The 144,179-nt window shown below is 45.6% G+C and overlaps 2 protein-coding genes across 3 annotated transcripts; both read right to left on the reverse strand.

Annotated features, from left to right (window-relative positions):
* Positions 1 to 9,534: 9,534 nt before the first annotated feature.
* mars2 (methionyl-tRNA synthetase 2, mitochondrial) lies at positions 9,535 to 18,716 on the reverse strand. Its single transcript, XM_070882550.1, has 3 exons — positions 18,355 to 18,716; positions 12,556 to 12,890; positions 9,535 to 11,928 (listed from the first exon to the last, which is right to left on the reverse strand). Exons 1-3 carry the CDS (start codon positions 18,626 to 18,628, stop codon positions 10,741 to 10,743), a joined length of 1,797 nt encoding a protein of 598 aa, XP_070738651.1. The 5' UTR covers positions 18,629 to 18,716; the 3' UTR covers positions 9,535 to 10,740.
* A 22,005-nt stretch (positions 18,717 to 40,721) lies between these two features.
* On the reverse strand, positions 40,722 to 83,891 carry ccnb3 (cyclin B3). Of its 2 annotated transcripts, none has more exons than XM_070882552.1 (12): positions 83,812 to 83,891; positions 82,744 to 82,875; positions 70,717 to 70,800; positions 70,452 to 70,573; positions 68,361 to 68,478; positions 65,674 to 65,772; positions 50,877 to 50,969; positions 45,809 to 45,946; positions 44,765 to 44,920; positions 43,243 to 43,392; positions 42,307 to 42,437; positions 40,722 to 41,399 (listed from the first exon to the last, which is right to left on the reverse strand). In XM_070882552.1, the coding sequence occupies exons 2-12, from the start codon at positions 82,813 to 82,815 to the stop codon at positions 41,324 to 41,326; spliced, it is 1,239 nt and encodes a 412-aa protein (XP_070738653.1). In that variant the 5' UTR covers positions 82,816 to 82,875; positions 83,812 to 83,891; the 3' UTR covers positions 40,722 to 41,323. The 2 variants fall into 2 exon arrangements, with proteins under 2 accessions (XP_070738653.1, XP_070738652.1); XM_070882551.1 differs by lacking the exon at positions 83,812 to 83,891 and adding an exon at positions 83,115 to 83,804.
* Positions 83,892 to 144,179: the final 60,288 nt, after the last annotated feature.

Below are 144,179 nucleotides of genomic sequence, written 5' to 3' on the forward strand. Positions count from 1 at the left end.
TGTCCTCCATCGTAAAGACTGATACAAAATATTTGTTCAGAGTTTCTGCCATCTCCATGTTCCCCATTACTAATTCCCCGGTCTCGTCCTCTAAGGGACCAACATTTACTTTCACCACTCTTTTCCTTTTTATATACCTATAGAAACTCTTGCTTTACAGCAATTTACAGCACGGAAGGAGGCCATCTCAGCCCATCGTGTCCGTGCTGGCCAACAAGAAGCTATCCAGCTTAATCCCACTTTCCAGCTCTAATAGAATCATAGAAATATCTAGGCCATGTTCAAAAAAATTCTCAAACTATTGCACATCAGGGATTTATATCCACCAACACAGAAAAAAACAAAGAAAATTATTATTAATGGAAATTCTTTTCTTTGTGACACATAAGAAACTTCATTATAAAAGGAATGGAGTCTTCAATGTCCTGTGTCAGTGCCTAGCCTATGGTGCAGCAAGTCATAGGCAACACAAATACTTTTCTTTGAAAGAGTATATTCTGCTTTATTGCTCCACCATCCTAAATATTATAAAAGATATTTATACATTTATCAGTATCCCCAATTCACTTTTTGTTACCATACATGCTAATCTCAAAAACTAGCAAAGACTGATTAACAGTTTCAAAAAGCTGATATTGCCTACAAAAGCTGACAACACAGAAACAGCTATAAACACAGGGCTAGAAATTAGCCAGCTTAACGATTTTTTTGTGTTAAAAGTGCTTTTTTGTCATTAAAAGAAACTTCAAAATTCCCCAAAGGTTAAGAATGGTGGTTTTGAAACATCACGAAAAGGCAGATCGACATACGTAAAAAAAACGCACTGCCTAAATTTGGCTGTTTGGCGAACCGGTACTCGGGCGAGCATCTCCAAGCCCATTCCTGCATCCATGAGATGGCTCGCTACCAGCAGGGGTCCCTGGATTTGTGACCAGGAGCAGGAATCCTGGTTTACTTTTCTTTTTAACCTCCTGAGCCTGGCATTGCTGTAGCAGTATCACTTTCCATCACTGCCCAGGGTGGTATCAACCAACCAGGCACTGGCCAAAAATCAGACCTGTGGCTCAGGATCATAGCATATCTAATGCAGTTTGTGGCCATTTAAATTTGAGTCTGGGTCAACCATTTACATGGCTGTTCTTGTCAAGACTCCACTGCAATTCATTGCACCATTCTGCTGCAATCAAATACAAATTGAGATGCCTAGTATTTGGGGGAATTGGCCAGTTCACTGGAGCGTATCGGCTGCATTACAATCAGGCAACAGGGTTGTTTGAAGGGGGATCATTGTTTGTGTCTTTATCCCAAAATGACCACCCTTCTCCCCACCTGTCTCCAAGAGCTCCACCCAGCAAACCTGGTCAATCTCATTCCATTGACAGCAGGCACTCCTGTCAGTAACCTGCGACCATTGAAGCCGTATAAACTTGCAGCTTATTCCAGTATCTACAAACGCCACCCAGGGCTGTTGAAAGTGCAGCCTGAAAAAGATGGTTGCATGTTGTGCTAAGTTCAGGGTCTCTCTTGTTTCTTTCCTACAGCTCAGGCTTGTAAATATTTTTTTTTTTTTAAGTTGCACTTGGGAGTTAGATGTTTTATGTTTATGCTTTCCTTGTTTATATAATTTATTTTGAGACTTCAATTTTCTTCAGCTACTTCTGGAGAGGCTGCAAAGTTGCAAATGTTTTTGTGCTCCATTAAAGTTTGTTATTTGTCTTCTGCTCAAGTAATTTATGTAGGCGTTTGCGACATAAAGCATCAGAATCAGTGTTCAATGCTAAGCGTTGTGATATTTTTCTAACTTATGCACTTGTTATTGCTGAGTTCAGGTTTACCTTTGCTTTTGGCAAGTGAGACACGAAAGGACTATCTCCTGCAGTGCTCCTGTCCACCACTGTGATCAATTGAGACCAAAAGGAGCTGTGTAATGCCTTGTCTGCACAGAGCAGGTTTGATTGTATTACCGTGAGAGAAGACTCCAGTGTATCTGTAGCGACAGTAAAAGTCTTCAATAGATCGTGTGGATTTATGCTGGTTGTTTGGGTCACAGCTCCAGCCTAGAGGAAGAGAGCTGAAGCAATTTGAATAATTATAACATCAGTTTATTAAAGGGCCCAGTTATAGGCTCTCTCAATACTTCCTAGTCCAAACCACTAATTTCCCTTTCACCATCATTAAACATTCAGTATGGTGCCCCGAACTCACGCCTCTCCTGGGCCCCGATCACATTGCTTCACGATCACGCGCTCGCCATCCTTCGCCCCGACCTCGCCGCTCCTGCTGTACCTGCCCATGCTCCAATCACCGACCTGGATCTTGGCGACGACCAATCCAGTCGCCCTTTTCACTGCCGTCACCCTCTTGAACCAGCTCGCGCTGCTCCCTGAAGCGATATGCCACCACGCTGTCCAGGGGCCGCTTGCCTTTTATGGCCCCAACCTGCTGCTGGTCCCAGCAGAGGTGAGGACCCAGGGGCAGCACAGGCCAGCCCACACTGCGATAGGTGCGCGCACTAGGTCCGTGCAGCAAAGCTGGTCTCTAGTCGTCTTGGTTAATCCTTGCCACTGGACCAAGACCTGTCGAGCCCGTGTGGTGACTGGTGTGCAATGGCCACCACACGCTAAAAAAATCCTCGCACAGCCATCTTCCACCCTTCAACATGCAGTTTGGGACCTGGAATATCAGGTCCTTCATTGAAACACCTGTGAACTCATCCCTTTTGGTGTGGAAGCAAATCATCCTCGATACGAGGGACTGCCTAAGAGAAGAAAGACTCAGGCGAAAAAAACAACGCATGAGAAAAGCAGGCGTTTCAGCCTCAGAAACATCGGCAGTAGGAAGACCTACAAAAAAGGTAAGTTGAAGTTTTATTTTTACATTCTTTTTCAGCGATTACTTAAGGGTATTGTTAATGTTTTCTGATATTTTATTTTAATTTTGGAATTTTTTTCTGTGTTTTCTCCCCTGCATTTTGGGTGATATCAGCCTCGCAGTAAAGTTAGCAAGGATGGCAGTTTCCAACACGAATCCTCCAGTAATGCCAATTTTTATCGACAGGTTTAATTTTTGACCAAATTTACCCCATTAAAAAAATGGCAACATTTTTATTATTTTGTAACAAAAATGATAAGAAACAAGAATTTCTAGGTTTTGACATTTGAAAACATAACATTGCTTCAGTGCTATTCACTGATCCGGATCCCCCTCCTCTCTATTTTCCTGCTCCTCCATTCTCTGTGCCATCCTCTTTCTCCTTGTGTCTGTCATTCTCACCACTGAATGAAATGAAAACTATATATCATTTGGAATCTGTCATGTTTGTCTCTCATTTGATACTTCTGGCTGGTTCAACCATCTATATTTGGGTCTCGCTGTTCTGTGACTTCCTCTTGTCACTCTGAGTCAGAAAGATGTGGGTTCAAGTCCCACTCCAGGGACTTGAGCACAAAAAGAAATCTAGGCTGGCACTCCAGCGCAGTGCTGAGGGAGCACTGCACTGTCACAGGTGCCGTCTTTCAGATGAGATGTTAAACCGAGGCACCGTCTGCTCTCAAGTGGACGTAAAAGATCCCAAGGCACTATTTCGAAGAAGAGCAGGGAAGTTATCGACCTGAAATGTTAACTGTTTCTTTCCATAGATGCTGGCTGACTCGCTGAGATTTCCAGCGTTTTCTGTTTTTATTTCAGATTCCAGTATCCGCAGTATTTTGCTTTTGTTTTGAGTTATCCCCGGTGTCCTAGCCAATATTTAACCCTCAATCAACATAACAAAAAAAAAATTATCTGGTCATTATCACATTGTTTTTTGTGGGAGCTTGCTTGTGCGCAAATTGACTGCCGTGTTTCCCACATTATAACAGTGACTACACTCCAAAAGTACTTCATTGGCTGTAAAGCGCTTTGAAATGTCTGGTGGTCGTGAAAGGCGCTATATAAATCCAAGTCTTTATTTCTTCTGTATGCTCACTTTACTGTGAAATAAAGCATCTCTAATTCATATCAGCCTTTGTCTCAAGTATTTGCTTGATTGGCCTTCAAAGATTGAAGATTCATTTATGGAACAGGCAGTAATATCTAGTCTAGATCTCAAGGGGATAGTTCTGTTTGCTCTCTGGATTACATCATCATTCAAGTAGATACAAGACGCTCATAAAAATAAGACAATGACTGATGCTACTGAGAAGGTATCTAAGGCAGATTAGAATTTGTAAACATGTGCGTGGAGGACATCCAGTTCATGTAAGTCATGGGGGCCACTAAATTGGTGCAATAAATGCAGTTCCAGCGTGCAACATTACTGTTGCACTCGGTTGCATTCTCCCCAGAAAAATTAGCCCTAATACGTCAAAGAATATCATAGTGAAACTGTGTGGTACTCGATTCAGACTGCACCTCGAATACTTTGTCCAGTTCTGGAGGCAGTGCAAGAAGAAATACTGAAGAAATAGGAGCTCTTTAATTTGTACGAGTGGATGGAAAGGGAACCTTAAAAGGATGCTAATGTGGCATAGTAAAAGTAACTTTGAGCAGTACTTCAACATAAGCCATGAAAGTAGAACAAAAACACAGGTTCAAACATGCTGGGAAAATTTAGACTGCGAAGAAATCATCAACACATGGAACGTAATTCAAATGGAAACAGTAAAGGTTATAGTCAGAGGTATATTTAATGATATACTTGGATGCTGTGATTGAATGTTTTTCGGATGGGTAAGCTACAATGGGCTGAGTGACCTTCCTCATCTTGAGATCTTGCATTGAGTGGGACCACTGAACTTATAACACATCTCCACTGCAGGGCATTCTTTACCCTTTAAAAAAAAAGAGTTTGAATGGAGTGCTGCAATCAATTTGAAACGAAGAAAAGTTTATTCAGACACAAAAACACAGGTCATTAATTATGACAGTGTATATTGCAGATGTTACAAAAAACTGGCTGTGTGGTTGATAGTGAGGAAGACATCAATGGACTGGTCAGGTGAGCAGAAAAGTGGCAAATAGCATTTAATTTGCAGAAGTGTGAGGTAATGCATTTGGGAAGAGCTAACAAGGCAAGGGAATACACAATAAATGGTAGGATACTGAGAAGTGTAGAGGAACAGAGGGACCTTGAAGTGCATGTCCACAGATCTCTGAAGGTAGCAGGGCAGGTAGATAAGGTGGTTAAGGAGGCATACAGGATACTTTCCTTTATTAGCCGAGGCATAGAATACAAGAGCAGGGAGGTTATGCTTGAACTGTACAAAACACTAGTTAGGCCACAGCTAAAGTGCTGTGTACAGTTCTGGCCACCACATTACTGGAACGATGTAATTGCACTAGAGCGGGTAGAGGTTTACGAGGAAGTTGCCAGGACTGGAGAGTTTTAGCGATGAGGAAAGATTGGATAGGCTAGGGTTTTTTTTTCAATTTGAAAGTGGAGGCTGAGGGGAGATTTAATTTAGGTGTATAAAATTATGAGGGGCCTAGATACAGTGAATAGGGAAGCACCTATTTCCCTTAGCAGAGAGACCAACAACCAAGGGGCATAGATTTAAATTAATGGATCGAGGATTAGAGGGGAGTCAAGGATAACATTTTTCACCCAGAGTGTGGTGGGGATCTGGAACTCACTGTTGAAAGGGTGGTAGAGGCAGAAATGCTCATCACATTTAAAAAGTACTCCGGACCAAGAACTGGAAAGTGGGATTAGACTGGATAGGTCTTTTTCGGCCTGTACAGCCATGATGGGTTGAATGGCCTCCTTTTATGCTGTCAGTTTCTATGATTCTATATCACATGATGCTGGATGCAGTTTAAATAAATCTGAGTATTTTAATAATTTTCCCAGTGGGCCAACAGTTTGACCAGCAAAATTCTCAAATCTGTTCTCAGGCTGAAATAAAAGGGGATATGAGTTTATACTTTATGAAGTTCTCCCATGAAGCAAGACAACACATGGAAATTCTCTATCCATTTGTGCAATTAAACTTTACCAATCTCTAATGACTAAGCTTTTGGCTTACTCAAACATCCTTCCATTTTCCTTTCTAGGGGTGGCAGAGCAAATCAGCAGGAGAGAGAATTCTTGACTTTGCATATTGCTGGCTCTTGGCTCGAAAGCCATCTACTAATTGGGCCATTCTGCATAGTAGTAGTCTCTCCAGGGAACGAATAACTCCACTTTTCCTAGAGAATAAATCTGAAGACTGTACAATTAAAATGCTGCACTACTTTGCCCCAACTTATGGCAATATAAAAACATTACTGCATCCAGCATGAGGTAGGCCCACCTCGAGGTATTTTCTCCAGACACCACTAATTGCAAACTATATATTAAGTACAGTTTGTTTTGATAATAGTATATATGATCAGTTTTAATAATGCTGTAACTCTTGACTTTTCATATAGTAAATAAACTATTTTCCACCCATTCCAAGTAAACGATACAACTCAAGTAATACTATTGGTGTTTTCCCCAGCCATTACACAAATATAGCTGCCTAGATTGTAATGTAATGCTTCAGAAATATGATGTTATATTTATATCAACTAGAAGAGTGGGCAATGGTGTTGTGTCACTAATATTTATACTGTATACAGATGACTATTATGTAATACACACTAATTGTAATATATGGCTTCTCTTTCCACCCCTGCACCATTACCTCTGAAGTCCCCCAAGGATCCATCTTTAGCTCATTTCTATTTCCATCTACATGTTGCCCCTCAACATCATCCAAAGCCATATTGCTAGCCAGTTAAGTTCCATATGTACGCCAATGACATTCAACTCTATCTCACCACCATCTCTTAACCCCTTCACTGCCTCGGTTGCCAAAATTGCTTGTCTGACATCCAGTCCTGAATGACCCGAAATTTCTTCCCATTAAACATTGGGAAGATCAAAGCCATTAGGAGCTAAAAGGCTGGCAGAGGGTGTTGAGCATGCTTTCAGAAAGCATTTAAACTAATTCAGCAAGGGGATAGTGCAGATCAGTTCAAAGTTAGTTTAAGTGTGCAAACATTTAATACAACAGCAGCTGGTGATGTAACGTATAACTCAACAGCAATTAGGATCAGATACTCCATCATTGGCACCAGATGCCAATATGTTCCTCTGTTGCACTTTATAATCCAATTAGTTTTTAAACCAGATATTGATTCACGCCAGATGAAGCTGCAGGATATATGATAGTCCTCCTTTATTATCTCAAGCTTGTTTTTTTGCCATTTTAAATCGCTTATGAAAGTTTGTTCTGCTCCATTTAGCTCAGTCATGGGTACAAAAATCTGTCCACCACCAGATTAATAAAATAACACTTTCCATATACATAAAACCAAAATAGAATAGACACAATCATAATTGACACCAAAATCAGGAAACATTGGCCTAGAAATTCCAGTCGAGGTCTTCCCACGGGCGACCGACTGAAAAAAGGAAAAAAGATACGCACTTACCTGTTCCTGTTGCACCCATGAGAGATCCTGGTCCCGAGGTCTCCACTGACTATGGATGTCCTGATGTGCAAACTGGAGCTGGAGTCACATGGCTCTGGGCAGCCAATCCAGGCACAGTATTTTCTCATTCCTAATAACGGGAACTCCATAAGTAGGAGTTCTCATTATGATTGAGAAACAGCCCCCAAACACCAAAACACTAAAAAATAGAAAAAACACACTACATATTTAAGGTTAAAGTTATTAATGTCTTATAAAAAAATATATATTTCCGATTTTTAAAAGTTTTAAAAATAATGGTTTAAAATACACTTACTGTAGTGGGAAGGGTTTTTAAACAGTAACATTTGTTTTTTAAAATTTTATATTATATTATATTTTTGTATGTTTTAAAACTTTTACATTTGTAAAAGTAGGCTATGCGCCTGCTTTTATCAGGCGCCAGAGTTTTCAGGACATTCGCTGGGCAAGATATGGGTAAATACCGCAATCTTGCCCATGCGAATGTCCTGGCTGCCGAGATGTGGAGGATCTGTCAAGCTGGAGCTTGACAAATCAGAAAAGCACGTTTTAAGCGCATGCGCATTGCGCGCTGAAAACTGGCTTTTGCGATGCCTTCCCGGGTCCATACACACTCATGAACTACTGCCATCTAGTGCAGTAGAGAATCAACTGAAGCATTTAAAAAGATGGGGTTTGAATCCTGAAAAGCAAAAAGTAGAGGAACATGGGACTGGAATATGCATGATAAACAATCTAATTGAATCCTGAAATAGGACTCAAATGCCAGCATAAGCCAGGTGGGGTATTTCCCCTCCCAACATTTTTGTTGAATTAGAATGCTTAATAAATACAAATGATCAACATCGCAACACACCAACAGCTTGGTCTGTTAGACGCTTCTTACATAATGACCCTCAACAAAATGCACAAACCTGGTTTATAATTGCAAATATAATAAAATAATTCTTGAAAGATAGCATTAGTTCAGATTTACAGGCTGATGCAAAAACAAAATGATGATTAATAAACCTTTTTACCCATGCTACTTAGCATACCTAACTTATGCAAGGACTATCTCAATTTAAAAAGTTACAGAAAGGATTGACCGATAAAAGGTCTGCACAACTGAAAAATAAAATGGATAAGAGAGAAAGTCGCAAGGGTTTAAAATGCTGTGCAATATTAGTGTGTTCAGATACAATGACCACCAGGCTCACAAAGTCTGTTGCTAAGGTAATTTTGAGCCTAAATATCAATGATGGGCAGAATGAGACAGCAAATAGAGGTAGAAATAAAATGAGTTTAGTGGTGCTGACTTTTAAAAGTTAACTGACAGTGCTCAGGCATCTTATTTCTCTTATAGTTTTACTGCATGCAAAATGCTTAACTACCAAATTTAAACTACTGACATTACTAACACAGTTTGGCCATGACCAAGATATTCAGCACTTCACACAATGGAGACATTATACTTTCATGACATTTTCTTACTGTAAAAGTGGATCTTCCACCATCTTGCATGTTATAATTGACTGCACAAGGGTGCCCAGCAGATCGCCCTCTTTATGAAATCAGTATCTTGGCACAATGGCAAAGTGCTCCTAGTCAAGGTGACTTCGACCTACCTTCTCCACTCATGAGGACTACTTTTGCTTCAAAGTTGGCCAGTATTTGTTTATTCACAATTTAAGCTGTGCCGGTAACAGAATTAGGTCATAGACCCAAAAGTGTAGCTTGTATATACAAAATTTGGTGTGGTGTATCCCATGATTGCCTGATTTTGTTTCTGACTCAACTTTGTTTAGTTTGACAAGGTAAGTTTCTGATAAAACTGGCCAATTTAGGGCAACACTATTGCTAAGGGTCACAGTAGAGGGGAAGGATGCAGCTTTGATCCCAACTCAGTTTCCAATCTGAGCCACACTAAGCATGGAGGGAAAAAGACAGGGTCAAAGAGCTCAGTCTGAATAGTACCTTGCAACTCAGACAATGCCTGAGGAGAGCAGGAGGAAAAATACAAGAAGAGACCTTTTCTGCAGAAAAGAGCAGGTGGACTGACAAGTCCATACTCACAATGAATAGAACATACGGTGACAACTTAATTTGTATTTATATAGTGCCTTTAACATAGTAAAATGTCCCAAAGCGCTTCACAGGAGCATTATCAGACAAAATGTAACACCAAGCCACAAAGAAATTAGGATGTAGGTTTTAACGAGTGTCTTAAAGGAGAGGGGTGTAGAGATGCGGAGAGGTTTAGGGAGGGAATTCCAAAGCTTAGGACCTCTGCAGCTGGTGGGCCGATTAAAATCAGGGATGCTCAAGAGGCCAGAATTGGAGGAGCGCAGATACCTTGGGACGGTTGTAGGGCTGGAGGAGGTTACAGAGATAGGGAGGGGCGAGGCCATGGAGGGATTTGAAAATAAGGATGAGAATTTTAAAATCGAGATGTTGTTTAACCGGGGGTCAATGTCGATCAGCGAACACAGGGGTAATGGGTGAACCAGACTTGGTGCAAGTTAGGATACAGGCAGCAGAGTTTTGGATGACCTCAAGTTTACAGAGGGTAGAATATAGGAGGACGGCCTGGAGTCAAGTCTAGGAGGTAACAAAGGCCTGGATGAGGGTTTCAGCAGATGAGCTGAGGTGGGGCAGAGTTGAGCGATGTTACAGAGGTGGAAATAGACGATCTTAATGATGACGCGGATGTGTGATCAGAAGCTCATCTCTGGCTCAAATATGACATGAAGGTTACCAACAGTTTGGTTGAGCCTCAGACAAAATTGCCAGGGAGAGGGATGGAGTCGGTGGCTAGGGAACAGAGTTTGTGGTGGGAACTTAAAACTACCTAAAAAATGTTAAATGTCAGATGAAATATAATTGACTTTGTAACTTAAGAAAAAAGATCACTGCTGTTGACGGTCATAAGGTAGAAGTAATGTTGAGACTCACAATTAAAAGTACATATATTGTAAAAAGAATCGCATCACATTGACATTGAAACAGCTCCTAAAATTGTAAAGATGAGTCAATCCAGGCCAATTTCATGCACCTTATGGCATAGGTCACAAAGCCATGTCGGTAAAGATTTAGGACCAAAGCTGAGGATGTTATATACCTATAAATGCATTTTCCCTCCTTTTTATAAGTGGGTGTAAAAAATATTTTAACATTTTTGCATTACAATTCTTAAATCACTACCACTATCAACATGCTTACAATATCTTCAGGACACATTATTCGCATGTGACTGAGCATCTTAAATAGCTCAAATTTATTTTACAATACATTGTAATTTCATCTTCTCCGATTGCCTTGAGCTTTGCTGTGTGTTTTATCTTTCCTTTCCAATCTGTTAAACAGGAGACCAGTATCAGGCCCCAATTTTCTTCCTTCAAAATGGCAAATATTATTATAGTATTTGGCCAAGAAATTCAAATGTCCCCAATCTCGCTCATGTGGGCCAACAGCTAGCCGTGAAAGCAATTTATTAGCAATTGTTGGGGCCACAGGCTGCAAGAGGATCCCGTAAACACGCAGGCACTCCAAGGTGACATGAAGTACAGTTTCCAGCCAGCAGCAATCCTCAGCATTTTTGCGGTCAACTTTCCAGGGGGCATGCCGTTGGAAAAAGCCATTTGTTAACCGAACGCAAAAGTTGATGGCTTCCAAGGCCTTATAAATTTGAAATTTTTCAAAGGAGTGTTCAACATCCAACGGTAGTTGCTCAACTAATTGAATCATTTTGTAGTCTTCAGTCGTTGCTCTGCTTGAAGGTGACATGTAGTGCTCATGCTGCCTCTCAGGAAAACAGTGATTTGAAAAAGACGAGTAGATTTGGTCAGGATTCAAGTTTGTGCCTGTACAACGGTTAAGGAGGCCTCCCAAAGCATCTGCAAGCTCTGCATTTAGAACTTTCACCACTTTATCATCGTAATAGTCACAGTCTGTTTCTGGCACACCTTGCCGCAGCAAAAAATATCTGAAGCCATCAGCAGTGTACACAGAAAATCGTCCCATGGGATCAATTACATTCCCAAGGCTCTTGGACATCTTCTGCCCATTAACTGTCCAATGTGAATGAACATAGATTTGCTTTGGTAACTGCAGGCCAGCTGCCATCAGGAAAGCAGGCCAATATATAGCATGGAACTTGAGAATATCCTTCCCAACAATATGATGTGCTGTAGGCCACCAATGATTATGATCCTCTGGATAACCTGCTACAGTCAGGTAATTAACTAAGGCATCTAACCATACATAAATTGTGTGTGTTGAATCTCCGGGAACTGGGATACCCCATTTCAAACGGTTCCTCTGTCGTGATACTGATAAGTCTGGAATTTCTTCCTGCAGCCATTGGACAGCAATGCGATGGAATTTTTCAGGATATATTGCTTGTGGATTCTCCTTCAACCAGTCCAACAACATTGGTCTAAATTCAGACAGCCTGAACATATAATTTTCTTCTTTAGTCCATTCTACCTGTTGGTTAGAAATACATTTTAGAATAAATACATTTCAATATACAATTACTGCCTCAGTTTTTCCCCAGGTGATGGATATCGATTGCTTGGATTTAAAAAAAACTCAGTAGATACTCATTGTGGACTATGAAACATAGAATATATTTGAATAGATGAGAAATGTCATCTCACTCAAGCTTCCACCATAGCAATGACACAAAACTAGATTTTTTAAACTCAAGAGCTCCCAAGGATTGCAAGTGGGGTATTGATAATATACTGATAGCAGAGAGTGGTCTTTTGAAGTTAGATTAAGGTAGTGCAGAGGGACGGTTTACTCTGCAGCAAGTTTATTGTGTAAGTTGCATCACATCACTGTGATGCTGAGTGCTTCAAAAGTAGAGAAAGTATTGCATTTTCTTTCAAGCTTTAACAAGCACTAAAAGCAAATATCACACAAAGCAGCTGAAACATTCCATAACTGAAAAATCCAGATACTGCACATAGCAGCCTACATACTGAACTACCAAATGTATTGCTCCTTTCCATTAACATCTAGCCCAGTGTATTGATCCCATAGAGGAGTATTGATCAGATCTGAACATTGTATTGTGAAGTGCTGAACCAATGTCAGGCATAGGATTACCTGGTGTCCACTTTCCAAAGATACTTTAATAATGTTTCCATGTGCGTCCTTTCTTTCAACAACCTGCGAATCAGACAGGAAAGTCTCATCTGAAGTGGAATACCATCCCTCGTACATTCCTTGGTAGAGGTAGCCCTTTTCACGCAAAACGCACCAAAAATGTTGGACAGCATTTTTGTGACGCTCCTCTGTGGTTCGAATGTAATCGGTGTATGAAACTAGGGACTGTTGGAACAATGTCCTGAACTCCTCAGACACTCTGGAACAGAATTCTAATGGGTCTTCAGCTGCAGCATCTGCAGCTTGTTGAATCTTCAGGCCATGCTCATCTGTACCTGAAATAAATGATACAGCGGTGTTATACTTAGACAACAATACCCATCATCGAATATATAAATAATTGCAGTAAGTGAGAAACCATTGGTGGTGTATAGATAACTGCAGGACCAACAAGTGGCCCCAGAGTGAATAAATATGCATTTGAGCACACATCCCCTTATGCTATTGCAGAGCTCTTAATCTTAGCCACGTTGCTCTGGAATTGGCATGAAGAAAAATATAACCTAGCAGGAAGGGGGAAGGGAAGAAACTAAGCATTATTTTTATCAATACTGCATTTCAGCCAATAGCAGCTGTATGCACATGAACGGCCTGGAGATACCTATACGGGGGGGGGGGGGGGGAGCAGTGTGTCATTTCTAACTTCCATTCACTTTAACAAGACAACTATGGCTTGTTAAAAAGCTGTCATTCCCAGTTTTTTTTTTTAAAGCTGGCTCATTCATAGTTACAATTAACATTGCAATATTCCACTGAAGACAACTTTGCATGTAGCATATGTTTCCATGACTGTTATAACTCTTTCATGCTATCTTGGTTGTAAGTCGTAAAAGGCTTTTACTGCTCCAGCAAAATGGAAAAAAGAACAAGCAGGCTGTTGCACCTAGTCATCACACCATTCTCCCTTAGTACGGCAGAGGAAAGCATGCTTCCTTACAAGATATCTGTAGCTAGTCATTACAAATATTTCAAGATTTTATATATGTTTTTTAAATAGTTAATTGAATGGACTAACAGCCTTATTGTTTCACTATAAAACTGCAATGGACCAAACCCTTTGCGGCATAAACAAAAAGCAAAATACTGCAGATATTGGAAATCTGGAAACAAGGTACACATATTTTTAAATTATCCCATTTTTCTGACATTCACTTCACATCGTCACAGCAATGGTAAATTTCCCGAGAGCAGTGTATTTTAAAAGTCTAATCACTTATGTAGTCAGACTCACTTGTTAGATAAACATTATGCTCTATTTTACTATTTACTGTGGCACACTGTAGTTATCATCAGGACACATAATGGCCTGGATTTTTCTCAGTGGCAATAGAACAGCTTTCGCCAGTCACCTCCTGTACAACTCCCCACAGCCTTTTTGAAGGCTTGTCAGCAGGGACTACAACTAATCCGGTGACTGTTTCAGTGCTGCACCCTCGACAGGGGATCTGCAGTAACTGAACAGGACATTCAACAGAGAGGCTCGTCAACCAATCAGACTGAAGTATCCTCATTGAGACAGGCAGAGTTCAAATCAAATAGTAAAAAAAAACAGGAACTATGAATAACATTTAAGTCATGTACAGGAAGCGAAATAAAGATTGGAAAATACAGCCAGGATTGAGAGAGATAAAAGAGACAAATAGAAAAAGTAAAACATGTTTATTTTAATTTGTAACATTAGGCGACTTAAGAAAATATTTTTTTTTTTTTAAAAAGCACAGCGAGTGGTTAGGATCTGGAATGCACTGCCTGAAAGGGTGGTGGAGGCAGACTCAATCACAGTTTTCAAAAGGGAGTTGGATAAGTACCTGAAAGAAAAACATTTGCAGGGCTGCAAGGAAAGGGCAGGGGAGTGGGACTAGCTAAGGTGCTCTTGCAGAGAGCCGGCACAGGCTCGACAGGTCGAATGGCCTTCTTCCATGCTGTAACCATTCTATGATTCGATTTTATGATCAGTTTTACTGAAGGAATGAAACTTCATACTTCTAAAATACATTTTTCAGGGCCAGCAGGTTGTTCAGCAGCAATTATGGCCTGGAAATTCTGGACAGAGGCTTCCCACGGGCAACTGCCTCCGACCGGAGAATTTTTACGAATCTACATGGTGGTCTCGGAGGCGCCCTGGATTCCGTTGGGGAAGCCTTCTCCTCCAGCTCTGCGAAGTGTGCTCCCTTCCGGAGGGTTCCCACGCAGAAGTTGCAGTCACGTAGAAACTTCGTACGGACCCAGGGATTTCCAGGCCTATCACTTATTATGCATTAAAATCCCACTTACTCCTAAATGTAGCGGCCCTAATTTTTCAGCCATTTTTAGTGTGGAAGTAGTGGGACGTATCCCAAGTGCACGCCGTTAGTGATTGCAGTGCCACGAGTGAGGACTGCAACACTGCACATTGTGGAGCAGCAGGGTAATCGCTGACAGTCACACCTGGATTTCAACATTTTACTACTCATGTGCGGACACCAGAAGCTGCTGCCTGATTTACCCTGTAACAACCTCGCCATTATTAGTACAGAAAAATCAGTGCCAATATCAACTATATGAAGAAAACAGATTTCACACGATCACAGGTATGATACATTTTACTGGCATGCACCCATCTGCACAATGAAAGTTTAACAGGCCGAAGATACTAATGTGATGGCCGCAGTCCATTTCAGTTTCTAGGCATGCTCAATCAGGGACAGAGCTCATTACATATGGTGCCATCTTATGGAGCGATTACTAGGGATCGGTTTTTAATTATTTGAAGGAATGCTTGAATCATCAGTCACAAGAAGAATGCATTTCTTAAAGCAGCAACAGACTGGGAAATTAAACAGGGTGTCACATCAATTCTACCATATTAATTTCAAACATAAAAACTGCAAAAGTGAGCTGCGAGGAGGATGCTATGAGGCTGCAGAGTGACTTGGACAGGTTAGGTGAGTGGGCAAATGCATGGCAGATGAAGTATAATGTGGATAAATGTGAGGTTATCCACTTTGGTGGTAAAAACAGAGAGACAGACTATAATCTGAATGGTGACAAATTAGGAAAAGGGGAGGTGCAATGACACCTGGGTGTCATGGTACATCAGTCATTGAAGGTTGGCATGCAGTTAAGAAAGAAAATGGCCTGTTGGCCTTCATAGCAAGGGGATTTGAGTACAGGGGCAGGGAGGTGTTGCTACAGTTGTACAGGGCCTTGGTGAGGCCACACCTGGAGTATTGTGTACAGTTTTGGTCTCCTAACTTGAGGAAGGACATTCTTGCTATTGAGGGAGTGCAGCGAAGGTTCACCAGACTGATTCCCGGGATGGCGGGACTGACCTATCGAGAAAGACTGGATCAACTGGGCTTGTATTCACTGGAGTTCAGAAGAATGAGAGGGGATCTCATAGAAACGTTTAAAATTCTGACGGGTTTGGACAGGTTAGATGCAGGAAGAATGTTCCCAATGTTGGGGAAGTCCAGAACCAGGGGTCACAGTCTAAGGATAAGGGGTAAGCCATTTAGGACCGAGATGAGGAGAAACTTCTTCACCCAGAGAGTGGTGAACCTGTGGAATTCTCTACCACAGAAAGTTGTTGAGGCCAATTCACTAAATATATTCAAAAAGGAGTTAGATGAAGTCCTTACTACTAGGGGGATCAAGAGGTATGGCGAGAAAGCAGGAATGGGATACTGAAGTTGCATGTTCAGCCATGAACTCATTGAATGACGGTGCAGGCTCGAAGGGGCGAATGGCCTACTCCTGCACCTATTTTCTATGTTTCTGTGTTTTCTGTAGCAGATACGCCATCTGCTGCTAAATAGCCTTATCCCTGCAACAGATGTAGCAGGGTGGCTTTGAAAAAAAAGTGATCCAGGAACTTACTGCCGTAAAATTCTCCAGACTGAAAGAGCAACCTTCTTTTTTTTGTTTATGAATTATTCCGCAACAAAAATAAAAGTATGTGTTTTTGCAATAACGCTGCTATTCAATGTCCCGTGACATTTTACAACTGATGTACCAAAACTTGGACTATTGTGTTCCACACGATGAATTACGCACGAGATTATGCAGTGTTTATTTGCAATGTCGACATTCTTTTTTTTTTCTATTCGTTGCCAATCTTTCCAATTCTTTGTCAGATCACAAACGCCAGAGGTCACCTTGCACACATCAAGGATCACTCTGCGCCAATGCTCTTAGCCAAAAGACCTAGAGCCACTGCACCGTTCCTGGAAGTACTGCAATACCAGGTTTGTGCCATGGAGGGGGATGGGTCAGGGCCCCCCCAGGTGGATGGGTCAGGCCCCCCCGAGGTGGATGGGTCAGGCCCCCCCCAGGTGGATGGGTCAGGCCCCCCACCCCCCCCAGGTGGATGGGTCAGGCCCCCCACCCCCCCCAGGTGGATGGGTCAGGCCCCCCCGAGGTGGATGGGTCAGCCCCCCCCCCCCAGGTGGATGGGTCAGCCCCCCCCGAGGTGGATGGGTCAGCCCCCCCCCCACCCACCCCCCCCAGGTGGATGGGTCAGCCCCCCCCCCCAGGTGGATGGGTCAGCCCCCCCCGAGGTGGATGGGTCAGCCCCCCCCACCCCCCCCAGGTGGATGGGTCAGCCCCCCCCCCCCAGGTGGATGGGTCAGCCCCCACCCCCCCCAGGTGGATGGGTCACCACCCCCCCCAGGTGGATGGGTCAGCCCCCCCCCCAGGTGGATGGGTCAGCCCCCCCCCCCAGGTGGATGGGTCAGCCCCCCCCCCCAGGTGGATGGGTCAGCCCCCCCCCCCAGGTGGATGGGTCAGCCCCCCCCCACCCCCCCCAGGTGGATGGGTCAGCCCCCCCCCCCAGGTGGATGGGTCAGCCCCCCCCCCCCCCCAGGTGGATGGGTCAGCCCCCACCCCCCCCCCAGGTGGATGGGTCAGCCCCCACCCCCCCCAGGTGGATGGGTCAGCCCCCCCCCAGGTGGATGGGTCAGGCCCCCCCCCAGGTGGATGGGTCAGCCCCCCCCCCCACCCCCCCCAGGTGGATGGGTCAGCCCCCCTCCACCCCCCCCAGGTGGATGGGTCAGCCCCCCCCCCCCCCCCCAGGTGGATGGGTCAGCCCCCCCAGGTGGATGGGTCAGCCCCCCCCCAGGTGGATGGGTCAGCCCCCCCCCCCGGAGGTGGATGGGTCAGCCCTCCCCCCCCGGAGGTGGATGGGTCAGCCCTCCCCCCCCGGAGGTGGATGGGTCAGCCCTCCCCCCCCGGAGGTGGATGGGTCATAGCCCCCCCCCCCCGGTGAATGGGTCATAGCCCCCCCCCCCCCGGTGAATGGGTCATACCCACCCCCCCCCCCCGGTGAATGGGTCAGCCCCCCCCCCCGGTGAATGGGTCAGCCCCCCCCCCCGGTGAATGGGTCAGCCCCCCCCCCCCCCCCGAGGTGGATGGGTCAGCCCCCCCCCCCCCCCCGAGGTGGATGGGTCAGCCCCCCCCCCCCCCCCGAGGTGGATGGGTCAGCCCCCCCCCCCCCGAGGTGGATGGGTCAGCCCCCCCCCCCCCCCCCCGAGGTGGATGGGTCAGCCCCCCCCCGGTGAATGGGTCAGCCCCCCCCCCCCGGTGAATGGGTCAGCCCCCCCCCCCCCGGTGAATGGGTCAGCCCCCCCCCCCCCCGGTGAATGGGTCAGCCCCCCCCCCCCCCCCCCCCGGTGAATGGGTCAGCCCCCCCCCCCCCCCCCGGTGAATGGGTCAGCCCCCCCCTCCCTATTGCCGATACTCTGCCCAGCGCCAGCCCGGTACCTGTTGCCAGCTTGGCCCGGTATCCCAGTAAAACCCTGGAGCGACACAAGGCGTCGGCCAGCACCGCCGAGTACAGGTGGCCGATGTGAGGAGCCGCGTTCACGTAGAAGACGGGGGTGGTGACGAGGAAAGAGCCGCGGCCTGCGATGGCCCTGCCGGCGGGCCGGCCCAGAGCCCGCGCGTTGCTAGGAGACGAGCAGAGGCACCGAGGCCCGGCCGGCGGCGGCGGAACACGGGACAGGCGCACAGCCCGCAGGTGGGCGGTGCCCCTCATTCCGGGGCCGGGAACACTAACACTAACACTGCCTCATACTTCAGTGCGGCGCTCCCACTGACCGCGACCGGGCCCGGGGCCTTCGCGCCTGCGTACTGACCTACGCCCATTGACGGGCCAATCAGCGCGGGGATCGCATTTGCGCATGCGTACTACGGCATGTCCCTCAAGCGCAACGACTTCTTTAGCACATGCGCACAGAGAAGAATCTGAGTCGGCGGCGAGTACCACGTGCCCTGGTCTGCCAGGATTGGTGGGCTCCTGGAAGCCTGACAATGAAAAGAACCTTAAAATAGACATGACATTTTGTTTTTGTGTTCAGCCCAGTGTCTGCAAACTTCTCTACCCACAGCCAGCTTAGAATGTGCAACTTGTGACCAAAGGGAGTATTGAGGTGAATAGCATCATCATCATCATCATCATCATCGGAGGCAGCCCCGCCAACTCTTGTCATGTCTGTAGCGCCACACGGTGGCTGTGGACATATCGTGTACTGCAACTACAGAGTTAATAATAAACAGAAGCAGGAGGTTCCCGAAACTTCCCAGAGCTGCCTGCCACGTTAGAAAGCAGTGTGCCCTGTGTGCTGTGTGCTGTGCTCTGTGCGCTGTGTGCTGTGCTCTGTGCCCTGTGTGCTGTGCTGTGTGTACACCACATCTGGCCACGGAACGGGATTTTTCAGATGAAGAGTTCAGCCAGCCGACAGAGAGACTTTGGAAGCTTCTCTGCCTTCGGCAAAAGCCGTGGTTTAAAAAAAAAATGAGCACGCTGCCGGCACTGCAGAGATCAAAATGGCTGCAGCCCGTGGGAGTCGTGGGTCATTTCGGGGAATGTACACACGGCCGGGAACGGTTTAAAGCATATGTGGATCGGCTAGAAATGTATTTCACTGCAAATAACATAATCCATGTTCCAGGGAATGCAGATCAGAACCGGGCTGTGTTGGAACTGAAGCGAGCTATCTTCTTATCTGAAGCGGGTCCAGCGTTGTAGGAAATCCTGATAAATCTGCTTGTGAAATCTTTAAGCATTGTGCCCAACGACGACAAGCCAAAGGACACAATGCTTAAAGAGATTTTAACGAAGCTGGAGCAGCACTATAACCCCAAACCGCTAGAAATTGCTGAAAGCTATCGTTTCGGTATACAAAATCAAAAGACTGATGAAAGTATCGGTGATTACATTATAGCATTAAACAAAGCTTTCTATTCGCTGTAATTTCAGAAACTTTCAAAAGCAAGCATTGCGGGACTGTTTTGTTTGTGGGGTGAAAAATGATGTGACCAGAAGAAAGTTACTGACGACGGGTGATTTAACTTTTGAGATTGCTTGTCAGACAGCGAGGTCGATGGGCATGGCCGAACAATATTCCCGAGAATTTCATAATAATTACAGTCGTCAGTCAACCGAGGTAAATCGCCTGCAGATTCAAAGTAAAAAACGGTGGGGGCCCAAAGTCTCAGAAACTGGAAATTGTAACAGAGCATCGAAGTCATGCTATTGGTGCCTGGGACAACGCATTGCTCAAAGTGCGAAGGCAGAGTGTTTCTTCTGCAGAAAGACTGGGCATCTTGTGAAGGCATGCCGACTGAAGGGTAAATCAGCTTTCAAAGCTATGAGTCCAGCGTTCAAAGCTCTGAGTAGAAATTCCCAGAGACTACATAGCATGGAAAAACAACAACAGGACGAGGAGATGTTAGAGATACACGTCATCAGGAACACGGGGTTAACGGATAGCGATTCGAAAAGTATCAAAATCCACATAGATGTTGCGGGATTCAAGATACCAATGGAACTCGACACGGGTGCATCCATGAGTGTAGTACCGGAGTCGCTGTACCGCGACAAATTGCGTGATTTTCAACTGGAGAAATCCAAGATAGAGCTGCAAGGCTACCCGGTAGGGGAAATTCCTGTGGTAGGTCGTATCACCGTACCGGTGAAATATAAGGATCGATTTCAGAATTTGCCTCTAATAGTAGTGAAAGGAGACAAGCCTGCCTTACAAGGAAGAAATTGGTTGAGATCAGTGAAGCTGGATTAGAATGAGATTTTCCGTGTGGAAGCAAGATTTTCATCAACGGAAGAGGTTATCAAGAAGTATCTGAAGGTGTTCTGTGAAACGGGCAGTCCGATCCAAGGCTTCAAGGCAAGTGTCAGGGTACAGAAGGACGCTAGATCGGTTTACTACAAGCCACGTTCCATACCATATGCACTCAAGGAGAAAGCTGAGCAAGAACTCAAAAGTCTAGAGACTGAGAACATTATTTCTAAGATAGATCGATGTAATTGGGCTACACCCATTGTTGTACCTAAGTCCGATGGTAAGATAGGATTGTGTGGTGATTATAAAGTAACCGTAAACCAGATTCTAGAGGGTAAATGTCCCCAATACATTGCCAAGTGTAGAAGATTTGTTCACAACACTGACAGATGGTCAGATCTTCTCAAACCTGGATCTTACAAATGCCTACTTACAGCTTGAACTAGATGAGGAGTTCAAGCCATGTTTGACTATAAATACTCATCTAGGCCTATATCAATTTAATAGGCTACCGTTTGGAGTGTCTTCCGCCCCTGCTATATTCCAAGGGGTGATGAACCAGATTTTGCAAGGTATTGAAGGGGTAGTATGTTATTTGGATGACATACTAATTTCAGCACCAAATAGGCAAATTCATAACATATTGAATGAAGTCCTCAAACGGCTAGAGAAGCACAGAGCACAAGTGTCTGCTTGTAAGTGTGAGTTATTTAAAAACTCAGTGGAGTACTTAGGGTACAGAGTTGACAAAGATGGTTTACATCCAACCATGGGAAAGCTGGGTGCAATCAGAAATGCACCCACTCCCAGGAATGTCACTGAATTTCAATCATTTTTGAGTCTTTTGAACTATTATGGGAAGTTCCTACCAAATTTGGCTACAGTATTACATCCACTGAATGAACTTTTGAAAAAACAGGTCCATTGGAAGTGATCAAAAGAATGCGATACAGCATTCAAGGGGTGTAAAAGAAAATTGGTAAGAGAGCACCATGTTAGTTCACTATGACATATCTAAGGAGATTAAGCTAGCATGTGATGCCTTGCTGTATGGAGTTGGGGCAGTGATCTCTCATGTATCATGTAGTCGGGAGGAGACACCAATTGCTTTTGCTTCACGCACTCTCCGTGCCAGTGAGAGTAATTATGCGCAAATCGAAAGGGAAGCTTTGGCATTAATTTTTGAGGTCAAGAAGTTTCACAAGTACTTGTATGGTCGTAAGTTTACCATCGTTGCAGACCATAAGTCCCTGACAGCAATCCTCCATCCAAAGTCCCCAGTTCCAACATTAACTGCAGTCCGAATGCAGAGATGGGCTTTGATTCTGTCAGCAAAAACATACGATATTGAATACAGATGATCAGCTGATCACAGTAATGCTGATGCTATGTCTAGATTGCCTTCCCCATCACAAGTTACACCCGATAGGGAAGAAGTGTTTTATTTTTCATACATTGATGAACTGCCAGTCACAGCTGAAGAGATTGGTAGAGCAACCAAACGTGACCCAGTGATGTCAAAGGTGTATGAGTATATTGCAAATGGCTGGCCAAACCAGGTAACAGACAAAGATATTCTTCCATTCTTCATTCGTAGGAATGAATTATCAGTCGATAAAGATTGTATCATATGGGGTGCAAGAGTGGTTATACCAAATAAATTAGGAGACCTCCATGACCAACACCTGGGAATGTGCTTGACCAAGAGTTTTGCACGCAGTTACTTATGGTGGCCAGGTCTTGATAAAGATATAAAGTACATCGTGAGTCAGTGTACGACATGTCAATTGGTAAGCAAGCAACCTCATCAGTATCATTACAACCATGGAAATGGCCTCCCAGGGTGTGACAAAGACTACATATTGATTTTGCTGAGTTAGAAGGACAACAATTGTTCATTATGATTGATAGCCATTCAAAGTGGGTTGAGGTGTTTCCAATGTGGAAAATAACAAGTAAAACATTGGACATTTTGCGAAGTTTATTTTCTTCATTTGGCCTCCCAGAAGAAATTGTTTCGGATAATGGACCACAATTTCATTCCAAAGAATTTGCACAGTTCACGAGCAAAAATGGTGTGAATCATACCAAGGTTCCACCATACCATCCTGCTTCGAATGGTGCAGCAGAGCGCACTGTACAAATTGTAAAATGTGCCCTCATAAAACAAATGTTAGATCCAAATCCAAAGAAATAACAGTTGTCATTGGATCACAAATTGGCTAATTTTCTAATTACATATTGTAATACTCCTCATACAACTATTGGTAGAACACCGGTACAGTTGTTTCTCAAACGACAGCCATGAACCAGATTCTCTTTGTTAAAACCAAACTTGGCACAGTCTGTAGAAGAGACACAATTAAGACAGAAAGAGAATCATGATAGAGGTAGAGTAAAAGAGAGAAGTGTGAAATTAAACCAGAAGGTGAGAGTGAAGAACCATCACCATAAGTGGTTAAAGTGGTTACTAGGAAGAGTGGTGAAGATAATGTGGTCCTCGCACATATTTGGTAAAGATGTTTGATAATGGACAGGTTAGGTTTGTTCATATTGATCATATTTTACCTAGACATGGAAGGAGTTGAAGGTGGGAATGATTCAATTATTTCTGACTCATCAGATAGTTTTGATACACCAGTAGCAAATCCTACATCCAATGTACTGGAAACAAATCCAAGAGAAAATCAGAATTTTAAGTCCGAGTCCGAGTCAGGAAAGCAAAGAGTCTGAAATTATAGTGAGTTCAAATGAAAATCAAGGAAATCCCTTGGAGGAAAACATTCCTCAGGATGAGCCTCGAATGAAGGTGAATTCGACACCATGTTTGGAAGGTTCTGTTCGAGAGCGAAGGTATCCGCTTCGAAACAGAAAACAAGTGGTTAAGTTAAATTTGTAAATATGGAAAAAATAAGTCCATATCCTATGTATAACCATGCACGTTATGTATGATGTTGTTATAATAACTTCATTAAAGGAGGGAGAAATGTAATGTCTGTAAGCTTGTAATGTTTGTAGTTCCACACTGTGGATATGCTCGTATTGTGTACTGCAACTACAGAGTTAATAATAAACAGAAGCAGAAAGTTCCGGAGACTTCCGAGAGCTGCCTGCCATGTTAGAAAGCTGTGTTGTGTGCTGTGCTCTGTGAATATACCACAACTCTAAAAGTGAGTTCTCAGGTGACTGAACAGTCCAATACGGGAATTACAGTCTCTGTCACAGGTGGAACAGACAGTGGTTGAAGGAAAGGGTTGTTGGGGAGTCTGGTATTCTGCACGCTCCTTCCGCTGCCTGCGCTTGGTCTCTGCATGTTGGCGGCGAGACTCGAGGTGCTCAACGCCCTCCTGGATGCTCTTCCTCCACTTAGGGCGATCTTGGGCCAGGGACTCCCAGGTGCCGGTGGGGATGTTGCACTTTATCAAGGAGGCTTTAAGGGTGTCCTTGAAACATTTCCTCTGCCCACTAGGGGCTCGCTTGCCGTGTAGGAGTTCAGAGTATAGCGCTTGCTTTGGGGGTCTTGTGGACGATGTGGCCTGCCCAACGGAGCTGGTCGAGTGTGGTCAGTGCTTCGATGCTGGGGATGTTGCCTGATCGAGAACACTGATGTTGGTATGTCTATACTCCCAGTGGATTTGCAGGATCTTGCGGAGGCAGCGCTGGTGGTACTTTTCCAGCGCTTTGAGGGGTCTACTGAATATGGTCCATGTCTCTGAGCCATATAGGAGGGCGGGTATCACTACTGCCTTATAGACCATAAGCTTGGTGCCAGATTTAAGGTCCTGGTCTTCAAACACTCTCTTCCTTAGGCGACCGAAAGCTGCGCTGGCACACTGGAGGCGGTGTTGCACCTTGTCGTTGAAGTCTGCCCTTGCTGATAGTAGGCTCCTGAGGAATGGAAAGTGGTCCACATTGTCCAGGGCCGTGCCGTGGATTTTGATGACTGGGGGGTGCAGTGCTGTGTCGCGGGGTCAGGTTGGTGGAGGACCTTTGTCTTACGGATGTTTAGTGCAAGGCCTATGCTTTCGTACGCCTCGGTGAAGATGTTGATGATGGCTTGGAGTTGGGCCTCTGAATGTGCGCAGGCGCAAGCGTCGTCCACGTACTGTAGTTTTTTTTGACAAAGGATGGGACGACCTTGGATCTAGCCTGGAGGCAACGGAGGTTGAACAGGTTCCCATTGGTTCTATTGTTTAGTTCCACTCCAGTGGGGAGCTTGTTGAGAGTGAGATGGAGCACTGCAGCAAGGAAGATTGAGAAGAGCATTGATGCGATGACGCAGCCTTGCTTGACCCCGGTCCGGACGTGGATTGAGTCTGTGGTGGATCCGTTGGTCAGGATCACGGCTTGTATGTCATCATGGAGCAGGCGGAGGATGGTAACAAACTTTTGGGGGCAGCCAAAATGGAGTAGGACGCTCCATAGTCCCTCACGGTTGACAGTGTCAAAGGTCTTTGTGAGGTCAAAGAAGGCTGTGTACAAAGGTTGGTGCTGTTCTCTGCATTTCTCTTGTCGTTGCACAGTGAAGATCATGTCCGTTGTACCCCTTAGAAGACGGAATCCGCATTGTGCTTCTGGGAGGAGCTCTTCAGCCACCGGGAGAAGACGGTTGAGGAGAATTCTTGCGATGACTTTCTCAGTGGCCAACAGCAGAGATTCCTCTGTGGTTGCCAGTCGGACTTGTCCCCTTTTTTTGAAGATGTTCACGATTACGGCATCTCTGAGATCTCCAGGCATGTTCTCCTTCCAGATGAGAGATGCCAATAGTGTTTCTCCACTATACTTTAGTGTCTCAGCGTGGATTCCATCTGCTCCTGATGCCTTGTTGTTCTTGAACTAATGGATGGCCTTTTGTACCTCATGCAGGGCTGAGGTTTTGCTAAGATAGTGGTGGGTAGCATGCTGCGGGATGGAATCGAGGACCCTCGTGTCGAAGGCAGAGTCTCGGTTCAGGAGATCTTCGAAGTGCTCCTTCCAGGGGGCCCTGACTGCCTCGGTGTCCTTAATGACTGTCTCCACATTCTTGGCCAGCAGTGGGGTGGGACCTTGGGTTGTAGGTGGACTTAACTGCGGTGAAGAATCCACGCACGTCATGGCTATCAGCCAGCTGCTGGATCTCCTATGCTTTCTCCACCCACCATTTATTCTTTAGGTCGTGGGTTTTTTGTTGGACCTCGGCCTTCAGCCGCCTGTTGAGCTGTTTTGCTGCTCCAGAATTGGGTTGCTGCTTTAAGTTCAGAAATGCCTTGCGCCCGCAGTTTATTAGCTGCTGGATCTCCTGGTCATTCTCGCGAATAGCATAGATGCATTCAAGGGGAAGTTAGATAAACACACGAGCAGCACGAGTTCGGCGAGAGGCGGGAGTTCCGGGGATCGGAGAGGCCTACAAAAGGCCAGTGAGACCAGGAGCAACACGAGTTCGGCGAGAGGCGAGCTTGTGCAGCTACAGAGAGAAGGCAAAAAAGTAGAAAGAAATGGGAAGGTGACGTCACAGCCAAGGGGGTAAGTGATTGGCTGGTGATTTGTGAGTAGTTTTTCTTTTTTCTCTTCTATAACAGCGAGTAAACTTTAGCATTGTCGTTGCCAATTTAAGTGTATCTAAGGGTTAAGTCATGGCAGGCGAACTCGGTCATGTGATATGCTCCTCCTGTACCATGTGGGAACTCAGGGATACTTCCGGTGTCCCTGACGACTACGTGTGCGGGAAGTGTTTCCGCCTCCAGCTCCTGACGGTCCGCGTTGCGGAATTGGAGCGGAGGGTGGATTTACTCTGGAGCATCCACGATGCTGAGAATGATGTGAATAGCACGTTTAGTGAGTTGGTCTTACCGCAGGTGAAGGGTCCACAGCCAGATAGGGAATGGAAGACCAGCAGGAAGAGCAGTGCAAGGAAGGTAGTGCAGGGGTCCCCTGCGGTCATCCCCCTGCAAAACAGATACACCGCTTTGAGTACTGTTGAGGGGGATGACTCATCAGGGGAGGACAGCAGCAGCCAAGTTCATGGCACCGTGGCTGGCTCTGCTGCACAGGAGTGCAGGAAAAAGAGTGGGAGAGCGATAGTGATAGGGGATGCAATCATAAGGGGAATAGATAGGCGTTTCTGCGGCCGCAACAGACTCCAGGATGGTATGTTGCCTCCCTGGTGCAAGGGTCAAGGATGTCTCAGAGCGGGTGCAGAACATTCTGAAAAGTAAGGGTGAACAGCCAGTTGTCGTGGTGCACATTGGTACCAACGATATAGGTTAAAAAAAAAGGATGAGGCCCTCCGAGACGAATTTAAGGAGCTAGGAGCTAAACTAAAATGTAGGACCTCAAAAGTAGTAATCTCGGGATTGCTACCAGTGCCACGTGCTAGTCAGAGTAGGAATCGCAGGATAGCGCAGATGAATATGTGGCTTGAGCAGTGGTGCAGCAGGGAGGGATTCAAATTCCTGGGGCATTGGAACCGGTTCTGGGGGAGGTGGGACCAGTACAAAACGGACGGTCTGCACCTGGGCAGAACCAGAACCAATGTCCTAGGGGGAGTGTTTGCTAGTGCTATTGGGGAGGAGTTAAACTAATATGGCAGGGGGATGGGAACCAATGCAGGGAGACAGAGGAAAACAAAAAGGAGACAAAAGCAAAAGACAGAAAGGAGTTAAGTAAAAGTGGAGGGCAGAGAAACCCAAGGCAAAAAACAAAAAGGGCCACTGTACAGCAAAATTCTAAAGGGTCAAAGTGTAATAAAAAGGCAAGCGTGAAAGCTCGGTGCCTCAATGCGAGGAATATTCGGAACACAGGAGAGGGCTCTGAGCTAGTTAGAGTGGGTGAGAACTCAGATGAACAGGACCCCAAGAAAGAATGCAAAAGGCAGGAGGCAACAGAGCAGAGTAGCACTGAGGTAAGTGTAAATCACAAAGTGATAGGAAGGGACAATATGTATGAATATAAAGGGGCTGCAGGAGGGGTCAAAACTAAAAATCATGGTTTAAAAACTAGTATTAAAACACTCTACCTAAACGCACGCAGCATTCGAAATAAAGTAAATGAGTTGACGGCACAAATCATTACAAATGGGTATGATTTGGTGGCCATTACAGAAACGTGGTTGCAGGTGGGCCAAGACTGGGAATTAAACATACAGGGGTATCTGACAATTCGGAAAGATAGACAAGAAGGGAAAGGAGGTGGGGTAGCTCTGTTAATAAAGGATGATATCAGGGCAGTTGTGAGAGACGATATTGGCTCTAATGAACAAAATGTTGAATCATTGTGGGTGGAGATTAGAGATAGTAAGGGGAAAAAGTCACTGGTGGGCGTAGTTTATAGGCCCCCAAATAATAACTTCACGGTGGGGTGAGCAATAATCAAGGGAATAATGGAGGCATGTGAAAAAGGAACGGCAGTAATCATGGGGGATTTTAACCTACATATCGATTAGTCAAATCAAATCGCACGGGGTAGCCTGGAGGAGGAATTCATAGAATGCATACGGGATTGTTTCTTAGAACAGTATGTTACAGAACCTACAAGGGAGCAAGCGATCTTAGATCTGGTCCTGTGTAATGAGACAGGAATAGTAAACGATCTCCTAGTAAAAGATCCTCTCGGAATGAGTGATCACAGTATGGTTGAATCTATAATACAGATTGAGGGTGAGGAAGTAGTGTCTCAAACAAGCGTACTATGCTTAAACACAGGGGACTACAGTGGGATGAGGGCAGAGTTGGCTAAAGTAGACTGGAAACACAGACTAAACAGTGGCACAATTGAGGAACAGTGGCGGACTTTTAAGGAGCTCTTTCATCATGCTCAACAAAAATATATTCCAGTGAAAAAGAAGGGCGGTAAGAGAAGGGATAACCAGCCGTGGATAACCAAGGAAATAAAGGAGAGTATCAAATTAAAAACCAATGCGTATAAGGTGGCCAAAGTTAGTGGGAAACTAGAAGATTGGGAAAATTTTAAACGACAGCAAAGAATGACTAAGAAAGCAATAAAGAAAGGAAAATTAGATTACGAAAGTAAACTTGCGCAAAACATAAAAACAGATAGTAAAAGCTTTTACCGATATATAAAACGGAAAAGAGTGACTAAAGTAAATGTTGGTCCCTTAGAAGATGAGAAGGGTGATTTAATAATGGGAAATGTGGAAATGGCTGAGACCTTAAACAATTATTTTGCTTCGGTCTTCACAGTGGAAGACACAAAAACCATGCCAAAAATTGCTGGTCACGGGAATGTGGGAAGGGAAGACCTTGAGATAATCACCATCACTAGGGGGGGTAGTGCTGGATAGGCTAATGGGACTCAAGGTAGACAAGTCCCCTGGTCCGGATGAAATGCATCCCAGGGTATTAAAAGAGATGGCGGAAGTTATAGCAGATGCATTCGTTATAATCTACCAAAATTCTCTGGACTCTGGGGTGGTACCAGCGGATTGGAAAACAGCTCATGTAACGCCTCTGTTTAAAAAAGGGGGCAGACAAAAGGCAGGTAACTATAGGCCGGTTAGTTTAACATCAGTAGTGGGGAAAATGCTTGAAGCTATCATTAAGGAAGAAATAGCGGGACATTTAGATAGGAATAGTGCAATCAAGCAGACGCAACATGGATTCATGAAGGGAAAATCATGTTTAACTAATTTACTAGAATTCTTTGTGGATATAATGAGCATGGTGGATAGAGGTGTACTGATGGATGTGGTGTATTTAGATTTCCAAAAGGCATTCGATAAGGTGCCACACAAAAGGTTACTGCAGAAGATAAAGGTACGCGGAGTCAGAGGAAATGTATTGGCATGGATCGAGAATTGGCTGGCTAACAGAAAGCAGAGAGTCGGGATAAATGGGTCCTTTTCGGGTTGGAAATCGGTGGTTAGTGGTGTGCCACAGGGATCGGTGCTGGGACCACAACTGTTTACAATATACATAGATGACCTGGAAGAGGGGACAGAGTGTAGTGTAACAAAATTTGCAGATGACAAAGATTAGTGGGAAAGCGGGTTGTGTAGAGGACACAGAGAGGCTGCAAAGAGATTTAGATAGGTTAAGCGAATGGGCTAAGGTTTGGCAGATGGAATACAATGTCGGAAAATGTGAGCTCATTCAGCTTGGAAAAAAAAACAGTAAAAGGGAATATTATTTGAATGGGGAGAAATTACAACATGCTGCGGTGCAGAGGGACCTGGGGTCCTTGTGCATGAATCCCAAAAAGTTAGTTTGCAGGTGCAGCAGGTAATCAGGAAGGCGAATGGAATGTTGGCCTTCATTGCGAGAGGGATGGAGTACAAAAGCAGGGAGGTCCTGCTGCAACTGTATAGGGTATTGGTGAGGCCGCACCTGGAGTACAGTGTGCAGTTTTGGTCACCTTACTCAAGGAAGGATATACTAGCTTTGGAGGGGGTACAGAGACGATTCACTAGGCTGATTCCGGAGATGAGAGGGTTACTTTATGATGATAGATTGAGCAGACTGGGTCTTTACTCGTTGGAGTTCAGAAGGATGAGGGGTGATCTTATAGAAACATTTAAAATAATGAAAGGGATAGACAAGATAGAGGCAGAGAGGTTGTTTCCACTGGTCGGGGAGACTAGAACTAGGGGGCACAGCCTCAAAATACGGGGGAGCCAATTTAAAACCGAGTTGAGAAGGAATTTCTTTTCCCAGAGGGTTGTGAATCTGTGGAATTCTCTGCCCAAGGAAGCAGTTGAGGCTAGCTCATTTAATGTATTGAAATCACAGATAGATAGATTTTTAACCAATAAGGGAATTAAGGGTTACGGGGAGCAGGTGGGTAAGTGGAGCTGAGTCCATGGCCAGATCAGCCATGATCTGTTGAATGGTGGAGCAGGCTCGAGGGGCTAGATGGCCTTCTCCTGTTCCTAATTCTTATGTTCTTATGTATGAGGGAGAAAGGAATAGAAGGTTATGCTGATGGGGTTAGAAGAAGAAGGGTGGGAGGAGGCTCGTGTGGAGCATAAACACTGGCATGGATCTGTTGGGCAGAATGGCCTGTTTCTGTGCCATAAATACTCTGTTGAAAAAATGTTTGTAAACCAAGCGACACAGAAATCTATGACTAGAGTTTCTCTTTGCCTCTAATATGTCCCAAGGCGCTAGGCAAGAGCCTTATCAAACAAAATTTAACATCGAACCACATAAGGATATATTAAGGCAGATGACCAAAAGCTTGATCAAAGAGATAGGTTTTAAGGAACGTCTTAAAGGAGGAAAGAGAGGCGGAGATGTTTCGGGAGGGAATTCCAGAGCTTTCTGGTTATTTATGGAATATGTGGTTTGTCTACTCTCCTCCAATGAATTCCCACCATCAGCAATTGGATGTAATGCTAGAAATTAGCTCCCAATCGATCATCCACTCACTAAAGTATTATTTATTATTCAGCCCAAATAAATTATACATTTATTAAGCTGTCATTCTGTGCTCTGTAACAACACTTCATCTCGCCTCCCCGATTAGGCTCAGGATCAATCAAGTTCCAGCCACTACCCCATTATTAACTATTTTTATTTAACTAAAATTGTAAAATTGTTGCTCTAGATCATTTTTGCCACAATGTTATTATAAATTTCCATGCAAAGCACACAATCTCATGATTGAAATGCCACCGATGCTTAACTGATAATTTAATACTGCAGATTTCAAATAACTTGTAGGAAATACCTTTTGTAGGAAAATTTAAGCAAAGACTCCCACTGGTAAACAGTAGAAGTACAAATGTATCCAACAGCATCCTGTCATTGAATTACAATTTGCAAATGACGCTCGAGTTTGTGCACACTCGGAGTCCGAACTCCAAACCATCATTGACACTTTCACTGAAGCGTGCGAGAGTCTGGGCCTTACACTAAGCATCAGTAAAACAAGGGCTCTCTACTAGCCTGTCCCCGCCACACAGTACTGCTCCCTGATTATCAAGATCCATGACGAGACCTTGGACACTGTGGACCACTTCCCATACCTTGGGAGCCTACTATCAGCAAGGACAGACAACAATGACAAAGTCTAACACCGCCTTCAGTGCGCCAGTGCAGCCTTCGGCCACCTGAGGAAAAGAGTGTTCGAAGACCAGGATCTCAAAACTGGCATGAAGCTCATGGTCAACAGAGCAGTAGTGATACCTGCTCTCCTATTTGCTTCAGAGACATGGACTATGTACAGTAGACATCTCAAAACACTGGAAAAGTACCGCCAACGCTGCTTCCTTAAAATCCTGCAAATTCATTAGCAGGATAGGTGCACCAATGTAGGCGTCCTCTCTCAGGCCAACATCCCCAGCATCGAAGCATTGATCACGCTCGACCAGCTCTGATGGACAGGCCACATTAGTATCGGGCATGCGGACAGACTCCCGAAACAAGCGGTCTACTCCGAGCCTCAGGAGGGCAGAGAAAATGCTTCAAGGACACCCTCACGCCTCTTTGAAAAAATGTAACACCCTCACTGACTCTTGGGAATCCCTGGCCCAAGATCGCTCAAGCGGAGAAGTATCCGAGAAAGCACTGAACACTTTGAGTCTCTCTGCCGGGAGCACGCGGAAGCCAAGTACAAACAGCGGAAGGCGCGCACGACAAATCAAGCACCCCACCCACCCGTCCCTCCAACCACAATCTGCCCCACCTGCGATAGAGACTGTAGATCCCGCATTGGTCTCATCGGTCACCTTAAAACTCAACTCAAGTTGTTGGGCAGTCTATCTTCGAAGATCTCTGGTCTGCATCCTCTCCCTCAAAGTTTCACACTTTGCTCCAATAAATTGATTAAAAAATTATCAGTTTCATATCCCTCATAGGCCAGCTTCATCTTTTCTGAGTGATCTTCTCTGGTCATGCATCCCTCCACAAACTGCTCATCTAATTCTACATAGGATTACATCGGATATACGGCACAGAAACAGGCCATTCTGCCCAACCAGTCCATGCCGGCCTTTATGCTCCACTCGAGCCTCCTCCCGTCTTTCCTCATCTAAATCTATCAGCATAACCCTCTATTCCCTTCTCCCTTACATGCTTGTCTAGCCTTCCCTTAAATGCATCTATACAATTCAACCATTCCCTTGTAGCGAGTTCCACATTCCCACCACTCTTTGGGTAAAGAATTTTCTTCTGAATTCTTTAATGGATTTCTTGGTGACTATCTTATATTAATTCTAGATAGTTATTTGTGCCTCTACAACAACAACAGTTGTATAGCACCTTTAACACAGTAAAACTTCCCAAGGCGCTTCACAGAAGCGTTAACAAAATTAGACACTGAGGCACGTAAGGAGATATTAGGTCAGATGACCAAAAGCTTGGTCAAGGAGGTAGATTTTAATGTGTGTCGTAAAGGAGGAGAGAGGTAGAGAGAAGTTTATGGAGGGAATTCCAGAGCTTTGGGCTTTGGCAGCTGAAGGCACGGCTGCCAATAGTGGAGCGATTATAATCGGCAATGTGCAAGAGACCAGAATTAGAGGAGCGCAGATATCTCGGGTGATTGTGGAGCTGGAGGAGATTATAGAGATAGGGAGGGGCTGAGGTCATGGAGGGATTTGAAAACAAGAATGGGAATTGTAAAATCAAGGTATTGCTTAACCTGGAGATAATGTAGGTTAGCAAACACAGGGGTGATGTGTGAACTGCTGTGGGAGGTATGGGAGCGTAATTATTGAGGTAACTTTTGGGGAAGTGATGGTCCACTCAACCTATTGAAAATCCAATGTTTTTTTTCATTTTATAGATTAAAAGTATTATATTAAATATAAAATGCTTAAAATTAACCAGAATGCATCACAAATTATGTGCGTTCAACATTTGACTTTACCCTTCAGGCTTTCATGCATGTTTTTTCCCCTCCAATACGAATGAAGGAATGTTGCGTATACCGACTGGTTCAGTTACAGAGCCCATGTAACTTAAACAAAGAAAAATAGTGCAGATGCTGGAAAGTTAAAATCTAAACAGAAATGCTGGAAATACTCAGCAGGTTAGGCAGCATCTGTGGATATAGAAACAGAATTAACGTTCTAGATTGATGACTTTTTGTCAGAAAGCCCCTAGAACTACTCGTTTTCACATATCATAGGTTTATAAGACTATTCTTCAGGGGTCATCTATTTTAAAGTTGTTGTTTTCTAGGTTAGCAAGTCTACTGTGTCCACAAATTCCTGCCTTGTTGAGCAGTCTGAGATTTTTTTTAACGTTAAGAGCATGTAAATTGTTGTAATCTAATCATAAAATATCAAAAGTCAAAGCATTTATAATACCAGTTTCCGCACTGCTGGGGAAACCATTTTAAGAACATTTTCTCCCCTTTCATGTTGACAGGGCCTCGGGTCCTGACACCAGACCTCAAGGCCAGCTTGGGATCTGGCCATGGCAGAAAGGATTTGTTTTAAGGTTTTCCCAGCAAAATAGAAATCTGAACTATTTTAAATAAACGCTTTTAATGCTTTCATTAATATTGCTCACCTCATTCATATGTGGCTGTGCTGGAAACAGGAGGGCGAGTTCCTTTGGGCTTGGCAGATCTCTGTTTCAAAACTGGATTCACCATGAGCATCACTTCGTATTTTTATTAAATAACGACTCAAACTTTTTGGGAGGAGCGATTGGTCGTTAACATAGTCTTATATCTCAAATGAGTACTTTTCATTTTAAAAATCTGATTAATTTTTCTTAGGTTGTTAAAGCAATAGTTGAATATTAGTGAAGCCTGTAAATTACCGACACCTTACAGTAAATTACAGCCGGGGACCTACCCCAGTTCAATGAGCAGTGCAGAAAAGCATGCAAGGAGCAGCACTGGGCATACTTAAAAATGAGGTGCCAACTTGGGGAAGCTGCAACACAGGACTAGATGTATGCTAAACAGCAGAAGTATCATGCTATAGTCAGAGTTAAGCAATCCCACAATCAACAGCCATGATCTTGTTGAATGGCGGAGCAGGCTCGAGAGGCTAGATGGCCTACTCCTGTTCCTAATTCTTATGTTCTAACAGACCAGATCAAAGCTCTGCAGTCCTGCCATATCTAGTCATGAATGGTGGCAGACAATTAAATAACTAATGAGAGGAGGAGGCTGCATGAATATCCCCATCCTCAATGCCTCTTGTTGACCGGCATGGACACGATGGGCCAAAATGGCCTCCTTCTGTGCTGTAAACTTCTATGATTTATGGCAGCGCCCTGCGTGCGAGTACAAAAGACAAGGCTGTTTGCAAGAGAGTGTTTGAAACCAGGCAGAAGTGCCGAGTGGATGATCCCATATTGGCCTCCTCCTGAGGTCCCCGCTCTCACAGAAGCCAGTCTTCAGTCAATTCGATTCACTCCATATATCAAGAATCAGCTGAGCGCACTGGATACACCAAAGGCTATGGGCCCTGACAACATCCTGGCTGTGATGCTGAAGACGTGCTCCAGAACATGCCACACCTCTAGCCAAGCTGTTCCAGTACAGCTACAACACTGGCATCTACCCAACAATGTGGAAAACTGCCCAGGTATGTCCTGTCCATAAGAAGGACAAATCCAATCTGGTCAATTACCGCCCTATCAGACTACTCTCAATCATCAGCAAAGTGATGGAAGGTGTCGTCGACAGTGCTATCAAGCAGCACTTACTCACCAATAACCTGCTCACCGATGCTTAGTTTGGGTTCTGTCAGGGTATTCTGGTTATTCAGGACTGGGTATTCTGCACTGAGTGTCTCACCTCCTGACTCCCCAAAGCAAGGAAGCAGTTGAGGCTAGCTCATTGAATGTATTCAAATCACAGATAGATAGATTTTTAACCAATAAGGGAATTAAGGGTTATGGGGAGCGGGCGGGTAAGTGGAGCCGAGTCCACGGCCAGATCAGCCATGATCTTGTTGAATGGCGGAGCAGGCTCGAGGGGCTAGATGGCCTACTCCTGTTCCTAATTCTTATGTTCTTTCCACCATCTACAAGGCACAAGTCAGGAGTGTGATGGAATACTCTCCACTTGTCTGGATGAGTGCAGCTCCAACAACACACACCATCCAGGACAAAGCAGCTCGCTTGACTGGCAACCCATCCATCATCTTAAACATTCACTTCCTCCAGCACTGGTGCACCGTGGCTGCAATGTGTACCATCTACAAGATACACTGCAGCAACTTGCCAACACTTCTTCAGCAGAACCTCCAAAACTCACGACCTCTACCACCTAGAAGAACAAGGGCAGCAGGAGCATGGGAACACCATCATCTGTAAGTTTCTCTCCAAGTTACACACCATCCTGACTTGGAAGTGTATTGCCGTTCCTTCATTGGCACTGCATCAAAATCCTGGAACTCCCTTCGTATTAGCACTGTGGTTGTACCTTTACCTCATGGACTGCAGCAGTTCAAGAAGGTGGCTCACAATCATCTTAAGGGCAATTAGGGCTGGGCAATAAAAGCTGGCTTTGCCAGCGATGTCAACATTCCATGAACTAATTTTTAAAAAATGAATGTGGCACTGGAGCATGGAAGGATGGCCCCACTCGCTGTTTGCATGCACTTCCCTTCATTCGGGAGATAGAGTGGTTTCTCAGCCACTATGGATGCTGGGTAAAGAGCGCCCCAAAAAATGTTTCACTAAACCTGCTGCTGCCGCCTTGCGCTGACCTCATGAGAATTTGGGGGCAGAAAGGAAGCAAGCTGCAAGGGGGAAGAGCCAATGATCCCGACTCATTGAAAGTTCTAGATACAGCAGTTTGACAACAGGCTGCGTCCTGTGTTTTAAGTTGGAAAACGGCTTGGTGCATTGGAGGTTGTCCGTAGTTCATAACTTGCGAGTGTACATGGTTTCAGAGCGCCTCATGCAAGATCATTTGGTCTCTCTAAGTGTCCATTCTTTTTGCAGGTGTCTGATTTTTGGGCGTGTACATTTATACAGTTTTCAAGTATTGATAAAGGTCATTTGCTTTTCTAAAGATTCCATGAGAATATAGAAACTAACTGCTTTAGATTTGAGTCCACGGTGGCAAGAACATCTAGAAATACTTGTATTTATATAGTATCTCAAATCAGCGAAACATCTCAAAGCATTTCATACGATTGTTTACTTTGGAGCACAGTAGGAACATTCCTCGAGCCTGTTCCACCATTCAATGAGATCATAGCTAATTTGCGACCTAACTCCATATACCCGCCTTTGGCCCATATCCCTCATTATCTCTAGTTAACAAAAATCTCAGTCCCAGATTTAAAATTAATTGTTCTAGCATCAATTGCCGTTTGCGGAAGAGAATTCCAAACTTCTATCACCCTTTGTACATTACAACTTCAAAAAGTACTTCATTGGCTGCAAAGTGCTTTGGGACGTCCGGTAATCGGGACATATGCTATATAAATGCAAGTCTTTCTTTGTTTAGAAGTGTTTCCTAATTTCATTTCTGAAAGGTCTGGCTCTAATTTTTAGACAAATCTCCCTAGTGCGAGACTCACCATCAAGCGGAAATAGTTTCTCTATCTACCCTCTCTGTTCCCTTTAATATCTTGAAAATTTCAACCAAATCACCTCTTAACCATCTAAATTCCAGGGAATACAACCCTAGTTTGTGTAATCTCTCCTCAGAATTTAACCCTTGGAATCTAGGTATTATTCTGGTAAACCTACACTGCACTCCCTCCAAGGCCAATATACCCTTCCTAAGGAGTGGTGCCCATACTGCTCACAGTGCTCCAGGTGTGGTCTAACCAGGGCTTTGTACAGCTGCAGCATAACTTCTACCCCCTTGTATTCTAGACCTCTAGATATAAAGGCCAGCATTCCATTAGCCTTTTTAACTATTTTCTGTACCTGTTCATGATATTTAAATGATCTATGTACCTGAACACCCCCCCCCCCCTCCCCACCACCCAAGTCTCTTTGGACCTCCACTATTTTTAGCTTTTCACCATTAAGTACCCTGTTCCATCCTTTTTAGGTTCTAAGTGGATGGCCTCACATTTGTCTACATTGAAATCCATTTGCCACAGTTTTGCCCATTCGCTTAATCTTTTACTATCCTTTGTAACTTTATGCTTCCATATACACTGCTTACAATGACGCCCATCTTTGTCTCATCAGCAAATTTGGATATGAGGCCTTCTTTCCCATCATCTATGTCGTTAATAAATAGAGTGAATAATTGAGGCCCCAACATATATCCTTGCCGGAGACCACTGGTTTCATCCTGCCAATTATCCCTACTCTCTCTTCTGCCGCTCAGCCAATTTCCTAACCAGATCAATAATTTTCCCTCAATTCCATGGACTTCAACTTTAGTTCCTCATGAGACTGTTAATGACTTCTGGAAGTCCATATAAATAACATCCACAGATATTCCCCGTCCACTACTTTAGTCAACACTTCAAAAAATTCAATCAGGTTCGGCAGGCATGACCTACCATTTACAAATCCATGCTGGCTCTCATCAGCTGAAAATGTCCAAAGTCCCCTATCCTTAAATATAGGTAATTTCCCCAACAACAGATGTTGGGCTAATTGGTCTATAATTCCCTTTCTCTCACTCAGCATTCTTAAATAGCAGAATGACATGTGCAATTTTCCAAACTAAAAAAGGAACAGTTCCTGAATCGAGAGAACTTTGGAAGATTATTGTTAGGACATCTGCAATGTGCTCACCTACTTTCTTTAAACCCTGGGATGGAAACCATCTGGCCCTGAGAATGTATCATTCTTTAGTGCCATTAGTTTGTTCATTACTGTTATCTTGCTTATGTCCCCGATTCAATATTCGATTCCTTGTGATTTCGAACATGCTATCCTCTTCCTCTACTGTAAATACTGACATAATTATTCAACATGTCCACCATTCACTTATTTTAATCGACAACATCACTTATCAGTTTTCAAGGGGCCCACATTGCTCCTGACCATCCTTTTGCCTAATAAAATTGATTCTGATACTCTTTGCAAGTTTCTTTTCATACTCACTTTTTGAAGCTCTTCCTATCTGTTTTGTGACCCTTTGCTGTTCTTTGTATCTTTGCCAATCGCCAGGCTCTGCGCTATTTTTTGCAGTTTTGTATGTTTTTTCTTTGTGTTATACTGTCCCTTACCTCTTTAGTCATCCATAGCTATTCTGGGGGAAAAGTAGAGTTCTTGTCCCTTGGGGGTTATAAACTGGTTCTGTATCACATTAAATTGATTTTTTGTACACCTCCCGCTGATCTGCCGCTTTACCCATTAACAGTTTGGCCAGTTTACTGTGGACAGTCTCCATCTCATTGAAGTCGGCCTTACCCAAGTCTAGAATCTTAGTAGCGGTTTCGCATTTCTCTCTTTCAAACATTACCTTGAACTTGATCATGTTATGATCAGTATTATATAAATGTTCACTGTACAGCCACCTGAGAACTCACTTTTAGAGTGGAAGCAAGTCTTCCTCGATTTCGAGGGACTGCCTATGATAATGATAAATGTTCATGCAACATTAGGCTGTTAACTACATCTGGTTTATTACTAAATCTAATATGGCATGCCCCCTTGTTGGTTGTAGGGCACTGCTGCAGAAAACTATCCCGGACACAAGGCATTCACTACCTTTGACATGCGCTAGTCTGCTTATCTAAAATCTATACGAAAGTTAAAATCCCCCATTAAATCCCCCGTTTCTATGTGCGAGTGTTATGCAAGCGAACACAACAGCCAGCATCCCACACACAGCAATGAGATGACCAGTTGAATTAAAAAAAAATATAAAGTGGTTAATTATTCTCTCCATCACCTCCACCCCAAATTCAATCCTCCCCCTTCAGCTGCCTAGGTTCAACAATCTAGAATTCCCTTGCTGAACCCTTCCCTCCTTAACCCACTTTAACTAACCTTTAAGTCAACTCTCCTAAGCTTTGCTTCTTTGGCTGGGTGACCTTCTTCCTAAACTGTTTTACAAATACACGAGGATGTTTTTCTATATTAAAGTTGCTATATAAATGAGATGATGTTTGACAAGCTCAATCGAGCAACAAGCCCGGATTATTTTTGTGCCTCTGTTGACGGTGACAATACATGGGCTGGCACCAAAGAATAAAATGGGTTTTGTTTGTGATTATAGAATCATACAGCATAGGAGGTGGCCATTCGGCCCATCATGCCGGATTAAGAAAAAAGTAGTTTGGGGCCAAGAGAAGCAAGAATAGAAAGATGGTCAATACCAAACAAGACACTTTCCATAACTTTGGAATACCACTTGGCTATTTTCTGAATTCATAATATGACTGTGATCCCATGTCCTGCTTCCTCACTTAGCTCTTCAATCATTTTGGCCTTTTCAGGAGCAATTACAATACCAAGGCAACAAAGTTCTGAACCTTTCGATCAATCTCACAGGTGGTGATTGATCACATGCTGCCAATTACTTCTTTGATTTCATACGTTTCACTTACCCTTGTGACAGCAAAATCTATCCAACCAGAATAAGTCACATCAATAATGGAACACGAATCCACATCTTAAATAAACATCACTTCGATGGCTCCTCTGCATTTGGACTTGGTGGTACTCTTGCCTTAGGATTCTTGCATAGTTTCTGAGGTAACAATGTAACTTGATCATAGTCATTCATAATGCATTTAAACTACATTGACCCTGGTCTTCAACCATTGACTTGCTTTTCTCAACGCTTTAAACTTTGTTTGGTATCAAGATTATGGCCTATAGACCAGTCACTGCCAGTCATACATTATATGAAGCGAGTTTGGGCCAGTCTGAACTCAGCACCAAGTGGATGACAGTTCTTGGCACAAAACTGTATTCAGTGCAAGTTAGCATTTTCCTATAAATATAAAGACATTCTTGGGATAATGCCTGGTGCCAAAGAAGTGTTCAATTAGCACCAATATCCCTCACCTTAACACACACAAAAACATGAACAAAACTTCAATATGGACAAAGATCAAATCCAGTGGGCAAAGTATCTACTTTAGTATTCCGCTTAGAAATCTTGGGATTATTGCATATTCACATTTTGTGAATAAGTAGCCCAGTTTAAAAAAAATACTCCCAACCACACATGTTGAAAGATAATACATTTAATCTATTATAAAATAAAGAACTTGGACCTACTTACAGGCATTAAACAAGAGATGCTGAAAGTATGGATCAGAGATATCCAAACATATATATATTTACATACATAAACACATTATATTCAATTTTTTTGGGCTATGACAAGCAATTTGTTTAACACATATACAGAACACATACAAAAATTACATAGTTTCCAAAGCACACCTTAAATACTTTCAAATACACATTATATAACAAGTGAAACATTATCACAAATGGTACGATTAACAGCAACATTGAAAAATTACTTGAAAATGACAATTTATTGCAATAATAATGGCCCCATGTTGAAATGGCTTTTTGCATTGAATTCAAGGTTTACGACTAATTTTTTTTTTTTTAAATGGTGGGTTTTTCCAAGTCTACAATGGCCTATTTCAATCTTTTATTTGTATTATATTTTGGTATTCAGGTACTGTGTTTCAATGTTTGCTGCATTACAAGTGACCATTATGAATAATTACAAAATTGTTCTGCTTAGCAGAGATAGTACAGTAAAGAAATATTAAGCAACTGCTGCATGTATTTACACACTATATACACAAGATCGGATAATAAAACACCACTTCCTCCGACTGCCAGGACCTCTTAAGATTAAGTGTCCAACTTCAGCTGTTCTTCTAGTTTCAGAACATCCATGGGTGGGATTTTTGCTACTTCAAAGAATATCCTGAGAATAAAATGTTTTTAAAAATGCAATGAAAACCCTCAAGGACAAATAGAAGTATAAAAAGAAAAAAATTGGGAAGAACAACAGAGTCAAAAGTGCCTGCAATCAGAATGTGTGTTACAATTCAGACTCACCACCCTCTCCCCCAACACCCTTCTAAACTCACAGCTAGACAACACGATAATCAGATAGAATATCATGATCCAAAAATCACCATCTTTAAAGAGAGAGAGAAAAGAAGGATGAAGGGAAGGAGGGACGGGCAAAGGGAAGGAGGGACTAAGACAAATCAGAATTTTTCTAAATGGTGAGAAACTAAGAACAGTGAAGGAACAAAGAGATTTAGGTGCTTCTGTACACAAATCACTAAAAGCTAGTGGACAATTATAAAAAGCAATCAAAAAGGCTTATGGCATGTTAACCTGTATTACAAGAGGGCTATAAATCATGAATTCAGTTGTACAGCACCTTGGTCAGACCCCATCTGGAGTACTGTGTTCAGTCTCGGCACTGCACCTCAGGAAGGAAACTGACCTTGGAGGTGGTGCAGCGTAGAGTCACCAGAATGATACTGGCGATTAATAGGTTAAACAGCAGGTTGCACAAACTTAACTTGTATTCCCTCGAGTATAGAAGATCGAGGGGTGATTTAATCGAGGTGTTTAAAATGATAAAAATAATTCAAATAAACTATTTCCTCTGGTGGGGGAATCCACACAAATAGGCTCAAGGGGCTGAATGGCTTACCCCTGTTCCTATGAAAATAGAAATCAGAATTCCAGAGTGTTTTTTTCTAAGCATTATCATGGCATGTTTTCAGACCATGACCTGGTGAGATGTACACATTCACTGTTTGCATTAAACATAGTGTAATGAGATGTTGCCAGTCACACAGTTACATTCTTACTTGTGAGCATACTTGTATCGCACAGCCTTCAACTTTTCATCTGGCTTACTGTAAAGTAAAAGATTCAGTCTCCTCATCAGTGAATGCAGATCAGTGACCTGGTATCCAGTGTAATGTTGCAGAGTTGGAGTCTGAAACACAAGAGTGCGTATTTCCTGATTTTATTGCTATTTAAAACTGCCTTGGGTCTGGTGAAACAACAAATGCCTTCATGAGCTTATCCTATCCTCTAACAGCAAATCCTGATCACTTAAAATGTAAGGAGGGCAGGCAGGTGGTGACACAGCACCTAAGAAATAGGAGGAGTAGGCCATACGGCCCCTCGAGCCTGCTCCGCCATTCAATAAGATCATGGCTGATCCGATCATGGACTCATGTCCACTTCCCTGCCCGCTCCCCATAACCCATTCCCATTCCCATGAGCTGAGTCCACGGCCAGATCAGCCATGATCTTGTTGAATGGCGGAGCAGGCTCGAGGGGCTAGATGGCCTACTCCTGTTCTTAATTCTTATGTAACCCCTTATCGTTTAAGAAACTGTCTATTTCCGTCAAATTTATTCAATGTCCCAGTTTCCACAGCTCTGAGGCAGCGAATTCCACAGATTTACAACCCTCAGAGAAGAAATTTCTGCTGGAGTACCAAAGCATAGTGCCACTTGGCTGGAAGCACTGATTGAACTCTCCTCTCTCCGGCCCCCACCACGGTGAGGCCAAACACAGCACTGTTTTTGGAGTATAGAACAGATGCTAACTGGGAAGTAGAATCTACTGGGCTCCCATCATGCATGTCCTGATGGTTGGCACAGAGAATCAGGTTTGGAAGCAGGGAATATACCAGAACATGATGGGGGGAGGGGGGGGGGGGGGGGGGGTGGGGAGGCTCATAGGAACAGGAGACACAGCCTGGAATATGGAAATTGGTAATTAGCACTCACCCAGCCTCCAAGCTTTTTCATCTTAAGGGCCAGTAGCAGGCAGGATCCAGCCAGTTTGGAAGCGCTCTCCCGAATAAACTCATATTCCTGCAGGGTCAACTCACAGATATATCGGGCAAGTGTCAGAGTCTCGAGGTTGGCTCTAGCACACTGCAAACATTAATATTCAGATTGTGAGAAAACAGGCAGTTAGTCCAGCAGAGTGCTGGGAAATCTAAACTGACATTTCCAAACACTACAGAAAAAGTGATGAATAACTGTGCCATTTAAACAAAAGCTGGTATGCCAATGAGCTAACTGATACCCAGAACACAAGAAATAGGAGCAGGAGTAGGCCATTTGACCCCTTGAGCCTGCTCCGCCATTTAATAAGATCATGGCTGATCTGATCATGGACTCAGTTCCACTTCCCCGCCCGCTCCCCATAACCCTCGACTCCCTTATCGCTCAAAAATCTGTCTATCTCCACCTTAAATATATTCAATGACCCAGCCTCCACAGCTCTCTGGGGCAGAGAATTCCACAGATTTACAACCCTCAGAAGAAATTTCTCCTCATCTCAGTTTTAAATGGGTGTCCTCTTACTCCGAGATATGCCCCCTAGTTTTAATTTCCCCATGAGTGGAAATATACTCTCTGCATTCAACTTGTCGAGCCTTCAGTACCCAGAGTGCTTCAACTCAATTTTGTTCCAATAATGAATACACAACATATCAAGCAGCATCCTCCAAGAAGCCCTTTATAATCTTAGATGTGTCAGCTAGAGGCAAGATTAGTGGCCTTGCCTGTGTCATTTCTGTAAGTCAACACATCAGGGATGGTTCTCAAATGCGAAAACAGAGATTCGTTGGACAGTTGAGGATGTTTTTCTTTAAGTATTTATTTACCCTCTCCACAAGGCTCTCAAATATTAGCTCCCCCAAATAAATAGCGATCAGAATATTGTTATTTTCAAATTCTTACTTGTTCTCAAAAACAGTAGCATGCAAAAAAAAAAACTTTGATACAGCCTCACTCTCAATATCTACTTTCTTTTGAGGGGACACAAGAAGACAACTTTGTACTGATCAATGATGAAGCTAATGATGCCTTGTACAGCCTGCAATATTCTGTGAAGAATAGCAGCCTATACACCTAGTGTCCAATATCAACCAGTAAAACTCTCCTTAGGCTAGGTATAGCATGAGTTAGATACAGACAAAAGCTCTCTACACTACCCCAACAATCTGCATCAACTCTCAGCCACAGCAGTACCAGACCAGCATGCTTTCTACTCCCCACACCTGCTAATCTGATCATTTCAGAATGATTACCTACAGAGCAAATAGAAAAAAGACCAACCATTCGGGTAAGGTGCCTATAGAACAAACAGTCAGTGCCTTCAGAAGGGGTGGGGGGGGGGGAAAACAAAATAAAAACAAATATACTGTGTGCTTGGGGTCAAAATCAGCATGTTCATCCGCGGGTACACTTGGGCAAGTGGCACAGAACATTCTAGTTCCAATTATATAAATTGACCAACCTTTGCATATCTTCTCAAGAACCGATAGGCCACCGGAATATTGATGTCGAACATCAGAGCTCGGAGAATCTTCACCTCCATTGCAAGCAGTTCCTCCCTTTGGTATGCATCATCACAGATGTACAAGAAATCATCCACACAAGGAGGGCACCGCTCCTAAAATGATAAATATGCATCAATCCAGTCCACACTGAAGGCACCAAGTAGTTTATCTTTTCCTACAGCATGTGCAGTTGCTCACTAATTGGTATAGTATTGGCCTGATGTCCAACCAGTACCTCCCCTCAATATTGCAGCCAAGATCAAGAAATTACCTGTTTGGCATGGGGGGCGGGGGGCGGGAAGAGAAAGAGAATTGGAATCCTTAATGCCTGCCACTTTGTTGCTATTTTAACAAACTTTAACAGCAGCAATCCTTTTCTTATCATAAAATTAACTTTTCCGCTGGCTTAATTTTCATGCCGATGCCATACCAGATGTTACAAACTACAAAAAAATGTTTCACTCATTGTGCCACATACCACACCTCTCTGACAGCACACACCAATCCTAGTTATAAACCCCTTCCCCATTCCCAAGACTGTTCCCTTAAAACACAAACAACTTGTATTTATATAGCACCTTTAATGTTACAAGGCGATTCATAGTGCAATCAGACAAAAACGGACACCGAGCCAAAGAAAGGCATTACTTCAGTGGCCACACGCTTGGTCAAAGAGGCAAGTTTTAGAGGAGGAGAAAGGAGACGAAGGGTTGAAGGGAGGGAATTGCAAGCTGAGGGCCTAGACGGCTAAAGGCACGACCATCAAAGGTGGGGTGAAGAATGCACAAGAGCCAGCATTGGAAGAGTTTTCAGAGAGTTGTTGGGCTGGAAGGTCCAAAGATAGGGATGAACAAGGCCATAGCAAGGCGATAGGTGAATGGGACTTGGTGCAAGTTAGGATATGGGCAGCAGAGTTTTGGATGAACTCAAGTTTATCGAGGGTGGCAGAGGGGAGGCTGACAAAGAATTAGATCCATATAAAGACTGGTAAAAGTGCTTACGTCAAATTTTGCAGCAATAAGGATGGCAGTAGAGCCCAGCAGTTGCAGTGTTTCCCTCATGCACACAGTCGTTGCCAGGAAATGATCCACCAGCTTCACTGCCAGGTACAGAGTCTCATGGTTCAGCTCAAAATTTTCCTTTGAAAATAAAAAGGTATTTTAAGCCAATGAATTACAGCAAATGCATTATTATAGGGTCATAAATATTACATGAAATTATGCATAACAGGGTTACACCCAACATCATGTGAAAAGCTAGGAACAGTGGAGATCCAAAGAGATTTAGGGGCCCATGTACACAGATCACTAAAATGTAGCAGTCGGATACAAAATATAATCAAAAAGGCTCATCGAATGATAGCCTTTATAACGACAGGACTACAACAACTTGCATTTATATAGCACCTTTAACCTAATAAAATGTCCCAAGGCGCTTCACAGAAGTGTTATCGGCCTTCCCAATATTTAATCAGAGGAAATTTCTGCTTATCCAATATTGGATGTCAGACAAACAATGACAGAAAACAGACAGCGGAGGAGTCGAGAGAGGTGGGACAGAGGTAGAGCTGGGTGTTGTTAGCGCACATGCAGAACCGAACGTTGTGTTTTTGGATGATGTTGTTGAGGAACAGCATGTAGATGAGAAATAGGAGAAGGCAAAGCATAGATCCTTGGAAGACTCCAGAAGCAACAGTGATTAAAATATAAAAAGGGAAGAACATTTTGTTGTAGCTATACAAAGCCCTAGTTAGACCACATCTAAAGTAGTGTACAGTTCTGGGCACAGCACCTTCGAAAGGAAATATTGGCCTTGGGAGGAATCCAATGCAAATTCACCAGAATATTATCCTATGCCCGACAAGAGACTCCCAAAGCAAGCGCTCTACTCGGAACTCCTACACGGCAATCTAGGTGGGCAGAGGAAACGTTTCAAGGACACGCTCGAAACCGCCTTGATTAAGTACAACATTCCCATCGGCACCTGGGAATCCCTGGCCCATAACCACCCAAAGTGGAGGAAGAGCATCCGGGAGGGCGCTGAGCACCTCTAGTCTCGTCGCCGAGAGCATGCAGAAACCAAGTGCAGGCAGCGGAAGGAGCGTGCGGCAAACCAGACTCCCCACCCACCCTTTCCTTCAACAACAGTCTGTCCCACTTGGGACAGAGATTGTAATTCCCGGATTGGACTGGAGTCACTCGAGAACTCACTTTTAGAGTGGAAGCAAGTCTTCCTCGATTTCGAGGGACAGCCTATGATGATGATCGGGGCTCCAAAGGTTCGGTAATGAGAAATTACATAAACCAGGTTTGTAGTCCCTGGAATATAGACAGTTAAGGGGTGATTTGATTGAGGTCTATAGGATTTTGAAAGGAATTAATAGGGTAGATAGAACATTTTTCCAATGGTGGGGGAGTCTCAGACACGGGGACATAATCATAAAATCAGGGCCAGGCCATTCAGGATAGAAGTTAGCAAATACCTCTTCATGCAAAGGATGGAACTCTCTTCCACAAAAAGCAGTAGATGCAGAGCACTATTAATAATTTTAAATCTGAGGTCAATAGTATTTTGCTAGGTAAGCATATAAGCATGTGATTGGGATTACAGAGACGTGGCTCCAGGATGATCAGGGCTGGGAACTCAACATCCAAGGGTATTCAACATTCAGGAAGGATAGAATAAAAGGAAAAGGAGGTGGGATAGCATTGCTGGTTAAAGAGGAGATTAATGCAATAGTTAGGAAGGACATTAGCTTGGATGATGTGGAATCTATATGAGTAGAGCTGCAGAACACCAAAGGGCAAAAAACATTAGTGGGAGTTGTGTACAGACCTCCAAACAGTAGTAGCGATGTTGGGGAGGGCATCAAACAGGAAATTAGGAGTGTATGCAATAAAGGTGCAACAGTTATCATGGGTGACTTTAATATGCACATAGATTGGGCTAACCAAACTGGAAGCAATACGGTGGAGGAGGATTTCCTGGAGTGCATAAGGGATAGTTTTCTAGACCAATATGTCGAGGAACTAACTAGGGGGGAGGCTATCTTAGACTGGGTGTTGTGTAATGAGAGAGGATTCATTAGCAATTTCGTTGTGCGAGGCCCCTTGGGGAAGAGTGACCATAATATGGTGGAATTCTACATTAGGATGGAGAATGAAACAGTTAATTCAGAGACCATGGTCCAGAACTTAAAGAAGGGTAACTTTGAAGGTATGAGGCGTGAATTGGCTAGGATAGATTGGCGAATGATACTTAAGGGGTTGACAGTGGATGGGCAATGGCAGACATTTAGAGACTGCATGGATGAACTACAACAATTGTACATCCCTGTCTGGCGTAAAAATAAAAAAGGGAAGGTGGCTTAACCGTGGCTATCAAGGGAAATCAGGGATAGTATTAAAGCCAAGGAAGTGGCATATAAATTGGCCAGAAATAACAGCGAACCCAGGGACTGGGAGAAATTTAGAACTCAGCAGAGGAGGACAAAGGGTTTGATTAGGGCAAGGAAAAAATAGAGTACGAGAGGAAGCTTGCAGGGAACTTTAAGACGGACTGAAAAAGCTTCTATAGATATGTAAAGAGAAAAAGGTTAGTAAAGACAAACGTAGATCCCCTGCAGTCAGAATCAGGGGAAGTCATAATGGGGAACAAAGAAATGGCAGACCAATTGAACAAGTACTTTGGTTCGGTATTCACTAAGGAGGACACAAACAACCTTCCGGATATAAAAGGGGTCAGAGGGTCTAGTAAGAAGGAGGAACTGAGGGAAATCCTTATTAGTCGGGAAATTGTGTTGGGGAAATTGATGGGATTGAAGGCCGATAAATCCCCAGAGCCTGATGGACTGCATCCCAGAGTACTTAAGGAGGTGGCCTTGAAAATAGTGGATGCATTGAGTCATTTTCCAACATTCCATAGACTCTGGATCAGTTCCTGTGGAGTGGAGGGTAGCCAATGTAACCCCACTTTTTAAAAAAGGAGGGAGAGAGAGAAAACAGGGAATTATAGACCGGTTAGCCTTACATCAGTAGTGGGCAAAATGATGGAATCAATTATTAAGGATGTCATAGCAGTGCATTTGGAAAGAGGTGACATGATAAATCCATGCTGACTTGGACCTGTGAAAGGGAAATCATGCTTGACAAATCTTCTGGAATTTTTTGAGGATGTTTCCAGTAGAGTGGACAAGGGAGAACCAGATGATGTGGTGTATTTGGACTTTTAGAAGGCTTTCGACAAGGTCTCACACAAGAGATGAATGTGCAAAGCTAAAGCACATGGGATTGGGGGTAGTGTGCTGACGTGGATTGAGAACTGGTTGTCAGACAGGAAGCAAAGAGTAGGAGTAAATGGGTACTTTTCAGAATGGCAGGCAGTGAATAGTGGGGTACCGCAAGGTTCTGTGCTGGGGCCCCAGCTGTTTACACTGTACATTAATGATTTAGACGAGGGGATTAAATGTAGTATCTCCAAATTTGCAGATGTCACTAAGTTGGGTGGCAGTGTGAGCTGTGAGGAGGATGCTATGAGGCTGCAGAGTGACTTGGATAGGTTAGGTGAGTGGGCAAATGCATGGCAGATGAAGTATAATGTGGATAAATGTGAGGTTGTCCACTTTGGTGGTAAAAACAGAGAGACAGACTATTATCTGAATGGTGACAGATTTGGAAAAGGGGAGGTGCAACGAGACCTGGGTGTCATGGTACATCAGTCATTGAAGGTTGGCATGCAGGTACAGCAGGCGGTTAAGAAAGCAAATGGCATGTTGGCCTTTATAGCGAGGGGATTTGAGTACAGGGGCAGGGAGGTGTTGCTGCAGTTGTACAGGGCCTTGGTGAGACCACACCTGGAGTATTGTGTACAGTTTTGGTCTAACTGGAGGACAGGCATTCTTGCTATTGAGGGAGTGCAGCAAAGGTTAACCAGACTGATTCCCGGGATGGCAGGACTGACATATCAAGAAAGACTGGATCAACTGGGCTTGTATTCACTGGAGTTCAGAAGAATGAGAGGGGATCTCAGAAACGTTTAAAATTCTGATGGGTTTAGACAGGTTAGATGCAGGAAGAATGTTCCCAATGTTGGGGAAGTCCAGAACCAGGGGTCGCAGTCTAAGGATAAGGAGTAAGCCATTTAGGACCGAGATGAGGAGAAACTTCTTCACCCAGAGAGTGGTGAACCTGTGGAATTCTCTACCGCAGGAAGTTGTTGAGGCCAATTCACTAAATATATTCAAAAAGGAGTTAGATGTAGTCCTTACTACTCGGGGGATCAAGGGGTATGGCGAGAAAGCAGGAATGGGGTACTGAAGTTGCATGTTCAGCCATGAACTCACTGAATGACAGTGTAGGCTCGAAGGGCCGAATGGCCTACTCCTGCACCTATTTTCTATGTTTGAGATGAAGCCAGATCTCATTGAATGACAGAACAGGCTAATGCTGTTCCTATGTTCCTAACATGCAATTGTGTTTCGTGACTTCTCCTTTGAAGGCTACAAAGTATAGTAATTGTTAAATACATTAGTAGGTTCCTAAATAATCTGGAAAGGTAATTACAGTAAAACATTTGATTTTTGGCTTCTTGGCTCAGATGAAGTTGTCCGAAACCCTCAAATATTCACGTCACCCTTGAATGCACCTCCAGCTAGCTTTTATCATGTTCCATATTACACAGACTCCTCCAGTTTCATTCCTCATGAAGTGTGTAAATTAAAGCAATTGAAGGAAAGGGTGTCGGAGCCCCGATGCCACAAGTGGTTTTGTGCTTTTGTTGCTTCCATATATTGAATTTCCAACCTCCGTCCTTTTCTACAAGGAAAGCGTTAAAGGGAGGAGAAGCAAACTGGGGGTCATTCATCAGCCTGGCCTGGATACTCCGCACAGTCTTGCGGCCTCATTGGCACAAGCTGGCAGCCCTCTTGGCAGTGGACAGCATAGTACAGGGACACACTTGTGTGGAGGAGCAAACCAGATGATTAAAACAAGCCCACCTACTTCAAGTCAACCAAGTAATAAGAAAATTAATTCAAAGTGGTCTAAAGCTCAAGGTGTTTATTATACCTACCTGTACCTCAACCATCCAATCCACCAAGATTGCCCTCATCTCGATGTTCAGGTCAGGCTGGTTTTCCATGTAGCCTTTCAGAACAAATTTCTCCTGTCAGGCACAACAAGCATCACATTGATATGGAGTGGAGCACAATGTATCTGCACATTTGGTGTTAGTCCAACAGTCAAAACCCAGACAGAACCTACAGAACTACATCAGCAAACTTCAACTTCCAGTTGTGCCCAGTTTCTACCTTTTGAATGACAATCACAACAGAATGATTTTCTTTCCTATCCATCCGCTGCCCTCCCCATTCATTAATACAAACCATGGATGCTGCACCTAGAAATTTACAGGGCAGAAGGAGGCCATTTCAGCCCATCGTGTCCGTGCCGGCCGACAAAGAGCCACACGGCCCTCGGTCAGCAGTCCTGAAGGTTACATATAAACGTATGAACAATGGCAGAAAAGTAAAGAGCATCCAGCCCAACCAGTCCACCCCACACAGCTGCAATACTCCAAGCATCGCAACAATTTGCAATCCACCCCAACCAGAGCCGAGCCGAGCCATGCGATCTCCTGGGAGAGGGGGGGGAAAAAAAAGATAAAAACCCAGGCCAATTGGGGGAAAAAAATCTGAGAAAATTTCTCTCCGACCCATCCAGGTGATCAATACTAGTCCAGGAGATCACTCTGGCCGTATTCGATTCCCTGCAGTACTGGATAGAGAACTGGTTGGCAGACAGGAAGCAGAGAGTCGGGATAAACGGACCCTTTTCAGAATGGCAGGTAGTGACTAGTGGAGTGCCGCAGGGCTCAGTGCTGGGACCCCAGCTCTTTACAATATACATCAATGATTTAGACGAAGGAATTGAATGTAATATCTCCAAGTTTGCAGATGACACTAAACTGGGTGGCGGTGTGAGCTGTGAGGAGGATGCTATGAGGCTGCAGGGTGATTTGGACAGGTTAGGCGAGTGGGCAAATGCATGGCAGATGCAGTATAATGTGGATAAATGTGAGGTTATCCATTTTGGGGGCAAAAACCACAAAGGCAGAATATTTTATCTGAATGGCAGCAGATTAGGAAAAGGGGAGGTGCAACGAGACCTGGGTGCCATGGTACATCAGTCATTGAAAATTGGCATGCAGGTACAGCAGGCAGTGAAGAAGGCAAATGGTATGTTGGCCTTCATAACTAGGGGATTTGAGTATCGGAGCAGGGAGGTCTTACTGCAGTTGGACAGGGCCTTGGTGAGGCCTCACCTGGAATATTGTGTTCAGTTTTGGTCTCCTAATCTGAGGAAGGACGTTCTTGCTATTGAGGGAGTTCAGCGAAGGTTCACCAGACTGATTCCCGGGATGACTGGACTGACATATGAGGAGAGACTGGATCAACTGGAGTTTAGAAGGATAAGAGGGGATCTCATAGAAACGTATAAAATTCTGACGGGACTGGACAGGTCAGATCCAGGAAGAATGTTCCCGATGTTGGGGAAGTCCAGAACCAGGGGACATAGTCTTAGGATAAGGGGTAGGCCATTTAGGACTGAGATGAGGGGAAACTTCTTCACTCAGAGTTGTTAACCTGTGGAATTCCCTGCCGCAGAGAGTTGTTGATGCCAGTTCATTGGATATATTCAAGAGGGAGTTAGAAATGGCCCTTATGGATAAAGAGATCAAGGGGTATGGAGAGAAAGCAGGAAAGGGGTACTGAGGGAATGATCAGCCATGATCTTATTGAATGGCGGTGCAGGCTCGAAGGGCCAAATGGCCTACTCCTGCACCTATTTTCTATGTTTCTACGTTTACCTCTCTTGTCTAGCAAGGTTCCAGTCTGTTGGGGTTCACAGGGAACGAGCAGGCAGGTTCGATCTCCAGGCCGCTAGCCATCAATTTAGGATCACTCCACGCAAAATTAAAGTGCGTCCTGCTGAAATGGGAGCAGCCGGGGTCAAGAGTCCTAGGGGCAGATTTTTTGCTAGTCCATAGAATCAGTGGATTTCAGGAACCACTGGCTTTGGGGGGTCAGTGTGTATAGGGAAGGCGGGGTTATCCTGGAGAAAAGGAAGGGTAAAGACAGGGGAGGGCAGCAGCAGCCAAGTTCATGGCACCGTGGCTGGCTCCGCTGCACAGGAGGGCAGGAAAAAGAATGGGAGAGCAATAGTGATAGGGGATTCAATTGTAAGGGGAATAGATAGGCGTTTCTGCGGCCGTTACCGAGACTCCAGGATGGTATGTTGCCTCCCTGGTGCACGGGTCAAGGATGTCTCGGAGCGGGTGCAGGACATTCTGAAAAGGGAGGGTGAACAGCCAGTTGTCGTGGTGCACATTGGTACCAACGATATAGGTTAAAAAAAAGGGATGAGGTCCTACGAGACGAATTTAAGGAGCTAGGAGCTAAATTAAAAAGTAGGACCTCAAAAGTAGTAATCTCAGGATTGCTACCAGTGCCACGTGCTAGTCAGAGTAGGAATCGCAGGATAGCTCAGGTGAATACGTGGCTTGAGCAGTGGTGCAGCAGGGAGGGATTCAAATTCCTGGGGCATTGGAACCGGTTCTGGGGGAGGTGGGACCAGTAAAAAACGGACGGTCTGCACCTGGGCAGGACCGGGACCAATGTCCTAGGGGGAAGTGTTTGCTAGTGCTGTTGGGATGGAGTTAAACTAATATGGCAGGGGGATGGGAACCAATGCAGGGAGACAAAGGGAAACAAAATGGAGACAGAAGATGAGTAAAAGTGGAGGGCAGAGAAACCCAAGGCAAAAAACAAAAAGGGCCACTGTGCAGCAAAATTCTAAAGGGTCAAAGTGTAATAAAAAGGCAAGCCTGAAAGCTCGGTGCCTCAATGTGAGGAGTATTCAGAACCCAGGAGAGGGCTCTGAGCTAGTTAGAGTTGGTGAGAGCTCAGATGAACAGGACCCCAAGAAAGAATGCAAAAGGCAGGAGGCAACAGAGCAGAGTAGCACTGGGGTAAGTGTAAACCACAAGGTGATAGGAAGGGACAATATGTATGAATATAAAGGGGCTGCAGGAAGGGTCAAAAGTAAAAATCATGGTTTAAAAACTAGTATTAAAACACTCTACCTAAACGCACGCAGCATTCGAAATAAAGTAAATGAGTCGACGGCACAAATCATTACAAATGGGTATGATTTGGTGGCCATTACAGAAACGTGGTTGCAGGGTGGCCAAGACTGGGAATTAAACATACAGGGGTATCTGCCAATTCAGAAAGATAGACAAGAAGGGAAAGGAGGTGGGGTAGCTCTGTTAATAAAGGATATCAGGGCAGTTGAGAGAGGCGATATTGGCTCTAATGAACAAAATGTTGAATCATTGTGGGTAAAGGAAAAAGTCACTGGTGGGTGTAGTTTATAGGCCCCCAAATAATAACTTCACGGTGGGGCGGGCAATAACCAAGGGAATAATGGAGGCATGTGAAAAAGGAACGGCAGTAATCATGGGGATTTTAGCCTACATATCGATTGGTTAAATCAAATCGCACGGGGTAGCCTTGAGGAGGATTTCATAGAATGCATACGGGATTGTTTCTTAGAACAGTATGTTACAGAACCTACAAGGGAGCAAGCTATCTTAGATCTGGTCCTGTGTAATGAGACAGGAATCAAACGATCTCCTAGTAAAAGATCCTCTCGGAATGAGTGATCACAGTATGGTTGAATTTGTAATACAGATTGAGGGTGAGGAAGTAGTGTCTCAAACGAGCATACTATGCTTAAACAAAGTGGACTACAGTGGGATGAGGGCAGAGTTGGCTAAAGTAGACTGGAAACACAGACTAAACAGTGGCACAATTGAGGAACAATGGAGGACTTTTAAGGAGCTCTTTCATAGTGTTCAACAAAAATATATTCCAGTGAAAAAGAGCGGTAAGAGAAGGGATAACCAGCCGTGGATAACCAAGGAAATAAAGGAGAGTATCAAATTAAAAACCAATGCGTACAAGGTGGCCAAGGTTAGTGGGAAACTAGAAGATTGGGAAAACTTTAGACAGCAAAGAATGACTAAGGAAAGATAGATTACGAAGGTAAACTTGCGCAAAACATAAAAACAGATAGTAAAAGCTTTTACAGATATATAAAATGGAAAAGAGTGACTAAAGTAAATGTTTATCCCTTAGAAGATGAGAAGGGGGATTTAATAATGGGAAATGTGGAAATGGCTGAGACTTTAAACAATTATTTTGCTTCGGTCTTCACAGTGGAAGACACAAAAACCATGCCAAAAATTGCTGGTCATGGGAATGTGGGAAGGGAAGACCTTGAGACAATCACCATCACTAGGGAGGGTAGTGCTGGACAGGCTAATGGGACTCAAGGTAGACAAGTCCCCTGGTCCTGATGAAATGCATCCCAGGGTATTAAAAGAGATGGCGGAAGTTATAGCAGATGCATTCGTTATAATCTACCAAAATTCTCTGGACTCTGGGGAGGTACCAGCGGACTGGAAAGCAGCTAATATAACGCCTGTTTAAAAAAGGGGGCAGACAAAAGGCAAGTAACTATAGGCCGGTTAGTTTAACATCTGTAGTGGGGAAAATGCTTGAAACTATTAAGGAAGAAATAGCAGGACATCGAGATAGGAATAGTGCAATCAAGCAGACGCAACATGGATTCATGAAGGGGAAATCAGGTTTAACTAGTTTACTGGAATTCTTTGAGGATATAACGAGCATGGTGGATAGAGTTGTACCGATGGATGTGGTGTATAAAGATTTCCAAAAGGCATTCGATAAGGTGCCACACAAAAGGTTACTGCAGAAGATAAAGGTACGCGGAGTCAGAGGAAATGTATTAGCATGGATAGAGAATTGGCTATCTTTTTCGGGTTGGAAATCGGTGGTTAGTGGTGTGCCACAGGGATCGGTGCTGGGACCACAACTGTTTACAATATACAATGAGAAATTACAACATGCTGAGGTGCAGAGGGACCTGGGGGTCCTTGTGCATGAATCCCAAAAAGTCAGTTTGCAGGTGCAGCAGGTAATCAGGAAGGCGAATGGAATGTTGGCCTTCATTGCGAGGGATGGAGTACAAAAGCAGGGAGGTCCTGCTGCAACTGTACAGGGTATTGGTGAGGCTGCACCTGGAGTACTGCGTGCAGTTTTGGTCACCTTACTTAAGGATATACGAGCTTTGGAGGGGGTACAGAGACGATTCACTAGGCTGATTCCGGAGATGAGGGGGTTACCTTATGATGATAGATTGAGTAGACTGGGTCTTTACTCGTTGGAGTTCAGAAGGATGAGGGCTGATCTTATAGAAACATTTAAAATTATGAAAGGGATAGACAAGATAGAGGCAGAGAGGTTGTTTCCACTGGTCGGGGAGACTAGAACTAGGGGGCACAGCCTCAAAATACGGGGGAGCCAATTTAAAACCGAGTTGAGAAGGAATTTCTTCTCCCAGAGGGTTGTGAATCTGTGGAATTCTCTGCCCAAGGAAGCAGTTGATGCTAGCTCATTGAATGTATTCAAGTCACAGATAGATAGATTTTTAACCAATCAGGAAATTAAGGGTTATGGGGAGCGGGCGGGTAAGTGGAGCTGAGTCCACGGCCAGATCAGCCATGATCTTTTGAATGGCGGAGCAGGCTCGAGGGGCTCGATGGCCTACTCCTGTTCCTAATTCTTATGTTTTTTTTGTAAGATGAAGTCAAAGAGTAGTTATAACCAAGAGCAATTGGTCAATACTACCCCGGCCGAGTAACAGGCTTATGTGCGGGACAATCTCGCATCGTTCACCACAGAAAGGTGACTGCGGTCGGGCGACGGGGGTAGAAGTCAGGGTACAACGAGACCCTATGTCCCAGCCACAGGGAGGCAGAGGCCGACAGAGACAGCACTGGGATCCCTGGTAACCCAGGAGTTGTTGAGGCCCATAGCCACACACGTGAGCTCTCCACTTTGGCCGGTTCGGAAACCGGAACAGTCATGGAGGGTCACCGTGGACTATCGGGTGCTCAACAAGAACATCCCAGCTTGGGCGCCCACTGTCACGGCCGTAGCTGACCTGATAGGACGCAGTCCAGCATAGTCCGCTGCTGGCCAACCTGCTGGAGCTGCTGAAGGACACCGGGTTCAAGGTCAATCCCAAGAAAGCTCAGATCGGTCAGAAGGAAGTGAAATTCCTCAGGCTGACCGTGAGGGCTGAGGAAAGGGCTACAGACGAGACCAAGCGGAAGGGGGTACAGGAGTTACCAGCTCCACGACCGTGACGGGGGTGAGATCCTTCCTGGGGCTCACGGGGTACTGCAGGGATTTTATTGAGGATTACGCCACTGTGGCAGCCCCTCTACTTCGGCTCCTCCGCGAGGGAGTGGGCTGGGATGAGGATTGCCTGGCAGCGTCCAATCGTCTCAAGGGGGTCCTACAGACGGCACCCGCACTCGGGACAATTGACGATGGGGAGGACTTCTTTTTAGAAGTAGCAGCCAGTGGGGACAGTGAGCGCGGCGCTGCTCCAGGAGCGGCTCGACAAGCCGAGACCCGTGGCTTACGCCTCAAGAGTCCTCACAGATGTAGAATGGGGGTACTCCAATTGAGAGAGGCACCTCCTTGTCCCGCATTGAGCTGTGAAGCGCTCCCAGCTCTTCACAGGGTCACCCCAGATCATTCCACTGACCCACCATACCCCACTCAGGTGTTGCTAGATGGGAGAATACAGGGCGGCACAGTGAGCAGTGCTCGCATTGCTCGCTGGACTTTATTGCTCTCACAGATGAATCTGAGAGTGCAAGGCCAGTGTGAGCCGCTAACATGATCAATGCAGGGGCGGCCCATAAGTGTTCAGTAGAGGGGGTGTGGGATGTAGACATTGGATTTCAAGCTGGGTTACACCCCACGGGCCGAGGAATATATGTCGACGGATCCAGTTCGGTGGTAGCAGGGGAGCGTTTCACCGGGTGTGGGATTTATGACCCGACGGCAGACATTGCAAGGGCCATTAAACTCCCGAGCACCCTGAGCGCTCAGCACGCCGAACGGTTGGTGGCGATGTACATCGTTACCACGCCGACAAGTTCCCGATCCCATACACCATCTGCTCGGATTCCACGTTCCCATGCAATTCATGCACCGAATACTTGGCCATCTGGTCACATCGCAGTTTCACATCCGCAGACGGGAAGACCTTTAGCAACCAAACCACAGTCACAAAGGGTCTTAGAGGCCACCGGAACCCAGGGAAGCAGTTACATTCATAAAGTAAAGGCCCATTCCCAGACAGAGCCCAGAGGGGAAGGCAACCAAAAGGCTGATCGGTTAGCCAAGGAGGGAGCCAAAACCGGCGAGTTTTGGGACCCATACCGGTCCAGCCCAGTAGCAGCGATCCGGGACAAAGGGGGGCACAAGGGAGTGTAGGGGTAGCATTAGCCCCGGACTTGAGGAAAGTCCAGGCACAGGATCCCATCCTCAAGGTTGACCTGGAGCAGCTGGCTAGGGGAGAAAAGATAGAAGGCCCATTCGGGGTAGTGGGCATTACTTTAAAGGAGGGAATGCTTTTCAGGGGAGATCAGTGGGTGGTCCCAGAACAGCACCAGAGGAAATTCCTCCAGATAGCCCACGGGGGCCCAGGAGCGGGACACCCAGGGCCGGAGACTACCTGGCAGAGGGTAGAACAGGCAGGGTGATGGCAGCAACTGAGGGAGGATGTCCACAATTTTTGGGCAGACTGTCTGGTGTGCGCAGCGAACAACTCCAATCCCCAGAAAAGAAAGGTTTCCATGGGACACACGAGAAGGCTAGAGAGACCATGGCAGTCGGACAGGTCGATTACATCGGGCCATTGCCCACCGCAAAGGGGAGTTACAAGTACAGTTTGGTCCTAGTGGACGTTTTCTCGAAGTGGGTTGAAGCCTTCCCTTGCCCATCAGCCACAGCATTGGCGACGGCAAGGATCTTGGTGAGGGAAGTGTTCTCCAGGTAGGGACTGCCACAGATCATGGAGTCCGACCAGGGGAGCCACTTCACAGGGCACCTTGAAAGTGCTAGGGATAGAAGGGAAATGGCATGTGGCTCACAACCCTCAGTCATTGGGGGTTGTGGAGCAACTTAAATCAGACCATCAAAGAAAGGCTGCGGAAGGAAACAGGACAGTCCCCGAAAAAGTGGGTTGAGGTCCTGCCGTTTGTCCCGATGGAGGTCCGAGCCACCCTCTCCAGAAACACAAGGTATTCCCCACATGAGTTCATGGTAGGGTCATGCACACGCCCACCCGTGTTCTGACGCTGGTTCTCACAGCGGGGCAGGAGAGAGGGGTAAACCGGGACAAGTTTGACAAGAATCTGTTCCAGCATTTGAAACAGATTCACTGGCAAGCCGCCAGCAACATGGGGCAGCAGCACTGGAGTAATCGGCTGTTGCTCGAGCCCCGGAGGACCCATGAGTGGAAGGTCGGGGATCAGGTCATGGTCCGCAATTACACTCGGGTGGGCATGTTTGAGCCTTTGTACATGGGACCCTACAGCATCGTAGATAAGGCCAGTCCCATGGTGTACGCGGTTAAGCTTCCGAACCGCAAAGTGGTTCCATGTGAACCAGTGAGAGTTGTTTAACCCAGGGGAAAGAGCGAGAAACAGAAAGAAACACCAAGGTGCTGTGAACAACATGGTGGACATGGTCTTCCTCCCATAGTTTGGGACAGTGAGGAGTCCGTGGTGGTGGTGGTTAGGGGGAATAGCAGGATCCCACGGCCGAGAGCGTCATGGTCACCTCCTTACACACTGCCGAGGAGCTGTAAAAGGCCCAGGGTCGTAGAGACCTAGCGGGGCCACCCAGAGACAGGTGGCGGTGTATGTAGTTTCCTTCTCAGTTTTGTGTTTTCCAGAGTGTGTTTTGATGAAGCCAGACCCGTGGAGATATACCCTCTCACAGAAAGGTTGTTGTTTCTTTGTATCTTCAGAGGAAGCCGAGAGAAAGATGGAGACAACCTTGGTCATCGTTCTTTGGAGCTTGGCCGGAACAGGGTACAGCAGGAGGGGGGACATCGAGTTGTCCTTCCTCTATGGATGTACTGGAGGGGGAGAAACGGACTCAACATGAAACAGGGGGGTAGGACAGGGGACACAGATGGGATAGCAGCCTACTTCCACGAGGGAAGGTGGCCAGGATAGCTGGTGTCGAATTAGACGAAATATTCCAGCCACACCGGGTTCACACACGGGGAGGCTTCCAGACCGTGTCCCAGACTGAAGGTCACAGCCACACAGGTTGGGGTGACCAAGGGCAAGCACGTATGCTTGAAGTGCAAGGGACACATTCCCCTGGATCGGTGGTGGTGGCTCAGGAAGTTGAGTCAGGATACGGGGAACCAGACAGCGGACTGGGGAACGATACGTACCGACAGATCACGGGGTCAAAGGGGGAAGTGGAAGTGTTCTGGGCCAAGTGGTGGAAGGAGGAACAGGGAATGTGTGTGTGTATGTGGAGGGTCGGAGCAGATCTACCCAGCAGGGCGTCGATTGCCTTCTCGAGGGAATGGCAGGACGCCTGGGATCAGAGTATGGACTCCTGCGTGATCCCAGACTCTCCCAACACAATAAATGCCACTGGACTTGTAGGACACAAGAGGAAGCCCCTGCCCACAGCCCCACCGGTACAGGGACAGAAGTTAGGTGTCTCACCACACCAGGCCCAGGGACTGGTTTAGTTTTAGTCCCGACTGGAAAGGTTTTATTCCAGGGGGTGCATTACGTGGTCGCGTCGATCATTTTAAACCTAACCTGGGTACATCTGCCCGAGTGGTGTCCAAAGAAAACTGAGCAGCTGTATGGTGCGCTCATTAAAGAAATGTTCCGCCAGTTCTCTGAGCTCAGTTACAGGAAAGATTGTACGATATGGGAGTGAGGGATAACGTTAGTCCGGGGAGGCAGAGGCGAGGGGTGCTCAATGGTGTCGCTACAGTGTTCAGTGCGAGTACATCTCTCGTCAATAGTATGGACGACATGCAGCTGCAGATACAGATCAGCAGTTTAAAGGGACCAGCTGTGGAAAATCCTGGGGGAAGGGAACGCGGTGGTAGGGTCAGAGTTAGAGGAGGACCAGGCAATGACTGTCCATTTAAAGGTTATCGCAGAGCTGGAGACACCCGCAAAGACTAAGTGAGCCTGTGTCAGCTCCGTCTAGCCTCCGAACCTACCTACCTAGTCCCAGTGGATTGCAGTCGGTCCAACCACACAATCATGGGAATAGTGTTGTGTATGCCGGTAATGGGCGGGACGTCACAACCAGCGCCGGTATACATTGTGGAGAACATTGGGGTATACGGGAAGGGTGCACGTGCGATACCATGCGGTCCCACGCCATGACCGGCACTGACCTCAAGGGGTGCACACATCATATTGTATCCCCAGCATTTGAACGCGTTCGATCGGCCAGAGTGCGGGTTTGAATCCGAGAGTTGAGAGTCTATCAATTGCACCGTGGAAGGGCCCAGAGCCACGTTCCACCTCAGGTAACGTATGTGGGCAACGGGACATACTGCGTAACCACAAGTGTGGACCGGTATCGAGTGCACCGGGACACTTGGTGTCTGGTCACCGACAGCACTTTCTGCTTCAAACACCACGCCAAAGTTCAAGTGGCACAAGAAGGTATTATTCACGGTACACATTATGGTCAATGACACGATCACAAACCTGCAACAGTTTGGGTATCAGATTCCTTTTCTGCCGGAACACCCAACAATGTTACTAAAGTTGGTCGAGCTATCCCAAAAACATTAGTTCACACTGGAACAGACAAACCAAGGGAAAGAATTAAAGGGATAAATTCCCCACACTGGAGGGACCTTGGTGTAAGTTGGAGGTTCCTCCATGGATCCGGATATGCTCACATGCTCTCGTCATTGTACAGTTATTGATTTTTTTTTTTTTTAAAACAAGAAATACACAGAAGTCAGGCGCTCGAGTCGATGGGAGGCCGTAGTTAACGAACCTGGAATGTAACTTCCTGTATATGACATATATTCGGGGTGTTTTAAAAATAAAAGGGTTGGATTGGTTGGGAACCACAATACTTGCTCACCAGCAGACGTTGATATGTTCTAGAAGGACTCTTGAAATATAATCTGGGGGGGGGGGGGGAAACTGTAAGCGTCGGCTTCCCAAGGATTGTTGGGCATTATCTGGACATTGCATTTAATATTTTTCACTGCAGCAAAGAGCTGGCAGCCCCATTGTGGGAGAGGCCCCCCAAGTATTGTTTCATGTTGTACACGAAAAATCCACATCTGATGGGCAGGGGTGGTCTGGGAGGTTACAATGGCCAGGATAAGGCAACTCATCACAGGTAATGAGCAAAGATGAAGGGTCCATTGTTAAGCAATGTGAGCTGGTCAGTGGTCAAGCCATTACCTGGGATGAGATGACCCCGAGAGACGGGAAACCAGAACAATAGAAAGCCATTAAGCCTCAGCGAAACCCCATCACTGGAATTCACATGGGCCACTCAGACAGAAGCCTCTAAACAAGGACAACTTTATTGGGCCAGAAAAGGCAAACAAACAGGATCCTCGAAACAAAGAAAAAACTTTATTTGGCCAGAAAAGGCAAACAGACTTTGGATATAAAAGGAGGCCGAATGGCCAAAGATCTCTCTCTTTTGCTCTCACTTGCTTCACCTCTACAAGGACCGAGCATTCCGTCTGAGATGAGAGAAGAAACCATAGTACGGAACCAGAGGAGACACGTTTTGACCAGAAGTAGTGAGTAAGCCAACAAATCGGTGAGCATCATCCCTGCCCACACATCTTTAAGACCACAACCACTGAGGAGGTGTCGTGTGTTCTCCCGACCAAGGTTTTAGTGCGAGGACCACAGGCCTACAGACTACAGATTCGGGGATACACTGTGGATTCGAGCAGAGGGTTTAGACATTGGGTACTTTGCGATAGGGGCGGTCTAGACACGTCAGGGTATTGGATAGTACTACATTGTCACGGTGTTTACTTGTAGTTTTGTGGTGTTGAGGTAGCTTTAATAAAAAAATATTGACGGTTGAGACCGAGGTATTTGTCCGTGACTCATTCATCTGTTCAGTACAGCAATCATTCCAAGGTCTAGAACGAGTGTAACGTGGGGGGTGTGTTGAAAACATCCAAGGGAAATCACTTACACCCTCCAGTGTTGGGCTTGTTAAATACGGACTAAAAAAGTTCTCTTGAATGCATTTTTACAATTCCGCACCCTCTATACCCGTCACACTATATTTGTCGCAATCAATATTAGGATAGTTAAAATCCCCTACGATTACTGCACTATGGTTTTTGGACCACAGAGATTTGCCGACATATTTTCTCTTCTATCTCCCTTCTACTGTTTGGGGGTCTATAATACATGCCCAGCAGTGTGACCGCCCCTTTTTAATTTTTTAACCCAAACCATATGGCCTCATTTGATGATCCCTCTAACATATCATCCCTCCTCACAGCTGGAATAGTTTCTTTAACCAATATCACGACCCCCCCCCCTCCCTGTCTTGTCTAAAAATCCTGTAACCAGGAATATTTAGCTGCCAAACCTGCCCCTCCTCCAGCCATGTTTCTGTAATGGTTAATGTCATACTCCCAAGAGTCTACCTGTGCTCTCAGCTCATCCGCCTTATTTCGCTATACTCCTTGCATTAAAGTATATACCATTTAGCACAGGAAGGCCTCTTTGATTACTACTTACTAACCCTCGTTTCCTGTCTTAGATTCACTTTCTACATTCTTGCTTTCCAAATTCAGCTTTACTTCCTTCCCTATTGAGTTTGTTCTCCGGTTCCCAGCCCTCTGCCAAGTTTAAACTAACTCTCCTCAACAGCACCAGCAAATCTCCCCATGAGGATATTGGTCCCGGCACTGTTGAGATGCAACCCATCTGGTTTGTACAGGTCCCATCTCCCCCAGAAGTGGTCCCAATGCCTCAGGAAATTAAAGCCCTCCCTCCTACACCAACTCTCCAGCCACATGTTCATCCTCTCTATATCCTTGTAATCATTAGTTTGTGGCACCAGTAGTAACCCAGAGATTCCTACCTTTTAGAGGTTCTACCCTTTAATTTTTCTCCCAACGCCCTAAATTCTGCCTGCAGGACCTCATCCCTCTTTCTACCCATGTCACTGGTCCAGATATGGACCACGGCCTCTAGCTGTTTACCCTCTTCCCCCCCCAGAATGCCCTGCACTCGCTCGGACATCCTCGACCCTGGCACCAGGGAGGCACCATACCATCCTGGAGTCACATCTACGGCCGTAGAAACACCTCTCTATTCCCCCAACTATTGAATTCCCTACCACTACAGCTCTTTTATTCTTTGTCCCTCCGCCCCGTGCAGCTGAACCATCCGTGGTGCCTTGGACTTGGCTCCCAGAGGCACCATCGCCCTCACCGGTACTCAGAAGAGATTATCGGTTGGAAAACGAGATGGACTCCTACAGTACCTGCCTGCCGTTCCTCCTCCATCTGGTGTTCACTCACTTCCCCTCTACCTGCATGCTTTTAAGCGGTGGGGTGACCACCTCCGGAAATGTGCTACCCACGTAGCTCTCAGCCTCGTAGATGTACTGTAGTGATTCCAGCCGCCGCTCAAGCTCCGAAACGTGGAGCTTGAGTAGTTGAAGCTGGAGGCACCTCCTGCACACATGGTTGTCTGAGCCGCACGAAGCGTCTAGAACTTCCCACGTGCCGCAGGACATGCACTCCACAGGATGAGCTGCCCCGTCATCCCTCGAATTAGATTATCTGATTATTAAAGAGAAAAAGAGAGATATTTACCAACCAAACAGTCAATCACTTACCTGCCCGGACAAGGGCTGTGAGCTCCTCGCCAGAAGTGAACTCCTCGCCGGCCTTCGGGCCTCCTACTCCTCGAGTCTCCCTAACTCTCGGGCCTCCCTAACTCCTCCGCCGAGGTAACTGACCCCTCCACCAAGAGAAATAGGCCCTTGCTATCCACTATATCCGGCCCCTCAATATTTTATACATCTCAATGGAGGTCTTCCCTCAGCTTATAGAGATGCCTTGCCAACAGATAAGAAAGCACAAAGTAAAAAGGGCATTTGGTCCCTCAAGCCCTCTTCCTAAATCAGACCGTGTATAATTCATTCCATCGTAGTCTCTACCAAAACCATTTCAACACCCAAGTGTCACAAAATCTCCCATCGACTCCAAAAATAATCAAAACTCAAGAATATCAATTCATTCTCACATTTCCTTGATTTAGAGATGACAAATGGTCCATGGTTATAGAAACAGTCACATTCCACAAAAGTTTTGATCCTAAACTTTCAGTACCTCTACAAGGGGATAAGAGGTTATGGGGAGGGGGCGGGGAAGCGGAGCTGAGTCCATGATCAGATCAGCCATGATCTTATTAAAATGTCGAAGCAGGCTCGAGGGGCCGTATGGCCTACTCCTGCTCCTATTTCTTATGTTCTTAACCCCATGCCAAGATTTTTATTGAGCTCGTTTTTGAAGGTCTTCAAATGAAAACCGCCAGCAAAGCAATGATCTACTCTTTGATGAAACTTATGTTGCATGATCAACAAACCAGAGAGTGGCATCAGTGCTTTCAGGTAGATGTTAGAACGCTTTTACCATTTACATCCAACTTCAAAACAGCACTTCAATTTTGGATTGTAAATGCAGGGCACTGGGTATTAAAGTAAGGAGTGATGAAACAATGTGGAGAATTAAAGCAGACTGCCTGGATACTCAGGAAGCTGCAACAATCTTGTTGGAAAACCTACCAGATCGATGCTATTTTTGGGAGCAAGGCGGAAGGTTCAGAGTATTAACAGATTGTTTACCTCCCGTTCCTTCATGTAGCTGAATATATCTTTTGCATAGATTGCATTCAGGAATGGGTCATTCAGATTCTCTTCATCGACTTCATCGTAGGCAGGAAACTACAAGCAATAAAGAACATAAGAACATAAGAATTAGGAACAGGAGTAGGCCATCTAGCCCCTCGAGCCTGCTCCGCCATTCAACAGATCATGGCTGATCTGGCCGTGGACTCAGCTCCACTTACCCGCCCGCTCCCCATAACCCTTAATTCCCTTATTGGTTAAAAATCTATCTGTGATTTGAATACATTCAATGAGCTAGCCTCAACTGCTTCCTTGGGCAGAGAATTCCACAGATTCACAACCCTCTGGGAGAAGAAATTCCTTCTCAACTCGGTTTTAAATTGGCTCCCCCGTATTTTGAGGCTGTGCCCCCTAGTTCGAGTCTCCCCGACCAGTGGAAACAACCTCTCTGCCTCGATCTTGTCTATCCCTTTCATTATTTTAAATGTTTCTATAAGATCACCCCTCATCCTTCTGAACTCCAACGAGTAAAGACCCAGTCTACTCAATCTATCATCATAAGGTAACCCCCTCATCTCCGGAATCAGCCTAGTGAATCGTCTCTGTACCCCCTCCAAAGCTAGTATATCCTTCCTTAAGTAAGGTGACCAAAACTGCACGCAGTACTCCAGGTGCAGCCTTACCAATACCCTGTACAGTTGCAGCAGGACCTCCCTGCTTTTGTACTCCATCCCTCTCGCAATGAAGGCCAACATTCCATTCGCCTTCCTGATTACCTGCTGCACCTGCAAACTAACTTTTTGGGATTCATCGTCATTGTTTTCCAAAAAGAGTTTCATGCACAAGGACCCCCAGGTCCCTTTGCACTGCAGCATGTTGTAATTTCTCCCCATTCAAATAATATTCCCTTTTAATGTTTGTTTACCTTGAGTCCCATTAGCCTATCCAGCACTACCCCCCCTAGTAATGGTGATTATCTCAAGGTCTTCCCTTCCCACATTCCCGTGACCAGCAATTTTTGGCATGGTTTTTGTGTCTTCCACTGTGAAGACCGAAGCAAAATAATTGTTTAAGGTGTCAAGCCATTTCCACATTTCCCATTATTAAATCCCCCTTCTCATCTTCTAAGGGACCAACATTTACTTTAGTCACTCTTTTCCGTTTTATATAAAATCGGTAAAATTTCTCCAATTAATTGTTCTCCTTTTGCACATTGCAGTGATATTTATTACACTTTTGTAAATTTTAATCAGACTACATCAGAATACTAGACCGAGACCAGTACTCTAACTAGAAAAAAAAAAGAGTACCCCATATCGGTTGCCAAAAAGTCCAGAGAATCTGGTGAACCCAGGCACTGGTATGTTTCAATAGTTCTGCAATATCTGCTAATTCAATGGGTATCAAATGCACTTGGCAACTGTACACTTCCTTGCATTGGTGGGTCATCTTGCTTGACTTGTTAAAATAACTACTCTCCTGCATGCTCCTTCTGGGAGTGGCAAAAGCTTGTGCCGACAGCTTGGTTTTAGAATCTGCCCATGTCTATTTTTTTTTTTAAAACCTCCCAGTGTTCACAACCCAAAGAAAGATCCTATGCCAGACAATCCCTTTTCTCTCAGTGCCTTTTTATTTATTTTTTTTAAATAAATAAAAAGTTGCGTGAATATACTTTGCTTTTAAACACTTAAATACAATTGTTTCTTTCAAAACTGTTCTGTGGAAAAATGTTCAAAAAAATCCCAGAACCACAGAAATGTTTTCCATTCTGGTGATGGACCATTTTGAACTGTTGGCAGGTAGTGCAAAAACCAAAGTGATGGCCTGAAATCCAGCTAGCCTGTGGCCAGTCAGAATCGCAGGCTGGTGTACATGCCAGTGGCAGCCAGTTACTGTGTGTCAATAGCACAGAGTAAGTGTTACCCAAAGAGAGCTTTGACATCTCAAAAACAATTGTTGTTGGCATTACAGGCATGTCTCTTCCCTCCACACTTACACACTTCCCTCCATTAGATTAACAGACTGGGCACATTAATTTCCAATGCAAGAAACTGATTGACAGTATGCAAGAAGCATTAAGGTTAGCTGGGAATGATTAATAAGCTATTTTATTGAAGAGGTTCACATCAGGAGCTAAGCAGAACCTAGAGATTAAACAGGCTTGTACTCATTCTCAACCATGTAGTTATTTTTTGAACTAGACACAAATAATGAAAAGCAGGTGTGCGACTATGAAAAGCAAAACTGAAGTGATTCAGGGAACTTGGGCGTGTCGTGGATTTCTTTGCACAGCCAACATCCCACCTCCCTCGGCTGTAGCAAGTAGTGCATTGTTGTTTCTTTAAATTAGTTCATATATGCTCCCGTCTGCTGCTGCCACCGTAATTTCAGTGCCCGAATGAGTATACTTAAAGGAATTCAATATTGAAAGAACATGGTGCACAATGCACGCTTGGTCATGTTTAAAATTCCATTATGTGCATATTTTCATATCCATTACTATTGTTGCCTTATTATTTTTCATCTTATGCCTATTTGTGAGAGGTTTCTGGTGCAGAATGGCTGTTGTGTTGGTTCCATGTACGCAGTCATTGCACTTAAAAATTAATTCATTGTGCAAAGAACTTTGAGCTGTAGCAGTGGACTCAACTGGTGGATTCTCTAGAAACTTGCATCATGTTTACCTTTATTTCTGCTGATTTATCCACATCAGCTGCTTTTTCCTCAGGTGGAGCTAGGGTCTTGGACGACTTCTGCACCACTGCATTGTCCTGATGTTCCTGGGAGGCTTTAGGCCCAGTACTGAAAGGTGAAAAGGAAAAAAAAAATGTAAGATAAAACTTACCTGCATGTTGTGATAGTGTTTTAATAATGCTTCTGTTTAATTATTATATGATAAAATTAACTAAAATGCACGTAAGCTTAGCTAACCATGGTAAAAGCTGAGAAGCAATGCATCATGGTAAATTGAGCCAATATTGTGTTGGCTGCTGTATTGTGAACTCTGTTGCATTAGAATCCAGCTTATAGCCAAGGACAGCTATTAATTAGCAAGATAAGGGTCTGCAGCGTGTATTATTTTCTTATCACTAAAGCTAAATAATACGAGATTGTATTTTAGAAGTTCAGAGAAAATGGCTCCTTCTGCAAAAAGGGAGGATAGCAAGATTACGGTAGTCTGGACTATTGAAGGTCAAAGGATGTTTGAGTTAATAACAAGAGTTTTGTAATGACATGCGAAGCCTAGATAGCTGCAAGCTATCACACCACGTGAAAGGGAAAAAAGATATAAGAGAAGCAGCTATTGAACTCTGAAGGCAGCGCAAACACAGGAAGATTGGAGGAGAACTACAGCCAACAGAACACAGCAAGAGACCACACCACACTCAATTGGCTTCCGTTGAAGTTTCAAGGAACAGACTGTCGACTATCATCTTAAGTATTATTTCTTTGTACTGGAAGTAAACAACTTAATAAAATCGGTTGTGTTTATTTACAATTTACTTGTACCCAACGTGGATTGTTGTGGGTCATGCACAGGTCGCTCCATCAGATCTTACAGAAGGAAGGGATTCTTATGACATTTGGCAACATTTATTGCATGGTCAATAATTAAAGTCAGTCAGGTACTGCCTGGCAAAGAACAGCCTTAAAATGATTTCAATACCATAAGAAGGGCATCCAAGAGCAGTTTCTCTCCAAGACATACATCGGAGGTTGACAACATTTGGAGGGCAATGTGCAGATGTAAAGCACTTCCCCAGTTCTAATAGTTACTCACACATCAATCAATTCGTTTTAGACAATCTCAGCAGAACCTAGGAGCTAGCTACCACTCACTCAGTCAAAACATATTGTGGGAGGTTTGTGGGGGGGGGGGGAACAAAAGATGAAAGTTACTGAAAGCTTATCAGCTTGGCTCAGCCGGCAGCACTCTCATCTCGAGGTCAGAAGGTTGTAGATTGGAACCTCAGCAGAATTTCAGTTCATAACCGAGTTGGACACTACAGGGCAGCTGGGGCATTTAGGATGAGACATTAAAGTAAGACCACACTCGCCTCCGAGTTAGAAGGTTGTGGATTCCAGTCCCACTCCAGGGACTTGAACACATAAATCTAGGCTGACACTCCAGTGCAGTGCTGAGGGAGTGCTGCACTGTCTTTCGGATGAGACGTTAAACCGAGGCCCCGTCTGCTTTCTCAGGTGGACATAAATCATCCCATGGCACTATTTCGAAGAACAGCAGGGAGTTATCCCTGGTGTCCTGGCCAATAGTTATCCCTCAACCAATATAAAAAAATCAGTTTGTCTGGTCATTACCACATTCGCTGTTTGTGGGAGCTTGCTGTGCGCAAATTGGCTGCCACTTTCCCCACATTACAACAATGACTACGCTCCAAAAGTACTTCATTGGCAGTAAAGCGCTTTGAGACGTCCGGTGGTTGTGAAAGGTGCTATATAAATGCAAGTCTTTTTGTTGGTGGACATTAAAAGATCACATGGCACTATTCAAAGGAGGAGCAAGGAATTCTCCCAGCCAAATATTTTTCCCTTAACCACCATCAAAAATAAATAACTATTCATTCATGCCATTGTTGTTTGAGGGATGCTGCGATCACAAAATAGTTACCGCATTTGCCTCAGTCACTGCAATTATAAAGCAATTCATTGCGTGAAATACTTAAGAAATTTCAACATACGGTGCTATATAAATGTAAACATTGACATATGCAGATACTCATGACATGGAAAATCAGAAGCAGTCGGATGTTCACCTTTTTAGATTAATCTCATTATTTTTGGATGTTTCTTGTCCAACGATACTTTTCTGAGCTTTCTTCCCCACCGGCTTCCCACCTTCTTTTCTCTTCGAAACCAGGGCTTGACTTTTTTTAGCCTATTAGAATTGAAGAGGGGTAAGGAAAAAGGTCTGAATTAAGCAGAAATTTCAGTACTCCAAACTTAAAAAAAAATTAAAAAGTTATGGAACCCCTTTGTTTTTGACCTGTAACGAGGAAAGAAACCAGTGACAGAACTTACATTTGTAACGTCTTCAAAAGCTGATCTCTTCTTGGGCCCACCTTGGGGCGACGAAGGAGACCGTTTGATAAGACGACCATAATCCTGAATGGGACCAAAGAAGAAAATATTATGCATTTTGCAATTGAAATTAAAATATTGGCCATTAAGACTAGTGAAAAAAGGAGCTTGAGCACCGATGGTCTTTTCTCTTTCTTTGTTTTATTATATCCAAATCCTTTCATTCGGTCCCTAACAACCCTGGCACTTGTGTAAGGCAGGGCAAGTAAGCTACATGCATCCAGAACTCCACTAATGCTATTCAGGAATGACCAAAGAGATGCTAGTAACAATCTTGCTTCAGGATCTAAAGAATTAATATGCTATATATAAAATATTTATATAGCGTTTTTAACATAGTAAAACATTCCAAGTCGCTTCACAGGAGTATTATGAGCCAAAATAAATTTACACCAAGCCCGCACAAGGAGAAATTAGGGCAGATGACCAAAACCTTGGTCAAAGAGGTAGGTTTTAAGGAGAGTCTTAAAAAAAGGAGGAAAAGAGATGGAGAGGTTTAGGTAGGGAATTCCAGAGCTTGGGCCTTAGACAGCTGAAGGCATGGCGACCAAAGGTTGAGTGATTATAATCAGGGCTGCTCAAGAGGGCAGAATTAGAGGAGTGCAGACATCTCAGGGGGTTGTGGGGCTGGTGGGGATTAGAGATAGGGAGGGATTTGAAAGGGATGAGAATTTTAAAATCGAGGCGTTGCTTAATCAGGAGCCAAAGTAGGTTAGTGAGTAGAGGTGATGGGTGAACAGGACTTGGTGTGATTTAGGACACGGTGTGATTTAGGACACGGGCCATTTTGGATAACATCAAGTTTACGTAGCAAACCAAATAGGGTTATTTAATGAAGACAACTTTACACATTAAGAATTTTAGATCACAAACCACAGGGTTCTAAAAGAGGGTACATTAGTTTGTGAAGGACTAGGTCTATGTTCCCAAGATTTTGAGACTGAAATTAGATCAGGCTTCCAAATACTCTTCAGGGACAGAGATATATAAAAACATAAGCAATAGGAGCAGGAGTAGGCCATTAGGTCCCTCGAGCCTGCTCCGCCATTCAACAAGATCATGGCTGATCTGATCTTGGGCTCAGCTCCACTTCCCCACCCGATCCCCATAACCCTTCACTCATTTATCATTCAAAAATCTGTATCTCCGCCTTAAATATATTCAATGACCCAGCCTCCACAGCTCTCTGAGGCAGAGAATTCCACAGATTTACAACCCTGAGAGAAGAAATTCCTCCTCATCTCAGTTTTAAATGGGCGGCCCCTTATTCGGAGACTGCGCCCCCTACTTTTATAGTTTCCTCCACGAGGGGAAACATCCACTGTGCGTCGACCTTGGCGAGCCCCCCCAGCATCTTATATGTTTCAATAAGACAAACTCTCATTCTTCTAAACAATAATGAGTTTAGGTCCAACCTTCATCTCAGGAATCAACCTAGTGAACCTTCTCTGACCCGTAATGTAATGCAAGTATATCCCTCCTTAAATAGAGACCAAAACTGTACGCAGTACTCCAGGTGTGGCCTCACCAATACCCTGTACAGTTGTAGCAGGACTTCTGCTTTTATATACCATCCCCTTTGCAATAAAGGCCAAAATTCAATTTGCCTTCCTGATTACTTGCTGTACCTGCATACTAACTGTTTCATGCACAAGGACCTCCAGCTCCTCCACACTGCAGCATTTTATAATTTCTCATTTAAATAATAATTTGCTTTTTTATTTTTTCTGCCTCACACTTTCCCACATTATACTCCATCTGCCAAATGTTTGCCCACTCACTTAGCCTGTCTATATCCCCTTGCAGATTGTGTGTGTCCTCCTCACAACTTGCTTTCCCACCCATCTTTGTATCAACAAACTTGGCTACATTACACTCGGTCCCTTTATCCAAATCATTAATATAGATTGTAAATAGTTGAGACCCCAGCACCGATCCCTGTGGCACCCCACTATTTACTGTCTGCCATCAGGAAAATGACCTATTTATCCAGACTCTGTTTTCTGTTTTCTGTTAGCCAATTCGCTAACCATGCTAATATATTAACCCCAACCCCGTGAACTTTTATCTTGCGCAGTAACCTTTTATGTGGCACCTTATCGAATGCCTTCTGGAAATCCAAATACACCACATCCACTGGTTCCCCCTTATCCACCCTGCTCGTTACATCCTCAAAGAACTCCAGCAAATTTGTCAAACATGATTTCTCTTTCATAAAACCATGCTGACTCTGCTTGACTATTATGCTTTTCCAAATGTCCTGCTACTGCTTCCTTAATGATGGACCTCAGTATTTTCCCCAACGACAGATGTTAGGCTAACTGGTCTCTAGTTTCCTGCTTTCTGTCTGCCTCCTTTTTTTAAATAGGGGCGTTACATTTGCGGTTTTCCAATCCACTGGGATCTCCCCAGAATCCAAGGAATTTTGGTACATTACAACCAATGCATCCACAATCTCTGCAGCCACTTCTTTTAAGGCCCTAGGATGCAGGCCATCAGATATAGGGGACTTGTCCACCTTAAGGGCCCAATTTTCAGGTAGAAACAACTTTAGTTTGGAGTATCTTAGAAATCGCAATTCTTGGCATTCAATTTACTCCAGTTCTAGTGAGTTAGTTTAGTTTTGGTTAAGTTCAGGTTTTTTTTTCTCAAAAGGGGGTGTGTCCAGCCACTTAGGCCTGTTTTGCAAGTTTAGGCAGTGAAAACTTACTCCAAACTAACTTAGAATGGAGTAAGTTCTGAAAAACCTTACCTAGAGTTAAGTTCGGCGCAGGCACAGCCAGAGACAGGGGGTGGTAAGCATTAAACACAAAGGACTGAAGCATTAAACACATCATACACAAGAAGCATAAATACATTTAAAGCACTAAACGAAGCACAAAAAGTAATAAGCAATTAATTAATAAAAAATAGAAGGAACCCTGCACCTAAAGCACCAAGATCAAAGTAATAAGCAACCAATCAATAGCAAATAAAAAATAGAAGTCCTACCTTTATGTGAAGGGAAGGTGTTTCTGTCAGTGTCTGTCTCTCTGTCAGTGAGGGGGAATGGCGGGGGGGGAAAGAGAGATGGGGGAGGCTGAACGCCTCCTTTGAGTGCAGTGTGATGTGCCAATTCCACTTGTTTACTGGAGTTGCATAACTTTTTGTGGCTTCACATGACTTTCAGATTGCATTGCTGGAAGCAGAACCCATCAATGGGCTGCCTTGTGGCAGAATTTTTGCTCCAAATTTACATCATGAATCTAGTGTGATAATTCTAGTACAGCAAAGGCATAACTCTATTGAACCTGTGTTCTACCTGACCATGGGGGTGCTTGCAGCAGAAATTAGAACTCCAAATCCTAGCCACCGATGTGAAGAAGCTACTCTGATATTTTCACTACACGTGGTTTTGCGGTCTTAATTATATTAAGATTTTCAGTTCCTTGCAAAGCTATATAAAACAATAATTGACTTTTATGTCAGGAAAGAAAGATGTACATAATTTGTGTCAATGTGCATTTATTACAACACCGTTTTAACAGGTAATTAGGTGCAATCATCAAATTTGCATGCTAGCTATAAAAGTATATTGAAGTGTTCAAGAATCTAGTGTAATGTTCTGCCATTAGCATTTATGATTTATTCCTAGTTATAATACCATGTCCCCAAAATCTATGTTCCCCCAGTGGGATTTCTAGTGCAGGAAGTAAAGCCTTCTTCCGCTGTGATCGCTAGTTGTGAAACCTCACTGTGGACTGAGCCAAATAGTAACTTACAATACATAAATGGCCAACGCAGGTACTTTCTGGGAATTCTGCTGCTCAATGAATTGCGGGACTTGTACAAAAGCTGCTGCAGCAGAGAGGGAATGGCTTTGTCTTGCTTCCCAAAAGGTGCATGGAGTTGATTCACCGATGTAGCAATTAAAGCCACCAAACTAGTAGCTACATACATAACATAAATTTTTTTAAATTAATTTCTTAAAGCATAAACCCAACTGTTGGCAGGCATTAAGCAGAGATAAAGCACTTAATTGCAGGAAAGAAGGGGGGGGGGGGGGGGGGGGGTGAACGGAGGCTGAATGCCTGGGGGGGGGGGGGGGTTGGGGAGGGAGAAGCAGATCATTGAGCCCATTCGGCCAGGGCTAAGGCCTGTAGAGCGTCGGGCTGCGAGGAGCTACTGCACTTGCGCGCGCACTCTACATAGAAAACATAGAAAATAGGTGCAGGAGTTGGCCATTCGGCCCTTCGAGCCTGCACCACCATTCAATGAGTTCATGGCTGAACATGCAACTTCAGTACCCCATTCCTGCTTTCTCACCATACCCCTTGATCCCCCTAGTAGTAAGGACTACATCTAACTCCTTTTTAAATATATTTAGTGAATTGGCCTCAACAAATTTCTGTGGGAGAGAATTCCACAGGTTCACCACTCTCTGGGTGAAGAAGTTTCTCCTCATCTCGGTCTTAAATGGCTTACCCCTTATCCCTAGACTGTGACCCCTGGTTCTGGACTTCCCCAACATTGGGAACATTCTTCCTGCATCTAACCTGTTTAAACCCATCAGAATTGTAAACGTTTCTATGAGATCCCCTCTCATTCTTCTGAACTCCAGTGAATACAAGCCCAGTTGATCCAGTCTTTCTCGATAGGTCAGTCCCTCCATCCCAGGAATCAGTCTGGTGAACCTTCGCTGCACTCCCTCAATAGCAAGAATGTCCTTCCTCAAGTTAGGAGACCAAAACTGTACACAATACTCCAGGTGTGGCCTCACCAAGGCCCTGTACAACTGTAGCAACACCTCCCTGCCCTTGTACTCAAATCCCCTCGCTATGAAGGCCAACATGCCATTTGCTTTCTTAACTGCCTGCTGTACCTGCATGCCAACCTTCAATGACTGATGTACCATGACACCCAGGTCTCGTTGCACCTCCCCTTTTCCTAATCTGTCACCATTCAGATAATAGTCTGTCTCTCTGTTTTTACCACCAAAGTGGATAACCTCACATTTATCCACATTATACTTCATCTGCCATGCATTTGCCCACTCACCTAACCTATCCAAGTCACTCTGCAGCCTCATAGCATCCTCCTCGCAGCTCACACTGCCACCCAACTTAATGTCATCCGCAAATTTGGAGATACTACATTTAATCCCCTCGTCTAAATCATTAATGTACAATGTAAACAGCTGGGGCCCCAGCACAGAACCTTGCGGTACCCACTAGTCACTGCCTGCCATTCTGAAAAGTACCCATTTACTCCTAGTCTTTGCTTCCTGTTTGACAACCAGTTCTCAATCCACGTCAGCACACTACCCCCAATCCCATGTGCTTTAACTTTGCACATTAATCTCTTGTGTGGGACCTTGTCGAAAGCCTTCTGAAAGTCCAAATACACCACATCAACTGGTTCTCCCTTGTCCACTCTACTGGAAACATCCTCAAAAAATTCCAGAAGATTTGTCAAGCATGATTCCCCTTTCACAAATTCATGCTGACTTGGACCTATCATGTCACCTCTTTCCAAGTGTTCTACTATGACATCCTTAATAATTGATTCCATCATTTTACCCACTACTGATGTCAGGCTGACCGGTCTATAATTCCCTGTTTTCTCTCTCCCTCCTTTTTATAAAAAAAGTGGGGTTACATCGGCTACCCTCCACTCCATAGGAACTGATCCAAAGTCTATGGAATGTTGGAAAATGACTGTCAATGCATCCGCTATTTCCAAGGCCACCTCCTTAAGTACTCTGGGATGCAGTCCATCAGGCCCTGGGGATTTGTTGGCCTTCAATCCCATCAATTTCCCCAACACAATTTCCCGACTAATAAGGATTTCCCTCAGTTCCTCCTCCTTACTAGACCCTCTGACCCCTTTTATATCCGGAAGGTTGTTTGTGTCCTCCTTAGTGAATACCAAACCAAAGTACTTGTTCAATTGGTCTGCCATTTCTTTGTTCCCCGTTATGACTTCCCCTGATTCTGACTGCAGGGGACCTACGTTTGTCTTTACTAACCTTTTTCTCTTTACATATCTATAGAAACTTTTGCAGTCCGTCTTAATGTTCCCTGCAAGCTTCCTCGCGTACTCTATTTTTCCTGCCCTAATCAAACCCTTTGTCCTCCTCTGCCGAGTTCTAAATTTCTCCCAGTCCCCGGGTTCACTGCTATTTCTGGCCAATTTGTATCCCACTTCCTTAGATTTAATACTATCCCTGATTTCCCTTGATAGCCACGGTTGAGCCACCTTCCCTTTTTTATTTTTACGCCTGACAGGGATGTACAATTGTTGCAGTTCATTCACGTGGTCTCTAAATGTCTGCCATTGCCCATCCACAGTCAACCCCTTAAGTATCATTCGCCTATGTATCCTTGCCAATTCACGCTTCATACCTTCAAAGTTACCCTTCTTTAAGTTCTGGACCATGGTCTCTGAATTAACTGTTTCATTCTCCATCCTAATGTAAAATTCCACCATATTATGGTCACTCTTCCCCAAAGGGCCTCGCACAACGAGATTGCCAATTAATCCTCTCTCATTACACAACACCCAGTCTAAGATGGCCTCCCCCCTAGTTGGTTCCTCGACATACTGGTCTAGAAAACCATCCCTTATGCACTCCAGGAAATCCTCCTCCACCGTATTGCTTCCAGTTTGGTTAGCCCAATCTATGTGCATATTAAAGTCACCCATTATAACTGCTGCACCTTTATTGCATGCACCCCTAATTTCCTGTTTGATGCCCTCCCCAACATCACTACTACTGTTTGGAGGTCTGTACACAACTCCCACTAACGTTTTTTGCCCTTTGGTGTTCTGCAGCTCTACCCATATAGATTCCACATCATCCAAGCTAATGTCCTTCCTAACTATTGCATTAATCTCCTCTTTAACCAGCAATGCTACCCCACCTCCTTTTCCTTTTATTCTATCCTTCCTGAATGTTGAATACCCATGGATGTTGAGTTCTCAGCCCTGATCATCCTGGAGCCACGTCTCCGTAATCCCAATCACATCATATCTGTTAACATCTATTTGCACAGTTAATTCATCCACCATATTACGGATACTCCTTGCATTAAGACACAAAGCCTTCAGGCTTGTTTTTTTAACACCCTTTGTCCTTTTAGAATTATGATGTAGTGTGGCCCTTTGTGTTTCTTGTCTTTGTTTACTCAGCCTTCCACTATTGCTTTTTACCTTTCTACCATCTGTTTCTGACTCCATATTACTTCGCCCTGTCTCGCTGCATAGGTTCCCATCCCCCTGCCATATTAGTTTAAACACTCCCGAACTCCATTAGCAAATGTTACCCCTAGGACATCAGTTCCAGTCCTGCCCAAGTGCAGACCGTCCCTTTTGTACAGTCCCACTTCCCCCAGAACTGGTTCCAATGTCCCAGGAATTTGAATCCCTCTCTCTTGCACCACTGCTCAAGCCACGTATTTATTCTAATTATCCTAGAAACATAGAAACATAGAAAATAGATGCAGGAGCAGGCCATTCAGCCCTTCTAGCCTGCACCGCCATTCAATGAGTTCATGGCTGAACATGAAACTTCAGTACCCCCTTCCTGCTTTCTCGCCATAACCCTTGATCCCCCGAGTAGTAAGGACTTCATCTAACTCCCTTTTGAATATATTTAGTGAATTGGCCTCAACTACTTTCTGTGGTAGAGAATTCCACAGGTTCACCACTCTCTGGGTGAAGAAGTTTCTCCTCATCTCGGTCCTAAATGGCTTACCCCTTATCCTCAGACTGTGACCCCTGGTTCTGGACTTCCCCAACATTGGGAACATTCTTTCTGCATCTAACCTGTCTAAACCCGTCAGAATTTTAAACATTTCTATGAGGTCCCTTCTCATTCTTCTGAACTCCAGTGAATACAAGCCCAGTTGATCCAATCTTTCTTGATAGGTCAGTCCCGCCATCCCGGGAATCAGTCTGGTGAATCTTCGCTGCACTCCCTCAATAGCAAGAATGTCCTTCCTAAAGTTAGGAGACCAAAACTGTACACAATACTCCAGGTGTGGCCTCACCAAGGCCCTGTACAACTGTAGCAATACCTCCCTGCCCCTGTATTCAAATCCCCTCGCTATGAAGGCCCTGCTCCCTCTACTCTGATTAGCACGTGGCACTGGTAGCAATCCAGAGATTACTACCTTTGAAGTCCTACTTCTTAATTTAACTCCTAGCTCCCTAAATTCAGCTTGTAGGACCTCTTCCCGCTTCTTACCTATATTGTTGGTACCTACATGTACCACGACAACTGGCAGTTCACCCTCCCTGTCCAGAATGCTCTGCAGCCGCTCCGAGACATCCTTGACCCTTGCACCAGGGAGGCACCATACCATCCTGGAGTCTCGGTTGCGACCGCAGAAACTCCTATCTATTCCCCTTACAATATAGAGTCCCCGATCACTATAGCTCTCCCACTCTTTTTCCCGCCCTTCTGTGCAGCATGTGCAGAAGTCCCGGCACGGTTTTCAGTGCCGGGACCTGGCTCCGCCCCCCTGCTGGCTACAATAATACTAGCTCCGCCCCCCCCTCAGACTCTGATGCGCCACGCTCCTGGAGGACCCGAGAATTCCAAGGTAGGATTTCGGCACGCTTTTCCTCCCCGCAAACAGCAGACTTAACTGACGGAGGTGCGCCATTCTAATCAACATCCGAAATTTGGGCCCAGTGTCCCATTATTTTGCCAAGTACTTTTTCTTTAGTGATAGTTTTAAGTTCCTCCCTCCCTGTAGCCCCTTGATTATCCGTTATCAGGATGTTTCAGTGTCTTCTACCCTGAAGACTGATACAAAATATTTGTTGAAAGTCTCTGCCATTTCCCATTATTTATTCCCCAGTCTCATCCTCTAGGGACCAACGTTTACTTTAGCTACTCTCTTCCTTTTTATATATCTGTAGAAACTCTTGCTAGTTTACTTTCATAATCTATCTTCACTCATTTTTTTTTTAAATAAATAGTCAGCCTTTGCTAGTTGTTAAAAGTTTCCCAATCCTCTGGCCTCCTACTAATCTGGGCCACTTTGCATGCCATTGTTTTCAATTTGATACCATCCTTTACTTCCTTATTTAGCCACGGATAGTTCTCCCTTCTCAAAGTCTCACTGGAATATATTTTTGTTGAGAGTTATGAAATATCTCCTTAAATGTCTGCCACTGCTTATCAACCGACTTACACTTTAAATCTATTTTCCCAGTCCACTTTAGCTCACTCTGCCTTCATATCTTTGTAAAATCGCCTTTATTTAAGATCAGGACACTGGTCTGAGATCCAACTTTCTCACCCTCCAACTGAATTTGAAATTCAACCAAGCTATGATAACTCTTTCCCAGAAGATCCTTCACTAGGACATAATTTATTAATCCTGTCCTTTCCAAAAAAACAAATTGAAATAGAAACATAGAAAATAGGTGCAGGAGCAGGCCATTCAGCCCTTCTAGCCTGCACCGCCATTCAATGAGTTCATGGCTGAACATGAAACTTCAGTACCCCCTTCCTGCTTTCTCGCCATACCCCTTGATCCCCGAGTAGTAAGGACTTCATCTAACTCCCTTTTGAATATATTTAGTGAATTGGCCCCAACCACTTTCTGTGGCAGAGAATTCCACAGGTTCACCACTCTCTGGGTGAAGAAGTCTCTCCTCATCTCGGTCCTAAATGGCTTACCCCTTATCCTTAGACTGTGACCCCTGGTTCTGGACTTCCCCAACATTGGGAACATTCTTCCTGCATCTAACCTGTCTAAACCCGTCAGAATTTTAAGCGTTTCTATGAGGTCCCCTCTCATTCTTCTGAACTCCAGTGAATACAAGCCCAGCTGATCCAGTCTTTGATAGGTCAGTCCCACCATCCCGGGAATCAGTCTGGTGAATCTTCGCTGCACTCCCTCAATAACAAATGTAAATGTAGATTATTTTCTCTCAATCTGGTTCAGTGAAATTACTGAGTCGAATACCTATTGTGCTTCCAAATGGTCTGTAGAAGAACATAACTAATGCAAAACTCCAGTTGAACTAGCTTTTAGCTTCAGAACCACTTTGTGTTAGTCATTCTAAAATCGTGAGATTATTAAAATGACACAAGTAGGTGTTTTTGTAAAATATTCAACAGAAACCTTCTTGTACCTAAAATGAAGCCAAATGCCTCTTCTTTAGAGGGTCAATATCAATAGGGACACCATCAGAGCTGACCGTTCGGTTTCTGAACGGGGGACCGGAGTAATCTTAAAAAGACAGAAACTAAAACTTTGTCCATGCTGAAGAAGGATGCATAGCTGGATCATAGTTCCAAGAGTGGTTCTACCAAAAATGCTAACATCTTTTGAGGGTGATAATGATTTTGCCATGCATTTCCAGCATTTTCTGTTCTTTCTTGTACATTGGCCAACATCAAATCTGCCCTCAAGAGCAATGCCAGTTACTTGCAAATCAATTCTCACCTCTTCAATGTTGCAGTCAGTCAGAGTCCACAGATCTGTGCTAAGACTGGGAGGTGCAGCTACAGGCCGGCAGACCCTATTTAGCAAACTGTCTTGACACTGAAGTCAATCACTCCTGGCGCAACCAGGGGTGTCAAAAAGCATACTAGGCATAACAGCATAATGCTAGGTGCCCCACAAAGTACAGAAGGCACTGGTCACAGTAAAGCCTTACTGCAAAACCACTCTTGGATAACACTTCCTTCTTTCCTTGGGAATTTATTAAACTTGTTCCAACATGTAGCAGGAGTTGCTAAATATGGAAAAGATTAATGTTGCTGCCTGCAAGACAAATTTTCAATGACTCAAAGAGAGTAAACATCCCCATCATGCCACCACCAATATCATTAAACATCTTAAAGTAGCATCATCCTGCACCCCTTTTTTGGCCAGATATACTCCACCAATTTGAGAAAGAAAAAGATAACATATAAAATTTGACAAAGGATGAGATTGTCCAAAAGCAAGTGCATTTAACAGAGTTCAGCAAAAAGTCACAAACTAAAATCTGTACCCAAAAAGGTATATACCTTGCAAATAGTTGGAACCAATTATGCATGGAAACAGTTTGAAGTTTGGTCTGTGCAACAGTTGCTGTTGTGATACAATTAAAGGCATAGCCGCTGACAGGCATTTAGTGCAGATTTTAAAATCACAAGTTAAATCATCAGACGTTCATATCTATCTATAACTCAATGTCAACTCTACACTGTCCTCTGAAGTCTGTAAGTAGTCGAGATGCAACGGATATTTAATACATTCAAGTCTAACTTTTAATCCAGATTGTACGCCTGTAACCAAGTGTTTAAAAACAATGCTACTTTAAATATACGATGGTGTATTGACTTTAATCCTGCGGCAGGTTCCTTACTCCTCAGGTTCAAACTGAGCTATCCAAGATTCAAAATAAAAACAGAAAATGCTGGAAATACTCAGGTCAGGCAGTACCTGTCGAGGGATAAACAAAGTTAACGTTTCAGATCGATGTTCTGATAAAATGCCGTCGGCCTGAAAGTTAACTGTGCTTCTCTCTCCACAGGTGCTGAGTATTTGCAGTATGTTTTTATTTCAGATTTCCAGCACCCGCATTATTTTGCTACCCAAGATTCGATTAGGTCAACAAATCAAGTGCAGACTTTCAAATGTAAACATACCCAACCTGACTGATCTCCTTCCGTTTAAAGCCAGCACTCACCCTGCACAAATCGTCTCCAAAGATAATAATGTAATAAATCGATGTGCATTTTGCATCACATTATTGTAATGACTGCAACAATCATTTTACACTGAATACATTTTCCAATTTTAGATTTTACCATGCATCACGTCTCATTAGAATTAGCATTGAGCAACATCAATCTGTAAAGCATTTCTGAAGGTTTTTAAACTGTATAACAATTCCATAATAATCTAACCCTATCATTCACACACACACGGAGGGGCTTCAGTCCTGTCTTTACAGGAATTAAATCACTCCCCTTACCGTCTCCGTTTTAGATGGCTCCTTTCCGAATGATCCACGTTGAGGGAGTTTTGCTTTTGAGACTTGAGGCATTGCTTAGACAAGCCTGTTCGCCTTTACAAAAGGAGGGGGATGAGGATCGAACCAGAGGCACTAAAGGGAAACAGAAAGGTAAACACACTGGTTAATTGGAGCACAAGATCGGATGCGCCATTTGTCGATGCACAAAAGGAAACAAGTTCTGTCGGTGCGTCCCTCACTCAGGTTAGCGTTTACTGACTCTCCCTCCCTCTGGTCAGAGTGGCAGTGCAGCCCGCTGGGGGAACATGCAACACATGCACCATTGCTAATGCACCAAAACCGAAAGAAAGAGGTTCAAGCGATTCACAAACCTGCTGAGCCTCGAGTTTAGTGGAGCCGACCTTGATGGAAAAGACAAAGCTACAACACTTTAGCGCACCGTGCTCGGGTTCTGTCTCCGGCCTCTGCCCCAGCACTAGCTCCCCTGGTCCCGGCACTGGCTCTAGGTCCCCTGGTCCCGGCACTGGCTCTAGGTCCCCTGGTCCCGGCACTGGCTCTAGGTCCCCTGGTCCCGGCACTGGCTCTAGGTCCCCTGGTCCCGGCACTGGCTCTAGGTCCCCTGGTCCCGGCACTGGCTCTAGGTCCCCTGGTCCCGGCACTAGGTCTGGGTCCCCTGATCCCGGCACTAGGTCTGGGTCCCCTGATCCCGGCACTAGGTCTGGGTCCCCTGGTCTAGCTCCCTGGTCCCGGCACTAGGTCTGGGTCCCCTGGTCCCGGCACTAGGTCTGGGTCCCCTGGTCCCGGCACTAGGTCTGGGTCCTGGTCCTGGTCCCGGCAATAGGTCTGGGTCTGGGTCCTGGTCCCGGCACTAGGTCCCCTGGTCCTGGTCCCGGCACTAGGTCTGGGTCCCCTGGTCTAGCTCCCTGGTCCCGGCACTAGGTCTGGGTCCTGGTCCTGGTCCCGGCACTAGGTCTGGGTCTGGGTCCGGGTCCTGGTCCTGGTCCTGGTCCTGGTCCTGGTCCTGGTCCTGGTCCGGGTCCCGGCACACTCAGTCTCACTCTCACTCACACAGCTGCTCCAGGTCCAGCCGCACCAAAACTTTTTGAAAAGTGCGGCATGGCCACCAGCCCTCCACTATTGGCTCCAGGCAGCCAGGCGGCCGCCAATCAGCACGCCGCCAGGATGCGTTGCTAATTCGCAGTTGCTAAGGGAGGAGCCTTTTTCAAAATAGAACGCGTCGGACCAATGGGAGGAAAGGGGAGGGACTCCTGTCACACACGCCATCTGCAAGTTGTTGCGAATGCAGAATGGTTCATTTAAAGGGAAGGCAACACAAGGGAAATAACGGGAAAGGAAAACAAAGTTGTAAATTACTTTGCTTAAAAATGCAGTAGCACTATTTTAGTGTGTATATTAATCTTATGTGTTTTTATGGTTTCTGAAGGATTCCAGTCTGCGGATGAATAAAGGCTGCACATTACCTTCCTCCAAAAATGTTTCTCTGTGAAATTAAGGAGTTGAAATAAGTATCTGAAGGCAGGCAGATATTATTTTGAGGAGGTGGTGCATCAAGGATATATCTTGGATTGCTTTTACTGAGAAAATACTACATTTAAAATATTTAGTTTTGGTGTTTTGTATCCTTAATTATTAGATACTAACAGTAGATAATTGATGTGATAAACCCTGGGTATTCAGTTTACGGAATTGACAGCTTTTTTTTTAGGCTGTGTGGCAAAATTAAGCGGTTTCATTCACACGTAATATATTGTGCTATGGTTTGCTTTATTCCTAATGCAGCATTAAAACATTCTATAGCCATATTTCTTCAAGCATGATCATCATCATAGGTAGTCCCTCGGAATCGAGGAGGATTTGCTTCCACTCTTAAAATGAGTCCTTAGGTGGCTGAACCGTCCATAGAAACATAGAAACATAGAAAATAGGTGCAGGAGCAGGCCATTCAGCCCTTCTAGCCTGCACCGCCATTCAATGAGTTCATGGCTGAACATGAAACTTCAGTACCCTCTTCCTGCTTTCTCGCCATACCCCTTGATCCCCCGAGTAGTAAGGACCTCATCTAACTCCCTTTTGAATATATTTAGTGAATTGGCCTCAACTACTTTCTGTGGTAGAGAATTCCACAGGTTCACCACTCTCTGGGTGAAGAAGTTTCTCCTCATCTCGGTCCTAAATGGCTTACCCCTTATCCTCAGACTGTGACCCCTGGTTCTGGACTTCCCCAACATTGGGAACATTCTTTCTGCATCTAACCTGTCTAAACCCGTCAGAATTTTAAACGTTTCTATGAGGTCCCCTCTCATTCTTCTGAACTCCAGTGAATACAAGCCCAATTGATCCAATCTTTCTTGATAGGTCAGTCCCGCCATCCCGGGAATCAGTCTGGTGAACCTTCGCTGCACTCCCTCAATAGCAAGAATGTCCTTCCTCAAGTTAGGAGACCAAAACTGTACACAATACTCCAGGTGTGGCCTCACCAAGGCCCTGTACAACTGTAGCAACACCTCCCTGCCCCTGTATTCAAATCCCCTCGCTATGAAGGCCAACATGCCATTTGCTTTCTTAACCGCCTGCTGTACCTGCATGCCAACCTTCAATGACTGATGTACCATGACACCCAGGTCTCGTTGCACCTTCCCTTTTCCTAATCTGTCACCATTCAGATAATAGTCTGTCTCTCTGTTTTTACCACCAAAGTGGATAACCTCACATTTATCCACATTATACTTCATCTGCCATGCATTTGCCCACTCACCTAACCTATCCAAGTCACTCTGCAGCCTAATAGCATCCTCCTCGCAGCTCACACTGCCACCCAACTTAGTATCATCCGCAAATTTGGAGATACTGCATTTAATCCCCTCGTCTAAATCATTAATGTACAATGTAAACAGCTGGGGCCCCAGCACAGAACCTTGCGGCACTCCACTAGTCACTGCCTGCCATTCTGAAAAGTACCCGTTTACTCCTACTCTTTGCTTCCTGTCTGACAACCAGTTCTCAATCCACGTCAGCACACTACCCCCAATCCCATGTGCTTTAACTTTGCACATTAATCTCTTGTGTGGGACCTTGTCGAAAGCCTTCTGAAAGTCCAAATATACCACATCAACTGGTTCTCCTTTGTCCACTTTACTGGAAACATCCTCAAAAAATTCCAGAAGATTTGTCAAGCATGATTTCCCTTTCACAAATCCATGCTGACTTGGACCTATCATGTCACCATTTTCCAGATGCACTGCTATGACATCCTTAATAATTGATTCCATCATTTTACCCACTACTGAGGTCAGGCTGACCGGTCTATAATTCCCTGTTTTCTCTCTCCCTCCTTTTTTAAAAAGTGGGGTTACATTGGCTACCCTCCACTCCATAGGAACTGATCCAGAGTCAATGGAATGTTGGAAAATGACTGTCAATGCATCCGCTATTTCCAAGGCCACCTCCTTAAGTACTCTAGGATGCAGGCCATCAGGCCCTGGGGATTTATCTGCCTTCAATCCCATCAATTTCCCCAACACAATTTCCCGACTAATAAAGATTTCCCTCAGTTCCTCTTCCTTACTAGACCCTCTGACCCCTTTTATATCCGGAAGGTTGTTTGTATCCTCCTTAGTGAATACCGAACCAAAGTACTTGTTCAATTGATCCGCCATTTCTTTGTTCCCCGTTATGACTTCCCCTGATTCTGACTGCAGGGGACCTACGTTTGTCTTCACCAACCTTTTTCTCTTTACATACCTATAGAAACTTTTGCAATCCGCCTTAATGTTCCCTGCAAGCTTCTTCTCGTACTCCATTTTCCCTGTCCTAATCAAACCCTTTGTCCTCCTCTGCTGAGTTCTAAATTTCTCCCAGTCCCCAGGTTCGCTGCTATTTCTGGCCAATTTGTATGCCACTTCCTTGGCTTTAATACTATCCCTGATTTCCCTAGATAGCCACGGTTGAGCCACCTTCCCCTTTTTATTTTTACGCCAGACAGGAATGTACAATTGTTGTACTTCATCCATGCGGTCTCTAAATGTCTGCCATTGCCCATCCACAGTCAACCCCCTAAGTATCATTCGCCAATCTATCCTAGCCAATTCTCGCCTCATACCTTCAAAGTTACCCTTCTTTAAGTTCTGGACCATGGTCTCTGAAATTACTGTTTCATTCTCCATCCTAATGCAGAATTCCACCATATTATGGTCACTCTTCCCCAAGGGGCCTCGCACAATGAGATTGCTAATTAATCCTCTCTCATTACACAACACCCAGTCTAAGATGGCCTCCCCCCTAGTTGGTTCCTCAACATATTGGTCTAGAAAACCATCCCTTATGCACTCCAGGAAATCCTCCTCCACCGTATTGCTTCCAGTTTGGCTAGCCCAATCTATGTGCATATTAAAGTCACCCATTATAACTGCTACACCTTTATTGCATGCACCCCTAATTTCCTGTTTGATGCCCTCCCCAACATCCCTATTACTGTTTGGAGGTCTGTACACAACTCCTACTAACGTTTTTTGCCCTTTGGTGTTCTGCAGCTCTACCCATATAGATTCCACATCATCCAAGCTAATGTCTTTCCTAACTATTGCATTAATCTCCTCTTTAACCAGCAATGCTACCCCACCTCCTTTTCCTTTTATTCTATCCTTCCTGAATGTTGAATACCCCTGAATGTTGAGTTCCCAGCCCTGATCATCCTGGAGCCACGTCTCCGTAATCCCAATCACATCATATTTGTTAACATCTATTTGCACAATTAATTCATCCACCTTATTGCGGATACTCCTTGCATTAAGACACAAAGCCTTCAGGCTTGTTTTATTAACACCCTTTGTCCTTTTAGAATTTTGCTGTACAGTGGCCCTTTTTGTTCTTTGCCTTGGGTTTCTCTGCCCTACACTTTTCCTCATCTCCTTTCTGTCTTTTGCTTTTGGCTCCTTTTTGTTTCCCTCTGTCTCCCTGCATTGGTTCCCATCCCCCTGCCATATTAGTTTAAATCCTCCCCAACAGCACTAGCAAACACTCCCCCGAGGACATTGGTTCCAGTCCTGCCCAGGTGCAGACCGTCCGGTTTGTACTGGTCCCACCTCCCCCAGAACCGGTCCCAATGCCCCAGGAATTTGAATCCCTCCCTGCTGCACCACTGCTCAAGCCACGTATTCATCTGCGCTATCCTGCGATTCCTACTCTGACTATCACGTGGCACTGGTAGCAATCCCGAGATTACTACTTTTGAGGTCCTACTTTTTAATTTAGCTCCTACTTTTTAATTTAGCTCCTAGCTCCTTAAATTCGTTTCGTAGGACCTCATCCCTTTTTTTGCCTATGTCGTTGGTACCAATGTGCACCACGACAACTGGCTGTTCTCCCTCCCATTTCAGAATGTCCTGCACCCGCTCCGAGACATCCTTGACCCTTGCACCAGGGAGGCAACATACCATCCTGGAGTCTCGGTTGCGGCCGCAGAAACGCCTATCTATTCCCCTCACAATTGAATCCCCTATCACTATCGCTCTCCCACTCTTTTTCTTGCCCTCCTGTGCAGCAGAGCCAGCCACGGTGCCATGAACTTGGCTGCTGCTGCCCTCCCCTGATGAGTCATTCCCCTCAACAGTACCCAAAGCGGTGTATCTGTTTTGCAGGGGGATGACCGCAGGGGACCCCTGCACTACCTTCCTTGCTCTACTCTTCCTGCTGGTCTTCCATTCCCTATCTGGCTGTGGACCCTTTCCCTGCGGTAAGACCAACTCACTACACGTGATACTCACGTCATTCTCAGCATCGTGGATGCTCCAGAGTGAATCCACCCTCAGCTCCAATTCCGTAACGCGGACCGTCAGGAGCTGGAGGCGGATACACTTCCCGCACACATAGTCGTCAGGGACACCGGAAGCGTCCCTGAGTTCCCACAGGAGGAGCATAACACCCGACCGAGCTCTCCTGCCATGACTTAACCCTTAGATACACTTAAACTGGTAATAACAATGTTAAAAGTTACTGACCAATATAAGAAGAAAAAGAAAAACTACTCACCAATCACCAGCCAATCACTTACCCCCTAGGCTGTGACGTCACCTTTGTTTTTTTGCCTTCTCCCTGTAGCTGCACCGGTACGCCTCTCGCCGACCCCGGACTCGCGCTGCTCCGAGCTCCCGCCTCCTCGACTGACTGCTCCGAGCTCCCGCTGGCCTTTATAGGCCTCTCGCCGACCCCGGACTCGCGCTGCTCCGAGCTCCCGCCTCCTCGACTGACTGCTCCGAGCTCCCGCTGGCCTTTATAGGCCTCTCGCCGACCCCGGACTCGCGCTGCTCCGAGCTCCCGCCTCCAATACAAGAGCCGCAGACCCTGTCACAGGTGGGGACAGATAGTTGTTGAGAGAAAGGGTGGGTGGGACTGGTTTGCTGCACACTCTTTCCGCTGCCTGTGCTTGGTTTCTGCATGCTCTCGGCGACGAGACTCGAGGTGCTCAGCGTCCTCCTGGGTGCACGTCCTCCACTTAGGGCGGTCTATGGCCAGGGACTCCCAGGTGTCAGTGGGGATGTTGCACTTTATCAGGGAGGCTTTGAGGGTGTCCTTGTAACGTTTCCTTTGCCCACCTTTGGCTCGTTTGCCGTGAAGGAGTTCCGAGTAGAGCGTTTGCTTTGGGAGTCTCGTGTCTGGTATGCGAACAATGTGGCCTGCCCAGCAGAGCTGATCAAATGTGGTCAGTGCTTCAATGCTGGGAATGTTGGCCTGGTCGAGAGCACTGATGTTGGTACATCTGTCCTCCCAGGGGATTTGCAGGATCTTGCGAAGGCATCGTTGGTGGCATTTCTCCAGCGACTTGAGGTGTCTACTGTACATGGTCCACGTCTCTGAGCCATACAGGAGGGTGGGTATTACTACAGCCCTGTAGACCATGAGCTTGGTGGCAGTTTTGAGGGCCTGGTCTTCAAACACGCTTTTCCTCAGGCGGCCAAAGACTGCACTGGTGCACTGGAGGCTGCGTTGATTCTCATCGTCAATGTCTGCTCTTGTTGATAAGAGGCTCCCGAGGTATGGGAAATGGTCCAACTTGTCCAGGGCCGCGCCGTGGATCTTGATGACTGGGGGCCCAGTGCTGTGCGGCGAGGACAGGCTGGTGGAGGACCTTTGTCTTACGGATGTTTAGCGTAAGGCCCATGCTTTTGTACGCCTCAGTAAATATGTCGACTATGTCCTGGAGTTCAGCCTCTGTATGTGCACAGATGTAGACCTTGTCCTCGTGCATGCTACTTCACAATTCTGTTTTAATGGATCGGAGCAATGGTTTGTGCAGAGGTGTAGAGACCCTGGATGCTCGTGGTGCCTGAGATGTCAAGAATTTAATCCAGCTTTGTGAAAAGATAATTCTCCAGACATCTACATACGTCCCCACGAGCCTGCTCCATTTAATAAGATCATGGCTGATCTGATCATGGACTCAGCTCCACTTCCCCACCTGCTCCCCATAACCCCTTATCCCCTTATCGTTTAACCTAGTTCTATTCTTTACATAGGATATACAACACAGAAACAGGCCATTCAGCCCAACCAATCTATGCTGGCATGTATGCTCCACTCACGCCTCCTCCCCTCCTTTCTCATCTAAATCTATCAGCATAACCCTCTATTCCCTTCTCCCTCATATGCTTGTGCAGCCTCTCCTTAAATGCATCGATACTATTCACCTCAACCACTCCCTGTGGCCATAAGTTCCACATTCTCACCACTCTTTGGGTAAAGAAGTTTCTTCTGAATTCCCTATTGAATTTCTTGGTGACTATCTTATATTGATGGCCTCTAGATATGCTGTTCTCCACGTGGAAATATTCTCTTTGTATCCATTCAATCAAAACCTTTCATAATGTTAAAGACCTTTTAAGTAACCTCTCAGCCTTTTTTCAAGAGAAAGGAGACCCAGCCTGTTAATCCTTATATTCTTATGTAACTTATATGCACTTCCCCTCGTTTTTCCTAACTTATCTAATTCAAATTGTCTATCCACATGGACATAGTATAGTCCCTTCATTATTTTAAAACCTCAACCAAATCTCCCCAAAGTCTATAGGGTCGAAATTCACAGCCGCCATTTTTCAGGCGGTATCACTGCATTAGACACGGTCCCCAAACGCAAAATTCAGTTTTGCTACCTAAAGAACGGATAGCAGCATAAAATCATTGCGTTGCACACTTACCTGGAGGCGCTATGCTGCGCTAAGTGAGCCGTTAAGCGTGGGTTCCAGACCCGGGACTTAAGCAGTATTTGGAGCTGCGCCACAGAGTGGCACCACCTGGATTGCATTGAGGCGTTGATTGGGCGTCTCAATGCCTCATGGGTATACTCGCTTCCCACGCACCCACTCAGATGGTGAGCGTGGCAGACCTTGCAGCAGCCCGTCAGTGTGCCCATCGGTTCACAGACACCGCACTGGATGCTCTCCTTGATGCACTGGAGAGGTGTCGGCAGGTGCTGAGGACAGAGACTGGGAGGAGACAACTCCAAACATACCGAAGGCTATGGAGGCAAATAGCAGAGTAAGTATCCGCGAGTTACACAGTGCCAAGGACAGCAATGCAATGCCGAAAAAAGTGGAACGACCCGACGCGGATAGTGAGGGTGAGTATCTTTAATTTCAAACTACAACATGCTACGCTCTGACCTCAATGTGCACTCTCTGCTCAAGGTAGTGTTTCGGAATCCATGCTGTAAGTGGGTGAGACCACAGTCAAGATTCCCATTTGCAGCCTCACCCACTGCAAGGACCTGCATGTGCTGTTGACCTTGCTACTTGGTTCTGAAGACCCACCCCTTATGTTGTTGACTCCTCAGTCTTCATATGCATCTCGAAGACGGTAGCCTCCCCGTTACTGTTAGGTCCTGGTCCCTTAATTCAAGCATTACCACAGCAACTCCATGCCGCGAATGGTAGTTACGTTGATTTGTGAAGACTGTCATAGATTAAAATGTACTAAACAGCGAGCTGTGAAGACTCTAATAGAATAGCATGTACTAAAGTATGAAAGGCATTTTGGACACACTGATCATCATCATCATCATCATCATAGGTGGTCCATCGAACTGAGGATGACTTGCTTTCATGGCAAAAAAGGATGAATTCACAGGTGTTTCGAATGAAGGACCCAAACTACATCCTGAAGGGTGGAAGACGCCTATGCGTAGATTTTTTTAACGTTGCACACCAGCCACCACACAGGCTTGACAGAGCTAAGTCTTGGTCCAGTGGCAAGGATTAACCAAGACGACTGGAGACCAGCTCTGCTGCACGGTCCTAGTGCACACACATATCGCACTGTGGGCTGGCCCGTGCTGCCCCTGGGCCCCTGGTCCCGAACTCACGCCTCTCCTGGGCCCCAATCACGTCCCTCCACAGTCTCTTGCTGTTCCTTCGCCCCGACCTCGCCACTCCTGCTGTATCTGCCCACGCTCCAATCACCAACCTGGACCTTGATGACTTCACTGCCGTGGGCCTCCTGCACCAGCTCGCACTTCTCCCTGAAGTAGTATGCCTCCACGCTGCTCCTGAGCCACCCACTGCCCCTTTTATGGCCCCGACCTGCCGCTGGTAGAAGGCCTCTAACAGCAACTTTCTCTTTAATGTTACAGTTGAAGCTCGCACATAGCCGGAGAGAGCAAATGCGGAGGGGAGCCAGACCTCCAAGTGCTCACTTCGTTGGAGGAATGGATAGTTGCCCTGATGGGCGTTCAAGTTGGAGCGAAGGCGGTGGGTGTGGCCGACCGCCCTTGGGACAGTAACGGTATGTTGAGTTCCTTTGCAGCAAACTGCAGGACACTTGGCCCTGACACCATCACCGTGCAGCTCTTTCGATGAGACTGCCATTCACGAATGCCTTTTCCATTCTAGGCCCCCTGCCCTGCAGGTAACCGCTGTGCTGTGTTGGTGCTTTAAGATCAAACAGATCCACTGGGGCTTTCTTGGGCGCCTTCCACGGGTGCAGATGGTGGCGACAATGAAGATGCTGAGAAGGAGCAGGTGGACATCTCGCTCGACCTCATGCAGGAGCACGTTGTCTGAGAGCGGGACCAGCAGCACTGTTGACCAAGGGGTGGTCAGGGAGGCAGAGGTGGGTGATGCTCTGGGACCCAGTGGCCTCCAGCAATGCCATGGGGAAGGGGAAGCCCGGGGGCCAGCTCCCCGGGTGAGTGCATGCCCGAGTGGTGCTCAGCAGCACTCTGATGATGAGCCTGACCTAGAGGTTGTCGCAAGACAAATCCTGCAGTTGCACAGCGATCTGCTGGGTGCAATAGCAAGGGTGCCGCAGAGTCTCGATCCACTAGCTGTGAGGATGGAGTAGTCCACCTCAACTGTTGCTCGTGGCTATCAGCAGCCCACCGAGCCCATCCTTGGTAGATACCAACGGATGCTGGATGCAAACAGTGACCATGGAGTCCCAGACATGGTGGCATGGGCTATAGCTGATGTTGCAGTGACCATTGAACACCAGGCCGATGCTATTGTAGACCTCCATACTCAAATGTTATCAGTGCATGATGTCCTGAGTCAGCTCTCTGGGTACTGCAGTTGCAAACACTCTTGAATGCAGAGGCAAATAGATTCAATGGACGCACTAACCGCTGCCATCCAGTCTGGGGCCCCATCAGTTCAATGGGGACCTAACCTTGCCGAACTAGGGCAGCAATCTGACCTCACCCAGATTTCTGCAGATGATGCTCTGCCCCAGGACCAGTTGGAACGTGATGTCATTTCTCAGGACGACATCATTCTGCCTTCGCAGCCACCGCTCTCTGCAACCCATCCACAACAGAGTGTTGCCGCCCATGCTGTGGTTGTATAGTCCGCAGCCGGGTCTTCCAGGGCCCAAGCTGGTGTGGCTCTGGCTCCAAGTCAGCAACCGACTACCAGGCTTGCTGAAGGCCCTGAGACCTTGTGAAGATATGAGCTTTTATAGCTAGTTGCACTTGTATGACCCACTGTAAGAAATCGTGAATTGGAAGAAATAATTTGAGACCAAGATGTCTCTTCAGACTGGTGTTAGAATTGAAGGATTCATTCCATGGTACAATAGTTAAAGCTACTTGAACAGCGTGAACATAAATAACAGATAACCAGGCAGCTCCAACCATCTAAAGGCAAAGAATGGCATGTCTGGCTCCAACCTTGGGAGGATGTGAAGAGGGGGGTTTTATCCAAGAGTTGAGACAAAAAACCCAACACATCATAGGTTAAATGGTCCTGCCAATATCCTACACCAGGCCCACCCCTAAAAAAGGGAAGAAAATAAAGATCCAGAAGGGGTGAGAGTGTGATCACTGTGTGGGGGGGGGAGAGAGTGAGATCACTGTGTGGGGGGGGGGGGGGAAGAGAGAGTGTGATCACTGTGTGGGGGGGGGGGGGGAGAGTGTGATCACTGTGTGGGGGGGGAGAGAGTGTGATCACTGTGTGGGGGGGGGGGAGAGAGAGTGTGATCACTGTGTGGGGGGGGGGGAGAGAGAGTGTGATCACTGTGTGGGGGGGGGGGAGAGAGAGTGTGATCACTGTGTGGGGGGGGGGGAGAGTGTGATCACTGTGTGGGGGGGGGAGAGAGTGTGATCACTGTGTGGGGGGGGGGGAGAGAGAGTGTGATCACTGTGTGGGGGGGGAGAGAGTGAGATCACTGTGTGGGGGGGGGAGAGCGTGTGATCACTGTGTGGGGGGGGGGGGAGAGAGTGAGATCACTGTGTGAGGGGGGGGAGAGAGTGTGATCACTGTGTGGGGGGGGGGGGGAGAGTGTGATCACTGTGTGGGGGGGGGAGAGAGTGAGATCACTGTGTGAGGGGGGGGAGAGAGTGTGATCACTGTGTGGGGGGGGGGGGGAGAGTGTGATCACTGTGTGGGGGGGGGGAGAGAGTGAGATCACTGTGTGGGGGGGGGGGAGAGAGTGTGATCACTGTGTGGGGGGGGGGGGAGAGAGAGTGTGATCACTGTGTGGGGGGGGAAAGAGTGAGATCACTGTGTGGGGGGGGAGAGAGTGTGATCACTGTGTGGGGGGGGGGAGAGAGTGAGATCACTGTGTGAAGGGGGGGAGAGAGTGTGATCACTGTGTGGGGGGGGGGAGAGAGAGTGTGATCACTGTGTGGGGGGGGGGAGAGAGTGAGATCACTGTGTGGGGGGGGAGAGAGTGTGATCACTGTGTGGGGGGGGGAGAGAGTGAGATCACTGTGTGAGGGGGGGAGAGAGTGTGATCACTGTGTGGGGGGGGGGGGAGAGAGTGTGATCACTGTGTGGGGGGGGGAGAGAGTGAGATCACTGTGTGAGGGGGGGGAGAGAGTGAGATCACTGTGTGGGGGGGGGGAGAGAGTGAGATCACTGTGTGGGGGGGGGGAGAGAGTGTGATCACTGTGTGGGGGGGGAGAGAGTGAGATCACTGTGTGGGGGGGGAGAGAGTGTGATCACTGTGTGGGGGGGGGGAGAGAGTGAGATCACTGTGTGGGGGGGGAGAGAGTGAGATCACTGTGTGGGGGGGGAGAGAGTGTGATCACTGTGTGGGGGGGGGGAGAGTGAGATCACTGTGTGGGGGGGGAGAGAGTGAGATCACTGTGTGGGGGGGGAGAGAGTGTGATCACTGTGTGGGGGGTTGGGTGGGAGAGAGTGAGATTGCTGTGGGGGGGAAGAGAGATCGCTGTTGGGGGGGGTGGGGAGATCATGTAGGGGGTGAGACAGACTGGGAGGTGAGACTGGGGAGGGGAAGAGGCTGGGGGAGGAGAGACTGGGGGAGGAGAGACTGGGAGGGGGGAGAGACTGGGGGGGGGAGAGACTGGGGGAGGAGAGACTGGGGGAGGAGAGACTGGGGGAGGAGAGACTGGGGGAGAGAGACTGGGGGGGCATAGACTGGGGGAGAGAGTCCGGCGGGGGGGGGGAGGAGGGAGACTGGTAGGAGAAACTGGGGGAGGACAGACTGGGGGAGAGAGACTGGGAGGGGGGAGAGACTGGGAGGGGGGAGAGACTGGGGGGGGAGAGACTGGGGGAGAGAGACTGGGAGGGGGGAGAGACTGGGGGGGGAGAGACTGGGGGAGGAGAGACTGGGGGAGGAGAGACTGGGGGAGGAGAGACTGGGGGAGAGAGACTGGGGGGGCATAGACTGGGGGAGAGAGTCCGGCGGGGGGGGGGGAGGGGGGAGACTGGTAGGAGAAACTGGGGGAGGACAGACTGGGGGAGAGAGACTGGGAGGGGGGAGAGACTGGGAGGGGGGAGAGACTGGGGGGGGAGAGACTGGGGGAGAGAGACTGGGAGGGGGGAGAGACTGGGGGGGGAGAGACTGGGGGAGGAGAGACTGGGGGAGGAGAGACTGGGGGAGGAGAGACTGGGGGCTAAGTGAGACTAATGTGAGTGAGATTAGTGAGTGAGAGAGTCTAAAGGAATAAAGGCTTTATTAGACTATTTATATTATTGCCGAACACTAGAAAATACCACAATCCATTTAAAAATACATCAAACTGTGGAGAACTATAAAGATCTGTGTAATATCAAAAAAAACCTGTCAGATCTGTCTCCATACTGCCCACTTATGAGTCCTGCTTTTTCAGGGCGGTATTAAGGTCCGGTGGTAAACGGATCTTAAATGCTGACACTTTCATTTTGGGCGGTAATATATGGGTGGACAGTATCGAATACCGCCCAGCGGTAATGACTGTGGAATTTACCGCCAGGTGGTAAGTGGGCGGTAAATAGGTGGTTTGAGAGGAAACTCTAGCCCACGAACAGTTCATACCACCAGCTGTCTGTCCAATTGGGACCAATAACAGCTATTTGTCATGGTCGTATGTCTACTAAGTTTATACTGATTGTGTGTTGTGTTTGACTATATTCGAACTATCGGTCCCTTAATAAATTGCCTTATAACTCCTAAGACCCTTTGGGTATCTGTGAGTGACCTATGATCTTGAATCTTACACCACCAAACACTTGCTTGATAGTCAACAGAGATGGGTAGCTTGTTGCAATGTACATGTAAATTGTTGCACTTGGATAAACGATGCAACAATTGTTTGGTGCATCGTTCATCCAAGTGCAACAATTGAGATGGCTACCTTGTTAGAAAATGAACTGATGTCAGTAGTTGCACGTGGATGTATCGGAGAATGTTTGAAGGGGTTTTGTGGGTATGTTGATGTGATGGTGATGAAGTTGTTATCTTGTGCTTGTTTCTAGCACACATAATTTATGTTTGCAATAAACCAAGTTTAGATTATTCACATGATGATGCAGTGATTATAAAAGACGGAGGGTTGCAGGGTAGGTAGCAATGTGTTTAGTTGATGCCCCCGTGTATAGGCTGGCCATTCGACAGAGCCATTTAGTGAAATCAATGAGCGATGAGTCTCTGACGAGCAGCCCTTCCAGTCGCAGAGTGTCATGCTGCCTTCTCCTTGCTGAAGGTCCTTGTATGTTCTTATGTCCTCCTCCTCCTCATCGTCCTCGTGTAACACGTGTTATGCTCCTCCTGCACTATGTGGGAAGTCAGGGCCGCTTCCGGTGTCCCTGACGACTACGTGTGCGGGAAGTGTATCCGCCTCCAGCTCCTGACGGACCACATTGTGGCACTGGAGCTGCAGGTGGATTCACTCTGGAGCATCCATGATGCTGAGAATGACGTGAATAGCAGGTTTAGTGAGTTGGTCTTATCGAGGAAAAGGGTACAAAGCCAGATAGTAAATGGGTGACCATCAGGAAGAGCAGTGCAAGGAAGGTAGTGCAGGGGTCCCCTGCGGTCATCCTCCTGCAAAGCAGATACACCGCCAGATACATGGGGGGGATGACTCATCAGGGGGAAGCAGCAGCAGCCAAGTTCATGGCACCGTGGGTGGCTCTGCTGCACAGGAGGGCAGGAAAAAGAGTGAGAGAGCGATAGTGATAGGGGATTCAATTGTAAGGGGAAAAGATAGACGTTTCTGCAGCCGCAACCGAGACTCCAGGATGGTATGTTGCCTCCCTGTTACAAGGGTCAAGGATGTCTCGGAGTGGGTGCAGGCCATTCTGAAAAGGGAGGGTGAATAGCCAGTTGTCGTGGAGCATATAGGTACCAACGATATAGGTAAAAAATGGGATGAGGTCCTACGAGACGAATTTAGGGAGCTAGGAGCTAAATTAAAAAGTAGGATCTCAAAAGTAGTAATCTCAGGATTGCTACCAGTGCCACGTGCTAGTCAGAGTAGGAATCACAGGAATACTCAGATGAATACGTGGCTTGAGGAGTGGTGCGGAAGGGAGGGATTCAATTTCCTGGGACATTGGAACTGGTTCTGGGGGAGGTGGGACCAGTACAAACCAGGCGGTCTGCACCTCGGCTGGACCGGAACCAATGTCCTAGGGGGAGTGTTTGCTAGTGCTGTTGGGGAGGAGTTAAACTAACATGGCAGGGGGATGGGAACCTATGCAGGGAGACAGAGGGAAATAAAATGAAGGCAGAAGCAAAAGTTAGAAAGGAGAATGGTAAAATGGAGGGCAGATAAACCCAAGGCAAAAAACAAAAAGGGTCACATTACAGCAAAATTCTACAGGGGCAAGGTGTGTTAAAAAGACAAGCCTGAAGGCTCTGTGCCTCAATGCGAGGAGTATTCGGAATAAGGTGGATGAATTAACTGCGCAGACAGCAGTTAATGGGTATGATGTAATTGGCATCACGGAGACATGGCTCCAGGGTGACCAAGGCTGGGAACTCAACATCCAGGGGTATTCAACATTTAGGAAGGATAGACAGAAAGGAAAAGGAAGCGGAGTGGCATTGCTGGTTAAAGAGGAAATTAATGCAATAGTAAGAATGGATATTAGCTTGGATGATGTGGAATCGGTATGGGTGGAGCTGCAGAATTCCAAAGGGCAGAAAATGCTAGTGGGAGTTGAGTACAGACCACCAAACAGTAGTCGTGAGGTTGGGGACAGCATCAAACAAGAAATAAGGGATGTGTGTAATAAAGGTACAGCAGTAATCATGGGCGACTTTAATCTACATATTGATTGGGCTAACCTAACTGGTAGCAATGCGGTGGAGGAGGATTTCCTGGAGTGTATTAGGGATGGTTATCTAGACCAATATGTCAAGGAACCAACCAGGGAGCAGGCCATCCTAGACTGGGTGATGTGTAATGAGAAGGGACTAATTAGCAATCTTGTTATGCGAGGCCCCTTGGGGAAGAGTGACCATAATATGGTAGAATTCTTTATTAAGATGGAGAGTGACACAGTTAATTCAGAAACTAGAATCCTGAACTTAAGGAAAGGTAACTTTGACGGTATGAGGCGTGAATTGGCTAGAATAGACTGGCAAATGATAATTAAAGGATTGACGGTGGATAAGCAATGGCAGACATTTAAAGATCACATGGATGAACTTCAGCAATTGCACATCCCTGGCTGGATAAAAATAAAACGGGGAAGGTGGCTCAACCGTGGCTAACAAGGGAAATTAAGGATGGTATTAAAGCCAAGGAAGAGGCATATAAATTGGCTAGAAAAAGCAACAAACCTGAGGACTGGGAGAAATTTAGAATTCAACAGAGGAGGATTAAGGGTTTAATTAAGAGGGGGAAAATAGAGTACGAGAGGAAGCTTGCAGGGAACATAAAAACGGACTGCAAAATATGTGAAGAGAAAAAGATTAGTGAAGACAAACATAGCTCCTTTGCAGTCAGATTCAGGTGAATTTATAATGGGGAACAAAGAAATGGCAGACCAATTGGACCAATACTTCGGTTCTGTCTTCATGAAGGAAGACACAAATAACCTTCCGAATGTACTAGGGGACAGTGGGTCTAGTGAGAAGGAGGAACTAAAGGATATCCTTATTAGGCGGCACATTGTGTTAGGGAAATTGATGGGATTGAAGGCCGATAAATCCCCGGGGCCTGATAGTCTGCATTCCAGAGTACTTAAGGAAGTGGCCCTAGAAATAGTGGATGCATTGGTGATCATTTTCCAACAGTCGATCGACTCTGGATCAGTTCCTATGGACTGGAGGGTAGCTAATGTAACACCACTGTTTAAAAAAGGAGGGAGAGAGAAAACGGGTAATTATAGACCGGTTAGCCTGACATCAGTAGTGGGGAAAATGTTGGAATCAATCATTAAGGATGAAATAGCAGCGCATTTGGAAAGCAGTGACAGGATCGGTCCAAGTCAGCATGGATTTATGAAAGGGAAATCATGCTTGACGAATCTTCTGGAATTTTTTGAGGATGTAACTAGCAGAGTGGACAAGGGAGAACCAATGGATGTGGCGTATTGGACTTTCAAAAGGCTTTTGATAAGGTCCCGCACAAGAGATTGATGTGCAAAATCAAAGCGCATGGTATTGGGGGTAATGTACTGATGTGGATAGAGAACTGGTTGGCAGACAGGAAGCAGAGAGTCGGGATAAACGGGTCCTTTTCAGAATGGCAGGCAGTGATTAGTGGAGTGCCGCAGGGCTCAGTGCTGGGACCCCAGCTCTTTACAATATACATTAACGATTTAGATGAAGGAATTGAGTGTAATATCTCCAAGTTTGCAGATGACACTAAACTGGGTGGCAGTGTGAGCTGTGAGGAGGACGCTGAGAGGCTGCAGGGTGACTTGGACAGGTTAGGTGAGTGGGCAAATGCATGGCAGATGCAGTATAATGTGGATAAATGTGAGGTTATCCATTTTGGGGGCAAAAATACGAAGGCAGAATATTATCTGAATGGCGGCAGATTCGGAAAAGGGGAGGTGCAACGAGACCTGGGTGTCATGGTTCATCAGTCACTGAAAGTGGGCATGCAGGTATAGCAGACAGTGAAGAAGGCAAATGGTATGTTGGCCTTCATAGCTAGGGGATTTGAATATAGGAGCAGGGAAGTCTTACTGCAGTTATACAGGGCCTTGGTGAGGCCTCACCTGGAATATTGTGTTCAGTTTTAGTCTCCTAATCTGAGGAAGGACGTTCTTGCTATTGAGGGAGTGCAGCGAAGGTTCACCAGACTGATTCCCAGGATGGCTGGACTGTCATATGTGGAGGAACTGGATCAACTGGGCCTTTATTCATTGGGGTTTAGAAGGATGAGAGGGGATCTCATAGAAACGTATAAGATTCTGACGGGACTGGACAGGTTAGATGCAGGAAGAATGTTCCCGATGTTGGGGAAGTCCAGAACCAGGTGTCACAGTCTTAGGATAAGGGGTAGGCCATTTAGGACCGAGATGAGGAGAAACTTCTTCACTCAGAGAGTTGTTAACCTGTGAAATTCCCTGCCGCAGCGAGTTGTTGATGCCAGTTCATTGGATATATTCAAGAGGAAGTTAGATATGGCCCTTACGGCTAAAGGGATCAAGGGGTATGGAGAGAAAGCAGGAAAGGGGTACTGAGGGAATGATCAGCCATGAACTCATTGAATGGCGGTGCAGGCTCAAACGGCCGAATGGCCTACTCCTGCACCTATTTTCTATGTTTCTGTGTTTCTATGTTTCCTCCTCCTGAGGTGGATCATCCATCCCTGGTGGTAATGGCTGGCCCCAGGTTCTGCAGCATACAGCAGATAATGGTTAACATGGAGACTCTATGAGGTGAGTACTGGAATAACCCTCCAGAGCGGTCAAAGCAGCGGAAACGCTGCTTCAGAACCCCGATAGTTTGCTCGATAATGGCTCGGGGTGTGGTATGGCTGCAGATGATGCTTGGGTCTGTGCAAATTCAGAGGCTGAACTCCAAGTCATCGTCAACATCTTTACCGAGGCGTACGAAAGCATGGGCCTTACACTAAACATCCGTAAGACTAAGGTCCTCCACCAACCTGACCCTGTCACACAGCACTGCCCCCCAGTCATCAAGATCCACGGCACAGCCCTAGACAACGTGGACCACTTCCTATACCTCGGGAGCCTATTATCAGCAAGGGCAGATATCGATGACGAGGTCCAACACCGTCTCCAGTGCACCAGCACAGCCTTCGGCCGCCTGAGAAAGAGAGTGTTCGAAGATCAGGCCCTCAAATCTGGCACCAAGCTTATGGTCTACAGAGCTGTAGTGATACCCGCCTTCCTGTATGGCTCAGAGACGTGGACCATATACAATAGACACCTCAAATCGCTGGAGAAATACCACCAACGATGCCTTCGCAAGATCTTGCAAATCCCCTGGGAGGACAGATGCACCAACGTCAGTGTTCTCAATCAGGCCAACATCCCCAGCATCGAAGCACTCACCACACTCTACCAACTCCGTTGGGCGGGCCACATTGTCTGCATGCCAGACACAAGACTCCCAAAGCAAATGCTCTACTTGGAACTCCTACACAGCAAGTGAGTCTCAGGTGGGCAGAGGAAACGTTTCAATTCACCCTCAAAGCCTCCTTGATAAAGTGCAACATCTCCACCAACATCTGGGAGTCCTTGGCGAAAGACCGCCCTAAGTGGAGGAAGAGCATCCGGGAGGGCACTGAGCACCTCAAGTCTCGTCGCCGAGAGTTGCAGAAAACAAGCGCAGGCAGCAGAAGGAGTGTGCGGCAAACCAGACTCCCCACCCACCCTTTCCTCCAACGACTGTCCCACCTGTGACAAAGACTGTGATTCCCAAATTGGACTGTTCAGTCACCTGAGAACTCACTTTTGAAGTGGAAGCAAGTCTTCCTCGATTTTGAGGGACTGCCTATGATGATGATGATGGCTCGGCAGGGGTAGTGGGATTGCGGAGGGGTGTCAGCAGCCAGCTGGCCACACCATATCCTTTGTCACCCAGGAGCCAGCCATGGCCTTCATGTAATGGCTTGAAGAGTCGTGGCACACTGCTCTCCCGCAGGATGAAGGTATCGTGGCAGTTGCCAGGATATCGGGCATTAACAGCGAGGATCATCTGCCCATGATCGCGGACCAGCTGTACATTGAGGGAGTGGAATTCCTTGCGATTCCGAAAGGACTCTCCATTGTGGGGCAAGGCCCTCAATGCCACATGCGTACAACCAATGACTCCCTGAATCCCGCAAAGCCCCTTATCCTAGCAAAGTCCCTTGACATGCTGGATTTGATGTAATCCATTCGTTTGCCGCAGAGAGCGTCGGTCACCTGGCGAATGCAGCAATGTACTGCAAAGTGCGAGATGTTGCATATATCACCAACAGGAGACTTGGAAGGAGCCGGTAGCATAGAACTTAAGTGGTACTGTCACTTTCACTGCCATTGACAGCGAGGGCCTGGTGCCGATGTCAGCTGCCAGGTATGTCTGCGAAGCACTGTCACCACCTCCTCGCGGAACCTCAGCCTTCTTAAGCACTGTTCCTCGGACATCTCAAGATAAGAGTAATACGCACCGTTAACTCTGCGTCTGTATGGCCTCCTGCCCTGCCGTCTGAGGTGTCTCCTCTGGGGAGGATCCACATTGGCCCTAAGCTGTCTCTGCAGCCGGCGCCTTTCAAGTCATCGCCGCAGGACGATGTGGTGTGCAATCGCTGCCCCCATCATTTGGCAGAGGTCACAGCAAAATGCAACTTTCAAATTTTTCCGATATGAAACCCAACAATATGTCCAAGATACTAGTACTGAATCTGACGAGTCAACAGCAGTTCGCCAACCCTACTGTCTGCGAGCATCAAACACAGCACGGACCGAGACCTCTGAGCCCCTGGCTGCAGCTCCCTTTAAATAACGCCCCGGATTCGTTTCTCCGCCTTGCGCAGTCCAACTTTTTCAAGCTTCATCGACGCCAGCCTTTAAGTGAGGCGGCAAATGTGAATGTGGCGAGAAGGGCGCCAAGGAGGCGTTGTACGCGAACTGATGTCATGATTTCCATGGCGTCAGTCGGTGGGACATTACGTTTTAAAAAAGGACCACCGAATTTTGCGGCAGGCGTGAATAGCACCCAGCGCCAGGCCGAACTGCCTTACACTAAACACCCAACAACAGCATTATCAGCAGGCGTTAGCTACCGAATTTTGGCCCCTATGCTTTTCCAAAATAAAAAATTCCTGCTCTCTCAGCCTATTGTGAATCTAAGGGCCATTAAGATCAACAAGTTATATTCATGTAGAGCCTTTAACGTAATAAAATGTCTCAAGGTGCTACACAGGAGTGTTATTAAAAAAATGTTTTGATGCCGAGCCGTATAAGGTGATGTTAAGGCAGATGATCAAAAGCTTGGACAAAGAGGTAGGTTTTAAGGGGCGCCTTAAAGGAGGAAAGAGAAATGGAGAGGTGGAGAAATTGAGGGAGGGAGTTCCAGAGCTTAGGACCTTGATAGCTGGAGAAACAACCGCCAATGGTGGAGCGATTAAAATCAGGGATGTGACTTGGATAGGTTAGGTGAGTGGGCAAATGCATGGCAGATGAAGTATAATGTGGATAAATGTGAGGTTATCCACTTTGGTGGTAAAAACAGAGAGACAGACTATTATCTGAATGGTGACAGATTAGGAAAAGGAGAGGTGCAACGAGACCTGGGTGTCATGGTACATCAGTCATTGAAGGTTGGCATGCAGGTACAGCAGGCGGTTAAGAAAGCAAATGGCATGTTGGCCTTCATAGTGAGGGGATTTGAGTACAGGGGCAGGGAGGTGTTGCTACAGTTGTACAGGGCCTTGGTGAGGCCACACCTGGAGTATTGTGTACAGTTTTGGTCTCCTAACTTGAGGAAGGACATTCTTGCTATTGAGGGAGTGCAGCGAAGATTCACCAGACTGATTCCCGGGATGGCGGGACTGACCTATCAAGAAAGACTGGATCAACTGGGCTTGTATTCACTGGAGTTCAGAAGAATAAGAGGGGACCTCATAGAAACATTTAAAATTCTGATGGGTTTAGACAGGTTGGATGCAGGAAGAATGTTCCCAATGTTGGGGAAGTCCAGAACCAGGGGTCACAGTCTAAGGATAAGGGGTAAGCCATTTAGGACCGAGATGAGGAGAAACTTCTTCACCCAGAGAGTGGTGAACCTGTGGAATTCTCTACCACAGAAAGTAGTTGAGGCCAATTCACTAAATATATTCAAAAGGGAGTTAGATGAAGTCCTTACTACTAGGGGGATCAAGGGGTATGGCGAGAAAGCAGGAAGGGGGTACTGAAGTTGCATGTTCAGCCATGAACTCATTGAATGGCGGTGCAGGCTAGAAGGGCCAAATGGCCTACTCCTGCACCTATTTTCTATGTTTCTATGTTTCTATGTTAAAAGGCCAGAAGAATCTTGATTTTTGCACCATCTGAAGGTAATATTCAAGCTCACTCAAACCACAGTTTAAAAATGTTTCACTTTTGTTTATGTTCCAACAACAGCAACAACAACTTGTATTTATATAGCACTTTTAACGTAGTAAAACGTCCCAAGGCGCTTCACAGGGAATGTCATGATGAATTGTAGGCCACGGGCTAGGTAGTTGGGAATTAGAAAGTGCAGTGGTGAGGGACTTCAGGGAAAGTTTTTTCCAGGGGTGGACACAGAAAGAAGTGGAGTTGTGAGGGCAAAGGGGAATATGGGTAGAGAGTGATATAAGGAAATGGTCAGAGATTAAGCTAGGTCTCAATACATTTGCCCTCTTCTGAAGCTTTCCCAGAGTCTCTATGTCACCCACCTTGTCAGGGGACCAAAACTGGACATGATATTCTTGATAAGGCCGAACCAAAGTCTTATACAAGGGCAATATAGCATTTTTGTTTTATATTGGATTGTCCTATACATACATCCTAATACCCTAAAAAAACAGAAAATGCTGGAAATACTCAGCAGGTCAGGCAGCATCTGTGGGGAGAGAAACAGAGTTAACCAACCTGAAACGTTAACTCTGTTTCTCTCTCCACAAATGCTCTTGACCTGCTGAGTATTTCCAGCATTTTCTGTTTTTATTTCGGATTCCAGCATTCGCAGTACTTTGCTTTTGTGTTATCCTAATACCCTAATTGCTCCTGCTACAGCCTCGTGTGACTGGTCATGAACCTTTAGCGATTCATGCACTATAACACTTCGATCTCGTTCCTGTACAACAGACTTTAGCTTGGTTACCATTAGCTTTACCCAAGTACATGAAACTATATTTATCTATATTAACTGACTTTTGTTTGTTGCAGGATCATTCCGCTATTGCATGTGGATCTGACTGCAGTCATTTGCAGGGCTATGGGGAAAGAGCAGGAGAGTGGGACTAACTGGATAGCTCTTTCAAAGAGCTGGCGCAGGCACAATGGGCTCCTTCTGTGCTGTATGATTCTATGATTTTGTCTCATCCAAGTTTCTAATACACAAATCTTTGTATCATCCACAAACTTGCGGACAGTTCCCCGAATGCCTTCACCCATATCATTAATAAATATTGTGAAGAGTAATGGTCCTAATACTGATCTCGTTGGAACTCCATAACCGTGGAATTTTTTTTCCCTTCAACTATTTATCCAATTCTCTTTTGAAAGTTACTATTGAATCTGCTGTGTGTAAAAATGACTCCCATGTGCCTCTGGTTCTTTTGCCTTCTGCCACTGGAAATAATTTCTCCTTATTTACTCTATCAAAACCGTTCATGTTTTTGAACAACTGTATCAAATCTCCTCAACCTTCTCTGCTTCAAGGAGAACAACCCCAGCTTCTAAGGTCTCTCCAGATAACTGAAGTCCCTCATCCCTGGTACCATTCTAGCAGGTCTCTTCTGCACCCTTTACAAGGCCTTGACATCCTTCCTGTAGTGTGGTGCCCAGAATTGAACACATTACTCCAGCTGAGGCTGAACCAGTGTTTTATAAAGATTTAGCATAACTTCCTTGCTTTGGTGCTCTATTCCTCTCGAAATAAAACCAAGGCATCCGTATGTTTTTCCAACAGCCTTATCAACTTGTCCTGCCATCGTCATAGGATGTGAACATACATCCCAGGTCTCTCTGTTCATGCACCCTCTTTAAAATTTTGCCATTTAGTTCATATTGTCTCACCTCTTTCTACCTTCCAAAATCTATCACTTCTTTGTGTTAAATTTAATCTGCCATATGTCTTCCCATTTCACCAGTCTGTCTATGTTCCCCTGGAGTCTATGAGGAGAATGCAAAGAGGCTGCAGAGAGATATAGACAGGTTGACTGAATGAGCAAGAACATGGCAAATGGAATACAATGTGGGGATATGTGAAGTTATCCACTCTGGTAAGAAAAACAAAAAAGAAGAATATTTTTTGAATAGTGAGGGACTGGGAAATGTTTGCATTCAGAGGGACCTGGGTGTCCTTGTACATGAATCACAGAAAGTTAACATGTAGGTACAGCAAGCAATTAGGAAAGCAGATGGTATGTTAGCTTTTGTTACGAATGGATTAGATTATGAGTAAATAGATCTTACTGCAATCATACAGGGCATTAGTGAAGCCACCCCTGGAGCACTGTGTACAGTTCCTTACCTAAGGAAAGACATATTTGCCTTCGAGGCAGTGCAATGAAGGTTCACTGGACTGGTTCCTGGAATGAGGGGATTGCCCTATGAGGAGAGATTGAGTAAACTAAGCATATATTCCCTAGAGTTTAGAAGAATGTGAGGCTATCTAATTGAAACATATAAAATTTTCAATGGGCTTAACAGGGTTAATGCTGAGAAGATGTTTCCCCTTGCTGGGGAATCTAGAATACGGGGTCACAGTTTCGAAATAAAGGGTCGGCCATTTAGGACTGAGATGAGGAGAAATTTCTTCACTCAAAGGGTTGTGAATCTTTGGAATTCTCTATCCCAGAGGGCTGTGGATGCTCAGTCATTAAGCATATTCAAGACAGAGGTCAATACATTTTTGGGAACGATGGGAACTAAGGGATATTGGGATAGTGTGGGAAGGTGGAATTGAGGTAGAAGATCGGCTATGATCTTGTTAATGGTGGAGCAGGCTCGAAGGACCAAATGGCCTACACAAGCCCCTATTTCTTATGTTCTTATATTACTATGCTCCTCATTGTTTACCACATTTCTGAGTTGCGTATCATCTGCAAACTTTGAAATTATACCCTGTATACCCAAGTTCAGGTCATTAATATATATCAAAAAGAGCAGTACTCCTAACACTAACCCTTGGGGAACATCATTGTATACCGCCTTCAAGTCTGAAAAACAGCCATTCATCACTACTCTTGGTTATCTTTCTCATGTTAGCCATAGCTCAATGGATAGCACACTAGCCTCAAAGTCAAAAGGTTGTGAATTCAAGTCCCATGTCAGGAACTTGAGCACAAAAATCTAAGCTGACATTCCAGTGCAGTGTTGCACTGTCAGAGGTGCTCTCTTTCAAATGAGACATTAAATTGAGGCCCTAGCTGCTCTATCAGGTGGATGGAAAAGATCCCCTGGCACTTTTTTGAAGAAAAGCAGCGGAATTATCTCTGGTGTCCTGACCAATTTTTATCCTGCAATCAAGATAACAAAAACAGATTATCTGGTCATTATTATATTGCTGTTTGTGGGAGCTTTCTGTGCGCAAATTGGCTGCCGCATTTCCTACATTACAACAGTGACTACATTTCATAAAGTACATCACTGGCAGTAAAGCGCTTTGGGACGTCCAATGATCGTGAAAGACGCTATATAAATGCAAGTCTTTTTTTTTAGTACCTCAGCCATGCCTTCACAAGAAGATCTCTTTTTGGTCCCTAATCAGCCCACCCTTCATTGACCACTTTTTTACAATTGTTAGTATTGAATATGATGTTCTATTGCTGTTGAAGACCAGCTTGAAATCTTATGAATTCATAAGATAAATCCAGTAGCTAAAAATAATTACTAGAAAGTATTTGGCATTTGTTTCTGGTGTATTATTGAAAGTTTATTGAAATCTCAAGGCAAGGATAAACAGGCTTGAAGGTATGGGGAGTGGGACTTACCCATGAAAGTAAGTTAAGACACAAGAGTCAAAATAATTTCTGGTAAGATGGTTAGTAAAGACAAAAAATGTATCAGAAAATTGTTATATATGTGGACTTGTATTTACTCTGTACAGCCACCAGAGGGCTCATCCCCTGGAGTCCCAAGGGATCCCATAATCCCTTGGGAGCACAGGTATTTAAGGAAGCTTCACAGGTTGGAGAGCCACTCTGGAGACCTGCAATAAAAGACTAAGTCACACTTTACTTTGAGCTCACAGTGTTCAGTCTGACTCTTTCTCTATATACAACAACTGGCGACGAGATACAGATAGCGAACCCAAAGATGCAGAGAATAGTGGGCATCCCGGAGAAATTTTCAGAGGGAGATGATTGCGAAACTTTTGTGGAGCGACTCGATCAATACTTCGTGGCCAATGAGCTGGATGGGGAAGAGAGCGCTGCCAAACGAAGGGCGCTCCTCCTCACTGTCTGTGGGGCACCAACGTATGGCCTCATGAAGAATCTGCTCACTCCAGCGAAACCCGCGGAGAAATCGTACGACGATTTGTGCACACTGGTCCGAGAGCATTTGAACACGAAGGAAAGTGTTCTGATGGCGAGATACCGGTTCGACACCTACAAAAGGTCTGAAGGCCAGGAAGTGGTGAGTTATGTTGCCAAGCTAAGACGCCTTGCAGGACATTGCGAATTTGAAGATCATTTGGAGCACATGCTCAGAGATGGTTTCGTACTTGGCATTGGCCACGAAACCATACTTCACAAACTTTTGACTGTAGAGACCCCAACCTTGAGTAAGGCCATAGCGATAGCCCAGGCGTTCATTGCCACCAGTGACAATACGAAGCAAATCTCTCAGCACACAAGTGCTGCTACAAGTACTGTGAACAAAGTGATGTTGTTTTTGAATCGTAACGTACAGGGCAGGTCACACATACCTGCAGCTGCATGTCCGCAGATGTCTCAGAGTCCACCATCAAGGGTGATGACTGCAAGGCCATTAACACCTTGTTGGTGATCATTGTTTCCATTCATGCCGATTCAAAGGGTACGTTTGCAAGGGCTGTGGAACAATGAGACACCTCCAACAAGTGTGCAGACGAGCTGCTAAGCCTGTTAAACCTGCAAACCACCATGTTGCAGAGGAGGATAGATCCACGGAGGATCACGACGAACCAGAGCCTCAGATAAAAGAGGCAGAGGTACATGGGGTGCACACATTCACCACAAATTCTCCCTCGACAATGCTGAATGTTGAACTAAATGGACTCCCGGTGTCAATGGAGCTGGACACGGGGGTGAGCCAGTCCATCATGGGCAAAAAGACTTTTGAAAGGTTGTGGTGCAACAAGGCCTCAAGGCCAGTCTTAACTCCAGTTCGCACAAAACTAAGAACTTACATTAAAGAACTGTTTCCTGTAATCGGCAGTGCTACCGTAAAGGTCTCCTACGATGGAGCGGTGCACAAGCTACCACTCTGGGTGGTACCAGGCGATGGTCCCATGCTGCTCGGCAGGAGCTGGCTGGGAAAGATACGCTGGAACTGGGACGACGTCCGAGTGCTATTGCCCACTGACGACACTTCGTGTGACCAGGCCTTAAACAAATTTCCTTCGCTGTTCGAACCAGGCATCGGGAAATTCCAAGGAGGAAAAGTGCAGATCCACCTAATTCTGGGGGCGAGAGCCATCCATCACAAGGCGAGAGCAGTACCGTACATGATGAGAGAAAGGGTAGCGATCGAGCTAGACCAGCTGCAAAGAGAGGGCATCATTTCACTAATCGAGTCCAGCGAGTGGGCCAGTCCTATTGTCCCAGTCCTCAAGAGAGACAGCACCATCAGAATCTGTGCCGATTACAAAGTAACTATCAATCGTTTCTCCCTTCAGGACCAATACCCACTACCAAAGGCCGACGACCTCTTTGCAACGCTGGCGGGAGGAAAGACATTCACGAAGCTGGATCTGACTTCAGCCTACATGACACAGGAACTGGAGGAATCATCGAAGGCCCTCACCTGCATCAACACGCACAAAGGTCTTTTTGTTTATAACAGATGCCCATTTGGAATCTGATCACCGGCGGCGATATTCCAGAGAAACATGGAAAGTTTACTGAAGTCGGAGCCGCACACCGTGGTCTTCCAGGACGACATCTTGGTCACAGGTCGGAACACAGTCGAGCATCTGCAGAACCTGGAGGAGGTTCTTAGTCGACTCAACCGCGTGGGGCTCAGGTTAAAACGCTCGAAGTGCGTTTTCCTGGTGCCTGAAGTGGAGTTCCTGGGAAGGAGGATTGCGGTGGACGGTATCAGGCCCACCAACGCGAAGACAGAGGCAATCGAGAACGCACCGAGGCCACAGAATGTGACGGAGCTGCGGTCGTTTCTGGGACTCTTGAACTACTTTAGTAATTTCTTACCGGGTCTCAGCACCCTGCTAGAACCACAACACGTCTTACTACGAAAAGGTGGCCAATGGGTTTGGGGCAAAAGCCAAGAAAATGCCTTTGTAAAAGCGAGAAAATTGTTATGCTCAAACAAATTGCTTGTGTTGTATGATCCATGTAAGCGTTTGGTACTAGCATGTGATGCGTCATCATATGGCGTCGGGTGTGTATTGCAACAAGCTAATGATTTCGGGAAACTGCAACCGGTTGCTTATGCATCCAGGAGTCTGTCTGAGGCTGAGGGAGCCTACAGCATGATTGAGAAAGAAGCGTTAGCGTGTGTCTATGGGGTAAAGAAAATGCATCAATACCTGTTTGGGCTAAAATTCGAATTGGAAACTGACCATAAGCCACTTATAGCCCTGTTTTCCGACAGTAAAGGGATGAATACCAACACATCGACCCACATCCAGAGATGGCGCTCACTTTGTCCGCATATAACTACGCCATCCGCCACAGGCCAGGCACAGAAAACTGCGCCGATGCTCTCAGTAGGCTGCCATTGCCCACCACGGGGGTGCAAATGGCGCAGCCCACAGATCTAGCCATGGTTATAGAATCATTTGAGAGTGAGCAATCACCCGTTACTGCCCGGCAGATCAAAACCTGGACAAGTCAGGACCCCTTATTATCTCTAGTCAAAAGCTGTGTGCTTCATGAGAGCTGGTCCAGTGTCCCAGTGGAAATGCAGGAAGAGATAAAGCTGTTCCAGTGGCGCAAAGATGAAATGTCTATACAGGCAGACTGCCTTCTGTGGGGCAATCGAGTAGTGGTCTCCAAGAAGGGCAGAGACACCTTCATCAATGACCTCCACAGTACCCACCCAGGCATCGTAATGATGCAAGCGATAGCCAGATCCCACATGTGGTGGCCCGGTATCGATGTGGACTTAGAGTCCTGCGTTCACAGATGTAATACATGCTCGCAGTTAAGCAATGTACCCAGGGAGGCGCCGCTAAGTTTATGGTCTTGGCCCTCCAAACCGTGGTCTAGGGCACACGTCGACTATGCAGGCCCGTTCTTGGGTAAAATGTTCCTTGTGGTTGTAGACGCATACTCCAAGTGGATTGAATGTGAGATAATGTTGGCTAGCACGTCCGCTGCCACCACTGAAAGCCTGCGGGCCATGTTTGCCACACACGGCTTACCAGATGTCCTGGTGAGCAACAATGGGCCATGTTTTACCAATGCTGAGTTCAAAGAATTCATGACCCGTAACGGGATCAACATGTCACATCTGCCCCGTTTAATCCAGCGTCCAATGGTCAGGCAGAGAGAGCAGTGCAAACCATCAAGCAAGGCTTGAAGAGGGTAACAGAAGGCTCACTGCAGACTCGCCTATCCCGAGTCCTGCTTAGCTACCGCACGAGACCACACTCACTCACTGGGATCCCACCTGCTGAACTGCTCATGAAAAGAGCACTTAAGACAAGGCTCTCGTTAGTTCACCCTGATCTACATGAACAGGTAGAGAGCAGGCGGCTTCAACAAAGTGCATTAAATAATAGCACAAATGTGTCATGCGAGATTGAAATCAATGATCCTGTATTTGTATTAAATTATGGACAAGGTTCCAAGTGGCTTCCCGGCACTGTCGTGGCCAAAGAGGGGAGCAGGGTGTTTCGGGTCAAACTTTCAAATGGACTCATTTACTGGAAACACTTGGACCAAATCAAACTCAGATTCACGGGCTATCCTGAGCAACCCACCTTGGACCCTACCTTTTTTGATCCCCCATCATAGGCGGTCCCTCGAACGAGGATGACTTGCTTCCACATGAGTTCACAGATGTCTTGATAAAGGACCCGATGTTCCAGTCCTGAACTCCAATTGAGGGGGTTGAAGATGCCTGTGCTTGGATTTTTTTAACGTGTGGTGGCCATTGCACACCAGCCACCACACGGGCTTGACAGAGCGAGGTCTTGGTCCAGTGGTAAGGATTAACCAAGACGACTGGAGACCTGCTCTGCTGCACGGACCTAGTGCGCACACATATCGCACAGTGTGGGTTGGCCCGTGCTGCCCCTGGGCCTCAGCTCTTCTGGGCCCCGTACCCTCATTCGCCGCACATCCGCCACGATCTTTTGCCACTCCTCCGCCACAAACATTCGCCGAACCTCCGTCACCTATAGTACAACAGCGATTACACTGCAAACATACTTCACTGACTATAAAGCGCTTTGGGATATCCTGAGGGCGTAGAATCATAACAACACAGTAGGAGGTCATTTGGCCCATCGAGCCCATGCCGGCTCTCTACAAGAGCACTTCAGCTAGTCCCAATTCCCCGCCCTTTCTCTCTAGCCCTGCAAATTGATCCCCCAACATACACACCAGTGGCAACCGGCACCACGGTTGACCACAAAGCAGAACCCATCATCCACAGCAGCCCAGCAGGGCCCAACACACCAGGCAGCCCAGCAAGGCCAGCTGCACAGCAGCCCAGCGAGGGCCCAACAAATGATTCAACGACACCAGCTTTCACATAGAGACGATCAACCAGGGCAAGAAGGCCCCCAGATCGACTCACATTGTAAATAGTTACACTATTGACTTTGATGGGGGGGGGCGGGGTAGTATTGTTATATATGTGGACTTGTATTTACTCTGTACAGCCACCAGAGGGATCATCCCCTGGAGTCCCAAGGGATCCCAGAATCTCTTGGGAGCACAGGTATTTAAGGAGGCTTCACAGGTTGGAGAGGCACTCTGGAGACCTGCAATAAAAGACTAAGGTCACACTTTACTTTGAGCTCACAGTGTTCAGTCTGACTCTTTCTCCATACACAACAAAAATAATAGGGAATTAGATAGGCTGAAAGAACAGTTGAAAATAATAGTCTTTAGTAGGCGTTTGAAAGCAGAGAGTGAGGAAGTAATTGTTTAGGAGGGAATTTCAGAGGGCAGGGGCATAATGGTTGGAAGAATGGCTGCCAACAATGAAGCAAAGAGTGTCAGAGGAGCAGTGGTGTGAACAGGGACACAGGACTGAAGGTGTTTACTGAGATAGGGTGGGTCAGACTATAAAGACATCTGAAGGTGAAGATAAGGATCTTGAAATTGATTCACAGGGGTATGGGAAAACAGTGGAGCCTAATGAGGACTAGGATAGTGGAAGTCTGGAGGTTTTAGTAGGTAAGGAGACAAGCAGTGACATTCTGAATAAGATGCAGTTTGTGGAAAGTTGAAGTGGGGAGGTTGGAAGTCAAGAGTTAGTAAAACCATGGATTAGAGTTTTGGTGGCAGTGGTGCGAGGTAGGGGCAGAGATGTTGTTGAAATGTTGCAAAGATGGAGTACATGTGCCTCCTGTTTTTACTTCCAAAATGTAATAGTTTGTATTTGGATATTTGTATTTGCCATGAATTGGCCCATGTACAAACCCTGTCAAACTTTCTAAGATCTTGGCTGCCTCTTTTGAAATCAAAGACTCCTAGCTTGGTGTAAAGAACATGAACTTCCGAAGGCCATTATTCAATGCTCCCCCCAATGTGCCTCAGCTTCTCTTACAACTGCCTCTACTTTCTTACTTTTAACTGTTTACTAATCCACACCTATCTCTTATTATTAATAGTCACCAAAGAGACACTTGGAAGTCAAAATACACAAATACACATGTGACTTTTGGGATGCCACAGTGATGGATCCTAGGATCTGTCCAGTTAAAATTCATAAGAATTCCATATTTCATTCAGGTTTTTATATGAATTTGTAGCTTGACATAGGTATTGGAGTATTTAAAGTGCATGTCATGGCTGTTATGATTGCTAACAGTTCTAAGGGTAGATTTGTGTCTTTATTACCTGAGCATTGCCTGAATGGAGCGCAGACTGAAAAATCTGCGCTGCAGAGAAGATTGTTAATGGAAGGAATCTTCAGCAGGTTCTGTGCGGGAGATGCTTTTCTCCCATCCAGATTTTTTTACACTCTGCCCAGGCTATGCCTAGCATTAAGGAGGTAAAGAAAATAACCTATCGCTGTCTTCTATGGAGTTAGATGTGGCCCTTACGGCTAAAGGGATCAAGGGGTATGGAGAGAAAGCAGGAAAGGGGTACTGAAGGAATGATCAGCCATGATCTCATTGAATGGTGGTGCAGGCTCAATGGGCCGAATGGCCTACTCCTGCACCTATTTTCTATGTTTCTGTTTCTTTTTAGGTCCGGTATTCTATTCCCTAGACTATCCTTTTCCTGTTGTACTATAGGAAGATGCTGTGGTGTTATGTTTACATCTGCTGCTATGTCCCTTTGCATTTTTTTCTTGACACCCATAGTCTCTTTTTGTGACCTGTCTTTGTATCATCTTCTATTTGATCCAATGGTCACCCTCTACCTCCTCCCTACAACCTTTGTTAATCATTTTTTCTCCTAATCTCTCCTTTAATTTTCCTGTTGATTCATTTCAGAGCATTTTGTTTACTTTGCCTTTGCTGTACTTATCATGTATGGTCCCTCATAATGATTTTTTTAAAGATGTCCATCTATCCTTGGTATATTTATTCCCAAATAATGTCCACATCTATTTATTAAGCTCAATCCTCATAGCCTTGTAGTTTGCTGACTTGAAATTGTACAGTAGGATTTGATTATGTGCATGCATCCTTACGCAAGTCAGATTGAAAGTTACTGTGCTATGGTGACTCTTGCTTTGCAATTCAGTTCTCTTTCTGAATACGGAGCAGGTGATAAGTTTCTAGAAAAGCTTAAAATGACAACCAAATATTGCTTTGATTCTCATGGTGACCTTTTAATGTAATTGCACAGACCCTCATCATTTCAACAATAAAAGTTACTATTATTTTAAGGTTTTTGCTTGTTCCCTGTGCACACTGACACAATATTTATTTCCCCTTTTTTTATATATATGCTGAGTCTTCATGATACCATCCACAGACATGGGGCCAGCTTCCATATGTACACTGATGACATCCGGTTCTACCTCTTCACCACCTTTCTTGATCTCTCCTCTGTTGCTGTAAGACAAATTGGCCAACATCCTGTTTGGGTGAGCTGCAACTTGCTCCAGCTAAACATAGGGAAGACTTAAGCCATCATCAGACCTGGTAACAAACTCTGTACCTTTGCCACCAACTCCATCTCCTCCCCGACTACTGTCTCAGGTTGACCCCAACTGTTTGCAACCTTGGCATCCTGTTGAACCCTAGCTGAGCTTCCAATCCCAGATCATCTCCATCACAAAGACTTCCGCCTCTATTTCATTGTGAACCACCACTCCTACCTCAGCCCATCTGCTGTTGTAACCCTCATGCATATCATTGCCATCTCCAGATTCGACTATTCCAATGCTCTCATGTTTCCTGGTTTCCCATCCGCCGCCATCCATAAATTTCAGCTCACCCAAAACACTGCTGCCCATCCAATCAGACATCAAGTCCCGCTCGCCTGTCTTTGCTGACCTACATTGGCTTTCAGTCTCTCAGTGCCTCAAATTTAAAATTCTCATCCTTGTGTTTAAATACCTCCTTGGCCTTTCCCTCCTTACCTCTGAAACCTGCTCCAGACTCTTTGTTCCTCTGACTCCAGCCTCTTGTGCATCCCTTCACTCATCATCATCATCATCATAGGCAGTCCCTCGGAATCGAGGAAGATTTGCTTCCACTCTTAAAATGAGTCCTTAGGAGGCTGAACAGTCCAATACGAGAACCACAGTCCCTGTCACAGGTGGGGACAGATAGACTTTGAGGGAAGGGGTGGGTGGGACTGGTTTGCCGCACACTCTTTCCGCTGCCTGCGCTTGATTTCTGCATGCTCTCAGCGACGAGACTCGAGGTGCTCAGCGCCCTCCCGGATGCACTTCCTCCACTTAGGGCAGTCTTTGGCCAGGGACTCCCAGGTGTCAGTGGGGATGTTGCACTTTATCAGGGAGGCTTTGAGGGTGTCCTTGTAACGTTTCCTCTGTCCACTTTTGGCTTGTTTGCCGTGAAGGAGTTCTGAGTAGAGCGCTTGCTTTGGGAGTCTCGTGTCTGGCATGCAAACGATGTGGCCTGCCCAGCGGAGCTGATCAAGTGTGGTCAGTGTTTTTTAAATACTGGGGATGTTGGCCTGGTTGAGGACACTAATGTTGGTGCATCTGTCCTCCCAGGGGATTTGTAGGATCTTGTGGAGGCATCGTTGGTGGTATTTCTCCAGCGACTTGAGGTGTCTATGTACATGGTTCATGTCTTTGAGCCATACAGGAGGGCGGGCATTACTACAGCCCTGTAGACCATGAGTTTGGTGGCAGTTTTGAGAGCCTGGTCTTCAAACACTCTTTTCCTCAGGCGGCCAAAGGCTGCACTGGCGCACTGGAGGCGGTGTTGGATCTCGTCGTCAATGTCTGCTCTTTTTGATAAGAGGCTCCCGAGGTTTGGGAAATGGTCCACATTGTCCCGGGCTGCGCCGTGGATCTTGATGACTGGGGGGCAGTGCTGTGCGGCGGGGACAAGCTGGTGGAGGACCTTTGTCTTACGGATGTTTAGCTTCACTACAGTTATGCCTTAAGCTGCCTAAGCCCACGTTCTGAAATTCTCTTCCTTAAACACCTCTCGTCTTTTAAAACCTGCCTTCAAACCTATGTCCTTGGCTAAACTTTATGCCTTATATCCATGTGAAGCACTTTGCGATGTTTGCTATGTTAAAGGTGCGATATAAATGCATGTTTTTGTTATTGGTTAACATGCGAACATACGAAATAGGAGCAGGAGTAGGCCATACGGCCCCTCGAGCCTGTTCCACCATTTAACACGATCATGGCTGATCCAATCATGGACTGAGGTCCATTTCCCTGCCCGCTATCCATAACCCCTTATTCCCTTAAGCAACTGTCTATCTCTGTCTTAAATATATTCAATGTCCCGGCTTCCACAGCTCTCTGAGGCAGCGAATTCCACAGATTTACAACCCTCTGAGAGAAGAAATTCCTCCTCATCTCAGTTTTCAATGGGCAGCCCCTTATTCTAAGATTATGCCCCCTAGTTCTAATCATCCCCACCCACCCCTCCCATCAGTGGAAACATCCTCTCTGCATCCACCTTGTCGAGCCCCCTCATAATCTTATATGTTTCGATAAGATCACCTCTCATTCTTCTGAATTCCAATGAGTAGAGGCCCAACCTCCTCAACCTTTCCTCATAAGTCATCTCCGGAATCAACCGAGTGAACCTTCTCTGAACTACCTCCAAAGCAAGTATATCCTTTCTTAAATATGGTAGTAATCTTTCAGATCGCAGGATGATATTGGAGATCACTAAATTTGGTCATTTCATAGGATATAGTTATAAGGGACAACCTTACAAATAATTAGTCCAGGATTGTCAGGAACCCTGTGCTCTGGAAGTTGGGATAGAGAACTACTAAATGACATTGGGAAATTCCACTGAAAGCATCATATCACTTGGATCTCCATCATAAATTGGATGTTTGGAGGCTCAGACAGATTACACAGCAAGAGGTAACTATTCTAATCATTTAGGATTGGGAGAGAATATTTCACTGGACTAGAGAAACAAAAGGGATGATGGGCAAATTGAAATGGTAATGACAGTTACCATTTCAATTTGGCCCATCATCCCTTTTGTCTCTCTAATCTCGCCTGCCTTCCACCCGATCACAGACCTTCCCTTTTGCTCTTTTGGCGAGAGGCAGCGGGAGATCGAGCAGCGTCGATGAGGCAGCGTGGGGAGGCCTATAACAGCCTAGCCGGTGCAGCTGCAGCAGGGAGAGAAGGCAAATAAGTAGAAGCAAATCGAAAGGTGACGTCACAGCCAAGGGGGTAAGTGATTTGCTGGTGATTGGTAAGTAGCTTTTCTTCTTCTTTTTTCTTTTCTCTATCAGTAAGTGACCTTCAGCATTGTTGTTGCCAAATTAAGTTTATCTAAGGGTTAAGTCATGGCAGGACAGCTCGGACACGTGTTATGCTCCTCCTGTGCTATCTGGGAAGTCAGGGAAACTTCCGGTGTCCCTGACAACTACGTGTGCAGGAAGTGTATCCGCCTCCAGCTCCTGACGGACCGCATTGCTGCACTGGAGCTGTGGGTGGATACTCTCTGGAGCATCCACGATGCTGAGAATGACGTGAATAGCATGTTTAGCGAGTTGGTCTCACCGCAGGTAAAGGGTACACAGCCAGATAGTAAATGGGTGATGAGCAGGAAGAGCAGTGCAAGGAAGGTTGTGCAGGGATCCCCTGCGGTCATCCCCCTGCAAAACAGATACACCGCTTTGGATACTGTTGAGGGGGATGACTCATCAGGGGAGGGCAGCAGCAGCCAAGTTCATGGCACCGTGGGTGGCTCTGCTGCACAGGAGGGCAGGAAAAAGAGTGGGAGAGCTATAGTGACTGGGGATTCGATTGTAAGGGGAATAGATAGGCGTTTCTGCGGCCGCAACTGAGACTCCAGGATGGTATGTTGCCTCCCTGGTGCAAGGGTCAAGGATGTCTCGGAGCGGGTGCAGGATGTTCTGAAAAGGGAGGGTGAACAGCCAGTTGTCGTGGTGCATATAGGTACCAACGATATAGGTAAAAAATGGGATGAGGTCCTACAAGATGAATTTAGGGAGCTAGGAGCTAAATTAAAAAGTAGGACCTCAAAGGTAGTAATTTCAGGATTGCTACCAGTGCCACGTGCTAGTCAGAGTAGGAATCGCAAGATAGTTGAGAAGAATACGTGGCTTGCGGAGTGGTGCAAGAGGGAGGGATTCAAATTCCTGGGACATTGGAACCGGTTATGGGGAAGGTGGGACCAGTACAAACCGGACGGTCTGCACCTGGGCAGGACCGGAACCAATGTCCTAGGAGGAGTGTTTGCTAGTGCTGTTGGGGAGGAGTTAAACTAACGTGGCAGGGGTATGGGAACCTATGCAGGGAGACAGAGGGAAATAAAATGGAGGCAGAAGCAAAAGTTAGAAAGGAGAATAGTAAAAGTGGAGGGCAGAGAAACCCAAGTCAAAAAACAAAAAGGGCCACATTACCCAAAAATTTGAAAGGGGCAAAATGCATTAAAAAGACAAGCCTGAAGGCTCTGTGCCTCAATACGAGGAGTATTCGGAATAAGGTGGACGAATTAACTGTGCAGATAGCAGTTAACAGATATGATGTAATTGGCATCACAGAGACATGGCTCCAGGGTAACCAAGGCTGGGAACTCAACATCCAGGGGTATTCAACATTTAGGAAGGATAGGCAGAGAGGAAACGGAGGCGGGGTGGCGTTGCTGATTAAAGAGGAAATTAATGCAATAGTAAGGAGGGACATTAGCCTGGATGATGTGGAATCGGTATGGATGGAGCTGCGGAATACCAAAGGACAGAAAACGCTAGTGGGAGTTGTGTACAGACCACCAAACATTACTAATAAGGTTGGGGACAGCATAAAACAAGAAATAAGGGATGTGTGCAATAAAGGTACAGCAGTTATCATGGGCGACTTTAATCTACATATTGATTGGGCTAACCAAACTGGTAGCAATACGGTGGAGGAGAATTTCCTGGAGTGTATTAGGGATGGTTTTCTAGACCAATATGATGAGGAAACAACTAGAGAGCTGGCCATCCTAGACTGGGTGATGTGTAAGGAGAAAGGACTAATTAGCAATCTTGTTGTGCGAGGCCCCTTGGGGAAGAGTGACCATAATATGGTAGAATTCTTTATTAAGATGGAGAGTGAAGGTGAGGTAATTTTGACGGTATGAGGTGTGAATTGGCTAGAATAGACTGGCAAAGGATACTTAAAGGGTTGATGGTGGATAAGCAATGGCAAACATTTAAAGATCACATGGATGAACTTCAGCAATTGTACATCCCTGTCTGGAGTAAAAATAAAATGGGGAAGGTGGCTCAACCGTGGCTAACAAGGGAAATTAAGGATAGTGTTAAAGCCAAGGAAGAGGCATATAAATTGGCTAGAAAAAGCAACAAACCTGAGGACTGGGAGAAATTTAGAATTCAACAGAGGAGGATTAAGGGTTTAATTAAGAGGGGGAAAATAGAGTACGAGAGGAAGCTTGCAGGAAACATAAAAACTGACTGCAAAAGCTTCTGTAAATATGTGAAGAGAAAAAAATTAGTGAAGACAAACGTAGGTCCCTTGCAGTCGGATTCAGGTGAATTTATAATGGGGAACAAAGAAATGGCAGACCAATTGAACAAATACTTCGGTTCTGTCTTCATGAAGGAAGACACAAATAACCTTCCGAATGTACGAGGGGACAGTGGGTCGAGTGAGAAGGAGGAACTGAAGGATATCCTTATTAGGCGGGAAAATGTGTTAGGGAAATTGATGGGATTGAAGGCTGATAAATCTCCGTGGCCTGATAGTCTCCATCCCAGAGTACTTAAGAAAGTGGCCCTGGAAATAATGGATGTATTGGTGATCATTTTCCAATAGTCTATCGCCTCTGGATCAGTTCCTATGGACTGGAGGGTAGCTAATGTAACCCCACTTTTTTTAAAAAAAGGAGGGAGAGAGAAAACATGGAACTGTAGACCGGTTAGCCGGACATCAGTAGTCGGGAAAATGTTGGAATCAATTATTAAAGATGAAATAGCAGGGCATTTTGAAAGCAGTGACAGGATCGGTCCAAGTCAGCATGGATTTATGAAAGGGAAATCATGCTTGACGAATCTTCTGGAATTTTTTGAGGATGTAACTATTAGAGTGGACAAGGGAGAACCAGTGGATGTGGTTTATTTGGACTTTCAAAAGGCTTTTGACAAGGTCCTGAACAAGAGATTGGTGTGCAAAATCAAAGCACATGGTATTGGGGGTAATGTACTGACGTGGATAGAGAACTGGTTGGCAGACAGGAAGCAGAGAGTCGGGATAAATGGGTCCTTTTCAGAATGGCAGGCAGTGACTCGTGGAGTGCCACAGGGCTCAGTGCTGGGACCCCAGCTCTTTACAATATACATCAATGATTCAGATGAAGGAATTGAGTGTAATATCTCCAAGTTTGCACTTGACACTAAACTAGGTGACGATGTGAGCTGTGAGGAGGACGCTGAGAGGCTGCAGGGTGACTTGGACAGGTTAGGTGAGTGGGCAAATGCATGGCAGATACAGTATAATGTGGATAAATGTGAGGTTATCCATTTTGGGGGCAAACACACGAAGGCAGAATATTATCTGAATGGCGGCAGATTAGGAAAAGGGGAGATGCAACAAGACCTCGGTGTCATGGTTCATCAGTCATTGAAAGTTGGCATGCAGGTACAGCAGGCGGTGAAGAAGGCAAATGGTATGTTGGCCTTCATAGCTAGGGGATTTGAGTATAGGAGCAGGGAGGTCTTACTGCAGTTGTACAGGGCCTTAATGAGGCCTCACCTGGAATATTGTGTTCAGTTTTGATCTCCTAATCTTGCACAAAACATAAAAACAGATAGTAAAAGCTTTTACCGATATATAAAAAGGAAAAGAGTGACTAAAGTAAATATTGGTCCTTTAGAAGATGAGAAGGGGGATTGAATAATGGGCAATGTGGAAATGGCTGAGACATTAAACAATTTGCTTCGGTCTTCACAGTGGAAGACACAAAAACCATGCCAAAAATTGCTGGTCACGGGAATGTGGGAAGGGAGGACCTTGAGACAATCACTATCACTAGGGAGGTAGTGCTGGACAGGCTAATGGGACTCAAGGTAGACAAGTCCCCTGGTCCTGATGAAATGCATCTAAGGGTATTAAAAGAGATGGCGGAAGTTATAGCAGATGCATTCGTTATAATCTACCAAAATTCTCTGGACTCTGGGGAGGTACCAGTGGATTGGAAAGCAGCTAATGTAACGCCTCTGTTTAAAAAAGGGAGCAGACAAAAGGCAGGTAACTATAGGCCGGTTAGTTTAACATCTGTAGTGGGGAAAATGCTTGAAGCTATCATTAAGGAAGAAATAGCGGAACATCTAGATAGGAATAGTGCAATCAAACAGACGCAACATGGATTCATGAAGGGGAAATCATATTTAACTAATTTACTGGAATTCTTTGAGGATATAACGAGCATGGTGGATAGAGGTGTACCGATGGATGTGGTGTATTTAGATTTCCAAAAGGCATTCGATAAGGTGCCACACAAAAGGTTACTGCAGAAGATAAAGATACGCGGAGTCAGCAGAAATGTATTAGCATGGATAGAGAATTGGCTGGCTAACAGAAAGCAGAGAGTCGGGATAAATGGGTCTTTTTCAGGTTGGAAATCGGTGGTTACTGGTGTGCCACAGGGATCGGTGCTGGGACCACAACTGTTTACAATATACATAGATGACCTGGAGGAGGGGACAGAGTGTAGTGTAACAAAATTTGCAGATGACACAAAGATTAGTTGGGAAACGGGTTGTGTAGAGGACACAGAGTGGCTGCAAAGAGATTTAGATAGGTTAAGCGAATGGGCTAAGGTTTGGCAGATGGAATACAATGTCGGAAAATGTGAGGTCATCCACCTTGGGAAAAAAAACAGTAAAAGGGAATATTATTTGAATGGGGAGAAATTACAACATGCTGCAGTACAGAGGGACCTGGGGATCCTTGTGCATGAATCCCAAAAAGTTAGTTTGCAGGTACAGCAGGTAATCAGAAAGGCGAATGGAATGTTGGCCTTCATTGCGAGAGGGATGGAGTACAAAAGCAGGGAGGTCCTGCTGCAACTGTATAGGGTATTGGTGAGGCCGCACCTGGAGTACTGCATGCAGTTTTGGTCACCTTACTTAAGAAAGGATATACTAGCCTTGGAGGGGGTACAGAGACGATTCACTAGGCTGATTCCGGAGATGAGAGGGTTACCTTATTATGATAGATTGAGTAGACTGGGTCTTTACTCGTTGGAGTTCAGAAGGATGAGGGGTGATCTTATAGAAACATTTAAAATAATGAAAGGGATCGACAAGATAGAGGCAGAGAGGTTGTTTCCACTAGTCGGGGAGACTAGAACTAGGGGGCACAGCCTCAAAATACGGGGGAGCCAATTTAAAACCGAGTTGAGAAGGAATTTCTTCTCCCAGAGGGTTGTGAATCTGTGGAATTCTCTGCCCAGGGAAGCAGTTGAGGCTAGCTCATTGAATGTATTCAAATCACAGATAGATAGATTTTTAACCAATAAGGAAATTAAGGGTTATGGGGAGCGGGCGGGTAAGTGGAGCTGAGTCCATGGCCAGATCAGCCATGATCTGTTGAATGGCGGAGCAGGCTCGAGGGGCTAGATGGCCTACTCCTGTTCCTAATTCTTATGTTCTTATGTTCTTATGTAATCTGAGGAAGGACGTTCTTGCTATTGAGGGAGTGCAGCGAAGACTGATTCCAGGGATGGCTGGACTGGGTGAACAGCCAGCTGTCGTGTTGCACATTGGTACCAAAGATATAGGTAAAAAACGGGATGAAGTCCTACGAGACGAATTTAAGGAGCTAGGAGCGAAATTAAAAAGTAGAACCGCAAAAGTAGTAATCTCCGGATTGCTACCAGTCACGTGCTAGTCAGAGTAGGAATAGCAAGATAGCTCAGATGAATACGTGGCTTGAGCAGTGGTGCAGCAGGGAGGGATTCAAATTCCTGGGGCATTGGAACCGGTTCTGGGGGAGGTGGGACCAGTACAAACTGGACAGTCTGCACCTAGGCAGGACCGGAACCAATGTCCTAGGGGGAGTGTTTGTTAGTGCTTTTGGGGAGGAGTTAAACTAATATGGCAGGGGGATGGGAACCAATGCAGGGAGACAGAGGAAACAAAATTGAGACAGAAGCAAAAGACAGAAAGGAGATGAGTAAAAGTGGAGGGCAGAGAAACCCAAGGCAAAAAACAAAAAGGGCCACTTTGCAGCAAAATTCTATAGGGTCTAAGTGCATTAAAAAGGCAAGCCTGAAGGCTCTGTGCCTCAATGCGAGGAGTATTCAGAATAAGGTGGAAGAATTAACTGTGCAGATAGCAGTTAACGGATGCGATGTGGTTGGCATCACAGAGACATGGCTCCAGGGTGACCAAGGCTGGGAACTCAACATCCAAGGGTATTCAACATTTAGGAAGGATAGACAGAAAGGAAAAGGAGGCAGGGTGGCGTTGCTGGTTAAAGAGGAAATTAATGCAATTATAAGGAAAGACATTAGCTTGGATGATGTTGAATCGGTATGGGTGGAGCTACGGAATACCAAGGGGCAGAAAACGCTAGTGGGAGTTGTGTACAGACGTCTAAACAGTAGTAGTGATGTTGGGGAGGGCATCAAACAGGAAATTAGGGGTGCATGCAATAAAGGTGCAGCAGTTATCATGGGTGACTTTAATATGCATATAGATTGAGATAACCAAACTGGAAACAATACGGTGGAGGAGGATTTCCTGGAGTGCATAAGGGATGGTTTTCTAGACCAATATGTCGAGGAACCAACTAGGGGGGAGGCCATCTTAGACTGGGTGTTGTGTAATGAGAGAGGATTAGTTAGCAATCTCGTTGTGCGAGGCCCCTTGGGTAAGAGTGACCATAATATGGTGGAATTCTACATTAGGATGGAGAATGAAACAGTTAATTCAGAGACCATGGTCCAGAACTTAAAGAAGGGTAACTTTGAAGGTATGAGGCGTGAATTGGCTAGGATAGATTGGCGAATGATACTTAAGGGGTTGACTGTGGATGGGCAATGGCAGACATTTAGAGATCGTATGGATGAACTACAACAATTGTACATCCCTGTCTGGTGTAAAAATAAAAAAGGGAAGGTGGCTCAACCGTGGCTATCAAGGGAAATCAGGGATAGTATTAAAGCCAAGGAAGTGGCATACAATTTGGCCAGAAATAGCTGCGAACCCGGGGACTGGGAGAAATTTAGAACTCAGCAGAGGAGGACAAAGGGTTTGATTAGGGCAGGGAAAATAGAATATGAGAGGAAGCTTGCAGGGAACATTAAGACTGCAAAAGCTTCTATAGATATGTAAAGAGAAAAAGGTTAATAAAGACAAACGTAGGTCCCCTGCAGTCAGAATCAGGGGAAGTCATAACGGGGAACAAAGAAATGGCAGACCAACTGAACAAGTACTTTGGTTCGGTATTCACTAAGGAGGACACAAATAACCTTCCGGATATAAAAGGGGTCAGAGGGTCTAGTAAGAAGGAGGAACTGAGGGAAATCCTGATTAGTCGGGAAATTGTGTTGGGGAAATTGATGGGATTGAAGGCCGATAAATCCCCAGGGCCTGATGGACTGCATCCCAGAGTACTTAAGGAGGTGGCCTTGGAAATAACGGATGCATTGACAGTCATTTTCCAACATTCCATAGACTCTGGATCAGTTCCTGTGGAGTGGAGGGTAGCCAATGTAACCCCACTTTTTAAAAAAGGAGGGAGAGAGAAAACAGGTAATTATAGACCGGTCAGCCTATAGGTACCGCAAGGTTCTGTGCTGGGGCCCCAGCTGTTTACATTGTACATTAATGATTTAGACGAGGGGATTAAATGTAGTATCTCCAAATTTGCGGATGACACTAAGTTAGGTGGCAGTGTGAGCTGCGAGGAGGATGCTATGAGGCTGCAGAGTGACTTGGATAGGTTAGGTGAGTGGGCAAATGCATGGCAGGTGAAGTATAATGTGGATAAATGTGAGGTTATCCATTTTAGTGGTAAAAACAGAGAAACGGACTATTATCTGAATGGTGACAGATTAGGAAAAGGGGAGGTGCAATGAGATCTGGGTGTCATGGTACATCAGTCATTGAAGGTTGGCATGCAGGTACAGCAGACGGTTAAGAAAGCAAATGGCATGTTGGCCTTCATAGTGAGGGGATTTGAGTACAGGGGCAGGGAGGAGTTACTACAGTTGTATCGGGTCTTGGTGAGGCCACACCTGGAGTATTGTGTACAATTTTGGTCTCCTAACTTGAGGAAGGACATTCTTGCTATTGAGGGAGTGCAGCGAAGGTTCACCAGACTGATTCCCGGGATGGCGGGACTGACATATCAAGAAAGACTGGATCAACTGGGCTTGTATTCACTGGAGTTCAGAAGAATGAGAGGGGATCTCATAGAAACGTTTAAAATTCTGACGGGTTTAGAAGGTTAGATGCAGGAAGAATGTTCCCAATGTTGGGGAAGTCCAGAACCAGGGGTCACAGTGTAAGGATAAAGGGGTAAGCCATTTAGGACCGAGATGAGGAGAAACTTCTTCACCCAGAGAGTGGTGAACCTGTGGAATTCTCTACCACAGAAAGTTGTTGAGGCCAATTCACTAAATATATTCAAAAAGGAGTTAGATGTAGTCCTTACTACTAGGGGGATCAAGGGGTATGGCGAGAAAGCAGGAATGGGGTACTGAAGTTGCATGTTCAGCCATGAACTCATTGAATGGCGGTGCAGGCTCGAAGGGCCGAATGGCCTACTCCTATTTTCTATGTTTCTATGTCATATGAGGAGAGAATGGATCAACTGGGCCTTTATTCACTGGAGTTTAGAAGAATGAGAGGGGATTTCATCGAAACGTGTAAGATTCTGACGGGACTGACAGGTTACTTGCGGGAAGAATGTTCCTGATGTTGGGGAAGTCCAGAACCAGGGGACATAGTCATAGGATAAGTGGTAGGCCATTTAGGACTGAGATGAGGAGAAACTTCTTCACTCAGAGAGTTGTTAACCTGTGGAATTCCGTGCCGCAGAGAGTTGTTGAAGCCAGTTCATTGGATATATTCAAGAGCAAGTTAGATATGGCCCTTATGGCTAAGGGGATCAAAGGTATGGAGAGAAAGCAGGAAAGGGGTACTGAAGGAATGATCAGCCATGATCTTATCAAATGGTGTCCTGCACCTATTTTCTATATTTCTATGTTTCTTCCCCTCCCCCTTTCAGTGCATCTTAAGACTGTGCTCTTTTGGAACATTCGGCAGTTCTGACGAAGGGTCTTCGACCCAAAACGTTAATTTTGTTTTTCTCTCCATCTGCTGCCTGACCCGCTGAGATTTCGAGCATTCTCTGTATTTCAGAGTCCAGCATCCGCAGTATTTTGCTTTTATATCATTGTTTCCATACTTTGCTTTAGACGTTCTGAGACATGATAAGGCTGCACTAATGGGACATGTAAAGGAAAATCATTCAGAACTGACAGGAAACGCATTATCACTTTAAAGGCAGATGAGTACAGTAATCATCTCCAGAGTATTCTGAAGCTAAACACGTCCAACATGACTGCTCAACTGAAACCGACCAGTTCCGTTTCGGTATCACGCAGATGTTAATTTGAAGGGGGTGAGGTTCCAAATGAGTTGGTCCCGCCTCAGCACTGCTCCCGTTGGTGACTATTGCTGCCACAGCACCAATCGCCTTCTGTCCATCTCGGGATACCTGCTGTCAATCAAACACTGATGACAGGCTGAAGATTCAGCGCTGTTGCAAAGCAGCGCCAAACAATTTAAGTTCGGAAAAAGTTTAGCCAGTGGCTGGAACCTTACTTAAAACACTGGGACCAAGTCGCAGAGGTAAGCAGCACTTGTCTGTTAGGAAAGCAGTCACTTTTATATTGATTGGTAATTTCAACAGTGTATTTGTTTTCTGTGGTTCGGATCCCACAATTATGTTGATACCATTTTATCCAGATTATCAAAAAGTACAACAATGGTTAATAACATATTTAATATATTTTTGTTTCGTTCATAGTTATTTCTTTATGCATCTGTTGGGCATGCCCTAGCCACCGTCCTCAGTTTAAGAAATAGATATATAGTGTAGATTATTACACAGTAACATTCTACGCAAGCATTAATAGTTGTTTTTTTCCAGATTAACAGGTGTTAAAAGTAACTTCTGTTTTCAGACGGCGGGTGTGTTAAATAATTTCCTTGGTCGTGAGTCACGCTTTTACATCTACCGACACATTTAACAACAAAACCCTGTTTATAAAGACTTTCTTTTATTTTCTTGGAAACATCATTTCAATTAAGTATTTTTTTCCTCGAAGTTCACCTTCAAAGGTTGTCCATTGCTGAGTATGATTGATTAAATCGCTACAAACTTTTTAAAATTATTTTTTAAGTCCCCGGTCCATTTAAAGATAATTTCAAATAGATTCATATTATCAGCAGAACGTGTCGCTGATCGAGTTACAGTTACTGAAAACACTTTACAGCCATGCACTAACTGTTAAAAGCTCGAGTTGAAAATAACCCATCAACTAAGCAGCAATAAGGGATTTATATATACTTTGCAATGTATATTTTGGGAAAATAAATTCCTGCTGCTATTTCATCCAAGGCACAAGCCCATTTACAGTATATTAAATGGGTTTATGTTAAATGTTGATATGCTAATATCACAAATAATTTCTCGGCTTAAAATGACCATCCTGAGTATATAGAAAAGAGTTAGTAGCATGGTGAAGGCTGACCGCAGCATCCATATTAATTGCACAATTTCAACCAGGAACAATGGAGGATGTTGAAATATTGCATTGCAGATTGGGTCATGAAGGCAGATGCAGACACAACCCCTACTATACAGAGTCCCAAAAGTGTGTTTAGACTAGTGAGAGTGGGGCTCTTCATGTTCACTGCTGTTTTGGTTAGTAAGCCAGGGTAGTCACACTTGTGTGAAACTCTGCATGGTTCCATGACGTTTAACAATATGGAAACATTCAGGGTCATAAATTATCTCATAGCCTTCAGTAGGTGAGGAACTGTTAATACCACTGAGATGCTTGGTAAATGGAAAATGTGCTATTTAGTTTGCCGACTGTGGCATAATCAGGATTTTGAACATTTTTCTTAAACATGTCTTAAACTTTCAACTCCTCTCCCAGGAGATCACGTGGCTCCGGTAGGGGTGGAGTGTAGAATGTTTCAGTATAAGGGGTGTCGCAGTTGTGTGAGGTGGATTGGTTGGGCTGGATGCTCATTACCTTTCTGCCATTGTTCATAGGTTTATATGTAACCTTCAGGGCTGCTGACCAAAGGCCATGTGGCTCTTTGTCGGCCGGTGCGGACACGATGGGCTGAAATGGCCTCCTTCTGTGCTGTAAATTTTTATGTTTCTATTCTTGGTGACATCCTCTTTGGTTGGTAATTCGTCAATATAAATCTCTTCATATTAGGCTGTAGTGGAACAAGGTGCAAAGCTCTCACTAAAACCAGGTGGGGGTAACAATTCCTCTGATTGTTATATGTAGCAAGATCATAAATGTGTTTACGAATATTTTCCCTGTTTGATATGTCTATAAAAAGTGAAAGTATGGGTTTACAATGTTACTAGAAATGTTGAAGAGGGAATATTTATGAATACATTTACAGTGTCACAACACATAACAGCAGAAGGCACTCTACCCTCCTGAATAGATGGAAATCATGTCCTGTGATATTAGTAACTATCATATTAGCCACTGCTTTAATGAATGCTTTACCCCATTAATTTAAAATGGGTTAGTATGGTCATTAAAATGGTAGACAAAGGAATTTCATATAAATATGTTAATATGCTTGTTACTAATGTACTCTGGGTGGGGGATTTCAATGTCTATCACCAAGAGTGGCTCAGTAGCATCACTACTGACTGAGCTGACCGAGTCCTGAAGGACATAGCTGCCAGACTGGGATTGCAGCAGGTGGTGAGAGAACCAACATGAGGGAAAAACCTACTTGACCTTGTCCTTACCAATCTACCTGTCGCAGATGCATCTGTCTGTGCCAGAATTGGTAGCAGTGATCACCGCACAGTCATTGTGGAGACGAAGTATCGTCTTCACACTGAGGACACCCTCCATCGTGTTGTGTCCCACCGTGCTAAATAGGATAGATTCAGAACAGATCTAGCAGCTCAAAATTGGGCATCCATGAGGCGCGGTGGGCCATCAGCAGCAGCAGAATTGTATCCCACCACAATCTCTAACCTCATGCTCGGCATTTCCCTCACTCTACCCTAGGACATCGCTGCAGGAATTCCTCAGGGCAGTGTTCTAGGCCCAACTATCTTCAGCTGCTTCATCAATGACCTTCCCTCCATCATAAGGTCAGGAGTGGGGATGTTCGCTGATGATTACCAGTGTTCAGTTCCATTCGCAACTCCTCAGATAAGTGGAAATGTTCACTGATGATTTCACAGTGTTCATTTCCATTCGCAACGCTTCAAAATGAAGCAGTCCATGCAAACATGCAGCAAGACCTGGACAACATTCAGGCTTAGGCTGATAAGTGGCAAGTAACATTCATGCCACACAAGGGCCAGGCAATGACCATCTCCAACAAGCGAGAATCTAACCACCTCCCCTTGATATTCAACGACATTACCATCGCCAAATCCCCCACTATCAACATCCTGGGGGTCACCATTGACCAGAAACTTAACTGGACCAGCCACATCAATACTGTGGCTACAAGAGCAGGTCAGAGGCTGGGTATTCTGTGGCGAGTGTTTCGCCTCCTGACTCCCCAAAGCCTTTCCACCATCTACCAGGCACAAGTAAAGAGTGTGATGGAATACTCTCCTAGATGAGTGCAGCTCCAACAACACTCAAGAAGCTTGACACCATCCAGGACAAAGCAGCCCGCTTGATTGGCACCCCATCCACCACCTTAAACACTCACTCCCACCACCACCGGCGCACCGTGGCTGCAGTGTGTACCATCTACAAGATGCACTGCAGCAACTCGCCAAGGCTTCTTCGGCAGCACCTCCCAAACTCGCAACCTCTACCACCTAGAAGAACAAGGGCAGCAGGTGCATGGGTGCACCATCACCTCCAAGTTCCCCTCCAAGTCACACACCATCCTGACTTGGAAATATATCGTTGATCCTTCATCGTCGCTGGGTCAAAGTTCTGGAACTCCCTCCCTAACAGCACTGTGGGAGTACCTTCACCACAAGGACTGCAGCGATTCAAGAAGGCGGCTCACCACCACCTTCTCAAGGGCAATTAGAGACAGGCAATAAATGCTGGTCTTGCCAGCGACGCCCACATCCCAGAATTAATTTTTTAAAACATCGGTATAGTTATTGCACAGTATAGTTTTGACCCGTATAAGTAAGATATATTCAGCTGGCACACTGATATTCTAGGAGTTGAGGCCCACTATGGTTACATTGAATGAGCCAACACATTTGATGCTGGAATAGGGCACCACTAATCTGCTAGCTTCAGATCCTCGAATGTAGCATAAAACATGTTTAGGACAGTCATTGTGACCATCAGTAGACAATTGAAGCTGAACTGCTGAATACTGAGCCGGTTAACCTTATTCTGGGAATGTGGGCTTTTAACTAGGGATTTGTGTCCTCTTTCTCAACCATTCAGATCGAGCCATCAGAACAGTCTTATCAATAGAAAATAAGCCAACCATCCAGTTCTTAATCAGGCATCCTGGTAAACGAGAAACCAAAAGTCATGACATGTTATGTGGAATCATTAATTATTGAGATTATTAAGGTATTTAGCAGACTTTTATCAGCAGTCTGGCAAATCTCAGAAGTCAAGTCAAAGAATCATAGAATCATAGAGACTATTTCGGCCCATCATGTCCTCGCCGGCCGACCAAGAGCTATCCAGCCTAATCCCACCTTCCAGCTCTCGGTCCGTAGCCCTGTAGGTTACGGCACTTTAAGTGCCCATCCAAGTATTTTTAAAATGTGGTGAGGGTTTCTGCCTCTACCACCCTTTCAGGCAGTGAGTTCCAGACCCCCACCACCCTCTGGATGAAGACATTTCCCCTCTTATCTCCTCTAAACATCCCCCCAATTATCCATGCCTCCTGGTTGTTGACCCCTCTGCCAAGAGAAACAGGTCCTTCGTATTCACTCTATCCAGGGCCCTCATAATTTTATACACCTCAATCAGGTCTTCCCTCAGCCTCCTCTGTTCCAAAGAAAACAGACCCAATATCTCCAATCTTTCCTCATAGCCAAAATTCTCCAGTCCAGGCAACATTCTTGTAAATCTCCTCTGCACCCTTTCCAGTGCAATCATCTTTCCTGTAATGTGGTGACCAGAACGGCACACAGTATTCTAGCTGCGGCCTAACTAATGTTTTACACAGTTCAAGCATAACCTTTTTTTAAAAAAATTTTCGTAGCCAATCTTTCCAATTCTTTGTCAGATCACAAACGCCAGAGGTCACCTTGCACACAGCAAGGATCACCCTGCGCTAATGCTCTTAGTCAAAAGGCCTAGAGCCCAAGCACCGTTCCTGGAAGTACTGCAATACCAGGTTCGTGCCATGAAGGTGGATGGGTCAGGTCCCCCACACACCTCCGTGGAGGTGGATGGGTCAAGCCACCCCACCCACCTCATAAACCTCCTTGCGCTTGTATTCCATGCCTCGACTATTAAAGGCAAGTATTCCATATGCCTTCTTAACCACCTTATCTACCTGGCCTACTACCTTCAGGGATCTGTGGACCAGCACTCCAAGGTCCCTTTGTTCCTCTACACTTTTCAATGTTGTACCATTTAATGTGTATTCCCTTGTCTTGTTTGGCCTTCCCAAATGCATTACCTCAAACTTATCCAGATTGAATTCCATTTGCCACTGTTCTGCCCACCTGTCCAGCACATTGATATCTTCCCCCAGTCCGCAGCTTTCTTCTTCATTATCAACCACACAGCCTATTTTGCAGTCTCATCTGCAAACTTCTTAATCATACCCTCAACATTTAAGTCCAAGTCATTGATATATACCACAAAAAGCAAGGGACCCAGCACTGAGCCCTGCGGAACCCCACTGGATATAGCCTCCAGTCACAAAAACACCCATCAACCATTACCCTTTGCTTCCTGCCTCTGAGCCAATTTTGGATCCAACTTGCCACTTTATCCTGGATCCCATGGGCTTTTACTTTCATGACCATTCTGCCATGTGGGACCTTATCAAAAGCTTTGCTAAAATCCATATACACTCCATCATACGCACTGCCCTCATCGACCCACCTGGTTACCTCCTGAAAAAATTCAATCAAGTTAGTCAGACATGACCTTCCCTTAACAAATCCAAGCTGACTGTCCTTAATTAATCCATGTCTACCCACGCCCTGTCCCATCTCATGATCCCACTCCCTGTCCCATCTCTATCCTGCCCATGCTACTGTCCCGCTTTTGGAAGCAAACCTAATGGATGAGAAATGTTTGTAAACCCTGGTGGTCTTTACTGCCTGGTCACCCCCAAAAAATTCTTACACAAGCCAAGATACATGTGGAGCAAATAACATTATAACTAAAAGTGAGTTAACATTTCCACAAAATAAATTATATTACTCATGTGTAGATACTTCAAAAATAAATAATAAAAGCACCCCGCAATTTCTGATGTGTTGTTTTCTACTCTGAGCTAAAAATATTAACAGAACATAGAGTGATGTACAAGCAGTACAAAACAAAAGAACAAATTAATATGGACAGGATCTTCTCCCATGTTATGGGAGACCTTGGTGTGTGGATGTACAGATCGTTAAAAGGGACAGCACAAGTAGATCAGGTCATAAAAAAGGCAAAGGGAATCTTTGGTTTTGTATTCAGTGGCATAGAATACAAGAGCAAGGAGCTGATGTTAAACTTGCACAAGACTTTAGTTAAGCCACAGTTGGAACTTTTGTGTACAGCTTTGGGCACTCTATTATATGAAGAACATAAACAATTGGAAAGATGCAGTGTAGATTTATTAGGATGTTACCTATGATGAGGGGTTACAGTTGTGACAAAAAACTTGAAAAATTAAGTCTTTTTTACTAGGGCTGAGACGGTTACGTCGTGACCTGATAAAGGACTTCAAGATTATGAAGGGGTATGATAAAGTAAATAGTGATGGGTTGTTTCCATTGAACAGTAATACAGTAACAAGATGGCATACGAGCAAGATGATCACAAAAATAATTAAAGGGGAGATTCAAAACAGCTTCTTTACACGGAGGTGGTTGAAATGTCGATGTCTCTACCACAAACCTTTATTGAAACAGAGTCCATAAATCTTTTTAAAAGGGAATTACATATTTGCATGAAAGAGGAATTTTAAAGGTATTGAAGATGAGCAAGAGAATGGGATTCGACCAGGAACATAGGGACAGGAGTAGGCCCCGAGCCCCTCGAGCCTGTTCTGCCATTCAGTGAGATCATGGTTGATCTGCGACCTAACTCCATATACCCGCATATCCCATAATACCATTGGTTAATAAAAAGCTATCAATCTCAGATTTAAAATTAACAATTGATCTAGCATCAATTGCCATGTCGCGAGTTCCAAACTTTTACCACCTTTTGTGTGCAGAGGTGTTTCCTAATTTCACTCCTGAAAGGTTTGGCTCTAATTTTTAGACTAAGTTGCCTATGTCCCCTAATACCCCCATTTTGATTGGTTGGGCAAACCCATGCGATCCCATGGATGAGTACGAAGCACATACACTGCTAGAATACATGGGCCTCTACACAGGCCTTCATGTCGAGGCCCAGGATCACAAGTCTCCCAACCTCCGGGACCATCAGGCGCTTTTGTAAAAATGTTTGCGGTCGGAGGCATCCGCCCACGGGAAGCCTCCGACCATAAATTCTGGGCCAATATCTTGAAAACTTTAATCAGATCACCCTTTAGCCTTCTAAATTCCAGGGAATGCAATCTTAATTTGTGTAATCTCTCCTTGTAACTTAACCCTTTGGGCTGAATTTCCTGTGGTGGTAGCGGGCGCGATCAGTGGCGGGCCGGGTGGGAAAGTTGTTTTTTTTTAAAGCGGGTCAGGAACCCGCTGTCAACTCACTGCCATGTGCCTTTCCCACAGGCGCATGTGTCATCGTGAAGCCGACCCAACCTGCAGCGGCGGGGAACCCAATTGAAATCATTATGAGGGACTTTACAGGCACTGAAGAGTCTTTTTGCCCCCACCCCCCCCCCCCCTCCCCCCCACAACTTTTAAAATTTCCCTGCATGGCCACGGGATTCACACAGCTCTGGAGCCACGTCTGTCAACCTGAGGCATGAGATTCGTGGCCATTGCTCCAGCTGATTACTTAACAGCATGGAAAACAAAACAAAATTAAAACAAATTGATTACGTCAACTAACAGATTGATGGAGATTCTGTACTACTTGAAAAGCTACTGGTAAATGTTAATTTTTCACTGGCCATTCTTGGCTGTTGCCTTCCAACTGAACAGTAATTGCAGTGAATTGATCTGCACTATAAAAAAATGACATATACCATTTAAATACATTTTTGTGTTGTTTCTGGTCAGGTTTTTCTCACAGTAGACAGGTGATTGTCAGTTACACATTAAATCAAGTGATCAAGCATAACAATTTCATTGTCATCACTCATTCCACTGGTTCAAATTGTTTTCAGTCCCTGAATATACATTTTTTAGTCTGAGACTTTGGGGTGAATTTCTACAGAGCTTCTCTCACTTGTCCATTGTGAACTTTAACAGAAGAGCTACAGAAATGTCTGAAACACATTGTAAGCACCACTTACACTGTCAGGGATTCCGCAGCTGTTCCACCGAACTTACAAAAGATTGTAAATCCACCCGTTTACAATTACATTTAAAATCTGCATAATTTTATAATTACCTGCACACACACCTTTTATTTTTACCAGTTAGATTTGTGACTAAAGCATGAATAACTTCACAATTAATATACTTTTAAAGTATGTTCTTGATTGTATTTGTTGTTGGAGCTATATTAATTAATGATAATTTATTTAAATATTTCTTTGTCACTCATATATAACTTTTATTATATGATTGTACACCCACTATGTCAGATTTTGAACTTAAAATTTAATGTGGCCAGGGTCCCTTTAAGGATCCTGGCTTAAAACGCGTCATGGATGACGTTAGCAGACCCACTCCATTTAATTGGGACAGGTAACGCTCTGGGTGGGTTTAATAGGCCCCATTAAGGCAAGTTCATTCGATACAGTGGGATGGAGCCAGCAGCCTATTTTCACAGTACAATTTAGCATTGGGGAAAGCAGTTCATGCTTTGCACCATGCTAAAATTATAGTGCAAATGAACCCTTAAGCAGATGAGATCCTCTCACTGGTTGCATCACAAGGATCCTATCCACTGCTATAAAAGATTGGACACCCCTGTATCTAGAATTCTTTGATTTTCATGAAATTTCAGCCAGTAGCAAGGGATCATTTGAAACCAAAGTTGCTAACAATCTGTCCATAGGAGTTAACCGCTTCTCTCAAGTATAGCATCCAGTTTGAAATACGTTTTCACTATGGAATTATTTACTATAGTGCCTGACAGAAAGATCTGTTCACCAAGTGTAAATTGTCTTTTTCCCTCCAATTTTCCCTTTTCCTGAAGGTGCTGAGTCATATTGGGATATGATTCTAATGGCAATGGCTCTCGGTTACATTGGCTGGAATTTTGCAAGGTGATAGCAGACGCAATCCGTGGCTGGTCAGGTGGAAAAGTTATTATTTTTGACAGCGGGTCAGCACCAGGTTGGCATCACACCAACACCATAAAGTATCCCTACAATGCCCAAGCCATTTCTCTCACACTCATCAGCATTGCGGGGGATACCGTTATTACTCACCATTCATTTCAACTCACTAAGCCGCCAAAGATGCACACAAATCTGGTGAAAATAAAGATTTTTATGTGTGACACCACTAAACAGAAACTTTACATAAACATTGGATAAAACACCCAAGTCTTGTGTGTTGTTAGTTGGTATGATTGGACTAGGTTGAGGGTGGGTGTGAGGGGTAGCTAGTGAGATGGGGATGTGATAATGTAGAGAGAGAGGGATGGGGGAAGGTGCAAGGTAGGTTGTTGTAAGTAAGGGTGTGTAGGAGTAGGGTAGGGAAGGCAGAGTGATGGGGATGTGATGAGAGGCAGGAGCAGGATGAAGTTGAATGTGGCTTTGTACTAACGTTTCCTGATCTAATGAGATAATTTGAAATGTTTGCGACACTGCAGCCAGGTCCTCCTGACCACATCCCTGCTTGTGGCCTCCTCTGCAATCTGCAACCAGGCTATGTTGATCTCTTGGGGAGGTCTCTTCCACCCATCGGAAGGAAAGAGAACCTCCCTGCGTGCTCTGACTCCCTCCATCAGTGTATAGAGGCAGTCATGGGAGAACCGGGGTACAGCCTTCTGCCTCTGTGCCGTCATTGTCAGTGTTTGCAGCACTCCCATGCTGTAGTGCACTGACAGCATTATGTTAGATTAAATGGGGCAAAATTGCCCCCTAACCCCGTTAGCATCTCGGGGGTGGGGGGGGGGGGGGTTGCGGTAGTGGGCCGCAAGATACTTTTTGCCCAGGGAATTGTCCGGGAGTTTGTGGAGGCGTTGCCATGGCACCGCACCCCGTGGTTTGCGTCCCGGGCTGCTGTACAGCCGGCAATGACTTAATCGGCATGCGTGGTTACCTCTCACCGCCCCAACCCCTTAACGCCCCGTGGGAGAAAGTGCCCCGCGGACCGCGAGGATGGCGTGAGCAGGTGACAACTGGCGGGCATCCACCCTCGGGGCCCTCCTTAAAGGGGAGGTCACCAGCACCCCAGCCGCCATCTCTTTTTTGTTTGCCGACTCTCTAGCCAGTTCCACGAGCTGGGCCCGCCATCGTGCAGCCCAGCACTCCATCTTGGGTGACAGGCTGGAGGCTCGGTCGCACGCTACCCTGGAGGCCATCAGAGGCCTTGCAGAATATGCAGCGGCCCTTCCCTTTAATCGAAGGCTGGGGCTTTGAAGCCTGTCAGCGCTATGTCGAGCATCTGCATAGCACTTCCTTCAGCGCCCTAGTAACCACCCTCAAAGGAAGTGGAGTGCGCGAGATTGCGCTTCGCGTCCTTTGGGGTGTGGTAAGGGCAATTCCACAGTGGGGGCGGGACTTCCGCGGCGGGCACAGAATATCCCGGCCCCAGACAGTTGCCGCCCCCAATCGGGGCACAGGGCAATTTCGCCCCCTAAATGTTATGTGGCCATGGTCCCTTTAAAGATCCCAGCTGAAAACGTGTCATGAGTGACGTCACCAGACCCACATCATTAAGGTAAGTTCATTTTCTACAGCATGTTGCAGCCAGCAGTGGGGTCAGCACACGACATGACCACAGCCCACATCGGACCCGCCAAGGTAAAGAAAATTCCAGCCATGGATTAATGAACATTTATATGTTAGACAAGACAGTAAGTATTGACAGGCTGTACTTCACCCAATATATATACTATTCGGCACTGGTCAGGACCTTGGATGTAACTGAGAACAGTTGCACAGTCCCAACACTATCCGAGCTCAGATCAACTAACTCAGCACAGACCAGGGATAAATGTTCCCTCTAATTTTTTTTAGCGGGTCCCTTTAGCTGGCTGTGCGGCCCATTCATATTTTCGCGCATGAGCAACCTCCAGACTACTGTGCGACCATGCACCTTTGCAGGAACGTTGCCAGGGACTGAACTTGGGACCTTCCTGGTCCAGATGTTTTAATATCATACCACCCACTCCAATTACCCACCAGGCCATCAGGGACGCAGGTCTAGCTGGTTGATTATTTAAAACCTGGAGGTTTCCTTCAAATATTGTTTTAAAAAATTCTCGTGCAATCTGCTTTTCATCAAATGGTGGACATAGAAGAAGTGCTTATCTCATTTTTGTTAGCCTAGGCCAGCAGTATGCAATTCTTACATGCAGGCAGCTGTTGCTCATTCTCATACTGACTTCCCAGAAATGTTGGTACCCATTTAATAGTTATGTAGACTGGAACCCACTTATACTGAGTCCCTTCTGATTTAAACCGGGTCCCCCGCCTTCCCGAGTTGATTACATAGGATATACGTTACAGAAACAGGCCATTTGGCCCAATCAGTCCATGCCTCCATTTATGCTCCACTTGAGCCTCCTCCCCTTTTTCCTATCTAAATCTATCCACATAATCCCTCTATTCCCTTCTCCCTCATATGCTGGTTCAGCCTCCCCTTAAATACATCTACACTTTTCACTTCAACCACTCCCTGTGGCAGCGAGTTCCACACTTTCACCCCTCTCTGGGTAAAGAAATTTCTTCTGAATTCCCTATTGGATTTCTTATATTGATGACCTCTAGTTATGTTCTTCCTCACAAGTGGAAACACACTCTCTATATCCACCCTATTAAAACCTTTCATAATTTTAAAGACCTCTATTAGGTCACCACTCAGCCTTATTTCAAGAGAAAAGAGACCCAGCCTGTTCATCCTTTCCTGATATGTATACTCTCACATTTCTGGTATCATCCTTGTAAATCCCTTCCCCCAACTTACTGGTTTAAAGCCTTTGCCACCTTCCTATTCACGCTTTCCGCTAGGACACGGGTCCCATCCTGGTTCAGCTGGAGCCCGTCCCATCGATACAGCTCCTACCTGTCCCAGAACTGGTGTCAGTGTCCTATGAAAAGGAACCCCCCTTTCCCACACCAGCCCTTTAGCCACGTGTTAATTTTCCTGATCTGTCTGCTTCTATTCTGGTCTTCCCCCCTTGGATAGCCTTCTGAGCCATGGTCTGCATTGTGGCTGCCCTTCTTACAGTCTTTGTCCTTGTCCTCACAGGTAGCGAGTACATCATTGTTGGACAGGACTAGTGTCTGCAGGACCTCCTGCTCAACCTGCTAAATCCCCACAAACCGGCTCCCTAACAGTCACGCCCTCCCTTTCCAAAACCTATGCTTTCATTTGGGGTGTGACTGTATTCTGGATAAAATTGTCCAGAAATTCCTCCCCCTCCCTTATGTGTCAGAGTATCTCCAACTCTCACTCCAGCTCAATGACACTGAGCCGGAGAGATTCGAGATGGAGACATCTCCTGCAGACGTGTTTGCTTGGGACAGTCTCGCTGTCCACAAACTCCCACATCATCATCATCATCATCATAGGCGGTCCCTCGAACGAGGATGACTTGCTTCCACAAGAGTTCACAGATGTTTCAATGAAGGACCCGATGTTCCAGTCCTGAACTCCAATTGAAAGGTGGAAGATGCCTGTGTGGTGATTGTTGCACACCAGCCACCACACGGGCTTGACAGAGCTAGGCCTCTATCCAGTGGCAAAGGTTAACCAGGACGACTGGAGACCTGCACGGACCCAGTGCGCACACATATCGCACAATGTGGGCAGGTCCGTGCTGTTCCATGGCCCTCAGCTCTCCTGGGCCACTCCCACATACTGCAGTCCAGACACACAACCTGCTCTGCCATATCTTAGTCTAGCCTTAAGTTATTTATTTAATTAGTTAAAGTCTTTATGAAATGATTATTTATAGTTATATTAATTAGTTTAACTAGATAAGTTATACATTTAATACAATTTAAATTTAAAAACCTAACACCACACATAGCCACTGAGAAAGGTCTCTGTCAAATGTGTGTGTACAGTATATATATATATATAGCCCCACCCACTCACTTGCAATTTGTTTTTGCTTCCCTTTTTTACGGTTGTGAAACATTGTGGGGAGGGGAGATGCAGGTTTGTTTTACCAGACTGGGTAAGCATTGGTGTAAGGTGAAATGTCAGTTGTTGTTACAACAGTGTATTCAGGAGAGCATGGGTAACAACAACCTTTGAGGTTAAAAAAGGAGGAAAGGAGTGTGTGTCTGGGAGGCATATACAAGATGATCTTGATGCATGATATATTCAGCTTTCACATGTATGTTGATAACACTCAAATCTACCTCTCTGCCAACCATCTTTGACTCCGGGCTATTGTTGTACTTTAGAATTGCCTGTCAAATATCAAGCTATGCATGAGTCTTAACTTCCTGCAGCTTAATGTCAGAAAATGTGAATGCATCCTGCTCAGTGCTCACCAGCGCCTATGTGCCTTTGGTATTGAAGACATGAACCTTCCTAGCTGATCGCTTAGGGGGAGGCCAGCATTGCACAACCTTGGTATTTTGTTCAACCCTGAGTTGAGCTTTATACCCTACATCTGGTCTTCACCAAGCCTACTTTCTTCCACTTCTGGTCTATTGCCTGGTACACTCCTATCTCAGCTCCTCCACTGCTGAAACTCTTAACTATGTCTTTGCTATCTCAAGTATCAACTGCTCGTATGTTCTTTTTGCAGTCCTGTCTGTCTCCACCCTTTACAAACTTCAGCAACCCAAGTCCTCTCCTGAAGATCATTCTATCCTTGCACTGATCTCATGTTCAGATCCCTCCGCCGTTTCAGTCCATGTTATTTAAATAGATTTTTCCTGTTAAACATCCCAATGTGTACTGGTTTCTTAACTGAGTTGTGCTCTGGCCTGAATCATCATCATCATCATCATCATTATCATCATAGGCAGTCCCAAAAAAGGATGAGTTCACAGGTGTTTCAATGAAGGACCTAATATTCCAGGTCCTGAACTACATAGTGTAGGGTGGAAGATGTCTGTGTGTGGATTGTTTTAACGTGGGGTGACCGTTGCACACCAGCCACCACACGGGCTCGACAGAGCGAGGTCTTGGTCCAGTGGCAAGGATTAACCAAGACAACTGGAGACCTGTTCTGCTGCACGGATCTAGTGCGCGCACATATCGCACAGTGTGGGCTGGCCCGTGCTGCCCCTGGGCCTACGCCTCTTCTGGCCCTGAACTCGCGCCTCTCTTGGGCCCCAATAACATCCCTTTACAATCTCTCGCCACTCCTTCGCCCAACCTCACAGCTCCTGCTGTACCTGCCCACGCTCCAATCAGCGACCTGGACCTCGCTGCCATTGCCCTCCTGCACCGGCTCGCGTTGTACCTTGAAGTGGTACACCGCCACGCTGCCCATGGCCGCCGCTTGCCGCTCCTTTTATGGCCCCGGCCTGCCGCTGATGGCCTGAATGACCCATTCTATATGTTCACTCAGATTGGGATACCAGCCACAGATAGCAGTATTGATATATTCATTGAATTACTTTCTTGAGGGGACAGGGTTGCAATTTTAAATGGTAAACTCCAGAATACACCTTATTCTGGGTATTGCATAGTATTAAATAATGACATAGTACTATGTAATGCCCAGAATAAGGTGTATTCTGGAGTCTACCATTTAAAATTATTTTTAAAATTATCAGGTAAACTCCAGAATACATCTTATTCTGGGTAGTCTGTTAATCTCTCACTTCTGTCTCGAGTGGGGAGGAGGTGCTCCAACCTCGCTTGGGAAGATGATGGAGTTGGTATTCTGGAAGGATGAGATTAAATGAGCTGACAAATTGGTCTAGTGATTTTCCTGTTATGGAGGGGCTGGAGCACATATACTTCAGATACTCTTAGTCCCCCACATTTCTATAGTGTGTCTCAGTCACATATATTTTGGCCAGGATAGTTTCAGAAAGTGCCTACCTGGTACTTTTTTCTAAATTTAAATTTTAATCTAGTGGGGTGATTTTGATTATGGTATTACCACTATGCCAATCCCTTGTTTTATTTTCTCTAATCTAATTGGACCTGGAATCATAGGTGTAACGTATTTGCTTCATGGGTTCTTTGCTTAAGGATTCATTGCAACACATTGCTATTAAGATCTAGTTGGTTTATTAACAAAAGGTTTAACAATCACACTACACATTACCAATTCATCCACTAGGCTCACAACCACCTGCCTGATCATGGATTGCCCAAACCCAACTGGCTGGGGTTTTATTCAGTCTTGTGAATATCACAGTGGCTAAGCCATGACCAACTCAACTACTCCACAAACCTGTGAGCATACTCACAGGTGTATATGTTAAGTATGGAAGAACTCCACAAGACTGAGTACTGTGAGCTAAAACTGATGTGACCTTAGTCTCTTTAATACAACTCCAGAGTGCCTAAGCAGCATGGCAGACAACCTTTTATACTCCCTCGCACGAGGTGTGCAGGTGACCCTTGAGCCTCCAACAGTTGCGCCCTCTGGTGGCAAGTCTTACACAATTACAATGTTTACATACATAACAGTATACATTATAATAGGCTGGATAAAGTCTTTGTCTTCCCATGGATATTTTTTTACAGTTGTCCCAATAAACCTGGGTTATATAAATGCTTCTTCAATAGGATCCAGTTCAAGGTGCATATGAACCTGAAGTGCCCCTCAGGGTGAATGTGAACCCGAGCCCGTTCATATGGAGATCTGAGCCAAGTCTTGCTCTTCCAGACACATGCAATACACTGGGTAAAGCTGCATTCTTTTTCCTGTCTCCATTCCATTCCCTTCCTTATCTCCCTGCTCAGAGCTTGGTGGCCAATCAAGTCAACAGGATGGAGTAAAACACTGAGATAGTTCACTGGAAACAA

Source organism: Pristiophorus japonicus, chromosome 6 (genome assembly GCF_044704955.1).
Source record: "Pristiophorus japonicus isolate sPriJap1 chromosome 6, sPriJap1.hap1, whole genome shotgun sequence".
In the NCBI taxonomy this organism is placed as follows: domain Eukaryota; kingdom Metazoa; phylum Chordata; class Chondrichthyes; family Pristiophoridae; genus Pristiophorus; species Pristiophorus japonicus.

Coding starts and splice junctions, on each gene's coding strand:
- mars2 (XM_070882550.1), bottom strand. CDS start 18,628: ATGAGGGGCACCGCCCACCTGCGGGCTGTGCGCCTGTCCCGTGTTCCG. Junction 12,891..18,354: donor CCGGGCCAAGCTGGCAACAG/GTACCGGGCTGG, acceptor CATTTATTTCAG/GTACAGATGAGCATGGCCTG. Junction 11,929..12,555: donor CTTTGGAAAGTGGACACCAG/GTAATCCTATGC, acceptor TCTAACCAACAG/GTAGAATGGACTAAAGAAGA.
- ccnb3 (XM_070882552.1), bottom strand. CDS start 82,815: ATGCCTCAAGTCTCAAAAGCAAAACTCCCTCAACGTGGATCATTCGGA. Junction 68,479..70,451: donor AATGAGATTAATCTAAAAAG/GTGAACATCCGA, acceptor TTCACCTTTCAG/TACTGGGCCTAAAGCCTCCC. Junction 44,921..45,808: donor TTATTGCTGCAAAATTTGAC/GTAAGCACTTTT, acceptor TTATCATTTTAG/GAGCGGTGCCCTCCTTGTGT.